Source organism: Dermochelys coriacea, chromosome 5, assembly GCF_009764565.3.
Source record: "Dermochelys coriacea isolate rDerCor1 chromosome 5, rDerCor1.pri.v4, whole genome shotgun sequence".
NCBI lineage: Eukaryota > Metazoa > Chordata > Testudines > Dermochelyidae > Dermochelys > Dermochelys coriacea.
The window spans coordinates 86,422,985-86,567,163 of record NC_050072.1 but is presented as its reverse complement, the minus strand read 5'-3'; the positions used below and the strand labels follow the sequence as shown (position 1 = coordinate 86,567,163).

At 40.9% G+C, this 144,179-nt stretch overlaps 2 protein-coding genes across 4 annotated transcripts; one reads left to right on the top strand and one right to left on the bottom strand.

The window, feature by feature from the left end:
- The first annotated feature begins 18,622 nt into the window (after nt 1–18,622).
- S1PR3 (sphingosine-1-phosphate receptor 3) lies at nt 18,623–30,256 on the top strand. Of its 2 annotated transcripts, none has more exons than XM_038402591.2 (2): nt 18,623–19,287; nt 26,578–30,256. In XM_038402591.2, the coding sequence occupies exon 2, from the start codon at nt 26,748–26,750 to the stop codon at nt 27,888–27,890; it is 1,143 nt and encodes a 380-aa protein (XP_038258519.1). In that variant the 5' UTR covers nt 18,623–19,287; nt 26,578–26,747; the 3' UTR covers nt 27,891–30,256. The 2 variants fall into 2 exon arrangements, with proteins under 2 accessions (XP_038258519.1, XP_043370688.1); XM_043514753.1 differs by lacking the exon at nt 18,623–19,287 and adding an exon at nt 20,556–21,126.
- Nucleotides 30,257–41,173: 10,917 nt separating this feature from the next.
- SHC3 (SHC adaptor protein 3) lies at nt 41,174–139,829 on the bottom strand. 2 transcript variants are annotated; one of them, XM_038403718.2, is made up of 15 exons: nt 139,327–139,829; nt 134,683–134,784; nt 126,421–126,511; nt 124,988–126,093; nt 98,137–98,207; nt 77,056–77,119; nt 74,903–75,022; nt 72,343–72,396; nt 67,862–67,913; nt 63,300–63,426; nt 61,461–61,614; nt 58,429–58,525; nt 50,739–50,933; nt 49,694–49,989; nt 41,174–43,301 (listed from the first exon to the last, which is right to left on the bottom strand). In XM_038403718.2, exons 4-15 carry the CDS (start codon nt 125,525–125,527, stop codon nt 43,173–43,175), a joined length of 1,899 nt encoding a protein of 632 aa, XP_038259646.1. In that variant the 5' UTR covers nt 125,528–126,093; nt 126,421–126,511; nt 134,683–134,784; nt 139,327–139,829; the 3' UTR covers nt 41,174–43,172. The 2 variants fall into 2 exon arrangements, with proteins under 2 accessions (XP_038259646.1, XP_043370687.1); XM_043514752.1 differs by lacking the exons at nt 134,683–134,784; nt 139,327–139,829 and adding an exon at nt 127,070–127,399 and having other exon boundaries at nt 126,421–126,554.
- Between the last annotated feature and the right edge of the window lie 4,350 nt (nt 139,830–144,179).

Sequence of the window (144,179 nt, the reverse complement as noted above, 5' to 3'; positions counted from 1 at the left end):
AGGAGTGCTGGTAGTGTAGGGCCAGAGGAGAGAGTCCACACAGCCAGACAATCCTGCTGTTAGGGTGCCAATGCCTGAGATGATGGGGCATTCAGGATTTCCAGGTTTATGGATGTTGGGTAGCAAATAGAATGCCCCTGGCTGGGATTCTAGGCATGTGTCTGCACAAATCTGTTCCTTTGCTTTTTCAGGGAGTTTCTTGAGCAGAAGGTGTAGTTTCTTTTGGTAATCCTCAGTGGGATCAGAGGATAAGGGCCTGTAGAATGTGGAGTTAGAGAGCTGCCTAGCAGCCTCTTGGTCATATTCAAACTTATTCATGATGATGAGAGCACCTTCTTTGTCAGCCTTTTTGATTATGATGTCAGAGTTGTTCCTGAGGCTGTTGATGGCGTTGTGCTCATCACAGCTGAGGTTATGGGGCAAGTGATGCTGCTTTTCCACAATTTCAGCCCGTGCACGTTGATGGAAGAAATCTATGTAGAAGTCCAGTCTGTTGTTTCGACCTTCAGGAGGAGTCCACCCAGAATCCTTCTTTTTGTAGTGTTGATAGAAAGGATTCTGTGGGTTAGTATGTTGTTCAGAGGTGTGTTGGAAATATTCTTTGAGTTGGAGACATCAAAATTAGGATTCTAGGTCACCACAGAACAGTATCATGTCCGTGGGCCTGGAGGGACCTGTTATTCAGATCATTCTTTTGAGTGATGGTCATTTGACAGATATTCCCTTGTGCATCTTGTAATTATTTCATGATACAGCTACAATTGCGCAGCTTACTGCCGCAGTCCTCCCTCCTCCCTCCTAAAATGGTTCTGTCCTCCCCATGGACTCTCTTGTCCTCATTTTACATGCTGCAACAGCCCCATGAGGAGAATGGAGACATTTCATAGGATGGCTTGGAAAGGGAATGCTTTGGTAAAATGAAATTGAGTAGGGGAGGTACATTTTCCTAAATCTCCTGCAGGGAAAAATACTTATACATGAAGTGTAAAGGGATGATACTCTTGCAGCTTCACAGCATCTACAGTTCAGCATTCACCTGAACAAATGTTCAGGCTCATTTTTTTTTAAACAGCTGCTAAATGGATCTATCTGGAATGATGCCACATTAAACAGAAGCTTTTAAATCAGTGATCACTTCCTTTTCTTCAGCACTAGCAGATCGTTTTTGGTTTTCCATTCAAATACCATGAGAAACTTGATTCAAACAGAACCTATTTTAAGATACACCAAACAAGCATTGCCTACACATTACAAAGCTTTAACTGATATGATGAGGTCAAAAGTTTAACAGAATGTTCAAGAAATGAGCCTTTACAAACCTCTTATCACTGGGGGAATGTAGAAAGCTCTGCTGCTTGAGTGAACAACTAGCTAGTGGGGGAATAAAAATTGTGATCATACAACTCAGCTTTTAAACTAAAATAATGAAGGGTTTGGGGGCAGATAACATTAGGCAATTGTGTTGCCCCATCTCATATATGTCTGTCATTCATTATTATGCATCACTTTCCACTACTTCTCATATGGTATGTACATCAAGTAAGACCTAAAAGAATCCATTGTAACTTTCCTGGGCAAAGGTCACAAGAGCTGAGGGTGACAGATCCTAAGAAAAACAGTGTATTTTTCTTTTTTTTTTAAATAAAATATATGGTACAAATCTTCAGCTGATGTAAATCCATTGACGTGAATGATGCTAGAGTAAGGACTTACCTAAGTACATAGGCTTATATTTTTACCGTGCTAGTTTGCTTTCACAAGAGCACGCACTGCTGCTAAATTCTTGGAGCACTGTTGAGACGGTGTGTTGCTTTTACAGTGTCATAAAAACAATGATCTCACATTTTTAGTGCTGTGCCTGAATCAGGCAACAGTAGAGCAGTTAGAGCAGTAGGGCTTGGAGCCAGGAACTCCTAGTGCTGCACTCCACTCTTTGTTTGGAAAATCTAAATACCTGGTTCAATCAACTTTAGCTTCCAAATAATTATGTAGCATTCAGAATTTCTTTGTTAGGCAAAAAGCCTTCATGTACAATTCTTTACTTTTATAAGATCTTTCAGAAAATTATTATAAAGGAGAAGCATAGAACAAGATTTTGCACCATTTCAAACTGCTTTGAAATAACATTATAGTTGTGACAAGAACCAACAAAGTCAGGAAACTCAAAGTTATGTTAGCAGTGCTTGTTTGCTAACACTGATGTGAAGAAAGCAACTTTGCTCTGATTTTTATGACTTATGCTGAAAAGACCATATAATAATCCAAGTTTCAACTCATAGCAAATTGTAAAACCCTGCAAAACCTTGAAAATTCAGATATGTAATATGAACATTGATGGAGCCTGAACTACAATGTAAAGAGGAGAGAATGTTTTTAATTTGAATCAGACTCATTCCATCCCTGATCATGTGATATCCTTCTCTTCAAAATAGACTAGTTACTAGCCACTTTCATTTTGCGGTCCTGGTCCAATCACTCCAGGGAATAATATGAGAACAAGCTACAATACTATTTTGATGCCAGCCCATCCATTAGCCAGTAGGAATAGCCACTGTATGAGGAAGGGAGATACAGAGAAGAGATGTACCAAAAAAACCCCCAATATAGTGGCAGTATTTCATTTAAAAAAATAACACGGACATTTGTAAAACTATGGCCAGAATTCCTAAATATCAGAAACGCCAAACAGGGAACTAAACAACACAGATCTTATAACATGTTCCCCTATTCATGAACGCACAGTGGAAGCTACTGAGATTATATGTGAGAGGAAATGCTATTTTAGCAATATTATCACCTGCTCAGATTTCTTGGAAATCCACATGATCTTAAAGGAGCATGCAGCAGAGAGTATCTTATCTCCTGCCTCAAGCTTACCTACCCCAGGCCTGTCCCTCCAAGATCCATGAAGCCCTGAATATGCAGAGTACTACTATTAATGCTAATATTTAGCTTCCACATAGAACTTTTCATCTATAGCTTTCAAAGCATTTTACTATAGAAAACTCTTCTCCCCATTTTACAGGTAGAGAATCTGATGCACACAGAAATTAAGGTCACATCACAGGTCAGCAGCAGAGCTAGCTGTAAACCCAGGTCTCCTGATTCCAAATAGAAATGAAGGTGCATTTTTTGGGCTGGGGAAAAAGGGAAGAATGCTGTCTTGGCTATAATTTTGTTCCTTTCCAGGTCACGAAACAGAGTGAACCACAAGGCCTATAATTTGTACACTATAATCAAACCAGTTGGTGAAAAAGAAAACATATTGTGTTCTGTTTCTACAAAGAGAATTTGGAAATTAAACAAAAACCATATACTCATTTCACTGCACAAAACTGGTGTTCCAATACAGCTAAACAAATCTCCAAAGTACCCAAATACAAAGATCTGATGCAAATTGTTTTCCAGTGTAACTTTGTGCTCCTTTGCAGGAGAAGGAGAACTGTGTCTGGAGAGCCACATGATATAATAATGTACGTGCTGAAGCAAAAGAATGGGTATAACCATTTTCTTGCATCTGAAGGGGTAGGGTACTTACCCCCCTCTATGTGCATGTGTAGTTCCCACCAGTAAGGGTAGATAGGTGCATGAACTAAGGATTGAATATACAAAAAAGGGGTGCATTATTGATTTTATTGCTATTTCTGTTTCTTATGAAGGTAGTTCTGTTCTTTTGTTGCTCCTGCCACCCATGGTGTAAGCAAATGCTCAGTATGAGATGGTTGGACAAAGACGTGCCATGTGCAAGATCACCAAATACTACTGTTAGGGTTGCAATCCACACCTAAAACTCATGCCAGAAGCACCAAGATTTACAGACCTTTCAGCAAGCCTGGGATGTGTTATTGAGGTCACCTACGCCAATGTAAGAATTCAGTGAAACATGACTTAACTGAGTTGGAGCTTAGGGTTCCACTGTTTGAGAGATTGCCTCTGTGTGTGTTTGTGTGTAGTAATGGGTAATTGCAACAGCTGAGGTCATCTGAGCTACTTCAGCCAGCAATATTTTACTGATGTAAATGTGAGAGAGCTGTGGCAAGGTATTTTCAGGGAGGGGCCCTTTGCTTTGGCTTTTAATTTCTTCCCTGGTCCACCTGAATCTAAATATGATGGACAGCTGACTGGGAGATAAACATAAAATGTTTGGATTTTAAAACATACTTTTGGTATGTTTTACAGTATTTTGTTTTAGATAAACTGTAATAATAAATAATATCATTCTTTTACTGTCTCTCTCTCTCTCTGTCTCTCCATAGCCCTCTCTGGCCAAGAAAAGAAACTAAGGAAATCAGCTTGTAATTGTACCAGTTCTATGGCTACATGGGCTACGTGACTATCAGTGAAGAGAAAACTGAAGAGTTTTTCTGTTCCAAAACCACAGATCTCTACATTTAAGCTCAGTTAAGCCTCGATTGGGCCTTTTAGACACAGCCTGGAGCAGGGGGTGGATATAAATTACACTACGCCAAAAGACATTGTGCCCAAAGACATACAATTTCCTCCCTTCTTCCCCTTTGCTTGGGGTAAGGGGCAATAATTTTCTACTTGTTTATGCCAGCAACATATAATACCACCCTTCACACTGATCAGTGCATGGAGAGGTTGTCAATCTACTCTTTCCCCACTTAACCCCAACTTACTTTTCCCTTCATGCCTGACTCACAGCAACCCTCCAAGCAGGCCAGTGCTTAATTTATAATGAAAGAGGCCCCAGGGCTCAAGCAATTAGGTGCCGGGCTCAAGCAATTATATTACACTCATAACTGATGCAGCAAGCCCAGAGGTGCAGGAGTTATGAACTACCACGCCTAGAGGTGCCCAGGCTCAGCCCTGGCATATATGAAGCGCTGAGCCAGGCCAACAGGGCCACACGTTGAGGGCAAATTCTGTACCTGCCCGAGGCTTGCAGGGCTGGACCTGCTGTGGGGTCACAACTGGCCTATGGGGCCAGGTACCTGCCCCAGGGTTTGTTCGAGTCTCGCACAGAGACCCAGGGGAATTTAACCAGGGCATGGGGTGGCTAATGTGCAAGAGACCCCAGCCAGGGAGGCCTTCAAAGCTATAGCTAGATATCACCCAGCTTCCAGGGGCTCAGGGCAGGGCTTTTCCACACCCATGTGTGAGTTTCCTGTTGACTAACAGCCGGCCTCGCTTGGACACATGATGTCTCCAGGCCCTCTCCCTGCATGGCAGCTGGCAGAGATGAGCCAATCAAGTGTCCTCGGAGGCTGGGCGAGCTGCACCCCTCAGGGAGAGGCAGGAGCAACAGCTGGGCACTGCAGAGAGGGGCTACTGCTTTCCGCAAGCGGAGACTGAGGGTAAGGGGGGAGGCTGCCCGTGGGTAGGGGGCCAGGACTCAAGCTGTTCAGTGGGCGGCTGAGCCTTTAAACTGTAACACCCTTGCTCTCCTTGATTAGTACCTTACCCCATAAGCAATCTCATTGGTTTCAATGTCACTAGTTACGGAGTACGTTGTTACTAAATGTGACTAAGGACATCAGAACCTAGCTCATATTATAAGCGGTGTATTATTTACATGTATTTTTATCATTACATTTTATCATTAATTTTTCTATAAAATAACAAACATTGCCTAAGTGCTTAGATGTTTTAAAAGATTGATGCACTGAATTGGCAGAACTTGCTTTGCATGAGCATCTTGTTTCTGTGTAATGACAATAAAGAATGTCATGTGTTATGGGAAGAATTTCTCTCTTATATAAAGAAAAACAGATGTGCAAGGACTCTGGACATGAGTTCACTTAGGAAGTTGTGTAGCAGATCAGGGGGCTGTTTTTTGTACAGTGTGTTGGGGTAAAAGTTGAGAAACTGAGTCACAAATCCAGCCAATTTAGGCTTAATCAATTTTGCCTTTATTTGTACAATTTCAGACAGTATTATTTGTCAGCTATAGTGTCTGGACATACATTTATGCCAGACAAATAATAACAGACAAGACAGAATTGGTAAAGGGCCCAAGTTACCATATTCCAAGGCATCTGGAAGTCCTCCTATACTTCTTGATGGTTGTTGTCTCTCCTGATCTCTTTGTCTGATCTTCAATTCCATCCTTCAGTTTCTGGTCTGGTGTTTCTCCAATTTAGGCCCACGTTAACTTAGGTCTTTTATTCATTTCTACATTGCAGATTACTTAATTTTTATCCAATTGGATTTTAACTCATCAACCTTTGGGTTTTAGGTAACCCATACATTAGGCATGGGCAAGATTCAGTTATCCAACTTCTGCATTTTGTCTGCTGATTTTGCAGTTTTGGTGTCATGTTATTTTTTTGTGTCATCCTGCCCTGGGTATTCTCAGTAAAAAAGGATTCTTGTTACAAATTTGTTTATTTTCACCCCTAAACTTCCAGGAAACCATTATCTTTGTTCTATCTGCAATAACATCACTTCAAGCAGATTAGCAATTCTACATAAAAGAAAAATTGGCAAAACCACACTTATGCCAGCAAGGCCTTGGTCTAAGTGTTACCTCATCTGTACTCATTCACTATCCATAATTAAAAATATAGATATCAAATCTCTTCATTTTACCATTAACAATTCTTCATTTTATATTTCAGAGCTATAAATCAGTATATGTTATCCCCTTCTATTTTTTAATGTGTTAGAAAGTGAAGGAAAGTGAAAACCATGATGATTCTTTAATATCAACACTTCGTAGCTTCTGTAAACATGGGTTTTTTGTTCAAAGTCCAGTTTTGTTTGTGAATCACTACAAAAACTTCATTATACATTTTCCTGTGAATGCATTTTGAGGGTGTGTCTCAGTTTTAGGACCTTGATATTTAGTTGTTTTTAATTGTACTCCAACAGGTGCTTGTTTTGTGTTACTCATGTATGATTTTGAATCAGTATTTTAAAAATCAATAAAGATGCCTAATTTTCAAAGTCGCTGAGTACCCACAACTCCCATTAACTTCACTGAGAATTAGAAAGGCTCTATATCTCTGAAAATCAGGCCTATAAACTTAAAAAAATGTCTTCCTTGATTTTGTTTTTCCTTCTCCTTCCCGTTTCCCTTCTTTCACTCACTTTTTCTTCCTTACACTGTGATTTGGCATAGGAACCACTGCACACAATGTGTCTGTTGGTGCTGCTGAGGAATCAGCAGTAACATATGGTCCTTCAGTCCATGCTAGTGCCCATCTCAAAGGCAAATTTCTGGGTGCCTGACAATCTAGTCTAACCCTGATCGTAAATCATTCTGCTCTAAAGAATGAATTAATTCTAAAGAATTACTCTGAAAAATTGAAATAGCATGGTTCCATATTTACTGTCTCATTGGCTCAAAATCCAGAGCTCAATCATTTAACGTTCTGAGCACCCTGAACTCTCACTGACTTCAAGGAGAGCTAAGAATGCTCAGCACCTCTAAGGATTGAGTCCCCCATATTTGCTCAAGTTACAAACAAAGGTATCTCCTACCACCCCCCAACAACTATCACTAAAATCTTGCAAAAAGAAAAGGAGTACTTGTGGAACCTTAAAGACTAACAAATGTATTTGAGCATAAGCTTTTGTGAGCTACAGCTCACTTCATCGGATGCATCAAGTCAAGCTGTGACCTTTCTGGCTCATGATCATCACTAGTAACTTTATTCCAGCTGAAGGTTACCCAGGGTGTAATTGAGTTGTACATCTACCATAACTGTTATCTGGATCACAGTTAATAAGCCCTGAAGAGCACAGCCTAAATTTCAGTTCCCAGGGTAAGCTTGCAATGATGTCAGCTAGGAAAAAAAAACATGCTCCTTATAAACTGAACAAATTTGTTATGGAATCACTGAGACACAATAAACATAGACTCTAGGATGCCATTGTTACAGCAGAATGTTTCAAAGTATAATGGCAGTAATTTAATACTGTGCTTGCTGATTTAAACATCATGAGGAAAGCATCGTTGTTTAATATTTCAATAAAACATTCATTGTTTAAATATTGCAATACCTTTAATCATTTGTTATATCAGTATGAAAACAGGAAGGAAACTCTGGTTTCTTGCACTGTGCTTCCTCACTAGCACTAAAGGTTTTCCGTTTTTAGCACAAGGGCTTCAACTAACACTGGGCTCAAGAAATCACTTGTAACTAAAGAGTGCTTTTCCAATAGGTTCCTGGTTTGTTTATACAGAGAAGTGCTTCTTACCGCTTGAACTTTCAGGCTACTGAGCTGAACAAAATGGGCCACATCACCTGGTGTAAATCAATGGAGCTTCAGATAATGAACACTTCAATGAAGCTATGCCAATTTACACCAGGTGAGGATCTGGTCCTATTTTTATTTTGGGGAAAGAAGTCATGCTTAACTATGATTGTGATGAAATAAAGCAACTGACTTATATAAACATATATTGTGGGATTTCCCCAGAGATCAGGTTTTGTGGAAAATATTAGAAACAAACACATTAGTAACAAGAGTCTATCCCATCCATACAGTATGAGAAGTGAATCAAAAGCAAATCCTGGAATCCAAATCCCTTTGAACTCCACTCACCCACAGACCCCGAAATGAGAGCTCCTAAGGCACTTACCATGCTCCCTTCCCATCTCAGAACCACATGGAACAGGACAGAGTCTTTACCCCCAGAGGCAAAATGTAGGGGTATTTCAAGAATTCAGTGACAATGGGCTGCTGGGGGAGAAATGAAAATGAGAGAAAGGGGAAAAGAAAAGCTAAACATTAAATAGATGACACTTTCTAGAATTTGTATTTATGTTGTTCAATCACAGAACCACACACAAGAAACCTGAATAACCACGTGATGTCTCATTGTACCCTCATCTTTCCCTCTCCATTCCCTTCCCTTTGTTTGTTGCATTACTTATTGCCTCAGGTCTGCTGAGACTGCTGTAAGGTCTTCATGACACCAGCTATCACTTAGTATACGTATTATGGATCCTGACCAGGCTGGCCAGTAAAAGTTAGAAAGGAGACTGTGAGTGAGAAAAACTTAGATCACTAAAGCAACATTCATATTTTTAAAGTTCTCTAAATCAAAGATATTTATTTCTTCAGAAATCACTAAATAAATACATTCATTGAAAATACATAGTCAGAATGTGAGCTGCTACTACTAATGTTAGCGTAAGTGGATTTTTTTAGGAGTAAAGCCCTGCAGCTGAGCCTGTTAAGTCTTCCTGACAGCCTAATGCTGCCTGACGGACCGCCCTTCCCGATTGGCTGAGGAAAGCTAGCAGGATGGTTCTTAAGCCCATCTGCAGCAGTAGTTTGCTCAATCCATGTGTCCAAAGATTCTCTGCCTCTCTGTGCTTGTCTCTCTTACTAAGCACTGCTCCAGCCTAGACCCTGCCTGCACCCAGCGGGTTCCAGGCCTGCCCCAGCCTTGCTCCTGCCTTCCCTGACTCCTGGTAATCTGGTTCTGACCTTTGGCTCTGATTCCTATCTTGATCTTTGGCATTTGGACTCTGACCAGTAGGTCCGACCACCTACAACCTGCCCCCTGACATAGACAAGGCTAACCTACTTAAAATTTTTGAGAACACCTCATGTGCACTGAAAAGTCAGTCAAGAACAAAGACCTATATAATCAATAGATGAAAAGAATCAATGTCAAACCTTTAGAAGCATTTGATTGAATAATGTTTGTCTGAGGAAAATATAACTGAGACACTATTAAGATGCTGATGGTATGAATTTTTAATGTTGGTAGAAGAAAATGAAAAATATGTCAGCGTGCCCTAAACAGACTGTGGAAAGAAGAAGCCGTTAATGGATTTAAGGAGGACAGCCTCATATGTGATACATTAGACATAACTAACGTGTGGGGAGGTTAAGTGATATCATTAGTCAGCAAGAGCTGTTCTAACTATCATAGGATGTTACTATAAATGTCATCTGAGGATAATTTCATATTAACTACAAACCAAGGCCCCAATTCAGGAAAGCATGTAAGCACTTGTTTAAACATGTGCTGAGGTCTCATTTCCTTCAAAGGGATCTAAACACATGCTTAAGCTCTTTGCTGAACAGAGATGCTTTCCTGAATTGTAGCCAAAAGACTTAACCCAATGACAACTGAAATGAATGCAAGGAGTTCCACTGACTCCAGTGGACATTTTATCGGTCTCTGTATACTCATCCCTTTGAAGTCAATGGAAGTTTTGCCGTCATGTATATTGTATATAATACATATTACAAGAAAAACAAAGTAAGGAACGATTTAGAAAGTTTTAAAAAAATGCATTGGGACTATTTTTGTATCCCACTCCATATAAAGTCAGGATCCTACGGTACTATGAGTTCGAGTGTTCAGGGCTCAGGGGAATGCAATAGAAACCTCTAAAAATGACCTGAAATAGCTTTTCTGAATATACAAATGTCCCAAGTATAAAGTCCAAAATCTCAGGAATTTCCTGATCTAAAAGTGAAAGCTGGCTCCTATTGGGAAGCTGGGAATGACCACTAAATGGGAGAAAGCACCTGTTTCTAATCCTCCAAGGTCCTGAGATCAGTTTAAGTTTGTGGTCTGCTTATATAGCAAACCTGTTATTGGTGCCAATGAGAGTTTTACCTATCCTAGGCAACAAGCCAGTGTAATTCTGAGGAGTGAGACTAAGCCCTGGTCTACACTACGGGGGTTAGGTCGAATTTAGCCATGTTAAGTCGATTTTAAAATGAATGCATCCACATAACCAACCCCGTTCTGTTGACCTAAAGGGCTTCTCATAAATATAAAGGGAAGGGTAACCACCTTTCTGTATACAGAACTATAAAATCCCTCCTGGCCAGAGGGTTAACCTGTAAAGGGTTAAGAAGCTAGGATAACCTCACTGGCACCTGACCAAAATGACCAATGAGGAGACAAGTTACTTTCAAAGCTTGAGGAGGTGGGGGGGGACAAAGGGTCTGTCTGTCTGTGTGATGTTTTTGCCGGGAACAGAACAGGAATGGAGTATTAGAACTTGTTAGTAAGTAATCTAGCTAGAAATGCGTTAGATTTCCTTTTGTTTAAATGGCTGATAAATAAGCTGTGCTGAATGGAATGTATATTCCTGGTTTTGTGTCTTTTTGTAACTTAAGGTTTTGCCTAGAGGGATTCTCTATGTTTTGAATCTGATTACCCTGTAAGGTATTTACCATCCTGATTTTACAGAGGTGATTCTTTTACTTTTTCTTTAATTAAAATTCTTCTTTTAAGTTCCTGATTGCTTTTTCATTGTTCTTAAGATCCAATACTTTGGGTCTGTGTTCACCTATGCAAATTGGTGAGGATTTTTATCAAGCTTTCCCCAGGAAAGGGGGTGTAGGGCTTGGGGGGATATTTTGGGGAGAAGACATCTCCAAGTGGGCTCTTTCCCTGTTCTTTGTTTAACACGCTTGGTGGTGGCAGCACAGGGTCCAAGGACAAGGCAAAGTTTGTACTTTGGGGAAGTTTTTAACCTAAGCTGGTAAGAAAAAGCTTAGGGGGTCTTTCATGCAGGTTCCCACATCTGTACTCTAGAGTTCAGAGTGGGGAAGGAACCTTGAGAGGGCTCTAAAATCAACTTCTATAATCCTCCCTGGTGAGGGAAGTAGGGCTAAAATCAACCTTGCTGGGTTGAATTTGGGGTAGTGCAATTCAACTTTATTGGCCTCCTGGAGCTATCCCAGAGTGCTCCAATGTGACCACTCTGGACAGCACTTTGGACTCAGATGAACTAGCCAGGTACACAGGAAAAGCCCCGGGAAATTTTGAATTTCATTTCTTGTTTGGTCAGCATGGTGAGCTCAACAGCACAAGTGACCAGGCAGTCCCCCAGAATCGCAAGCAAGCTCCAGCATGGACTGAAAGGGAGACACTGGATCTGATTGCTGTATGGGGAGAAGAATCTGTGCAGGCCAAACTTCAATCAAAAAGAAGAAATGCTAATACATATGCCAAAATCGCACAGGGCATGGTGGAGAGAGGCTACAACATGGACACACAATAGTGCTGCATGAAAGTCAAGGAGCTCAGGCAAGCCTACTAAAAGACAAAGGAGGCAAACAGTCGCTCCAGGTCCGAGACTCATACACGCCGCTTCTATGATCAACTGCATGGCATTCTGGGGGGGGACCCCTACCACTACCCCACCACTGTCCGTGGACACCTGCAAGGGGGGAGTCTCATGCAACAGGGAGGAGGATTTTGTGGATGAGAAAGAGGAGGAGAATGCGCAGCATGCAAGCAGTGAATCTGTTCTCCCCGGCAGCCAGGACCTTTTCATCACCCTGGAGACAATACACTCCCAAGGTGAGATCCCCAACCCTGAAGCTGGAGAAGGCACCTCTGGTGAGTGTACATTTGTAAGTACAGTACAGGGTTTAAAAGCAAAAATGTTTAATGTTTGATTTGCCCTGAAGATTTGGGATGCATTCGTGGCCAATACAGCTACTGGAAAAGTCTGTTAACATGTCTGGGGATGGAGCAGGAATCCTCCAGGGACATCTCCATGGAAGCCTCCCTGGAGATACTTTGAAAGCCTTTAGCAGATGTTCTGGGGAGGGGCTGCCTTATTTTGTCCCTCCACTGTAGGACACTTTACCATGCCAAGCAGTAGCAAATAGTCTGGAATCATTGAATCACAACAGCTGGCAGCAAATGGTCCTGGTTTGGTCGCATTCAAGCAACATCGTCTTATCTTTCTGTGTTAGCCTCAGGAGAGTGATATCATTCATGGTCACCTGGTTGAAATAGGGAAATTTTTGTAAGGGAACAGTAAAAGGACACCGTTCATGCTGTGCTGTTTGCGCTTGGCTAAAAGGAATCATCCTGGAGAATATGGTGGGGTGGAAGGAGGTGTGTGCTGCACATCCACCTGAAAACCGCAGCCCCTCCTTTTAAATAGGAAACCCAACTGGCATTGCTTGTTATGGGAAAGGAGGGTGCTGCAGTTTGAAACCATTCCCACATGTTATGAAGGCGTAAGAAGCCAACCCCATGTACCATTTGGCTGCCTCGAAAACCAAATTCTGTTGCTCAGCCGCGTGTGATGTGTCACCATACCGGCAGGCACTCAATATAAAAGGCAAAATGTGACCTTGTGCCTAAAGCACATGTGCTGTCTGCTGTGATTGCTTGATTCACTTGATTGAATTGCTTGATTCACTATGAAAGAGTCTCCCTTTTGTTCTCGGAAATGTATCATCTTAAATTTACTCTCCCTTTTTATCTCCCCCCAGGTGCAAATGTTTCTATGCTCCCCCTATCATCTCCATCGCTGAGGTTATCACAGATTAGAAGGTGAAAAAAACGCACTTGCAATGACATGTTTTCTGAGCTCATGCAATTCTCCCACACTGATAGGGCACAGCTTAATGCATGGAGCCATTCAATGGCAGAGGCCAGGGAAGCATTAAGTGACCGCGATGAGCAGAGTCAGGAGGCAATGCTGAGGCTAATGGGGGAGCAAACTGACATGATAAGGCATTGGTGGAGCTGCAGGAAAGCCATCAAGAGCACAGACCCCTGCTGCTTCCATTGTATAACTGCCTGCTCTCCCCCCCATGTTCCATAGCCTCCTCACCCAGATGCCCAAGAATGCATGGGGGGGAGGAAGGAGGATCTGGGCACCCAGCCACTCCACTCCAGAGGATGGCCCAAGCAACAGAAGGCTGTCATTCAAACAGTTTTGATTTGTAGTGTGGCTACAATAAGCAATGTGCCTTGTCCTTCCCTCCTCCCCCACCCCACCCGGGCTACCTTGTCAGTTATCTCACTTTTTTTTTAATTAATAGATAAAAATGCATGCTTTCAAAACAATAGTTACTTTATTTCCTTTTCCAGCTGTGATCGAAGGGAGGAGGGTGGTTGGCTTACAGGGAATTTAAATCAACAAAGGGGGTGGGTTTGCAGCAAGGAGAAACACACACAACTGTCATATTGTAGTGTGGCCAGTCATGAAACTGGTTTTCAAAGCCTCTTTGATGCACAGCATGCCTAGCTGTGCTCTTCTAATTGCCCTGGTGTCTGGCTGCTCAAAATCGGCCGCCAGGTGATTTGCCTCAACATCCCACCCCGCCATAAACATCTCCCCTTACTCTCACAGATATTATGGAGCACACAGCAAGCAGCAATAACAATGGGAATGTTGGTTGCGCTGAGGTCTAACCTAGTCAGCAAACAGTGCCAGCGAGCTTTTAAACATCCAAAGGCACATTCTACCACCACTCTGCACTTGCTCAGCCTATAGTTGAACTGCTCCTTACTACTATCCAGGCTGTCTGTATACAGCTTCATGAGCCATGGGAGCAAGGAGTAGGCTGGGTCCCCACGGATAACTATTGGCATTTCAACATCCCCAATGGTAATTTTCTGGTCTGGGAAGTAAGTCCCTTCTTGCAGCTGCTTGATAGCCCAGAGTTCTTAAAGATGTGAGTGTCATGCACCTTTCCTGACCATCCCACGTTGATGCACCAGTGCTTGCATTGAGAAGTACCCCTTGCGGTTTATGTACTGGTTGGCAAGATGGTCCGGTGCCAAGATAGGGATATGCATTCCATCTATCCCCCCACCACAGTTAGGGAACCCCATTGCAGCAAAGCCATCGATTATGACCTGCACATTTTCCAGAGTCACTACCCTTGATAACAGAATGTCAATGATTGCATTGGCTACTTGGATCACAGCAGTCCCCACAGTAGATTTGCCCACTCCAAATTGATTCCCAACTAACCAGTAGCAGTCAGGCATTGCAATTTTCCATAGGGCTATCGCCACTCATGTCTCAACTGTCAGGGCAGCTCTCATCTTGGTATTCCTGCGCTTCAGGGCAGGGGAAAGCAACTCACAAAGTTCAAGGAAAATGGAATTATGCATGCGAAAGTTTTGCAGCCACAGTGAATCATCCCATACTTGCAACACTGTGCGGTCCCACCAGTCTGTGCTTGTTTGCCGGGCCCAGAATCGGCGTTCCACTGTATCAGCCAACCCCACCGCCACCATGATGTCCCAATTGCCACAGCCCGTGCATTCAGGAACATCTGTGTCCATGTCCTCCTCACAATCGTCCTCGTGCTGGCTTCTCTTAGCCTGGTTCTGCACATGCTGCAGGATAATGCGCAAGGTGTTTACAATGCTCACAACAGCAGCTGTGAGCTAAGTGGGCTCCACGCTTGCCATGCTATGGTGTCTGCCCAGGTAATCCAGGACAGAAGGCATGAAACAATTGTCTGCCTTTTCTTTAACAGAGGGAGGGAGGGGAGACTGACGACATGTACCCAAAACCACCCACGACAATGTTTTTGCCCATCAGGCATTGGGAGCTTAACCCAGAATTCCAATGGGCAGCGGAGACTGTGGGAACTGTGGGATAGCTACCCACAGTGCACCGCTCCGTGAGTCGATGCTAGCCACGGTATTGAGGACTTAATGCACTTAGTGGGAACATGCACAATCAACTGTATAAAATCAATTTCTAAAGATTGACTTCTATAAAATTGACCTAATTTCATTGTGTAGACATACCCTAAATGTATACCAGGAAAAAGAGAAAACATTTCTCTGGCAGATTGTTTTTTTGTTTTTTTTAATGGGGAGTGTATGACATGCTTGAGGAGTTTGGAATGTTAGATTAAGTGCTAGAGAGATGGATTTAGTGGGCAGAATGCAGTCCAAGATGTGTGATAAACTTGACTATCTCCTCCACCTGTGTGGTATATTATAGAGACATCAACTGTAACTTCAGAATTACATTTGCATTGAGATTTCCACTTCAAACAGAACTAAAATCCTTCCAATTATACTTTAATGAATTGACCCCGTCTCCAAATTTGGCACAATAACTCTCCAAGAGACAACTTAATATTCATTCCCATTTTAGCTTTTGCAGAGGAAAGATTTTTAAATACTCACTTTTTAAAATGTTGCCTTTTTCCTTTCATTTATTTGGATTCTTCTAACTTAAAAGATAAATGTTACAGAGGCTTCAATTTTCAGCCAGTAGCTCACCTTTACAATCTCTCAGACATTGGCTAGGGATTGAAAATTGAAATAATGCAATTTAAAAGGTAGTGCTATAATTTGTCATAACCAAATTGAATGTTGCCCCAAAAAGCTGAAAGACAGAAGTAGTTTAACCAATGCCCCACTCTTCTATGAATCAAGAGACTTAGGGGAAAGTGTTCTTATGCAAAGGTGGGAAATTGGCATTGATTTCCTTTCATTTCCAATATACAATGACATAGCCAGTTCCTCTAAATCACAGTCCAATGTACAACCTTAACTGTGGCCACCATGAGTTTAAGATATTTTACTGAGAAATACAAATTGCCTGCGGAAGTGGGCATGTATTATTACTACATTCACAAATCCAAAGTCCTAGTTACCTCAGGGAAATTTAGAGGAATTGGATAAGAGCATTGTGAGTAGTTTTACATTAGAACTGAAAGGATGTTCGTTGTGGTGTCTGTGGAAGATGTAAGTGTGATGCTGATGGTGGAAAGAAATGTGGATTTAGGTTGCTCTGAAGTTTATAATAGCCTTAAATGCCACGTCTCCTGACCTTATCACTCAAGACTGACAGACTGAGGACCTGATCCAAAGTCCACTGAAGTCAATAAGAGTTTTGGACCCAGCCTTGAGTGAATAGATGAAGGGATATTGAGGGCCTATTGAGTGGTCAGTCACTGACTGGCTGTCAGTGTGGGAGTGGCAAAAAGATGAAAATAAGAATGAACTACCATTGACCTCATAAAAATGACCAAAGGATTGGTTGACAGAGAGGAAGGATAGGTAGGATTTTCACTGCAGCAATTAAAGCCCCAGTCTAGCAAGTGACACTATGATGTGGACCCCTCCACCTCCACAGAGCCCTATGAAATCAGTGAGGCTCCACAAAATGTGTAAGGTGTTGCCCACATGAAGTCAGCTGCTGGATCAGAGTCTATGTTTGTAATGTTCTGTTTGGAGGCAGGGTAAGGCCTTAAGAAACAATGACTAAGTAGTAGGCCATCATGTGAGTAACAATATTGTTTCAATTTTTTGTAATGTGAAAAAATGAGCCCAAATATAAGTACAGCTGTATAGTCCCATTACCCCCAAAGGGTTATTATGCCTAGTGTCAGAGGAAAGTTATATTTGTCATATTTTTTTACGAATTTAGAAAATAAAAATCAGACTTTGAAAAAGCCATTTATTCTGTCACTCCACCCCTGTTTGTGCTTCTAGCTTTCTCAATGCTTGAAAATTATTCTGTTGTCTTCAAGGATTTGCTTTTTTACTTTCTCAGTAACAAAACTGCAGACAACACGACAGACCTAAATATTGCATGGCTGAGCATGTGGCACAAATCCCAGCGTGGCTTTGCTGAACTCCAGGGAGGAGACTCCCAAGAAAAATACTGAGTTACTGTAGCTGAGACGAGTTGGCAACCTTACAGGCCTGTCTGCACTTAGCAATGGACCTGTTACAGGGAAATTGATTGATGGAAGTGGTTTGTTGCATCACTCATTCTTACAAGTTCAGCAGGTCCACCTAACAATGCTGTCTTTGGGAGAACAGTTTTGATGTATCCACAGACTCCTTACAATCATGTTTGTACTTTTTGGAACTCCTGATACACTAAAGTACTCAGCACCTCTTGACCAGATATTTGCATATTTTCAAAAGCAGCTGCTTCCACATATTTTAATAGAGCCATCTAGAAGTTATGTGGCTATGAATTGTTCTCCTTAACCACTGAAGATAGGACAAAAAGTAATGGTCCTAAATTACAGCAAGGGAGATTTCAGTTGGACATTAGGAAAAACTTCTTAGCTGTAAGGGTAGTTAAACACTAGAACAAATTACCTAGAGAGGTTGTGGAATCTCCATCACTGGAGATTTTTAAGAGCAGGTTAGACAAACACCTGTCAGGGATGGTCTAGATAATTCTTAATCCTGCCTCATTGCAGGGGACTGGACTAGGTAACCTACTAAGGTCCCTTCCAGTCCTTCATTTCTGTGATCCCAGAACTCCCTTTTCTCAGTCAGTTTCCCTGCCATTGTCAGTGTGGGCTCATGTAAGAACCTATTCTAGAGGAAGTTAGAGGCAAACAGTGTAGTATCCTTGCTGCGAGCCTTCTTAGAGAAGAGCAGTTTCTCACATTATGTTCGTGTTGCTCCTATTGGCTCCAGTAGGTGCTGCTCTAATACAAATAACATAGACAGGCGGAGCAAAGGAGAGTATGGCTCTGACTCAAGAATGCCAAAAGCTCCAATGTGGTAAGGACTATCCAATATTTTTGGAAAATATTAGCATTTTTTTTGCTCCAAACTGTTTGATTCCAATGCAGTTCACTGCTTCAAGGCTCTCCTCTGCCACCCTCCTTTACCCCTGTTGTTCCCATTCCTGTCACTACCTTTCCCTGGCAGGCATCTGTATCAGAGACTGGTAGTGAGAGCAGTAAGACCGTAGGGACAGCAGCCAGCCAGCCTCAGTCCTCACCATAAGAGCACGATATTGAGACAAACCTGAGAAGAGGTCTAGAAATGGGACTTGGAAGGAAACGGGGGAGGGGAAAGGTGAAGGAAAGAGGAGAAGAAGGGCAGGGGAGGAAAACTGAGAGGGAGAAAGGAGTGGAGGGGAAGGGTGGAAGGAAATGGGAAATGAGAATAAAAAGACCTGCCTAGGAAGAAAGAGTCAAGGCAAAAGGCTAGGCTCAGGGAATGAAGGGCTGGCAGAAAGAGAAAGAGGAGGGACAAGGTGGAGTGGGAAAGAGGAGAGGCAGGGATGGAGGGAGGATAGGGGAATAGAATAATGGCAAGAGGTGGAAGGCCCAGGTAGGAGTGGGCCACCGGACTTAGAAGGAGCAGAGAGGAGGGGGATGGACAGCGGCGGAGAGGGACAAAGGGGAGTGGAAGGACCAGAGAGCTGGGAATGGGAGGAGGGCGACACAGAGGGGAGGCGCTGCGAAGCGGGGCAGTGTGCAGCGGCTCCTCCCAGGCAGCCCGGGAAGTTTGCTGAGCATCCCCGAGACACCGCAAAGCTCTGACTCGCTGCAGGGGAGAGTCACACGGGGCGGCTGGGGGGAGGTTCAGCTGGACTTGACGCGTTTGCTGACTGGTCCCTGCTTGGCCCGGAACAGAGTCGGAGAGTGGAGAAAGCAGGGAGCCGGAAAGAAGCGACTTCGGGGGCATTTGCCTGCGACCAGTGTAGTTACTGCCGCGCTAGACCGGTCGTCCCCACCCAGAGGACTAGGAGGACACCCACGGAGACACCCCATCTTCTCCAGGATGCTGGGTACCTGAATGCCCCCGAGCGGCAGAGGCGATCTGGGAGCGTGCAGGCAATAGCTCGGATGTAGAACGTGAGTACAAACAAAGCTAAACCGCGGATCTCCCCACCTTTAAACTACAGGAAACTCTCCTTAGAAACCTGGCTACGCTCAACTGCCCGCTGCAGGGGCTGTTAGTCAAGAGGCGTCTATAATAATAACAACAGGACTCACAAGCAGAGGCTTTCATTGCCCGGTGATAGGTCGGTAGTGAGGTGTCTGTTGGCTGGTTGGATTATTTGGCGCTGGTTCGGGAAGGGCTGTTTTTAAAAAGTGGGGGGAGGGGATGTCATGCTTGATTCCTGCCTGGAATTCAGGCCCGCACATCCCCGCACTCGGCTTTGTGAGTCCATTCAGTCCTCCCCTTGCGGAGAGCCGGCTGCAGAGTTTGGGGAAGTTTTGGACTCTCCGATTGGCTTTACCTGGAAGCTCGCGGCTCGACCCTTCTGACGGGTCTCACGTCTCCTTGCAAACCGTGCAAGCGGTGGGGTGCGAGCCGGCTGGTGTCGAGCCTGGGTCGGCTTCTAACGAATGCACAAGTGTGAGCTCCGGCGAGCGGTCTCGCTCCCGAGCGCGGGACCCGCCTCCCTCGCTGCCGCTCGCGAGTCACCTGGTCCCTCGCGTTCCGGAATCCGAACGTTCGCGTCTGTTGCTCCAGCTGGAGGCGGACGCGACGCCCGGCGGGGGGGGGGGGGGGGGGGGTGTTTCTAGTCAGACAAAGGGCAGGGGACCCAGAGTGGGGGTTTAAAGCGCAGCGTCCTATTTTGACGGGTAGAAGCAGAAAACAGGACTCTGGGGAGGCACTTAGGTATAAAGTGGTGCTTACAGACATAAACACCTACCTAGCCATTATAAAAAGAAAAGGAGGACGTGGGGCACCTTAGAGACTAACACCTTTATTTGAAAAGGAGTGCTTGTGGCACCTTAGAGACTAACAAATTTATTAGAGCATAAGCTTTCGTGAGCTACAGCTCACTTCATCCGATGAAGTGAGCTGTAGCTCACGAAAGCTTATGCTCTAATAAATTTGTTAGCCTCTAAGGTGCCACAAGTACTGCTTTTCTTTTTGCGAATACAGACTGACACGGCTGCTACTCTGAAACCTTTATTTGAGCATCAGCTTCCGTGAGCATCCGCTGAAGTGAGCTGTAGCTCACGAAAGCTTATGCTCTAATAAATTTGTTAGTCTCTAAGGGGCCACACGTCCTCCTTTTCTTCTCGCGAATACAGACTAACACGGCTGCTACTCTGAAACTAGACATTATAGACCATTACAGAGGTGGGGCCAACAACGACACATTGCATGCCACCTCTTGTTCACTGGAGTCTCACTCTTCTGAGCTAGCTGGAGTTAGCGGTGTAGCGGCGTACCAAGTACTTTACCCTGAACCTGAATGCCAGGGGCTGACCTTTACGCCATGGGTGGGTGTATTGTGTCAGAAGGACACTGAGGTAGCGTTGCTATTTATGGGCTCAGGTCACTTGCACTAGTCTGATGGCTGCGATATGCTTCGCGAGGAAAGGATTGTGAGTGTGTGTGTGTGTGAGAGAGAGAGAGAGAGAGAGAGAGAATCGGCTAGTTTGGGCAGATCCAGACGTATTTGTTTAGACCGATTTGCATTTAAATGTTTCAACTAAAGTCAGAGGACTGGAATTGTGGTATAAGGAGTCCATCGCTTTTGCTAGTCCCAGTTATAAGACGTTATATTATTTGTCCTATTTCCATGTCGATTAATTATCACGAATTTCACCTGAAGAAGTAGTCAAGCCCCAGCCAACCTTACCTCCATTGTGCTAAGAACACGATTTAGGAGGGCTGTGTGATAGGGCAGTTCCAGTGAACAGTCCTGAAGGTGCTAGTACAGGATCAAGGTTGGTGAGCAAGTTCTGAAACTAAAAATATCATTACAGCCCAAGAGCTTGTAATATTGGAGTCAATTACAAATGTAGATCTCCACCTACAGCTGGTTGTTACATTGGCTTGGGCAAAGTTACATGCTGCGGGAATGCTGCATTTCTCTGGTCATTTCATTAAAAGTTATTTCATTTTGTTCTTGCAAATTTTAATACTGTCATATTTTATTCCTCAATACTCTCATGTGGTGGTCAGTCTTTGAGGCTTTTTTAAAGTTATATAACGCACATGTCAGCTTTTAAAATCAATTCTTTGTCCTATGTACTACACTTAATGTAATTTCTAAGAGCATAAGCTTTCGTGAGCTACAGCTCACTTCATCGGATGCTCTAATGCTTATGCTCTAATAAATTTGTTAGTCTCTAAGGTGCCACAAGTACTCCTTTTCTTTTTGCGAATACAGACTAACACGGCTGCTACTCTGAAACCTGTAATTTCTAAGGTTTCCTTATACCGTACTAGATAACCTGGAAAAGTATATGTTGGTGCCACTTGCTACTTTTTCAGATTTATCTGTTGCCACTTTATTTGGAAAGATCATGGAAAGGAAATTAGTTTGATATATAAAGTGAAGGCTCACTGTCACAGTGATTGAATTTTCGGGAGATTGGTTAAACTGGTAAAGTCATGAGAGTTGTTCCCGATAAGAAAATTACTTCCTATTTAGAATAGTGACTCCCTGCATACCTTTAGTTCTTTATTTAGAAAAGAAAGATCTTTGACCTAAAGTGAGTGAAAGTCGAGGTCACTGCAACCTTTTAGAATCTGGAAACTGAACAGTGGATGCTTTCCAAGGAGGGAGGGCAGCTAGAGGGAGTGAGGAGGAGAAAAGAGTAAAGATAACTTCTGCCAATATGCTTAAAGCCAAGTTTCAAAACACCCAGAGCTCCTATATGAGAGTTGCACGCTTGCTACTTGGAAGAATTACTAATGCAAAATGCTGTTGTCTAAAAACTAGAAGCCAAGAAAAATAATTCTTTATTAAAGGTTTTGGCCTAAGCCATAAAACTGCCAGCACATTCATTTAAAAAAACTTTTAAATTTCTCTTCGTTTGTTTGTGCTTTCCAAGAAATATTGTTCTACAGCTGCTGTTTGTTGTCTAAATCCCATTTGCAGCTAGAGCCATTCAATTTCAAACTGGGAATGTAGATTAAAATTCACCTATGTTCCCAGAAAGCTTTTTGTATTCTTAAATTTAATGCCCCCAGGGCGTGCCTGACAAACGACACACATTTACTCATCGTCTGAAAAAGCTTTAAAAATAAATAAAATAGAAGAAAGTTTGGCATCGTACACATATTCTTTTCTTTTCCTTCTCCTTTCTGAAAATTGTCATTTGTGGGTAAAGCAAATGGCTACATATGGAGAAGGATGGAGATCTGGAATGTGTGGAGTGTCTCTCCAGTCCCTTTATTCAAGAGGGTTTTTTGTTGCTGCTTGGAATGTAGGAAAAGGCCAGTTCCAGTGGTGTACTGGATAGAGATATAATTCAGTTACCAATATGACTGTGTAATATAATATGTCCTTGTATAGACAAAAGTAAGAGGAAGAACACAGAAACAATGAGCCAAACTCTTTTCTCCTTTATACCCATAAAACCTCTTTGCCTTCAGGGTGGGTGTAACTGAAAGCAAAATCGTTCTATTGTTGTTCCAGATAATATAACTCCTAGATGACTATTTCTTCAGTCTACTGCAAGTTGCCGAGTGTCTATTTTGTGGTGCTGAGAGCCCTCAGTTCCCAGTGGGAGTCTTACAGGTGTTGCTTAGCGCTTTGCAAGATAGACCTATACATTACTTAATGGACCAGCTCCTGCTCCAATGATTTCAGTGGTGCAAGATTGGAACCAACAGTGTTGGAGCAGATCTTTGGCTTCCATACAGTCCTATGAACCACTCCAGCAGCACACTGAGACCACAAAGTGTATTAATTGGGCAGTTAGGTATTTCCCTGGCGTGGGAAAATCCCCAGCTACCACAGCCACATTACTGACTCTATGCTACTTCCTCTGTTCTCAACATAGAGAATATATCGGCAGCACTGCTTTGCTTTGGGATCCCCGGTCAATTTAGTGGGTGCTGGGGAGCCATTTCTGCTGGTGTGAGTTAGAGCAGCAAAGGAGGCTGCTATACTTTGTATATAGGGACAAACTGGCCCCCAGCAGCACTGGCGTTTGGGGGAGAAAGTGAGGTGTAAAGATGGCATACCTCAATCTTTGCCCCCTGCCTTGAGGTTGGTACTGAGAACAGCTGAATCAGACATGTAGATGAAGGTTTGATATTTAAGTGTTATCAATGAGACATTCACATGAACCTCCAGATACAGTTTTTCAAGGTGAGTGGATATCACATTGTTGTGAATATGATGGGAGAGAGAGAAGTTTCACAGCTTTCCTGCTGTTATTGTTTAGCTGGAAACAATTTTCTGCTAGGGCACTTTAAAGGAGACCTGGAAATAAATTAGGGCTTTGTGATTTTTTTGTTTCTTTAATTTATGATGTATGAAGAAGACTTGAATGGCTTTTGTTTTATTTAGAGGAAGTGAGGGTGGGAAATTGTTACATTAGAAGTTGGTCTCATCTACCCTATTTTACTTGGAACACTCTATGGATAACAGGAGAAACAGAAGGATTAATAAGCAGTGACAAGTCATTTGTATGTAACTGACATTAAGACATTTTGTAGAATGTCTATATCTGTAGTGCTGTGTTGACAAAGAAGTATCCTGTAAAATGTTCTGTCTGATAATGTCTTCTTATAGTAATATTCAACTATTTTAACTAACTATTAAAAAAATTTAGCAGGCCATATCATTCCATTGATTTTTAAGCAGAAAAACAGGAAGTTCTGCTTAAAAATCAATAGCATAATATGGTCCAAAACATTACTTTTAAATGTTGCTTTCAGATTAAATTTTAATTTTCAAGCATTTTCTTAAATTATTTATTGCATTATTATTAATATAAACATTGAAAAGTTTCATCAGTGAGATTCATTTTCTGTAGGTCCTAACTGGTAATACTCCTTACTTTAGATCATGTTGATAAAATCCATCGTTCAGCAGGAAACTCTATTGTTGACTGTCCAATACACTGTCCAAAGCAAGCAAAGATTTACGTTGATTGTGATACTGCATATGATCATAATTTTAACAATAGGTAGTTAAGAACAATGGAAGATATCCTGTGTATTTTCTAAAAAGAAAAGGAGTACTTGTGGCACCTTAGAGACTAACAAATTTATTTGAGCATAAGCTTTTTTGTTAGTCTCAAAGGTGCCACAAGTACTCCTTTTCTTTTTGCGAATACAGACTAACACGGCTGCTACTCTGAAACCTGTGTATTTTCTGTTGATTAAATATATAGTCCATATCTTCAGGTGGTGTAAATTGGTGTAGCTAACACTGGCTTTAATAGAGCTGTGCTGATTTACACCAGCTGAGGTTCTGGTTGATAAAGTTTAATATTTCATTGGTCACATAGGGGACAGAAAGCAACATACTTGTTCTTCTATATAACAAAATGATGGCTCTACTCACAAAATAGTTACTACTGAGATATTTATTTTGTTGCATGTGATACTGTAAGTAGGTTTCCATTATATCATATATTTATACATCAACTAATCATTTTGTTGTGTGCCCAGTGATGAACATTTTTGCTTGATCTAACTATCTAACTATGGCTAGCTGATTTCTTCTGTGGTCACACATACAAATGTATTATAGTGGGAAGGCATTTACAGTGAATGTGGACAATGTGAAATTACTTTTATAGTGAAGGAGAAACACCCAAAAATTTTCAGTGCAATACAGTGTGCAGATTATAAATTATTTACGATAGTCAACCTCTGCTAAGAATAAAGTTGTTTTGTTTAAAAAGTTCAGATTTATAGGGCTTCAGAAAAACTGTTGGCAACCTAATGGTCCAATCCTATTCCAGTGACATCAGTGGGAGTTTTGCCTCCCATCTTCAGTGGGAAAAGGATCAGGCCCAAGTTATAACAGTATTTATTTATCAATGTATGTATTTTTATAGTACCTAATAACTAAGTGCTGGTACCAGTCTGACCATGCAGTATCTAAGTTCTAACAATTCCTGCAAAATCGTAAGGCTGAAGCACCACCATACTTACATCATCACATGTTATTTTTGCATAGTCATGTAGTCCTTTTGCAGTATTTGTATGCCATAATAAAAAATATGAGCCTCTATTGTCCTCTATTGTGAATTTATATTATATCAAAGTTCATGGAAAAAACTAGTGATGATTCAAAGCCATGACAGAGAAAGAAAAATCAAAGCTGTTTTTAAAAGTATTAGTAGAATATTAAGTCTGATTAATCTTTCACGTATAATTAAATCGAGAAACTAATGTAGTTCTGAAGTTACATGCTATGAACTACTGATTTCTTTTCATTAGATGGCACAAATAAAGGTTGGACTTAATTTGTATATAAAGTAATGATACTGAAAAGTTACCTAATGCAACCAATTAGTAAAATTGTCTTTGAGATCATGGGTTTTCAGACACCAGCTTAACTATAAATAGTATAATTTTGCCATGTTAAGAGAGAGAAACTATTTTAGACATTTATAACACATCTATTACAATAGCAGCTGAGGCCTGGGTACCTCACAAGTTGAGCACAAGTGGCCAAAATCCACCTTTATACCTTTTCTAATCCTAGGGCTGCCAGGGACCAAAACAGCTCCCACAGCCACTTTTAACAGTCACAGGGATGTTCCACTGGTTTGACATCAGCAGAGCACATAGCATTCGAGCACCGCTGCCTAGATCCTGTCACACTCCTGACCTGACCCAGAATATCTCCACACTATCCCAAACTGCCTCATCATCACCTCTGGACTCTCCTATGCTCATCAACACTTTAGAGATGGTGCAAAGTCACTTTGTACCTCTTCAGTGGCCCAGGGAGCATAACAGGCACTGAGTATCTGATTTGTTATCTTAAAAACTGTGTTGGCTTTGGAGGATTTCAAGTAAAACTACTTACAATTATTCCTGCTTAGAGTCAAAATTAGGTAGTTACTAAACTCCGTGAGATTGGTTGGGTGTTTGTGCTAAACCTTCCTCCCTCAGTTCAACATACAGTATTTTGTTTACTCAACAATAGATATTTTGGATCTGACAACGCAGGGAATCAATACCCGCCATTTCCTTCTTTTTTCATCAGTAGAATTATAATCAAATTACATGACTAAAGTTTTAGTTAGTAGGTGGTTGGCTTTCAGATTCCAAATGATCAAACCCACTGTAACATCAATCCTTCGTATATATTTAATGTTCCCCACAAATTCAGTATATATTATTACAAGGCATATACATAGAATATGCTTTCTATAAAGACAGTGATATTGACTCTACTTACTTTTTTTCTCCCCCAGGTTCTTGGTTTCACTGCCACTGCTGGATGTTGACATGCAACAACTACTGAAGCCTGGGGCATCCTCAAACGACTCAGAGAACTGTTTTTGGGAATGTGACTTGAGTTCCCTCTTGTGGAAAGATATTGGAATTAAACTTTCATGATTTTAAAAAACAAAACAAACAAATTATGGTGACAGTTACTATACCATTTGTTGCTATGTCCACCCTTCCAGGAAATGAAGAATCTGACTCTGTAATTGTGCTACATTATAATTATACAGGAAAACTTATTCTAAGAGAAAAGGCAACTGATCGCATAGGGTTAACAACTGTTTCATTTCTGATCATATGTAGTTTCATAGTCCTGGAAAACTTGATGGTGTTGATTGCCATATGGAAAAATAACAAATTTCACAACCGTATGTACTTTTTTATTGGCAATCTAGCTCTCTGTGATCTGTTGGCTGGAATTGTTTACAAAGTAAACATTCTTATGTCTGGAAAAAAAACTCTGAGCCTGTCCCACACAATCTGGTTTATTAGGGAAGGAAGCATGTTTGTTGCCCTAGGAGCTTCCACTTTAAGCTTATTAGCCATAGCCATTGAGAGACATTTAACTATGATCAAAATGAGGCCTTATGATGCAAATAAAAAGTACAGGGTCTTCCTTCTTATTGGAACATGTTGGCTTATCTCGGTTTCCCTGGGTGCCTTACCAATCCTTGGCTGGAACTGTATCCACAATTTACCAGACTGCTCAACAATTTTGCCTCTTTATTCCAAGAAATATGTTGTATTTTGCATAAGTATCTTCATAGCCATTTTGGTGGCAATTGTTATCCTTTATGCACGTATTTACATACTGGTAAAATCCAGTAGTCGTAACGTCACTAATCATAGTAACTCAGAGAGATCTATGGCACTACTTAGGACAGTTGTTATTGTAGTTGGTGTTTTCATTGCTTGTTGGTCTCCATTATTTATTCTGTTGCTTATAGATGTAGCTTGCAGAGTAAAAGAATGTGCCATTTTATACAAGGCTGACTGGTTCATTGCTTTGGCTGTCCTCAATTCTGCGATGAATCCCATCATCTACACTTTAGCCAGCAAGGAAATGCGTCGGGCTTTCTTTCGCCTAGTTTGTGGCTGTCTAGTGAAGACCAATGTGGCTAGATCTTTGCCTATTCAGCCCACTCCAGATCAAAGCCGAAGTAAGTCTAGCAGCAGCAATGCACAGAAACCAAAGGATGATTTCCCACAGATAAGTGTTCCCTCAAGTATAAATGAAAAAGATAAATCATCATTTCAGAATGGAAACTTGTGCAAATGAAGGACTCTGCAAGTCAAGGACTCATCTATGGCTTTTTAGGATTCAATTACAAGCTTTCCATTTTCATGCACTTAAATCATAACTTAAATCATAGGGGAAGATACTAACCACTTATTTAACTGAGTGTCTATTTATCACGACTTGTTTTGGTTTTGGTTTTAATTCTGTAAAAAATCTGCCTCAGGAAAGCTTTTTCTACTACCCAACAATCTGCACAAAATCCTTGTGTCATGATGACATGTATGACATCAGTGTATTTCGTAAAGTCTGATCTTACAGTACATCTACATCACCTATAAGAAACATCAGCTATTATACATATCCCACTATCCTGTTTATTGTTAATTGAGAGAAAGGTTACTTACATTATACAAAGTGCATTATTTTTCTCTATACATATTTTGCTATGTTAATAGCCTTACATGTATGTGGTATAAATAACTGTATATTTGTACATTTCTTTATTAAATAGTAATTGTATGGCAAAAGTTTGTATTATGCTATGCATAGTCTTACAGTATATAATGCAATAATACAGATTATACAAGTATGTAGAAGTTTCAAATTGTATGTTTGAAAATGTATGAAGTAATAATCCTGAACTGAGCAGATAAAGATGCTATGTCTACTCAGTACTTTTTCTTGCAACCAGTAACCACAGATTGCTCATGTTTACATAGTAACAGTATGATTACTAGGGCCATGGCCAAATTTTTTCAATTTATTTTATGCAAACTGTAGCAAATAACCACTGAAAGTAAATATATATGTTTGTTATTCAAGGTAGTTAAAATATGATCTAACAATTCACACATATATGAAGTGTAGGTACTTTTCCAATGCATGTATTTTTAATTACATTTTTAAATATATTGCAAACAGTATGTCAAACCTGTGAAAGTCTCTACAAAGTGGCATTCTTCCACAGTTAAAGCAGGCTTCCTTTAAAAAGGCAATGGACCATGACAAAATCCTAGCACAACCTCTGGAGTCCCATCCAGGAGCTAGTAGAGCATGGAGCTGTATTAACATCTTCTAGGGACAGATCCAGCTGATGCAGAACTGTTCATTTGGAGTCATGCTGCACAAGAGAAGGGATATTACAGTTTGTTCCTCTGGATGTGGAATGGCTCCCCATGAGTCCACTGGGGACCTGGCTCTCTGCACCCATGTTGGCACCCCAAATCTATTCCCTGTGAGGACTTTGTGGACTTTTCCTGCCCTGCAATCCCCTTCCAAATGTGTTTTCCCAAGAGGAGGCAGTCTGGTCCATTGTGATTAACCGTTCATAAATATATGGAGCCAGAGCCTCAGCTGATGTAAAGCAGCATAGCTCGCTTGAAGTCCGTGCAGCATGCCTGATTTACACACAAATATAAATGAGTTGTGCTGGGATTTTTTCAAATGGACCTATGTGAATCAGGTGCTCAAATTAGCTCTCATTGACTTTCAATAGCAGTTGAGCACCTAACTCCCTTGGACCCATTTGAAAAGCCCAGCCTAAATTAATCAAACCAAGCATTAGAGTCATAGAGTTTAAGACCAAAAGGGACCACCAGATCATCTAATCTCAGTGCCTGTATATCACAGTCCCCCACCCCACCCACCACCCGTACATTAAATCCAACAACCAAAATTAGACCAAAGTATTACAGCCCACAGAAAACTAGACTATTATGTGCTGTAGGGAAAAAAGGGGCACACCACTGCCTGAAGCCCCCGCAATGGCAGGGAAATCACTAAGTAAGGTATTGTAATCCTCAAAAAATCATAATTCTTCTTAATTCACAATTTACAAAAACTGGTGCTTAGTTTTCTTTCTCTTATCTTAATAAAGCAGCTGTGTTTAAAGAATATGTCCAAATATGTACAGTGCATAAACCCTGTAATGTATGTAGCAAAAGCCTTTCAACATATACTGTTTTGCCTTTTCATTGTCAAGTGCAAGGTAAGAGTCTACATGTAAAAATGTCAGCAGTAGTCTTTTGACAGTTGTAAAAAGAAAGAGGCTGATTTTGCAGCAACTGTGAAGATACCAATAAATATGAAATGACTTGTATAAAACAGAGACTTCCCAATGCAGTGAGTTACAATTTATTAGCCACTCGAAAGAAAATCTTGGCAAAGAGTGGCAAGAAAACAAGTGTACTGACAAGAAAACAAGTGTACTGACATAGGAAACTGAACTGTGGCTATGAAGTGAATCAAAGCTGTAGGATTTGTATGTGTATTTGTTATAAACTGAACTGTGGCTATATTGTAGTTAATGGTTTACCTCTTTACATCTTGGAGTGATGGGTGGTTATACTTTCCAGTCTTGGACAGCTCTCTTGACAGGAGTGTCATTAAAAATGTTTGCTAAAGTCCTTCTGTTACCTGTTCTTCTAAATGTTTGATTTGTTTTAATGACCAGTCTTCCCCTAGCCCAAAGGCTTCCTTCTCAGCTATTGTAAACAGGAAGGGCTTGAGCAACTCAACTCCCATTAGTGTGAGGGAAAGCAGTGTGGCTGTTGTCTGGCTTGGACGAAAGAATGACAGGAGACATTAGATATGGGTCTAATCAGGCCGCAATTTTATTATTAGATGTCTGGGACTAACCCAGCAGATAAAATGTGCAGTGCAGGTGAAAACCCCCACAATTCACTGGGCGGTGGGGAGTGCTTTTTTCAGCACCCCCACCCCCCTCCACACACACACTTTTCCATTCATGTCCCTGCAGCAGATCCACTGCCAGGACCCACCAATTCCGGTGTGAGGGGCTTCCACCAGCTCCCCCCCTCCCCTTTTCATCCAGGTCCCTCCAGCAATTCCCTTGCCGGTACCTTTCCGACCACCCCACCCCAGTTAAGGTGGACACTAATGATGGGGGGGTTGGCTCCCTGCTGTACCAATCAGAGGAGTCCCCAACTGCCCCCAGCTTGCTCAGTTACCAAGCACCTCTTCTTAATTCCTTTTCCAAGCCATTTATCCGTTCTTTTGTGCCTTAAATTATGGAGTACCTGCACTGAACATACACTTAAATAAAGAGTTGTGACATTAAAATTCCCACTGCACCTGGCCAATACGTCAGTAAGGGAAAAATTCCTTCCCAGCCCCCCTCAACAGGGCAGCGTGCGTAATGCCCACAGCAGATATAGCTAATTACCTGGCATATTTTTGACCTAAATAGGGAGGGAGGATGGGTGCTACCTAGCCTGTTTGGAGTGATGAGGGGAGTCCAGGCCCAGGCTGACCTTTTTAAACCCCTCATTCCTAGGGAGTTTTATGTCTCCCTTCCTCCCCCCAAGCCAGAAAGCATTGCCCTCTTCTTCCGGCCAGCCAGACATGCTTCCTCTTGCTTAAAGCGCAGGGCAGTGAAACTCACCCCATGCCTCAAGTTAAGAATGGTATGTGTGTGTCTCCATACTTAGATCTGAAATAAGAATGAAAATACATGCAGTAGAACCTCAGTTACAAATGCCTCGGGAATGGAGGTTGTTAGTAACTCTGAAATGTTTGTAACTCTGAACAAAACATTACAGTTGTTCTTTCAAAAGTTTACAACTGAACATTGACTTAATACAGCTTTGAAACTTTACCATGCAGAAGAAAAATGCTGCTTTCCCTTTATTTTTTTTAGTAGTTTACATTTAAACCCAGAACTATCCTGTATTTGCTTCTTCTTTTTTTTTGGCTCTGCTTCTGCCTGATTGTGTACTTCAGGTTCCAAATGAGGTGTGTGGTTAACAGGTCAATTTGTAACTCTAGTATTCATAACTCTGAGGTTCTACTGTCGTAGCCGAAGCCCACATACATGTCCATAAGCCTGAGCTTAAAAGCCCCATTCCATTCTAAGAAACTATTTGAGTTAGCCCAATCTACAAACTATGTAAGCCATTCAACTGTTTGGGGCCTCATGGTTCTGGGTTGACATGGCAACCTTCCACTCAACCCTGATCTCCCCCCCTCATTCTGGCAGTGGATTTCAATGGAGAGGAAACTCATCATTCAAACTCACTTCCTGCAGCTCAGCACTGTGCTCATTTTAAAGCTAGCTACTCAGCTTGTGTATGCCTATGCAATAACCAATATTACAATATATGAGGCAGTTATACACAAATGGATAAATCTAGCTCTGTTCTTCATGGGAATTCAGAGCACTGTCCTCTGCAGAACCAGCATGGCTCTACTGTAAAAAGGGGAGCCTGGATTTAGAAAGCCCACCTGGCAGTGCAAACAGAGTGGGGATTGAGGGGAAGGAAAACTAGGGGATTGACAGTGATGATGGGACTACAGGTGCTGTGGAGGATATCCATCCTTGATTCTTTCACCCCAAACACCAAAGAATATCTTAGAATGCAGCCCAAATAACTGGCTCTGCACTGGGCCAAGAGTTGCACTTATGTGGGATCAGAATCAGACCCTCAGTCTAGCTGATTTGTTGTACATAGAGGAAAAGCCACAAAAGAAATACACGTTTCACACTTATTATTTCAGAGCCTTTATTTTTGTTCCAGACTACAAAAGAAACCACCTAAGGAAAAGAGCTTTCACAAGAGTTTTTATTGCCAACAGTCTTACAGCGTTACAGTATTTTAAAATCATTAAGTACCATAAACTTTTTAGAAAACTTTTTTTTGAAATCTCAAACCTTTGAACCAAACTTATGATGTAGTAGTCACCTTTCAAAGAAATGGAACAAGCATGTGTGTTTGTGCAGAAAACTTAGTTAAATTATAAAAGTCATGACTGAAAGCACAAATAAAATGTTAACCAAATATGACAGGCTCTGACTCTGTTGCAGTCAAAGGGAGTTTGGCCTGTGATTTCAATGGGAACAGGCTCAGATCCTAAGTAATTAAGGGTTTGCTACACAAGCAGAATTATGCTATTTCATAATAAAGGCACATTTTCCAGTAACCAATTGTAATTAGAAGTGCAGCATTGCCTGAAAGTTCATTATTTTCATCTGCCATAATAATAAAAATGAAAACAAATAATGTTCATGCAACTCCATCTGCTATCATAAAATCCACAAAGCTATGAAACCCTGAGAGGCATTGATCAACTCTCACTGGGCCATACTCTTTGAGCTGAATTCTACCAGTGTAAACCTGGCGTAGCACCACTTAATTTAATGGAGTACGTAGGATTTACACTGATGTAATCAGAGCACAGATTCATCCATTGACTTCAGCAGGAGTTGTAGATTCAGCCTCTCTCAGGAGCCTGGACAGTCCTTTCCAATGGTAAACCCCACGGAAGTAAGTTAAATTGGAAGAGAACTCAAGGAGAGTTTTCTCTGAGTTTTGCCAGTATTGTTTGCCCAGTCACAGAATGAGCTGAGCTGTGGGGCCTGCCCACAAACCTAAGGATTCCCCTAGCATCTACAGTAGTGCTGCCTCCACTGTTTCTAAAGCTCCAGTTCCCCATCCACACTCCCTAGTGGCTATGGCAGCAAGGAGCATCCCTGGCCACTGCTACTTCTGACCTCCCCTTAAAGAGGGAAATTCTACAAGAAACCTAATACAAGGTACTGCCTTTCTCAAGAAATCTGTGGGGTAAGAGAGAGGCCGGGTTGATGTGCATCAGCCCAGCCTCCCACTGATCCAACATGGGGCTGTCCACTTCCCACCCCACAAGCAAACCCAACCAGTGCCCTTCCTCCTGCATGAATGCCAACCCTCAGAGTGCTGTCCACAGTGTCCAAGGAAGGAATAGGATGTTACTGTGGAGTTGGTTAACCCACCAGCTCCATCCTTTTGCAGACGAAAGGGGAAAATCTCGGCACACAGACCAGGATATTATCTGGCCCAGAATCAGAACATATAGCAGCAATTATCTGTGTTAAGAAAATGGTATTTGGCAAAATCTTATTAACGGGGTTTGATTCAGTTCTCACATGGATTCTTGTAGATCAACAATAACTCTGTTGGAGCAAATGGAGCTACTCCAGTGTAACTGAGGCCAACTCATAACACATTATTTGGCTCTACTGTCATTTTATTTCCCTAGAATGTTGTAATCTAAAATAGTTGGGGTCAAACTCCACCTACTCTGCTGACATGAGCAGTTCATTGACATCAGTCAGCCTCCTCAGTGAAGTAAGCCCTGTAGAATTTGGCCATGGTTCACACTGGGCCTGATTCTGATCTCACTGTTTCTGCTCTAAATCAGGAATGACTTCAATGAAGTAAAAAATGAGTTAAACTAGTGAGTGGAAAACCTGGATAAGGGGGATAAGAATCAGGCCCCACTGCCTACATTTATAATTTGTCCGTATGCTGTGGCCAAGTTCTCTAGAGGGGTGTGATTTGTAGAGTGGTCTAATCGTCTGTGCTCTTACTACCCCATATAGGCTGTGCTGGCACAAATTTAAAGGTACCTAGTTAATCAGCTACCTTTTAGTTCATGCCAGAAGAGTCTACATGGGGCAGTTAGAGCGCCACATGTTACAGCACTCCACTATTCACTGTTCCTCTCTAGAGTGCTTTGTTGTGCTATGTAGACAAGTCCTTAGATTTGATAAAAGTAGTGGTGAGTTCATTACTTCCCGCACAAGTTGGAAAATCAAAAATGAGCTAAGTGACTAAATTCCATGGCTGAAGGATTTCCTAAGAGTTAATTCAGTTCTAAAATCAAAGTGGACACTAGTAGTGGACTAGCAAAAACTTGGGACATAGTAGAACATCTCATAATAGATTTCATTTTGAACTCACAAAAGTTCCAGGGACAATAAACAACCACAGTATTTCCACACACCACTCATCTTTACAGAGAGACCAGTTTGTACAATTCTCAATCAAAAATGTTTTTAAAAAGTAATAAATATTGAATGTACTTTTGAAAAAAAAAATTACTGAAGTAATTTTTTTTTTTAAATTCATGACTGAAAGAAACATATTCATCTTCCAAAAAAACTCAGCTTGTGCCAGGATTTAAGTTATGTTTGGACTAGAGAACTTCACTTGGAACAGAAGCCATTACTACACAAATCTAGTCACACGGGAAAAAAATCTATTTCCCATACCAACTATATTCATTATTTTTTGTTAGTTTATAATGTACTTTCATTGGTTTATAATGAATATTTTCTGGGTGGTTTTTTTTTTAACCTCACTGAAGATAGAGGAGGAACTAGGGGAGAAAGTTGTAGAATAGATCTTCATATTAGGCATGAACACATTTCAAATTTAGCCACTGTATTTCTTAATTTTGAGGTATCACAAGTGTGAGAGTCAAATATATGATTTAGTGAACAGTTCCCCCTACTTTGATCAGCAGCAAGGTAAGTAATCTTCACAAAACTCTAACTGGAAAAATATGTGAAGTAAAAACTCAATATTGTTGGTAAGTGTTTGAGGTGAGCTCTTTTATTTCGTATTCCTGGTATGGAATTTTCAAAAGCGTTGAGCATTGGCCTAACTCTGCTCCCAGTAAAATCAATGGGAGTCTGACTTTAGTGACAGCAGATTTGGGTGAAGGCTGCACATGTTTGAAAATTCCACCATAGTGTACAGCATTGTTTATATATATTTACACTTATTTTACATATTTGGTTCTATTCGCTGCATCAAGTAGACAGTGGAGTCCAGATCCTTAAAGGTATTTAAGTGTGTAACTAGTTGGACAACTAAATACCTTTGAGGATCTATGCCTTGATGCCCTGGACAAAAGTTTGGAACATGGATTTGTAACTAAATATTATTAAACAGTCACAAGTTGCAAAGTCCTGATATAAAGCTGCAAATTGCCTGGACGCTGCAAAAATGTGCCAGCTTTAAAATGGGGCATTTATTACTTACAAATATATAAATATGTATAAATTCCATTATGAATAAATTGAAGCTAGCATCTGGCATTTTGTCTGCCAGCAATAATTGTACAAGGGTATAAATATGTATTAATTCTCCTCTCCTAACTGCATAGCATGGAACCTGGAGACTATCATGCTAAGAAACATGAGACTACCATTCCATGAGGGGAATAAATAATAAACCCCAGGCACAGAACACATAAAACTGGCAGGTGATACCTGCCAGATTTCTAGTACATACCTACATCTTCTTTGTGCGCTGCTTTATTTTCTATTCATAACTTATAGTCCTTGTTCAGTCCTAAATTGCAATCTCCCATGATTAGAAAACCTATATGAGAGGGCCACGCAACCCCATGATGGGACACTTATGGAGTTTCCTTCTAATACTCTCCTCAGAGGGGAAAGGTTTGGGGGCTGTAGAAGAGGCAAAAGTCATGGGCCTCCAAACCTACAGGCTGATTCCATTGATTTCAATGGGCTTTGGCTCAGCCATCCCAGGAAAAATGGCACCATTGGCTGTTTCCCATGCAGCTCCTTAACACAAACCCTAGGACAGATGCCGTAGAAGTTAGTGCTGCTTGGGACAGCATTAACTCCCATTGATGGTATCTGTGTGGTCTGCAGGACAGCATGCTGTGGAATTTTGATTGTCTCCGCCCTCTCCTGTGCCACACACCATCACCTGACCTACAAAGTCTCAGCTCTGCTGAGGGTCTTCCCCAGGTAAGGAGACAGAATGCTGTGGAAGCTGGTTCTCCTTCTGTGCTCCCCATCCAGATATGGCCAGCCTAGCTCTCCCACGCTTGCATTATTGAAGATGAGCACAGGAGTACTTTTTTTGGGCAGAACTCCCATTGAAGTCAGGAGCTAATGGTATTTTTTTCTTTGTGTCATCTACATGATTGAAATTTCTGAGCAACCAAAATGTCTGATTGAAACTTTGGAAACAAGGCTGAAATTCAGCTGCCAGAACTAATAAGGGCAACTTCACTGAAAATTTTGCATTGATTTCAACCAAATAACGACTCTTGTACACCTACAGTAAAATTAATATGAAACATTTAGTTTACTTAAGAGTTAGTAACGTGGCCCTAAGGCATGTCTATTGCACATGGTTCATACAATTGTAACATAAATGCAAACCAAACTGATGGACAGATTCTAGCTGTCATCACACATAATTTGGAATGCATCTAGACAATAGGCCTGCTACTGCAAGGTACCGGTAGCTTCCTACATAGTTCTGAGCATCCTCAACTATCCCTTAGGAAGAAACTGAGGACACTCCAGTGTTGCAATACTCATAGTTTTATCATGTGTCTCACAAATTTGGCTCTCTTTTGTTTGTTTGTTGTTGTTGTTTTTGTAAAATCCCAGCTCCTTGAATCATGGGATGATGTGTTAATCTCATCTTTCATTCTAAAAAGTAGCCTTTGTTGCTTCGGGGTGGGGGAGGGGGGAGCTTGAAAACATGAAACCTAAAGCCTGAGACACCAGAAAGAAAATAAAAAGAAACCACAATTATGATTTTTTTAAAATCTCATAATTTTAGCCCATATCCTGATTTTTTAGGCCTGACTCATAATTTTTGAATGTTTGGGGTTGGAAACGCTTCACAGGATTGAACTCTCCATCATGAAGGGTTTAATCGTGCCTCCCTCCATAGAAGTCATGAGCAAATTGCTCGCTGATTTTAATGAGAGCAGGACTGAGCCCTGCATTCATATATTTATATCTTTATTCTATTATTTTCACATACAGGACCAAATCCAATGAGCAGCAACAAGAGCAGGCGATGGATCACACCAGGATCCATTCCAGCAGCTGGGAATCACCATAGCACATGCAGCACCGCCCCCCTTTCTCTAGTCACTCTCCCTACCCCAGTACTACTTCACCTAGGGAAATTGTGAGCTGGGCAGATTTGCCAAGTTTCCAGCTTCTTCATGACACCAGAGCTGCTCAAAGTAGCTTAATTACAGTGGAAGATGTAGCCCATGAAACATATTCTTGAGAATTCAGTAAAAGCGCCCCATCATTCTGTGTCTCCTTGCCACCTATCTGAAGGCTGATTTCCAAAGCATGTGTTAAAGCTTCCAGAGGGCCTATTTAAAATTTCAGAACATAAAGTAAAGATTGTGTTCATGTGCAATTACAATTACATGGTTACAATCTTCCTGCAAATCTCCCATGTTTTCACTGTACCCATGTGATCTAAAAAACGTAAGTTAGGAAAAGGGTCTGTTACATACAGCTGATTGATTGCCAGTTTATGAAGGCTACAACTGGGACAACGCAAAAGATTCTTTTACAAGTTTATTTTAATATGTTTAAAATGCTTTCAATCATGCACCATCTCCCATCACTTTATTCTGTGGGCCAAATTTCCAAAGGTATTTAGGCAGCTAAGGATGCAGATAGATACCTAATGGGATTTTCAAAATCACCTAAGCAGGTGCCTAGCTCTGAAATCGTGTGTGCTTGAAGTACCACAGAAGCCACTCTTCTCCCTGAATTGTAGCACGCTAAAAGTCTCCTGTGAGATGGCTGGAAGTAGGTGAGACATGATTCTCCTTAGCCTTACAACTTTTGCAATCATCTTACACTTGTGCAAAGTACCGAGTGCAAAGTGTTGTGGCTTCACACAAAGTCCTTAAGACCTAAAGAACGAAGTGTTGAGACATCGGTGCATTTTAAATAAAGTGAAATAAATGTGTAAAAATCTTTTAGTGTCCCAGCTGTAGTAATAATAAATAAACATTGGGTAAAAATGGATTGCTATTCAGTCGTTTTGAGGGAAAAGACTGTTTTTAAAAAAAGCTAAATAAACTAGAAGTCTGAACTTCAAACATTTACTCAGATGATTAGTCTTTGTTTATGCAAGTAGTCTCCATGCATTATCTCCTGTGTGCTACTGACATAACTAAGGGCAAGTCTACACTACAGTGCTACATCAGTGCAGCTGCACTGATGCTGTAGTGTGTCTGGTGAAGATGCACTATGCTGACAGGAGAACGCTCTCCCATCAGCATAATTACTGCACCTCGGCAAGAAGCTATGTCGGCAGGAGAGCATCTCCCGCTGACATAGCGCTGGTGTGGACAGTGCAAATCTTATATTGCTTAGGGGTGAGGGGGCTTTTTCACACCCCTGAGCGATGTAAGTTAGATCAACTTAAGCCAGGCGTTCTCAATCTTCATTGCACCCTTCTGACAACAGAAATTACTCACAACCCCAGGACCAAAGCCTGAGCCGAAACAAGCCCCACTGCCCCGGTAGGGGGGGCTGCAACCTGAACCCTGCCACCCAGGATTGAAGTCCTGGAGCTTTGGCTTCAGCCCTGGGCAGTGGGGCCTGGGCTTCAGCAAGTCTAAGCCAGCCCTGGCGATCCCATTCAAAGGGGATCGCAACCCACTTTGGGGGTCCCGACCCGCAGTTTGGGAACCGCTGACTTAAGTGGTATTGTAGACCTGCCCTAAAAGTTTGCGGGATTGGGGTCCATGTTTTTCCTTTTGAATTGTGTACAAATAACTTTAGTTTTTATAGTTAGTTACACTCTGTTATAGCAGAATAAGCCAAACAGAATTGCTAGCTAAATTCTAACTAAATCCCTCAGGAAATTTTGACATTTCACAGTAAGTTTCCATTCTGCATCAAACAGAAAGTGAAAATAGCAAAAAATGTCATGGAACAAAATTTTTGAAAAGATTTGAATTGGAAATGTTGAAAGAGAATTTTGACACTTTAATATAAACGAAACAAATCAACATTTGAAATGGCATTTTTAGTTTCAAACCAACATTTGTGTCATTTGTGTCTGACACATCAACTCAAAGTGAAATTTTTTCCCTTTGATTTCTCCAATCGTAAATTCAAAAAAACTTTGTCTAAATCTACATTTTTCTGCAGAAATTTAGACAAAACCACATTTTCTGACAGGAAAAATCTTCATCGAGAAAGTTTCAACCATTGGCACTGTTGAATCTTTCCTATGCATGGTGGTGCGCAGACCAGAAAGAATCCAGTTTGACTTTCAATCTCAGGTAGAGATTTCAGGGCCACAAATTAGAGACAACATTGTTTTACTAATAAACTTCACAACTGTGATATGGAACTATTGAAAGATGATAAAAATAGAACCACAGGCTGTGCCAGATTAAAGCATAGGCACTATTAGAGCCATGTCTCATGTCCCAGCTTCCAGAGTGACACAATGAAGTCAGAATCTCAGCTTTCATTTGATTTTTAAAATAGCCCTCATGAATGCTAAGAAAAGCTTGAAATTGTGACCCAAAGGTAACCAGTGCCTGTCTGAGTCTATACAGAGCCTGAAACAATAACTCTCAGAGGTGTGCTTGTTCCATACATCTTCACTCTGACACTTACTGCTACCCCAAAGAGGGAACCCATTGAAGGGTGTGTGCGTGGGACCTTGGATTGCCTTAATTTAGCCCTAACCACAAGATGCAAATTTTACAGAATCACTTTGCACAGTATAATCATAGAAAAAGCAAAACAAGACTTTTCTTTCCTAAAATCATGGTCATAGCTACCAGACAGGGTGCTACTTAAGTACCTCCATATTTCAGCATTCTGTATTCCTGCATGGAATAGGGCAGACCTAATCTGAAGATATCCATCCATGCCAGTGGGGAGTGTTATGATGCATCTGAGTCCTTTCCTGTGCTCTCTGCTCCTACCCAAACCTACTGTTCTGTGCAGAGGAGATGGGAACTGAAGCAAACAGCTATATCATCACAGCAAGGAGGAGAAGGAAAAGATGCTGCCATAATTCCCTGCCTATTAGGAGGCATAAAGAAGAACTGATTCCTCCCACAGATAGGGAAGGGGTGAGGAAAGAAAATGTGGGTGTGGTCTGATGGGGAGAAGCTGTAACAACAGCTGCATGGGGAAGTGCTTGTGATAATCAGCCTCTGCAGCCTAGATGTAAAGATGTGTCAGGAAGTGGTTAGTGGGGATCCAAGAGAGATGCGAAATGAGTAACTTAGTGTGAGATGCCAGCTAGGGTGAGTCTTGCATGGCTGAAGGAGTTCCAGGAAGGGATCAACATAGGCTGGGAAGTTTCATGTGACTGGATAGACAGCATGGGTGAAAGTAACTTACAGGACTTACTGGTACTCCAGATTCCTGAGCAGGGGTGTGTGGTCTTAACCGGAAGAGACATGGCCTCAACCGGAAGAGGCAGGGCCTTTAAATCAAGATTTAAAGGCCCCAGGGCTCCAGCTGCGGCTGGAAGCCCCCGGGCCTTTAAATCACCCCCGGAGCTCCCAGCTGCAGAAGCAGCTGGGAGCCCCGGGGCTCAGGGGCAATTTAAAGGGCCCCAGGCTCTGGCTGCCACTACCGCAGCAGAGCTCCGGGCCGTTTAAATCACCGCTGGAGCCCTGTTGCCGCTACCCTGGTGCTCCAACAGCAGGGCATGGGCAGCACTCTAAAGGGCCCGGGGCTCCAGCCACTGTGGGGAATCCTGGGCCCTTTAAAGCGCCAGCCTGGGGAAGCCGATCCGGTCCAGCACAGCGTACTGGCTCTTGCCAGTATGTCATACTGGACCATACGGGCTTACTTTCACCTCTGGTAGACAGGGAAATAGGGGCTAGCTGTGGGAATGCATTAGAAAATGAAACATGCTGAGATGGGGAGATTAGAGGTGAAAATGTAATTTTAAATTCTCAAAAATCTTTGAAAGTCAGTTCTTCCTCTGATAGGTCTTTTCAGGTACTGAGCTCTAAACCAGCTGTGGGATTCCTTTTCAAAATTAGAGATTAATCCTCAACAAACTTGCAAAGTAATGACCTTTGCATAGTCCATGGCACAAGGAGGACATTATTTGGGAATTTTAAAACTGCCGTCCTAGGAATGGATTCTAAAGCAAATCCTGAAGTCAACTTGACCCCATTTCAGCAAAATACTTAGGCACATGTCTAACTTTAAGGACATGACAGGTTCTACTGACTTCAACTGAACTAATATACTTGAGGGTAGACATACGTGTAAGTACCTTCCTTAATCAGGGCCTTTATTAATCAAATCCTGAAACTTGGTTTGAATTTCTGACTTAGAAATACTGAAGTTTAAATTTTGCTCTCAGTTACAGTGGTGCAACCTTCACTGAAGTCTATGGGAGTTGCATCCATTAAAGAGAGAGCTGAATTTGGCCCTCAGTTAGATATGTATAACTGAAAGACAAAGTCCATTCCAAAAGAAAGGCAAATTAATGAAGTGTGTATGTGTGTTGGACAGAATGCACTTTTCAATGTATACGTCCCAATACCAAATGTTAATGAAATATCTGCTAAAAAAACAACTTAATGTATATCTGTTTTTTCCACACTGCTCATTAGACACAACCAATACATCTATAAAAACAATCACTTGCTAAAGGTTAACTTGAAGCTGTACTTTAGGGAGAGACACATAAAAACTAAGTGAATCCAAGTTAGATCATTTAAATGGACTAACATTCTAGGTATTCATTTTTGTCATTGCTCTATGAGAAAAAAAATGTTTTGACCGTGTCTTTGACCAAAGCATCTTGCACCAAATATATTTAAAAAACCAACCAGTTTGAACTCTCTTAGTCAATGTATGACATCTCATTGGTGACTGGCAGTCAAAAACAATTAATTCTTTAGCACAAGAAGTGAACTATTTGTAAATAATCTTAGTATTGAATTTAATAAATCAAAGCTGCAGAATATTAGTTCAATAATATTATTGTTAGAAAAATCAAATGCTTACACCTTGTACACAGAGATCACACCAAGTCATTGTCAAAGCAAGTTACAAATATCTTGAGTAGCATCATATAAGAATTCAAACTGGACATCAGAAAGAGAAAATGCTTTTGAACTCAGTGACACTGAATAATGCTTTTAAAAATTGTTTCAAGCTAAATGTCCATGTTAGAATACTAGCTGCTGAATTTAATCCCCTCGACTGGTATTTAACCAATGTAATCCGCCTGTGTTCTCACTATAATTGTGCTTATTAGATAAAACTACAAATAAGACTTCTAATATTGTATTCTCAAGGAAATGAGACTGTTGAATTCTATTTTTATCTGAACAATCACAATGGGCACCTTTTTCAGTTAAAAACACATGGCACAGAACATTAGTTCCATACCTTCAACAGACTGACTTGAAAAATATAAATATATTATTGTATTTATATATAATGTATGTATATACAGTGTCAATATTCACAATAAGAATCAGAATAATTTTATTGAAATTATTTTAAGAAATCTTTCTGTTTTTTTAATCAGACTTCATGTCTGGATAGAGCAGTAAGAAATTTCAAGTGGTATTGTATGGGATGGGGCTTTTTAAAGCTCAAGAAAACATATTGGTGATAGATAGATAGATAGATAGATAGATAGATGTATTTTTAATGTACATGTTTCCAGGTTTGCAGTGTCCACTGCAGTGCTTATAGCTTACAAATGCTGAACATGTCACCATGGGTCACTGTTTCCTTTCCACTGGCTGCTGGAGGCAGAGTTCACTTCCAGCGGAAACTATTGGCAAATTGTTCTCAAGATGATGGTTGATGAGATGGCTTATGCTGTCAAAAACACGATCCTTTGTACGAATCTTAAAAGAAGAGCATGGAAAAGTAAAGGCTAAATACAGACCAATCTTTCCTTTACCATTAAATGAAAGTTAACTGAAAATAAGACAAAATATTTTCCTTTTATATCTGTTTACATGCGCACTCGCGCAAACTCACACACACATTTTTAAGGGTCTGATCCTCCTCCCATTAGAGTCAATAGAGGTTTTGTCATCTCCAAATTAGTTGTTTTGTCTCCTGCTCCCTCACTTCTCTCCAAACTTCTGTTTTGCCTGCTCTCTTATTTGTCACCTTTCCTTACACTGAATAGGCCTTGAAGATTTTCCATCACAACTTACAACATTGACCTTCTGATCAAATTAAACAGTTTGGAGATAGTGTCGGCTCTCTGCAAACGTTTTCAATTTTTTGTTGAAAAATTGAAAACCAAAACATTTCAAATAAAATCCAAACCTCCTGGGGATAGGCAATTTTTGGCCCAAATTTTTTCATTTGTTGCTGCCAAAAATCTTGGGGTTCGGTTTTTCATCAAAAAGTTAAATATTTCTGCTGAAAATATAGGCAATACTACTGAAATATTTTTGTTTGTCAACCAAAAAAAACATTTTTCTGACCAGCTACATTCTGAGTAGACCCCAAGTTGTCTATTACCACATGAGAAGTCTCACTGATTTAAATGAGGTTAATCCCAAAGTAAGGTGTCCCGAGATCTGCTGCTGGAGCCCCTGGCAGCCAGGACCCCCCAGGGGCTCCGTCAGCGATTTAAAGGGCCTGGAGCACTGCTGTGGTAGCAGCGGCCAGAGCCCCGGGTCCTTTAAATCGCCGTCGGAGCCCCGGGGTAGCAACAGCGGCCGGGAGTCCTGGGGCTCCCAGCTGCCTCTGCAGCTGGTAGCTCTGGCAGTGATTTAAAGGGCCCGGGGCTCCCAGCCGCCGCTACCAGAGCTGCAGCCCCGGGCCCTTTAAATCTCGATTTAAAGGGCCCGGGGATTTAAAGGCCTCGCCCCTTCTGGTTGAGGCCTTGCCCGCTACTCAGGACTCTGGCGTTCCAGTAAGTCCTTTAAGTTACTTTCATCCCTGAAGTAGCCACTTCAGCCCCTTCTAGCTAGAGTCTGTCTCTGCTCTTCCCAGACGGAACCTTCCAGTCTTCCTGTCTGTAGTCCTTTCTGCCCCAGGAGAGGGCCCAGCACTCTCTCAGCACGCTCTATTCTCCAGCTTGGGAGGTCAGCCGGCAAACCCCTCTACTACTGCCCTGGTCCTCAGCTTTCTTCAGCCCTCTGCCCCTGGCTTCCAGGCTCAAGCCCTCCCCCATGGTCAAGGTTCTGCTGCAGGAACCTCCTGCTCACTGCCACTTTCTTACCACCTGCAACTCTGCAGCTGCCTCTCACTCTCACTGTCAAGCAGCAATTCCAGGGCCTCCCACTTGGGGAGTCAAGTTTGGAAAGGCCCATCTCTGTCTCAGGGAATCTCCTCCTCAGGCAGCAAGCAACCACTGGCTTTCCTCCTTTTAAACCTCACACTCAGCGTAAGTGTAATGGAGTGGGGCTAACTGAACAGAGCTGGCTGACCCAAGCCCTCCTGGCCCTTAAAGAGGCAGGCCACCCTGATACAGAAATCAGAACCTCCTTCCATCCCTGCATAGGTTACACGGATCTTGAACCCAAATGGATGGCAGATACCAGGTAAGACATCTCAACTACTCCTCACCTGCAGGAGGTATGTTAGGAAGGGATCCTTGGCTCTTCCATCATTTCTTGCTGGCTGGCACTGAGCACAGGGGTGGGACTGGGGGTGAGTGCTGTAATTTGCTAAGTATTCGTATAGACCACCAGTAAATTACTGCTCCCCGAGCCCCAGAGCAAGGAGGAAGCAGCATAGCCATTGTGGACTCAGAGGTATATTACAAATAGACTCAAGTGGAGAGAGATGATGCAAGGAGATCTTCATGCAGGGAGGGGAGCAGGCTCATGCTGCCTTAAGGGGAAGGAGTGGAGGGATGTGAGGCCAATATCTTGGTCATGCACAGAAGGGAATATGTGGTGCACCCCTGTGTAGCAATGGCCCCATGCTCCCTGCCTACCAGAACTCCAACCAGGACACTGCATCTCTGCACCAGCCATATTGCAGGCTTGTGCATTAAAGGTATGATAGGACCCTACTACTTAATCCTCATGGCATCCCATTCAAAAGGTAGCTATTTGTATGTGTATTGCAGATAAACCAAAAGGCCCTTCTGCAGGAGTCACAAAACACTGGTAAACTTCCAGTCAGTGAGTCAAAGAGGTTCATATCTCAGAGATTCAGCACTCATTTCCACTGGCTTGTCGAGGCTGACACAAGCACATGTAACCTCAGGAGTAATCCAGTTATAATGGAAAACATCTTAATAATATTCTTTGACTGCCCTCCTGTGGCAAATACAATGACAGCATGTACAGCAGCCTTCTCTAGTCAAAGCTTTTGTGAATCAAACCCTGCTGCCCTTATGCAAGTTTCTCTGTTGAAGTCAGCAGAAGTAAGGCCCAATAGGATTGGTCCTTCTGTATGTATACCATATACACTATTTTGTCAGGAACTTGTTGCTCTGATTCTTATTATTTAAACTAGCATTTTACACAGGAATAGAAAGTATTATATTAAGTGCCAGACTGGTAGGCCACTCAGAACAGGGAACTGAAATATGTTGCTTTCCACCCTCTCATACCAGATGGAGCCCCTTCACAAACTCACAGATGCATAGATTCCAAAGCCAGAAAGGACCATTGTGATCATCTACCTGACCTCCTGTGGAACACAGGCCAGAGAACTTCCCCAAAATAATTCCTAGAGCAGATTTTATAGAAAAACATCCAATCTTGATTTAAAAATTGTAAGTGATGGAGAATCTACCATGACCTTTGGTAAATTGTTCCATTGGTTAATAACTCTCACCTGTTAAAAAATGTGCACCTTACTTCCCAGTGAATTTGTCTAGCTTCAACTTCCAGATACTAGATCATAGAATCATAGAATCATAGAATCATAGAATATCAGGGTTGGAAGGGACCCCAGAAGGTCATCTAGTCCAACCCCCTGCTCAAAGCAGGACCAAGTCCCAGTTAAATCATCCTAGCCAGGGCTTTGTCAAGCCTGACCTTAAAAACCTCTAAGGAAGGAGATTCTACCACCTCCCTAGGTAACGCATTCCAGTGTTTCACCACCCTCTTAGTGAAAAAGTTTTTCCTAATATCCAATCTAAACCTCCCCCATTGCAACTTGAGACCATTACTCCTCGTTCTGTCATCTGCTACCATTGAGAACAGTCTAGAGCCATCCTCTTTGAAACCCCCTTTCAGGTAGTTGAAAGCAGCTATCAAATCCCCCCTCATTCTTCTCTTCTGCAGACTAAACAATCCCAGCTCCCTCAGCCTCTCCTCATAAGTCATGTGCTCTAGACCCCTAATCATTTTTGTTGCCCTTCGCTGTACTCTTTCCAATTTATCCACATCCTTCTTGTAGTGTGGGGCCCAAAACTGGACACAGTACTCCAGATGAGGCCTCACCAGTGTCGAATAGAGGGGAACGATCACGTCCCTCGATCTGCTCGCTATGCCCCTACTTATACATCCCAAAATGCCATTGGCCTTCTTGGCAACAAGGGCACACTGCTGACTCATATCCAGCTTCTCGTCCACTGTCACCCCTAGGTCCTTTTCCGCAGAACTGCTGCCGAGCCATTCGGTCCCTAGTCTGTAGCGGTGCATTGGATTCTTCCATCCTAAGTGCAGGACCCTGCACTTATCCTTATTGAACCTCATTAGATTTCTTTTGGCCCAATCTTCCAATTTGTCTAGGTCCTTCTGTATCCTATCCCTCCCCTCCAGCGTATCTACCACTCCTCCCAGTTTAGTATCATCCGCAAATTTGCTGAGAGTGCAATCCACACCATCCTCCAGATCATTTATGAAGATATTGAACAAAACGGGCCCCAGGACCGACCCCTGGGGCACTCCACTTGACACCGGCTGCCAACTAGACATGGAGCCATTGATCACTACCCGTTGAGCCCGACAATCTAGCCAGCTTTCTACCCACCTTATAGTGCATTCATCCAGCCCATACTTCCTTAACTTGCTGACAAGAATGCTGTGGGAGACCGTGTCAAAAGCTTTGCTAAAGTCAAGAAACAATACATCCACTGCTTTCCCTTCATCCACAGAACCAGTAATCTCATCATAAAAGGCGATTAGATTAGTCAGGCATGACCTTCCCTTGGTGAATCCATGCTGACTGTTCCTGATCACTTTCCTCTCCTCTAAGTGCTTCAGGATTGATTCTTTGAGGACCTGCTCCATGATTTTTCCAGGGACTGAGGTGAGGCTGACCGGCCTGTAGTTCCCAGGATCCTCCTTCTTCCCTTTTTTAAAGATGGGCACTACATTAGCCTTTTTCCAGTCATCCGGGACTTCCCCCGTTCGCCACGAGTTTTCAAAGATAATGGCCAAGGGCTCTGCAATCACAGCCGCCAATTCCCTCAGCACTCTCGGATGCAATTCGTCCGGCCCCATGGACTTGTGCACGTCCAGCTTTTCTAAATAGTCCCTAACCACCTCTATCTCTACAGAGGGCTGGCCATCTCTTCCCCATTTTGTGATGCCCAGCACAGCAGTCTGGGAGCTGACCTTGTTAGTGAAAACAGAGGCAAAAAAAGCATTGAGTACATTAGCTTTTTCCACATCCTCTGTCACTAGCTTGCCTCCCTCATTCAGTAAGGGGCCCACACTTTCCTTGGCTTTCTTCTTGTTGCCAACATACCTGAAGAAACCCTTCTTGTTACTCTTGACATCTCTTGCTATCATGTTATATCTTTCTCTGCCAGACTGAGGAACTCATTATTAAGTATTTGTTCCCCATGAAGAGAGTTATAGCCTGCACCCATGTCACCCCTTACCATCTTTTTGTTAAACTAAATAGATTTTGCTCCTTAAATCTATCACTGTAAGGCATGTGTTCTAATCCTTTAATCATTCTTGAATCTGTTCGCTGAACCCTCTCTAATTTACCAACATCCTTCTTGAATTGTGGACAGCAGAACTGGACACAGTATTTCAGCAGCAGTTGCACCAGTGTCAAATATAACCTTTCTATTCCTTTTTGAGATTCCGTGGTTTATGCATCCAATGATAGCATTAGATCTTTTGCCCCTAGCATTACATTAGGAGTTCATGTTCAGTTGATTATCCACCACAACCCTGAAATCTTTTTCAGAGTCACTGCTTCCCAGAATATAGCCCCCCATTTTGTAGATATGGCCTTCATTCTTTGTTCCTAGATATATATAGATATAGATATATATTTAAGCTTAGCTGTATTAAAACATATTATTTCCTTGCACCCAATTTACAAAGTGATCTAGATCTCTCTGAATCAATGATCTGTCCTCTTCATTATTTTCCACTCCACCTATTTTTGTGTCATCTGCTTACTTTTTCAGTGATGGGCAGCTACAAAAATACCAAGGACCAGTTTTCATACCCAGCTCTGGCTACTTTATATTGCTCTGCTGCTAGAAAGCCAATTTTACCAGCTAAGGGAATCCTCAGGTAGCAGAGAGACAGAGTATGCCATTTCTCTCCCAGGCCTGAGTCAGAACCTAGTCCCAGAGAAGGAAGTCACTCCCCTATGTTCTGGAGATCACTTTTATCAGAACAACTACAGAGAATTCTTTCCCTGGGTATCTGGCTGGTGAATCTTGCCCACATGCTCAAGATTCAGCTGATTGCCATATTTGGGGTCGGGAAGGAATTTTCCTCCAGGGCAGATTGGCAGAGGCCGTGGGGGTTTTAGCCTTTCTCTGCAACATGGGGCACAGGTCACTTGCTGGAGGATTCGCTGCACCTTGAAGTCTTTAAACCATGATTTGAAGACTTCAATAGCTCAGACATAGGTGAGAGGTTTTTCGTAGGAGTGGGTGGGTGAGATTCAGTGGCCTGCATTGTGCAGGAGGTCAGAGTAGATGATCATAATGGTCCCTTCTGACCTCAATATCTATGAATCTATGAACTCATTGGGGCCTCAGGCAACTGGGTGGAAATAAGAGCAGTGCAAAGGCTATTCTAACTAATGCAAGGGACCAGACTACTCCCCAGACAGCCAAGGAATCTGGGGGCCACAAAAGTAACTTAATACCTTTGACCGTCCCTGTACTGCACTGAGGACTAGACTAGGAAGTGGTGTCAGAGCTACCTATCCATGTAGAAATGCTGCAGCAGTTCTTCAGCTAAGCATCGTGAGTTGAGATTTAAGGTTAGGTGATGGGAACCTTACAAATGCCTGTAATAACAAATAAGTGTTATAAATAGGGTTCATTTTCTGGCTTACAGAATATATAGAGAGTCGGACACTTTTTTATTCTCATCCAGGAGTCAATACTTACAGTTCCTTCCGGATCCACTAAAAGAAGATGTTTGGCTTGTCTATTGTGCATACCAGTCAGCACATAGGAGCCTGGATTTGTGGTGCTTTTCCTGACCAGGAAGTCTCCACATTTCTTTAACAGCTGTTCTGCTTCTTTCCTACTCATCTCTCCTTGATACCAAGGCTCTGTATTCAGTTCATCCATTATAGGACAGTTAGCTGCTCTGGGTAATGGAGGACTGGTACACTCGACCGAGGTAGCCTTATTCAGCACAGGCCCAGTGGCCTGGTTCTTGAGAGCATCTTCAAAAGGTTCTGGTTACAGGTACAGAAAAAAGTGCAAGATCAGTCACAGGTAAACTGCATTACAAAAAAATACAATTCCAGTCTTTTTAACCCTGGTTTATTTTCTTGTAATAGCCACTTCCATTTATCCTTAAGAAGAACAAACACAGTATGGTGTATTACTAGTTTATATAATATATTAAGAACATAGAGAACATTGTTTGTAAACAAAATATATTAAAATAAGAGACAATTTTGACATTTTGGAGTAATTGCTAATGGTCATATATTTGTAGGTAGCTGGTATTTGTATGTTCTGGACAGGACCAGATCTCTCTTATTGAGAGAGTCTGGCCAGCTAGTTAGGAGGAATTCATTTTAAATAAACTGCATAATCTACATAGTCACTTATATTACACAGATATCTGCTCTCTTTTCAAAACAGAGTATTAATTTAACAAAGATCCCTGATGTTTACTTATATACTATGATAAGATCATGAGTCTACATCCTAAATTAGGAAAAGAGGTCTAGGTTAGATCAGTGTGATCTAGGTTAGAGCCCAGCCTTCTTCCTAGTGTAGATGCAGGTTAACACCTTTTACCTTGATTTAGCTTCAAAACTATAAGAACCCATCATTTCAAACTCAGAAAGATATGCATCATGTTCATTAATTCAACCCGTTTTAGGAATGAATAAATGGCAATTCTATGGGTCAAAAATAAAAGACTAATTATGTAAGATCTGTTATTAGAGGTGAGAGTTAAAAGGGAACTCACTCATATCAAACAGATCTTTTCTTGGGCTGCTGTCTTTGGTACACTCTTTTGTTCCAGTGAATGCACTTTCAGCATCTGCCTGAAGTGCAAGTAGAGCTTCCATGTTGATATGTTGGGTGTTCACATAAGCTGGCACCTCTCCTGTTGTGGTTACCTGAGGCTTCCCTTCTGGCACGCTGTAAATGTCCAAGGACCCTGGAAAATTCAAAAGACTTATTTCCCCTCCCTCTCTTTAACATCACATTTGGAAGGATAAAGCAGCATTGTTTAGAACAAACATAGGAGGTGTCACTAACCAAAGTGCAGACTCAACAGTCTCTGGAAAGAGAGATGAAAAGACAAACAACAAACAACATGTCTGTCTATTAGAGGTTGGCACATTGGAAAAATCATTCTCGAATAGTCATTCAAATTAAAAACTGATTTTGATTTGACTGCGTTCATGGTCCTTTTGTCTTCACTTTCTCCTATTGTTTACTAGCACAAATACTAGGAGGAAAGTGAATTTTAAGCCTGACTACCGGCTGTATTTGATTGGAATATTCAAAACTGGGACAGCATTGGTTAGTTACCCATGTCATGCAATCAGAGAACCAACCAACACAGAAACAGTTTTGAAATTTAAATATCAAATATCTGAAACAATACTGCAAACTAGTCAAATGAGCGGAAAATTTCATGAAGATGTGCATAAAAATTCTGAATAATGAATATATTTCAGAATATTATGATTTGCTCATGACGTTCACAAAAAGCAAAACAGGAAAATTTTAGTAATCAATTATTTGTTACAAATAATTTGCTCAACTCAGCTCATACATGCATGCACAGACACTGTGATGGTCTGTACCCCTGTATTCACTCTTTGACCATTATTGTAATAATCTTTGTACAAAGTACGCCTTGTAAGGTATCCTTTAAAAACTCATAATTTACTGGTCAATAATTGTCCTGAACAACATTGTACATAAAGAAAAGGAGTACTTGTGGCACCTTAGAGACTAACAAATTTATTAGAGCATAAACTTTCGTGAGCTACAGCTCACTTCATCGGATGCATTTGGTGGAAAAAACAGAGGAGAGATTTATATACACACACACAGAGAACATGAAACAATGGGTTTATCATACACACTGTAAGGAGAGTGATCACTTAAGATAAGCCATCACCAGCAGCAGGGGGGGGAAAGGAGGAAAACCTTTCATGGTGACAAGCAAGGTAGGCTAATTCCAGCAGTTAACAAGAATATCAGAGGAACAGTGGGGATGGGGTGGGAGGGAGAAATACCATGGGGAAATAGTTTTACTTTGTGTAATGACTCATCCATTCCCAGTCTCTATTCAAGCCTAAGTTAATTGTATCCAGTTTGCAAATTAATTCCAATTCAGCAGTCTCTCGTTGGAGTCTGTTTTTGAAGCTTTTTTGTTGAAGTATAGCCACTCTTAGGTCTCTGATCGAGTGACCAGAGAGATTGAAGTGTTCTCCAACTGGTTTTTGAATGTTATAATTCTTGACGTCTGATTTGTGTCCATTCATTCTTTTACGTAGAGACTGTCCACTTTGGCCAATGTACATGGCAGAGGGGCATTGTTGGCACATGATGGCATATATCACATTGGTAGATACGCAGGTGAACGAGCCTCTGATAGTGTGGCTGATGTAATTAGGCCCTATGATGGTATCCCCTGAATAGATATGTGGACAGAGTTGGCAACGGGCTTTGTTGCAAGGATAGGTTCCTGGGTTAGTGGTTCTGTTGTGTGGTGTATGGTTGCTGGTGAGTATTTGCTTCAGATTGGGGGGCTGTCTGTAAGCAAGGACTGGTCTGTCTCCCAAGATCTGTGAGAGTGATGGGTCGTCCTTCAGGATAGGTTGTAGATCCTTGATGATGCGTTGGAGAGGTTTTAGTTGGGGGCTGAAGGTGATGGCTAGTGGCGTTCTGTTGTTTTCTTTGTTGGGCCTGTCCTGTAGTAGGTGACTTCTGGGTACTCTTCTGGCTCTGTCAATCTGTTTCTTCACTTCAGCAGGTGGGTATTGTAGTTGTAGGAATGCATGATAGAGATCTTGTAGGTGTTTGTCTCTGTCTGAGGGGTTGGAGCAAATGCGGTTATATCGTAGCGCTTGGCTGTAGACAATGGATCGAGGGTATGATCTGGATGAAAGCTAGATGTATGTAGGTAGGAATAGCGGTCAGTAGGTTTCCAATATAGGGTGGTGTTTATGTGACCATCGCTTATTAGCACCGTAGTGTCCAAGAAGTGGATCTCTTGTGTGGACTGGTCCAGGCTGAGGTTGATGGTGGGATGGAAATTGTTGAAATCATGGTGGAATTCCTCAAGAGCTTCTTTTCCATGGGTCCAGACGATGAAGATGTCATCAATGTAGCGCAAGTAGAGTAGGGGCATTAGGGGACGAGAGCTGAGGAAGCGTTGTTCTAAGTCAGCCATAAAAATGTTGGCATATTGTGGGGCCATGCGGGTACCCATCGCAGTGCCGCTGATTTGAAGGTATACATTGTCACCAAATGTGAAATAGTTATGGGTCAGGACAAAGTCACAAAGTTCAGCCACCAGGTTAGCCGTGACAGTATCGGGGATACTGTTCCTGACGGCTTGTAGTCCATCTTTGTGTGGAATGTTGATGTAGAGGACTTCTACATCCATAGTGGCTAGGATGGTGTTTTTAGGAAGATCACCAATGGACTGTAGTTTCCTCAGGAAGTCAGTGGTGTCTCGAAGATAGCTGGGAGTGCTGGTAACGAAGGGCCTGAGGAGGGAGTCTACATAGCCAGACAATCCTGCTGTCAGGGTGCCAATGCCTGAGATGATGGGGCGTCCAGGATTTCCAGGTTTATGGATCTTGGGTAGCAGATAGAATACCTCAGGTCGGGGCTACAGGGGTGTGTCTGTGCGGATTTGTTCTTGTGCTTTTTTAGGGAGTTTCTTGAGCAAATGCTGTAGTTTCTTTTGGTAACTCTCAGTGGGATCAGAGGGTAATGGCTTGTAGAAAGTGGTGTTGGAGAGCTGCCTAGTAGCCTCTTGTTCATACTCCGACCTATTCATGATGACGACAGCACCTCCTTTGTCAGCCTTTTTGATTATGATGTCAGAGTTGTTTCTGAGGCTGTGGATGGCACTGTGTTCTGCATGGCTGAGGTTATGGGGTAAGCTATGCTGCTTTTCCACAATTTCAACTCATGCACGTCGGCGGAAGCAGTCTATGTAGAAATCCAGGCTGCTGTTTCGACCTTCAGGAGGAGTCCACCAGAATCCTTCTTTTTGTAGTGTTGGCAGGAAGGTCTCTGTGGGTTAATATGTTGGTCAGAGGTGTGTTGGAAATATTCCTTGAGTCTGAGACGTCGAAAATAGGATTCTAGGTCACCACAGAACTGTATCATGTTCGTGGGGGTGGAGGGGCAAAAGGAGAGGCCCCGAGATAGGACAGATTCTTCTGCTGGGCTAAGAGTATAGTTGGATAGATTAACAATATTGCTGGGTGGGTTACGGGAACCATTGTTGTGGCCCCTTGTGGCATATAGTAGTTTAGATAGCTTAGTGTCCTTTTTCTTTTGTAGAGAAGCAAAGTGTGTTTTGTAAATGGCTTGTCTAGTTTTTGTCTACATACCACACAGACTATGCTGAAAGCTTGTGCCACACACTCTCAAAGAAACTGTGGAACCACCTGATCAACATCCTCTACAGCAAACAGGGAAAGATTAAGAATGAGCTCTCAAAACTGGATACTCTCATAAAGAACCAACCTTCCACACAAACTTCCTCGTGGCTGGACTTTACAAAAACTAGACAAGCCATCTACAAATCCTGGACGCCCCATCATCTCAGGCATTGGCACCCTGACAGCAGGATTGTCTGGCTATGTAGACTCCCTCCTCAGGCCCTTCGTTACCAGCACTCCCAGCTATCTTCGAGACACCACTGACTTCCTGAGGAAACTACAGTCCATTGGTGATCTTCCTAAAAACACTATCCTAGCCACTATAGATGTAGATGCCCTCTACACCAACATTCCACACAAAGATGGACTACAAGCCGTCAGGAACAGTATCCCCGATACTGTCATGGCTAACCTGGTGGCTGAACTTTGTGACTTTGTTCTCACCCATAACTCTTTCACATTTGGGGACAATGTATACCTTCAAATCAGCGGCACTGCGATGGGTACCCGCATGGCCCCACAGTATGCCAACATTTTTATGGCTGACTTAGAACAACGCTTCCTCAGCTCTCGTCCCCTAATGCCCCTACTCTACTTGCGCTACATTGATGACATCTTCATCATCTGGACCCATGGAAAAGAAGCTCTTGAGGAATTCCACCATGATTTCAACAATTTCCATCCCACCATCAACCTCAGCCTGGACCAGTCCACACAAGAGATCCACTTCCTGGACACTACGGTGCTAATAAGCGATGGTCACATAAACACCACCCTATATCGGAAACCTACTGACCGCTATTCCTACCTACATACCTCTAGCTTTCATCCAGATCATACCACTCGATCCATTGTCTACAGCCAAGCGCTACGATATAACCGCATTTGCTCCAACCCCTCAGACAGAGACAAACACCTACAAGATCTCTATCATGCATTCCTACAACTCCAATACCCACCTGCTGAAGTGAAGAAACAGATTGACAGAGCCAGAAGAGTACCCAGAAGTCACCTACTACAGGACAGGCCCAACAAAGAAAACAACAGAACGCCACTAGCCATCACCTTCAGCCCCCAACTAAAACCTCTCCAACGCATCATCAAGGATCTACAACCTATCCTGAAGGACGAGCCATCGCTCTCTCAGATCTTGGGAGATAGACCAGTCCTTGCTTACAGACAGCCCCCCAATCTGAAGCAAATACTCACCAGCAACCACACACCACACAACAGAACCACTAACCCAGGAACCTATCCTTGCAACAAAGCCCGTTGCCAACTCTGTCCACATATCTATTCAGGGGATACCATCATAGGGCCTAATCACATCAGCCACACTATCAGAGGCTCGTTCACCTGCGCATCTACCAATGTGATATATGCCATCATGTGCCAGCAATGCCCCTCTGCCATGTACATTGGCCAAACTGGACAGTCTCTACGTAAAAGAATGAATGGACACAAATCAGACGTCAAGAATTATAACATTCAAAAACCAGTTGGAGAACACTTCAATCTCTCTGGTCACTCGATCACAGACCTAAGAGTGGCTATACTTCAACAAAAAAGCTTCATAAACAGACTCCAACGAGAGACTGCTGAATTGGAATTAATTTGCAAACTGGATACAATTAACTTAGGCTTGAATAGAGACTGGGAATGGATGAGTCATTGCACAAAGTAAAACTATTTCCCCATGGTATTTCTCCCTCCCACCCCACCTCCCACTGTTCCTCTGATATTCTTGTTAACTGCTGGAATTAGCCTACCTTGCTTGTCACCATGAAAGGTTTTCCTCCTTTCCCCCCCCCTGCTGCTGGTGATGGCTTATCTTAAGTGATCACTCTCCTTACAGTGTGTATGATAAACCCATTGTTTCATGTTCTCTGTGTGTGTGTGTATATAAATCTCTCCTCTGTTTTTTCCACCAAATGCATCCGATGAAGTGAGCTGTAGCTCACGAAAGCTTATGCTCTAATAAATTTGTTAGTCTCTAAGGTGCCACAAGTACTCCTTTTCTTTTTGCAAATACAGACTAACACGGCTGCTACTCTGAAACCTGTGATTGTACATAAAGTTATAAAATTCCACTGTACAGTGTTAACACCACATGTTCCAAACCACAGCCCTGCCCAAACAGAAAATGGCAAACAGGTCTGTCTAAAACAAAAGAATGTGTGCTCTGCTTAATCTGCATTTAAGCGGAAAACAAAGGGAGTTCAAACGGGTGGGAAAACCAGCAGGAGATATAATACCCTTAGACTTTTTATCTCCTGAAACTCAGCTGGAAACAGGGACTGACTATAAAAATGACACCCCACCTCCTCCTCTCTTACTCTTTGTCCACTGATTGACTGTGAAGGAACAAAGGAAGCAGCCATTACACAGAAGATGGGAGCTCTGATCTAGAAATTTGGCCAGCAAGACTATTGAGAGCATGTGGTGACAGAAACTTTGCTTTGAATATAACATAGTTTATTAAGTTAGGCATTTTATCTTTATTTCTCTTGTAACCATTTTATGCCTCATTACTTGAATTCACTTAAAATCCTATATCTTTGTAGTTAATAAACTTGTTTTATTGTTTTATATAGACCAGTGTGTTTGAATTGAAGTGTTTGGAAAACTCCATTTGAGATAACAGGATATGTGTATATCATTTCTATTAATAAAATGGCAGACTTTATATTAGCTTGTATTGTCCAGGAGAGGAGTGAGCAGTAGAAGATGTACAGTTCTGGAGAAAAGTCTGGGACTGGAGGTGTGCTGCGGTCACCTTCCAGTGTAAATCAGATTAGTGAAAGCCTGAGTGTGACCAGCAGGTTGCAAGTGCACACAGACATAGCTGGGAGTGACTTAAATGCTAGAGCAGTGGTTCTCAAGCTTTTCTACGGGTGACCCCTTTCCCATAGCTAGCCTCTGTGTGCGACCCCTCTTATCAATTAAAAACACTTTTTTATATATTTAACACCATTATAAATGCTGGGTGCAAAGCGGGGCTTAGGGTGGAGGCTAGCTGTTTGTGAGCAGTCCAGGAGTGGAGGCAACAGCAAAGCAGTGTAAAGGTTAGAAAGCACGGGTGTCACAGCTATTCATCAGTTGAGAGTGTACCCTGGGTATAATACACACACACACACACACACACACACACACACACACACACACACACACACACACACACACACACCTGCATTGTCAGAAGCAACTACTGATTTTGGTTGCCTGATTTGATTTGTAGGACACGACTGAAGACACCTTTAAAAGGTCAGATTTTCAGAAAGTGCTGTGCACCCACCTCTTGAAAATGAGGCCTCTTAAAGGTGGGTCAAGTTGGGCAGTCAAAGATTAAGGCATCCAAAATCACGGATTAAATAAACAGCTCTGGAAACTGAAATCCAATGTATATTCTGAAACACACACACACACAAGTGTGTGTGTGTGTGTGTGTGTTTCAGGATATACGTTGGATTTCAGTTCCCAGAGCTGTTTATCCAATACCTTTCACAAACACTGATGCTAAAATTCACTTTAAGGGAGGAGAGAAACTATAAATTAACTATAATGTCTTGCTGCAAGATTTCCATGTATCAGACTTTCACCTTATGGCTCCAATCCACCCAATCAAATCCAACTCTATGATTGGGGCCTATATAATGACTACACTAAAAAATAAAACAAAACACGTCAATGAGTTCAGAGCCTATGTCAACTGACTTGGGCTCACGGGCTTGCACTGTGGGATTAAAGACAGCAGTATCAACAGTTCCTGCTCGGGATGGAGTCCAGGCTCTGAAATCCTCCCCACTTGTCAGATTTCAGAGCCCAGGCTCCAGCCCTGGCAGGAATATCCACAATGCCATTTTTAGCCCTGTAGTGCAAGCCCCATAATCCTAAATCAGTTGACCCAGGCTGTGAGACTCTCAAAAACAAACAAACAAACAAACAAAAAAAACAACGCAACAGCAGTGCAGACATACCCTTTGAGAAGTATAATTACTTTAAAGTTTAACTCACCTTGTTTAACAGGAGTAGGCTGCCAATCTTCACTGAATTTGTCTCCAAAGTGTCGACTCTGGTAGTATGTTTGTTCTCTTCCTGCTGCTGTTGCAGACTACAGTGGACATACAAACAACAATTCTTCAACTACTCCTTCCTTTAAAACACTGTGATGCAGTGTGCATCTTTGAGGCTTTGTTTGGTTCTGTTCTACATAAACCTAGTCTTCTTTTCATTCCTTATGCATGACACTATGATTGAGTATTCTGTCTTGACTGTAAAAAAACAGGAGTACTTGTGGCACCTTTAGAGACTAACAAATTTATTTGAGCATAAGCTTTCGTGAGCTACAGCTCATGATAGTGTGAGTGACCTTCATGAAAATCTCACTCCTTCCTGTTTTTATTCACCCTTGTAATCCTCAATGATAACATCAGGTGTGTCTATAAAATATTCTCATCCAGTGCAGCCTTCTTTATTGTCAAACCCTGACAACCTATTGAGGATGCTCTGCAGGAAACAGATGCTGGAATACAAGAATGAGTAAGCGTCTTCAAAAGGCTTAACAGAAAGATTCACTCACTGGAAACTACTGACTGTATGGTGGGAGAGGGTTCTCGTCAGACAAGGCATCTCTGGGAATTAAATACAGATGTGCCACCAACATTATGATCTTTGGCTCAGATGTTGAGTGCTGTTCCACTCAGACCGGCAGAGCCACACTGATTTCAGTAGGGTCTATATGGGCAGCCTCTTATAGTTGCTCAGCCCCACTGAAGTCAATGGGACTCCATAAAGGTGCAGGGACCTGCCTTCAGGGATAAGCTTGAAGGAGCACAGACTTTGAGCCCAATTCTTGTATTTTTGCCTGAATGAGAACAGTAGGATTGGCCTGTAAGAATCATAGAATATCAGGGTTGGAAGGGACCTCAGGAAGTCATCTAGTCCAACCCCCTGCTCAAAGCAGGACCAATCTCCAACTAAATCATCCCTCCAGGACTTTGCCAAGCCTGACCTTAAAAACCTCAAAGGAAGGAGATTCCACCACCTCCATAGGTAACCCATTCCAGTGCTTCACCATCCTCCTAGTGAAAAAGTTTTTCCTAATATCCAACCTAAACCTCCCCCTCTGCAACTTGAGACCATTACTCCCTGTTCTGTCATCTGGTACCACTGAGAAGAAGTCTAGATCCATTCTCTTTGGAACCCCCCCCCCCCTTCAGGTATTTGAAAGCAGCCCTGTTGAAGTGCCCTGTTCTTAACCCAGCACACAAACAACTGGATGGCATCCAAATTACCCTTTCCTGGGGTTTCCTTTACTGTTAACCTAAGAGGGCACCACCAAGTTGAAATATTAGTCAATTAAAAAACTAGCTAAAAGTAGTTTCAGGTGCTACCCCTGCCCATGAGTCCCTTTGCCAATTGATTTGCTTAGAATCAAAGTATCCTGTTTCAAAAAATGTTTCTCTCCCCTATTGTGGCAGGAAAGAATCATACATACAGCAGGGGATAGTGACTGTACAGGAGAAATAGCGAAGTCTGTCTATATGAAAAATAAGTTGCACAAAGCAAGCAAATGGAAAAATGTGTAAAAAAGTGAACTCCCTAAGCATGTTCAATTATAGCATTCTTAGGTGTTCGATGTAATAATAACGGGGGTGGGGGAGGGGAGAAATGTGATTTATAAGGCAATGGTACCTCTTTAAATAAACTTTCTATCAGGACATGTAGTTGAGCTCGGCTATTTCTGGATTTGCTGTTGCTGCCTGTGCCTCATGCAGAGGTTCAACCTTTTTTATGTCATGGGTTAGAGCTAACAGGACCCACCTGATCCAGTTGCCTAGGTCAGTCAAGAGAATAGCTCTGCAGGCTGCCAGGCCCAGATCCACAAAGGGATTTAGGAACTGTGACATTGAGCATCACAACACCTAACTGTTAGGTGCCTAGAAAAATCACAGGAACAACACTACAACCCACAAAGTTGAGTTAGGCACCTCGGCTCCTATTCAATGAATGGGCAGAGATAGGCAGCTTAGAATGCAACACACAAAGCCACCTAATCTAGCTAATAGGAGATGCTGATAAAATGGATGGGTATTAAGCCCAGCCCCCTCACAGAGATAGGTGCCTAAACCCAGGCTGCAGGGAGGTACCTAGCTCTGCTAGTGATACACGAACCAGGGGAAGATAGACATTACTCCACCTAACTAACATGAAGGGCCCAATCCACTAGGTGTGCTCAGAGGCCAGCTAACTCCACACAAAACAACAGGAGAGGGGATGTGGAGGAGAAGGACTTCCCTTATAACCATTAGCCCAGTGGTTAGGGTACTTACATGGGATGTGGGAGACCCCTGGTTCAAGTCACCTCTGCCTGATGAAGAGAAGGGATTTGAACAGGGATTTGCCACTTCTTAGGTGAGTTCCTCTAACCATTGAGCAGGGGATATCCTGATGAGAAGCTCTTAGTGAAGTTGTTCCACTGAAATTATATAATTGAATAATTAAATGTTAATGGGGCCAGAGAAAGAGGGAAAATGACTCGACAGTACAATAGTTAGGGTTTTCAGAAAGCTCCATAGGGCTGGTCCAAAAGGAAACAGTGTACACTATCTTTCCTTCTGTGTGTTAACAGGGAGTGGGGACCTTATAATTTCTCCCTAGTTACTTAGCCATGTTCTATTGAGGACAATGAATGTTGGCCAGTAACCTCTCTCACCTAGCATTCTGTGATCTGGAAGCCTATGATTTTACCTGACTACTGAGCAGGTGTGATGGATAAGAGGTCAACTTTAGCCTCTTCTCCCCCAGCATAACCATTGCAGGATAAGCCAGAATTTAATAATAAACAATACAGAGTCATGTTTCATTTCTTATTTAAGTACATGAATGAATATGAAGCAATAATAAATAAGTTGCCACAGAACAATTCAGTTATATATGAAAGGCTACAAGGTATTTAATATTGTCACTGCATTGATATGGAAATAAAATGCTGCTTTCAAATTTTTGATTGAATAAGAAAGCTAAGCAGGTAACATTTCACTGACCTGAGCAGTATCTGCAGCATTTGGGATCCTAGTTTTGAATCTAGCATCAATAAAGCCTCCAGTAGGAGGCATTCTATTAGGAATGCTGTTGTAATAGGGATGTTCTGCTGGCTCTCCATTTTCCTCCATCCAAGGTTCATCAAAACTCTGCATCCTGTAGAGTAGATGTAGATTACATTACTCATCTTGCAGCACTTGAAGCGCTGTATTACTAGTTACATGGGCCATATATTACCCAGCCCTTTGACAATTAAGCAATGTTTACAAAGTAAAATAGGATGAACCAAGCAGCACTCCATCCCTGTAATAAGGCTGGTCCAAAGCCCACTGAAGTTGATGGAAGCCTTCTCATTGACTTCAGTGAGCTTTGGATCAGGCCCTATATATATATATCCCTATTAATGACATCCATTAAAACCTTCTTTACAATACCTTTCCTAGTTACATTTACCATGTTATTTGTAGTATTATTTGTGTGATTGATTGATTAACTGATGATAAAAAAAGGATCCTTCATAATGTCTTGGGGCCTGATTCTGATCTAAATAACCCTGGTGTGAATCAGGAATGACTTTGGTGAATTCAATAGGTCTGATTCTCTGTTTCACTGCACATCAAGCTATCATTTACATCAGTGCAAAGGGAAGGTAAAATTCTTCCAAATCAGAATGGTAGCATCCCACACTCACTATGTGTAGGGTTGCCAAAACTCCAAGATTGTCCTGGAGTATCCAGGAATTAAAGATTAATCTTTCATTAAAGATTATGTCATGTGATGAAACCTTCAGGAATACATCCAACCAAAATGTTGCTTACACCATGTTAGGGAGCTGATGTGGTGCTAGCATTGGTGGGAAAGTTTCTAAAAATGTTACTGTAGACAGAGACTGAGGTGGGGGAAAGAGATGTGAAAATCAGTGTGAAGGCAAAACCATAGGCTAATTTGGTAGGGGGTAAACCCAGTTCCCCTTTTAGGACAATCTCACATAGGGTTTTCTCCCACTCTGCCCTTCAATGTGCACTTTTTTCATGGGAGGGGCATCCTAACCTCTATTTATGTGTTTTTAGAAAGCCTGTTTCTTTGACTTTAAATAAGGGTTATGATGATCTTTATGACTTGCAGCAAAAAGAAAAATCTCTAAAACGAGCAGACCAAAATCTGTCATGAACATTCATAACTTTACAAAGAAACCCTGCATAATAGATTCCAACCTCCCTGGGAAGTTCCTCCACTTGCTTTACTTCAAGGCTCCATCAACACTGGGTATAAAGCTGGATTTAAAAACAAATTTTAAACCGATTTAGGCTAACAGGGCTTAAAGACCTTCAGTGTGGATATGGGCCAGGACATAACCATTTAAAACCCGTGCTTAAAATAGTGCTTTAACGTGGGGCCAAATAGAGAGATGACTCTTAGCTGGTGTAATTTACAACTTGTTCTGGTCACTCACTATGTAAATTATACCAGTTTAGGGTCTCTTAGTCTCACTCAGAGATGTGCTACATATCTCCTATAGCATACATCACTTCTGAATCTGGCCACCTGTCTCTATCTCTAACAAGCGTTCGACTAGCCAGTATGGGCAGGACATTATCATTTTAAAACAGTTTATCCTAGAGGCCATGTTTAAATGTGATTTTAAAATGATTATGGCCCATCCACATTGATCAGGCAAACCGTGTTTCACTCATTTATCAGAACCTGTTTTAAAGTGTGTTTAAAATCCAGTTCTTCAAAGACAGTTTCATCCACAGCACAGCCATAGATTCACCCCTCACTTTACCAGCTGGTGAAGGAAACTGCAGAACTAGAAAAGATTCTACTGCAATGTTACTTACCTATCATGGAGAGCAGGTATCTTAGAGGGACACCGTAAATATTGCTTAAATCGAAGTTCAAAAGCTTGCCCTATGGTGCTGATAATATCCTGGGCCAGGTCATCACAGCATTCCAGTATATGGCACGCTAGAGGAAAGAAGGAACGATGCTGACATTTACACACCATTATTTATACAGTCTTCATTGTGATGCAGTAATGAATGGCACAAGGACCTCCAGGCCAAGGACAGTTGTTCTTTTCATGATGTATAGATTTTATTAAAATCTGAATGAACAAAAATAGCAATTAGCTACAGCTAACTTAAGACATTGGCTTGATATTCCTCACACTCACACCGTCTGAAATCAGAAGTGATTCCACTCCAATCCAATGGAATTATCGTACAACGGTTTAAAACTGGTGTAAGTGATACCAGAATCAGGGCCCATAATTTAAAAATCTCCTTCAAGAAGAGAAACCTTAATGAATGTCATTCATTATCACCTGACTATAACTGTGTGCAGCAAGTTACAGGAGAATTCTGAGCTTTCTATTAAAATAAGGAGATAGACACTAGAGAACATTTTCAGATCATTCCAAATTAAATTTACCTTTATTTATCTTTAATCTGTTTTCCATAATTTTATTGCCATTTTAGTTGATTTTCTAATCTACTTATCTTGACATGTGCCTGTGTGATAAAGTTTCCAACTGGTTCTGAACTTCCCCAAAATGAGGCGTGAGGGAGGTATTCAGATGCAGGATACCAGCCAGATCTTTGGCCCTGCTATGGCTCCAGTGATGCAAAGGTGTGGTGTGTTGGCATAACTGGCTATCTGGGAAAGCCGTGGGTGGCATACAGCCAATACAGAAGCTCGACACCGATCCTCTCTATGCACTCTTCCAGGCTGATACTCTGGAACTGTGTGGAGGGAGGCTGGTTATACCATCTCTACACCTGCTGGAGCCAAGAAACCCACTCCCTTTCCACTAACTGAGCAATAAGAATCTGTGCCTGAAATATAGCTGGATCAAAGGTGTCTTGAGTATGTCTACACATGCTGCAATCACACTTCCTCATTGCAATGTAGACAATTGTGTGTCCAGTGCCTACCACAAGGGGATTGGAGCCTCTAGGGGCTAATGTAATACAAATTAGAAATGATGCTGACATTTGTGTGTTGTTGTACAATTATGTTAGTAACAGTCACACAGCGCTTGAAGAGCATCTACACAGTGGCCCCACACAAGCTGGCATACAGGAAGGATAGACCAGGGTAGGACGTCATGAGATCTGCAATGACACAGATATAGTGGCTGCTATTCCTGCCCATAGAGTTGTGTGATGTCATGCAGGGCAAATGTTCCTGGCACTGGGTTGCAGATGGATTTTTCTCCCAGCCCAGCACACTTCACCTGCATAAACACTGAGACTGAGACCACTGGCTTATGAAGTGAATTTGCCATACATGAATAAACTGTATGACCAGCTGTGTTAGGCATTCAGCATCATTGTGCAGACATCTCCAAACGTGTGGACTGAAAGAAGCGAAGCTGAACAAAGGACTATAGTATGTATGCATGCAATAGTGGAAGTGGGTATTTAAAGAGAATATGTTGCCTGCTGCTAAACAATTTGGGAGCTGAAAAGAAACTTAAGTCATATTAAAAATAATGTAATGGATAAACTGTCTCCTTGGATACATGGATAGTTGCTGGGCAGGTGAGAAGTAGAGGCAAGATCTGCAAAGGGACTTAGGTGTTGCAACCCTCAGCATCGCAGTGCTTAATTTTTAGGTACCTAGAAAATCACAGGAATAACACTGTGATCCACAAAGCCAAGTTAGGCCCTTGGGCTCCCTATACAATGAATAGGGAGAGATAGGAGCCTAAGAATGGGAACCACAAAAGCCAGTATGCTAGGTAGGAAGCCACCTATGCTAGTCAATGGGTGATGCTGACAACAAGGATGTGTGCTAAGCCCCACCCCTCTCTCAAAGGTAGGTGCCTATCTCCACTAGTGATCCACAAACAGGTACCAGCCACCTGGAGTCAGTGATAAAGAGGTGTTGTGGTAATGAGTTAGGTGCCTGCCTTGCTCCATACAAAATGGCTGGAAAAGGGGGCAGTGGTGCTCACCTTACTTACAACGTGTAGCCCACTGGTTGAGCACTCACCTGGAGGTGGGCAATCTAGGTCAGGCTTTGCATGTGCCTGTCTTCCCCTGATTCATGAATCACTCTGGGGCTTACGCAGTATAGGCACCTGGGCACCTAAAGGGAGGCAGCAGTGCATATGCCCCAGGGTCTAATACTTGATGCCTAGGGAACTTTTACAGCAGAAAGTTAGGTGACGAATGAGTTTAGGCACCCACAGGGTTAGGTGGCAGCCAAGCAGGAGTTTCATGAATCACGGGCACAGAGACATAGGCACCTAACTCTGGAGTTTAAGCATCTAAGTTGCTTCATGGATCACACCCTTAGGTTTCTTATAAAAGGAAGGAGAAGTTTGGCTCACACAGAGATATTTCTTTAGGGTTTGTTATAGACTGGGTGACTGGAAGACAGACAATCGCTATGCTGCAAGAGCGAGAGCATTAGGCTGTGAGAGGAAAAGTACCATTTAATCTTTGTAGGGAAAGAATAAGTCTTTTTATATGTGTGTATAATGTGGAGCATGCTGTGGGTGCTAATTTAAATAACGACAACAACATTTTCATCAGTGATGTAGAAGTACATATAAAATCACTGCTGATAAATTTTGTGGGTGACAAAGACTGGGGGAGTGGTAAATAAGGAGAACAGGACAGTCATACAGAGTGATCTGGATTACTTGTTAAACTGGGTCCAATTCAAACATGTCTTTCCGTACAGCCAAATGCAAAGCTATACATCTAGAATCAAGAAATGCAAGTCATACCTACAGAATGGGAGATTGTAACCTGGGAAGACGTAATTCAAAAAAGGATTTAAGGGTCACAGTGGGCAAACACCTGAACATGGGCTCCTAAAGCAAAGGTGTGTCAATTGGATATTGTGAGGGGGGTGAACCCCATCACAGGCAAGAAAGGATTAAAGGCCAGTTAGGCACATTCACTCCACCTGACAGAGGCTGTTGGAAGCTAGAGGCCTCAGGAAGACTTAGGACAGGACTTGACACCAGAGCTGGGGAAAGGCAGTGAAACCGCTGGAACACAGGGCCCAGAAGATAGGTGGATACTTTGGACTCCACTTGGATATTTTGTTACCCTAGAAGGAGTTTGGACTAGTTGCTTCTCAACCAGAGAGCTGGGTGTTGTGCAAAAACAGATTGCCTGAAGGGGATGCTGGATATGAAAACTCCTGCTATGTTGTCCCCTAGCATAAGGGGGCACTCTTGAGGTGAGATTGCACCATTACAGATGTATAATAAAAGGAGTAGCGAGGAGGTGGTTACACCTGTACATGGTATTGGTGAAGCCAATACTGGAATTCTGTGTCAAGTTCTAATGTCCACATTTTAAAAAGATTATTGAAAAATTGCAGAGAGTATAGAAAAGAGCCACAAAAGGATTTGAGAGCTGGAGAAAATGCCTGAAAGTGAGAGACTTACAGAGTTCAGTCTGTTTAGTTTATCAAAAAGAAGACTGAGAGGTGACTTGATTACAGTGCATAAGGGAGAAAATGCCCAGCTGTAAAGGGCTCTTTAATCTAGTGGAGAAAGGCAGAACAAGGACCAATGACTGGAAACTGAAGCGAGAGAAATTCAAATTAGAAATTAGGCATATATTTTAAATAATGAGGGTGATTAACAACTGGAACAAACTACCCCGGGAACTCGGAAAGTAGAGGATTCTCCATCTTCTGATGTCTTCAAATCTAGGCTGGATGCTTTTCTGAAAGATATTCTACAGCCAAGCACAAGTTACTGGACTTACACAGGGGTAACTGAGTGAAGTTTAATCCCCTGTGATATGCAGGAAGTCAGATTAGATGATCTAATGGTCCTTCTGGCCTTAAATTACCTGAGAATCTATGTATTATTAATATATTATATAATATTTTGTAACTTAAACTTAAGGCCTCACAAAGCTTTCTGTAATACAAGCAGATGGGAGCCTTTTGTACCTGTCCTTCTAGATTATGATTTCTTCACTCTCTTTCTGTAATTTGCTTTTATGTATGAGAATCATAACTGGATCATAAATCCTGTTGGTTGGAGGCAATCACTAACAGATGCCTTAGAGAGAAACCAATGTCTGATCTCAGGGAAAGCAGAAGGAGAACTGGGTAACAGCTTGAATACAAGATCAGAGACAAAGAGGGTTATGATCTCCTTCCTCACAACATTCAGCAAAGAGGCTAGGAAGGTCCAGTCCAGGCATGAGGAGCATCCAAATGATCTGAAATATATTAATCATGGCGAAAAATTTGCTGGAGTAATGTGTGGCTGCTGATTATTGCTATGCTGATCGTTCCAGTGATCATCCCTAATGTCAACTTTTTATTGTGTTGCATTTACTTTTTCTGGAAAAATCCAATAAAATGAAAACATGAATTTATATTTTTAAATGGAAGGCACCAAATATAAAAAATACCTTACCTCTGCGATTAACAGGGTCCTTAGCTACATATGCAACATAGTCTGTTGTATCCTGTAAAAGATGGAGACAGATAGGTAGATATATAGATATATATAGATATAGATATGATATGTTCTACTCTTTTGTTACAGCGCAAAATCAAATTCATGTATTCATTCTGAATGAATATATGAATTTGCTTTTACGCTGTAACAAACAAGCAGAGCATATCACATAAGTATTTCCCATGAAGTGATAGCCTGGTGGTGAGGGTGGGACAGATAGCTAACCCACCATTTTACACACAGCAATATGACTGAGTACATCGTCTGTACGGAATCACGCCGAAGACTATGTTCACAATATAGTTAACACGATGCCATCAATATCCACGTTTAAGCATGCTAGTCTGTAGCAGGCTTCCAGCATGGTTTTCCTGACCAGTGTGGAGTTTTTGCAGTCCTTTCTTATATGAGAGTTTACCCATGATATAAAACCATGCTACAGACTAACACTAACACAAGTATGCAAATAAAATGGGAATAAGGAAAAATAAATTTTTATTTCACATGTCTTCCAGGCTACATTTTTATGTTTTGTGACTACCTTTAACTGATAAATAAGGCTAGGGAATGCTGGCCAGGTAAGCAAATTCCTTTTTAAAAAGCTCTTCTATCTTGCCCTTAAGCATAGCTAATGCTGGCATCTGTTCAATTTTAACATGGACAGGGCCTAACTATGCCCTGTTGAGCACCGTATTAATATCCTGTTTGAACACCCGCCACTCAGACACCTGACAAGCATGTGCAAAAGCAACTGTTGTTTTATTGCAAAAATATTTACAGGATTGGTTCTGATCTCACTCTGGTTTCACACTAGTGTGACTCCACTGACTTCCAAACCATTACCCTTAATTTACACCAGTGCAAGGACCTCTTCCAAAGCCCATTGAAATCAATTAAAAGACTTACATTGACATCAGTGGGCTTTGGATGAGGCCCTAATTGACAGAAGAATCAGGGTCTTGTCCAAGATACTCAGTGGCTTGGGCCCAGCATATCTAAAAGATTGCCTGAAGCCATGGGAAGCAGGTAACATAGGCAGGGGAAGGTTGTGCCTCCCCAAACAGCCTTGTGTGGCCCCACCCACGCTCAACCCCGAAGCTCCCTCCTGCCTGCTTCCAGTTCCCTTCCCACTCTTCTGTGGCTGAGAGGCTGGGGCCGGTGTGCACAAGGCCCGGAGCTGGGGACACTGGGGTTAGGGGCTCTCCAGCTCTGCAGCTCGCATGCCGGGTGTGCTGGGGCTGCTCCGGCCTTGCCACCCGCCTGCCCAGTGCTGGAGCTGGGGCCGGGGACACTCCGGGGCTGAGGGCACTCTGACCACACCATCTGGTGCACTGGATCTGTGGACTCTCTGGCTGCACCACCTGTCCACCCAGCACGCTGGGGCTGGGAGAGCACTGGGGGGGGGTTGTCAACCACAGAGGGGGTGCTCCTGGCTCCGGTGGGGGAGAGGGAGCAAAAAGGGAGGGGGAGGCTGGAGGCTAGCCTCCCCCAACAGCATGTTCACCCGCCACCCAGGCCTGAAGCTCTGGCATGAAGACCATAGTTGACAACTCCAGTCCTCAGAAACAATGGAACTTCCCACCACAAGAGTGAAGGTTGTCTGTATGGGAGACAGAGCCTTCTTGAGGGCCAGTCTGATACTGTGGAACAAAATCCCACAGAAGTAAAGATATCACAGACTTCAACACCTTCTGTTCCAAATGCAAGTCACACTTCTTCAACCTCGCCTACCAAAACAAAACATTATATTGCATACACCGTTCTTCTCCTGGGGAGAGGATGAGAGCAAGAACAAACCACATGTGGAAGATGTTAGTCACTGTGACAGATACGGCAATTTCCTACAATATCCTTGAAAAAAAACCTTAATGGATCAAGTTTAAGTGTCTTTTGAGTCCAGTGTATTAAATGCAAAGGTTATGTATTACCGTGGGCCGGGATTGTATGTAACCTCTCTAGGGGGGAGATATGATATGAACCTTGGGAAGTGTTGTGAACTTCAAAGAACTGTACTGATCAATGTGTAAGAATGGGCTTTTGGGGATAAACATTGTCAAGTGATTTACCTGAGGAATCTCTAAGGGAAGATGTATACAAATCCCCCACCTCCAGTTATACAAAAACCCAGCCTTTTGAAGTTCCACCCTGAGGAGAGGGGCCATTATCTGCAGATTATCTGTTCTTGGAGTCTCAAGATCAAAGGCCCAAGATGCACACAGGAAAGACTAACCTGCTTGTGGGGGTGATAGTTCTGAGCTAAGGCTGTTATGAATTTGTGACCACAGAAAAGCTCCATTGCGGGGTTTAAAGCACTGACTCTTAACAGAGCCATGAGGAGTTGGGAGGGGTGATCTCTGGCAAATTTATTAGAATGTGTGTAGGTTCTTCTGTTATTTTAAAGTTTTCTCTGTAATGCTTCCACCTTAAGAATAAATGTGCTTGCTTAGAAATATCACAGTGTACGCAGGGAACTGTGCAGCCACCAATAATCACTGTCAGGAGGGAGAGAGATGTGGGTCTCTTCCCAAGAGAGGTGATGGCTGAGGAGCTAAGAGTTTAGAATGGGTGCCCTCAAGGGGCCACCATGGGGGAATACCGGTGCAATTGCCCTGAACTGTGACACTCACATCACTTAATGCACTACTGCAATGCACTCACATATCACAGTGTATACTAAAAGGTATTAAAAGAAGGTGTATAGAACAGAACAGAATAGCCCTGTCTCTCTGTTCATGCATATCTAATACTCCCAGTGACCTGATGTATGGGGAATGACTTTGGTGCGAGTGGTGATGGATTTCATCCCTGAAGAGGAAAGAAAACAATGAGTACATTTATGTTCGGCTATATGGTAGGCTGGTTTGGTATATCAAGCAGTAATTAAGTTTAGCTCTGAGAGACAGGAACCACATGAGCAAGCTCTTTCTTTTATTTAAAGTTCTCCCAACAAGGTGCCTACTGTGACAAACCTGCTGAATGTCAAAGGATGCTCACACCTACCCTCCTCTCCACCCCCAGGATGAGGTCATCGTGCAGTGGTCTTGTGTGAATGCTACTTTACAGTTTCACCAGCTCTTGTTGGCTCCTGTACTTGGTAAGATTTGATTTCTCAGTGACTCACTGGCATGACTTTCATCTCACTAAAACATTTGATAGACCTTATTTATTTCAATTCAAATCTCTTACTGCTGCTGGTGGTAATGCTGTCACCTGGTAAATCACTCTGCCAATGGGTGATGGTGTTTCTAGGATTTAGCATGTGGGATGACAGATGGAGTGGCAAAGAACTTTCTTCTGGAGGCTGGCAACTGTACTCACTTCTCTGCCCGCTGCAGGAATTGTTCATTTCCAGCATCTGTTGCAATCTGTGGTATTTCAGAGGTGCTGTTGATCAATTTTTTACTCCCCGAATTATTATTTTACAATGGCCCAAATTCATCCCTGTTGTATCCCCATTGAGTTTAGCAGAGTTACATCATGGATGGATTTGACCCATTTACCATATGGATAACAGTAAGATTGCAAACATATCAAGGATATTTTGCCCTGAAGAGCTGGTGCAGTTAACTTATCTTGCAGTTGAGGTGGGAGAGCTAGTTCGTAGAGAGAGCTATATGTGCCATGTAAGTGGACCTATCCCTGACAACAGGGACTGGGTTGATCAATCTGTAGTAAAGGCTTTCAAGACTCAGGAGGGACTTTTACTATTTTGAGATTCTTTCAATTCTTCATGTATAGGACATATTCTGAAGCGTATTTAGTATGAAATTGGGAGGACAGCTGAAACAAATATGTAGATAATTAAAAAGCCCAGATCTGCCCTCTGAGATGCATGAATTGAATGTGAGTTGCACAGAGGCATCTGAGAGCAAAACTAAACATGGCAAGTGTAAAAATGCAGAACTGGGCTTCTCCTAAAAGCCACATCCTTTCCTCAAACGTACGAGTGGAATGGACATATATGAGGGTAGTATTTGGCTCTCCATTTTCATAAAATAGAGTTGAGGAAAAAGAAAGGAAAGAAAAATTACCTGGGGCTACCATGCTAGAAATACAGCCGCATCCTCAGTCCTTTTCTGCAGGAAGGGCAAAATGGATAACAATCAAGATGAAAAGTGAAAGGATATCCATATGAAAATACTGCACTTCCTTTGAAAACCACGGGGCCCTACTTACAGGATTTATAAGATTTATATGAAATGCTCCAGGCCCTTTGACACTTTTCCTGACACTCAGTCACAGAGGAGGATTTGTGACTACCTGTCAGTGGTTTCCATCAAAAAGAGCTTGATGGCAACAGTCAAGAAGAGCTTATGAAATAAGAAACAGAAGCTATCATGCTTATATTTTCCTTTGAGTAAGACATGAGATAAATCCTGGTATAAGGTCCTCCTATAGCAATACGAATGGAAGAAAATGACTAAAGAAATGCTTACCGGATCACCTCCAGAGGCAAAGGAAATAGACTGCATATGATGGTTTGCTATGATCTGTTTGGATCAGAAAAAAAACAAAAGTATGAGTCAGAAGATTCTCTTTTGCAGATTACCCCCTTCGGTTTTCTTTTCTTTTTTTTTCTTTTTTGAGAGAGAGAGAGAGAGTGAAGTAAAAACCGAAAACAAGATCAGAATTAATTCTTGCCTTTCGTCTATGAGGAGTTATTTACAGAGAATATGCTGCTGATGTAAACAAGCTCAAGAATATTGGATATCCTTAATTCAGGTTTTCCTTAAGCTGAAGGACAATGACATTTTAGAATAGCAATGAATGAACATAAAAATGTGCCCAGCATTCAAGTAAATTAGATAGCCCTGCCATACAGTATCTTATCTGAAAATATAGTTTCCTGAAGATATTTTGGAGAAACTTTAATCTGTTGAAGTTAGTTTTTGTCACCTGTGGTGATGAATATAGCAAGAAGGTACACTTCACCCAAAATACATAGCTGCCACATCCTGCATGGCTATAGAAGGCAAATGTTAGGGACTTCCATAATCTCCTGTGGATTTGAACATTGTGGACACCAGATAACTCCATTGAGCTAGAAAGTCTAACTGTCAGAGCAGTGGAAAGAGAGTTGGAATCATAGAGAGAAGCATTCCCTGAGCCGACTCATTTTCCTTTCCCCTTTTTCCCCTGCACCTGAAAGACCTGTACCTGCCCTCTTGAGAAAAAGGCTGAACATGAGTGTCTCTTGGAGTTCCTTCACTGAGTTAGAAAGGGTCACTAGAGAATAAAATGAAGTGTTTCCTCCATGGCACGCATGCTGCCTTCATAATACTTTCAGCCCCTGCTGCTCACCCAACTGTAACCTTTAAATAGATCTTTAATTTTTTTTATTCTCAGAGGAGGACTGCATTCCTCTTTATCCCCAAATGAGGGTTTCTTTCCCACTACCACTCAAAGACCTGCATCATGGTAGCTTTTGTACCAGGAGGACTGAACAGTAATTCACTCCATGTCTCAATGTCACTCTTAACTAACATGGTCAACTCAATGGAGCAACTCAATTGGTCCTTACCTTCCTACTCCAAATTAAGAATGCTGTTTTTCCATTGTTTCCAGTCCAAAGCTGATCCAGGAACAAGAGACTAGGAACAAGAATCAAGCCTGTCTTTCTTGGATAGCACCATAAAGAACTAATCACAAAACCATTTGGCCAGCCTTGCTTTCAGTATTCTGAAAGGTATGCCACAGAAAGCAGACCACATTTTTATCCATTCCAGAAATGCTCTCTGGGGTAATCCAACACTCCTAATATAAACCAGAAATGAAGGAGACCTCCACCAGAGTGCTGGTTTGTCAAAGACCCCTTCATTTCGCAGTCCTCCATCATCATAGCCAATGTAGTGAATATAGATACATATGATATCAGCCATCTCTTCTAGTTCTAGTTAACGAGACTATATTGTGGAGAGAAACCAGAACGTTTGGGGCTGATGTGAATAAGCATAGCTCCATTGACATCCCCAAATCTCTGCTGCTTTACACAGAGCTGAGGCTGGCCCTTTATTTAAAAATGACTTCTTATTTTTAAAATGCCTTCAGTTTTTTATATGTTTTGCAGATGGGTCATACTAAGGGAAGGCTCCCTGTGCCAGTAGTGAAAGCTGGGGACAAATGCCCTTATAAAAAGTACCATCAGATTCTTTAATAATGGTCCAAAACACTACAACATCCCATAGTGCTTCTATTACCGTGCTTGAGCTAGTACTGTAGAAGACTACAGCATCTTATATAGAAGATGGTGGGGAAAAGACAAATAAGTAAGAAACCTTTCAGGTGTGTGTGTTTCTAGTTTATTTTTTATCTTGTGGCACAGCAAGTTTTTTCCCCTCGCTGTATCTAGACACATAGCTCACAGCAAACAACACAGCAGTGATTATGCAACACTATCAGTTTTCTCTATATAAATAGCGAGCAAGATTTTTTCTCATCTGATACATCATTCACAACCCATTGCAGAGATTCCCCAAAGTCAGTATATACCTTCAGCGCAAAGAAGAAGAATAAAGTGGTTGGTTGACACAGGCTTCCTTCTTCTGAAAGGCAGACATTTCACTGAAGTGCAAAACCCCCAGAGCAGGATTTTTAACATCACCTTATGAATAGAATGCCCTCTAAACAATATATAGAAAAAGAAAGAAAAACCACTGGGAATAGGCATTCATCTCTGTAGATGGGTCAGAACCAAAATACCTCCACCCAAACACAGCCAAAGTTTGAAACTGGACCTTTTTCTGCCAGAAAAGGCCATTTCACATTGTAAAGTGAACCTTTTAAGAGGTAATGACAGAATTACTGTGAGAACATTATTTTCACCAATCTGTGTTAAATGTGTAAACATACTAATTAATCTTGTGCACTTTATATTTTCATTCCTTTTTTATTTGATAAAGAAATAATACTTTAAGCCCAGGAGCATTTTATCAAGTAGCAAACATTACATGGTATGCTCTTCATCCATGGATTTATTAGGGATTTTTATACACAAACCTGTTTTGAATCAGGAGTCATTAGATTTAAGCTGGTGGTGGATATATTCAGAGTTATGTTCATTCCTGCAAACTGAAGATTGCTCTTTCCCAAGATGCTAGAGAGAACTTTGCCTGATGGCTGTGAAGTAAAATAATACATTTTAGTTGATTTGCAATGACAACTCACTCTTACACATGCATGCATCTGACGAAGTGGGTATTCACCCACGAAAGCTTATGCTCCAATACATCTGTTAGTCTATAAGGTGCCACAGGACTCTTTGCCGCTGTATTATACTGTTCAGCCACATGGGGACACTGTGTGTAACAAATCCCATTTAAGCTAACCTCAGCCACTCCTGGCAGTTCATTAAAGGATCTTTATGGAAGGTTCATATCTGGTGTACCTCTGAGAAGGGAGCTCTGTAGCCAGTCTATATCCAGTACAGGAGCCTGACTTGCTAATAGCAGCCCTCCAATCTCCCCTGTACAAGGGGTACATGACACACTTCATGCAGGCTCAGCTGACATCTTAAGGGCTGCTATTCAAGAATGACAACTTTTGCTCTACACTAGTGATCACTTCATTTGGGCAGCCACTTTTCTTGGTAGGTCATTCCTCATAACACAATTAACAAAATGGTTAAAGCTAAAGTGTGGAATATAGCAACAAACCATAGGTTACAAAGCATTATTACTGTACAATAGTCAGTGGGGGAAAATATTAGAGTCACCATGAAGCCAGGGTGGAGCACAGACCTGCAAAAATTCATGTGTTTTTTGTTGCTATTGTTAAGATTTACCAGCACCATTTCCCTTTCCAAAGGGTTGGTTTATTTTAAAAGTAGTACGAGCGAGTGCTGAGAAAATGCAGAATCAGTCAACGCTACGCTCGGCTGAGGTGGCAACTAATGGTGTTGGACGCCATCGGGTGGTGGAGGGACATCTAAATAGGACACATCACCGGACTTTGGTAATACCAGGAAGGATGAGCTGGAGTGCCGATGAGAAGCACAGTCAGTAAAGTAACAAATACTTTCCTCATGGATTGTGTTTTCTAAATGGACAACCTACCCTAAATTCTCAATTACTGTGGGACAATTTACACTCATTGATATATTTTGCTTTCTACAACCAAATCTCTATACAATTTTTCATGACTGATGTACCTGAGCATTCGGATTCTAATATTTAAACAAGAGACACTGCTCTTAGACACACTGAGTCAGCAAGATGGCTCTTTGGGTACTAGAAATTTCCTTTCATCCATTTTCCTAGTGTTATTTTGTGGCATTTTGTTTTTCAAGAAAAAAGACATTTGCCTTTCTTTTACTTTCTGATTAGAAGCCCCCATTAAAAAGGCTGAATATGGATGAAATTCTTTGAAAAAACAAATCTGTTCTGAAGCAGATTCCACAGTCACTGTGGTATTTGTTGTGTGAGTGTCTGCATATGTCTCACTGGGAGTTAAATACAGTACCCCCTTGTGACCATGAGAGCTAAATATATATTACATGGCTCTCAGCTATAAGAAAAAGCTACATTCAGCAAAGACGGTGTGTGGGTTCTTGTTCTGAACCTCCCTCATACATTCTATTTCTGTTGATAGTACAACAGCTATCCATTTTAGATACAAACTCATGTCACTGCAAACTAGACTTCCTAAGAGCTAAACTGTGGCTTTACCACAAGCCCTGAGTCGGGGCAGTTCATAGTTGTGCTGCTCCACAGGTAGAGCCGGGATCGTACTGGCACTCAGAGTCACAATATGGTGGCTGGCTGGTTCTCTCCTTGCTCCAGGAAGGCAACAGTTTGTGTAGCTGGAAACCTAGCACAGTGTACTTCCCGCTTTACTGTGTGGCCAGTAGTGTGGGGGCAGAGCCAGACTTCACCCACTCCCCAGCCACTTCCCTACCCAGCTATGCTACTCGCCATGATATGGATATCACAGGCAGGGGAGGAAGGAGTATCTTTACACTCCGTTACTTTTAACTCCTATGAGCAATGCTGACTGGAAGGTGCAATCAACAGTGGCTGCACACAGACAAGACTTTGGAAGATTCTGCACCTGCAGTTCTCAGGCTGGCTTAAACATACCTGCCCACTGTGTCTGGTTTCCACTATGCTGAACTAAGGAAATATGGGTCTCTGACAAGAAAGAAAGAAAAATACCTTTCTTTTTTTGAAGGCTGCTTTGGCTCCAGGTACTGCTTCACAAACACGGCTGATTGCTTCCCTGTGGAGACAGAAAATAAGTTTTAGAGCAAATGGATGTTTTGGTTTCTTCATTATATGTTCAAATTGCACTGAACGGGAATATTTGACAACTTAGTTCTTTATGGCATTCAGTCACAAGTGAAGACCCGATAACTAGTGAGTCAATTAGTTCTTTTCTCACCAGTAAAGATATCATCTCTGATCAGCTTTAAAACAGACTCCATTTTTTTAAAAAATACAACCAGCCAAAAACATTCCCCTTCTACCTTCCTGCCCAAATGTGGAATTTTCTCCAAATTTAGACTACTCTGCTCTGAGGTACAACGCTCAGTTTTGGTTCAAGGTGCAATAACTTGAGAACCATTAAGGATAAAGATTGGTTCTTTACACCATTGGAGAGCTGGTATGTGCTGCACAATTCTCTTTTTTTTTATCCTAGTGAGATATCAGGTCTAAAACAATGCTGCTCTTAATTATTAAACACCATTTGAGACCATTTTTAACATTTGTATTTATTTTGGTTTTTTTTTTCTAAATTTAGAACATAGAGATGATTATTTTCCTCCCCTCTGAGGCTTGTGCAGAGCCAAGCCAGCCTGGTTTCACATAGTATCAAAACTCTCTACAATATTTCTGCAATCTGAAATGTATGTTGTAAAGAAAATATATGACAGTGTGTTGTGGTGTACGGATTTTACTGGTATTTGTTCATTATGACCCACATAACTTGTGGCCTTACCTCACCACTACAAATATCTTTATATCACAAACATTATGTTTTTGTTTTCTAATCACACTTGTGTCATTGGTAAATTAATGCTGACAGGCTAAGTGAAAGAAACATACACTCAGGAGGAATTTGAATGAAGAATATGATTGTATTTCAAAATGAAATTTTGCTGAACATGCAGCTATAGGTGAATGTCTTTAAGCCCTTTTGGTTTTAAACAATAGGTCGAATGCAACAATCAAATCGTTAATTCTTGAAAATCTGTAAATGTGCATGCACAGTCCTTCTTAGTCATGTTAATATCAATTCTGTAATGGATCTAGCCTTGAACAGAATAGTATGTGTATACTTCCAAGTGGACAAATGACTTTTATACAACCAAATATTTTTAAAAATAACAAAATTGGAGGGAACCCACCACAAACTCAAAAGCCCACACAGCCAGAAATGACCAAAATCTCAAAGCCAACCAAAGCATCATTAAAAACCAAAATATTACTTTAATTCTAATCTGACACAGTATCCGTGTTACTGTTTCAACCCATAGTATATGTGAATGTACGTGATCAGTGTGCATATGGGAGGGGTGCACACGTATGTGCAAGTGCACACACGGACAATGGCCTAACAAATGAAGTTATTGATTTATTATGGAGGAATCAGTAGTGACTCCATAGTTAAGATTGTGGCGTGCACAGAAATAAAAATTTGGCTACTTTTGGAGGGGCACTTTCTGTGCCCCCCGTGGCCTGAGGTTCTGGCTCCCCTCCACTCCCCGGAGCCCTGGGGCCTGTGGCGCTCGCTCTCCCCTGATGGCTGGAGGAGCTGGCTCTCCCCCTCCACCCCCGTGGCCCCAGGGAGCCAGATCTCCCACGCGGCCTGGGGCAGGAGGAGCTCACTCTCCCTGCCATGGAGGAGTTCTGTGCCTTGGTTTTGTTGACTTGGGAGTCGTGCCTCTGCTTGCCCCTCTTGCACATGCCCCTGGTTAAGATTGTGTGGCACTTCTGACCTAAGGCCCAAACCAAGGCACCTGAAGTCAATGGAAAGACTCCCATTAACTTCAACAGATTTTGGTTCAGGCCCTTAAAGCAAGACTAAATCCCTCCATTTCTCTGTCCAGTGATTGAATTTAATCTCCAAATCTACCCCAGTTCAGAAGCCCAATGAATTTTCTGAAATGTGTTTTCCATAAAATTGTTACTAACTCTCCCAGATACAGCAGTTAACAATCAGGCCAGCTGGCAAATCAGACCTGACATGTCTCACAAGCACAGTACAACAAAACATCCCACTCCTAGATGTCATCTCTGCACCTCAAACAGAGGCTAGCTTTGAATATTTAATGTCAGACAGAAAAAAAAATATTCCCCTTGCTCATAAGAACTGTTTTCATTAACCCTAGGAAAAACCAACACATATGTCTATGATCCAGTGCTGCCTCCTTAGCCATGCTGCCCAGCCATGAGCACCCCTGGCTCCTCAGACAGGCTCCCAGCAAGCCCTGGGTCCTGCAAAAACAGTGAGAAGAACTGGGCAGCAGCTGTGAGTCCTTCTCCCCAGCCCATGGCTGGCTCCCCAGACTTACTCCCTATCCCTTCCCAGTGTGCTTCAGAGCTGTCTGGGCAGTTCTTCAGCTACTCATCCACTATGACTGCAGAGATACAACCTGCACTTATCAGGTAAATTTTCCTGCACCTCTCCCTGCCTGCTCCTACAATCTCCCAGCAACTATCAGCAACAGAAGGCAAGGAGCGGCAGGGGGAGTTTGCAGGTAAATTTTCCTGACAAGAGCAGCTTGCATCTTTGCATTGAAGACATCTCCATCTCGGATGCTGAGCTGGGGTAGGTACTTCTTTGGTTGCCTGGCCTCTCTGCCGACAGGCGACTGAATGTCAAGAGAGAGGCTCTACACTGAGGGAACTCAGTCAATCCATCAGATTGGGACTCCTGCTGGCTACCCTTATCAGGTCTGAGGTTGGGGAAGCGAATATACTGGAATGAGAGGAAGAAACCTAGCTTGAAGGATTGGCTGGTTGTATCACCAGCCTCCTGTTGGAACAGCCAGCCAATCGAAGCACTGTACACTTTAGCTGGGAAGTGGATCTGGAAAGGGGGATGGAGGACAGCTGGGGAATCAGAATGCATATCAGCTTAGGCAGTAATAACACATTGCAGACTTCCAACTGCAGGTACATTTTGTCATAAAACACCTTAACCTTGCTGAGCTTGGAGTTCAGGTTGTGTGTCTGAGTGTGTGAAATGAAAGAGTGTGTGCTGTGGATCTCAGGAGGACGAGAGTGCATTTGGGTGTTATGATATTGAGCTGATAAGACATGTTGAAACTAGTCTGGACAGTAGTATTGCTTTAACTAGCAAGTTCCTTGTTTTTCAGTAAATACACGAGAGCAACCTCAGCTCTAAAGTTAACAGTGGTGATATTAGGAGCTTTGAACGTCATACTAGCTTATCTTTGAAGCATGCTGGTGAATATAGTGGAGCTGGAGAAGAAGTTCTCCAAGCAATTTTGCCTGTACAAGACAGGATAGCCCAGAGAAGTCTGAGGTCAGCTGCTCACCAGCGATCCTTAGAGCTGCTGCAAAAAAGGTGTAGCATTTATTCAGTCAGTAGGCATGAAGGCGCTCACGTACTAAGGTGCTCATATAGATCCTTGATTAGATAAACAGATGGAAAGAAAACAGCTGGCTGGTCATAGAATCATAGAATCATAGAATATCAGGGTTGGAAGGGACCCCAGAAGGTCATCTAGTCCAACCCCCTGCTCAAAGCAGGACCAAGTCCCAGTTAAATCATCCCAGCTAGGGCTTTGTCAAGCCTGACCTTAAAAACCTCTAAGGAAGGAGATTCTACCACCTCCCTAGGTAACGCATTCCAGTGTTTCACCACCCTCTTAGTGAAAAAGTTTTTCCTAATATCCAATCTAAACCTCCCCCATTGCAACTTGAGACCATTACTCCTCGTTCTGTCATCTGCTACCATTGAGAACAGTCTAGAGCCATCCTCTTTGAAACCCCCTTTCAGGTAGTTGAAAGCAGCTATCAAATCCCCCCTCATTCTTCTCTTCTGCAGACTAAACAATCCCAGCTCCCTCAGCCTCTCCTCATAAGTCATGTGCTCTAGACCCCTAATCATTTTCGTTGCCCTTCGTTGTACTCTTTCCAATTTATCCACATCCTTCCTGTAGTGTGGGGCCCAAAACTGGACACAGTACTCCAGATGAGGCCTCACCAGTGTCGAATAGAGGGGAACGATCACGTCCCTCGATCTGCTCGCTATGCCCCTACTTATACATCCCAAAATGCCATTGGCCTTCTTGGCAACAAGGGCACACTGCTGACTCATATCCAGCTTCTCGTCCACTGTCACCCCTAGGTCCTTTTCCGCAGAACTGCTGCCGAGCCATTCGGTCCCTAGTCTGTAGCGGTGCATTGGATTCTTCCATCCTAAGTGCAGGACCCTGCATTTATCCTTATTGAACCTCATTAGATTTCTTTTGGCCCAATCCTCCAATTTGTCTAGGTCCTTCTGTATCCTATCCCTCCCCTCCAGCGTATCTACCACTCCTCCCAGTTTAGTATCATCCGCAAATTTGCTGAGAGTGCAATCCACACCATCCTCCAGATCATTTATGAAGATATTGAACAAAACGGGCCCCAGGACCGACCCCTGGGGCACTCCACTTGACACCGGCTGCCAACTAGACATGGAGCCATTGATCACTACCCGTTGAGCCCGACAATCTAGCCAGCTTTCTACCCACCTTATAGTGCATTCACCAGCCCATACTTCCTTAACTTGCTGACAAGAATGCTGTGGGAGACCGTGTCAAAAGCTTTGCTAAAGTCAAGAAACAATACATCCACTGCTTTCCCTTCATCCACAGAACCAGTAATCTCATCATAAAAGGCGATTAGATTAGTCAGGCATGACCTTCCCTTGGTGAATCCATGCTGACTGTTCCTGATCACTTTCCTCTCCTCTAAGTGCTTCAGGATTGATTCTTTGAGGACCTGCTCCATGATTTTTCCAGGGACTGAGGTGAGGCTGACCGGCCTGTAGTTCCCAGGATCCTCCTTCTTCCCTTTTTTAAAGATGGGCACTACATTAGCCTTTTTCCAGTCATCCGGGACTTCCCCCGTTCGCCACGAGTTTTCAAAGATAATGGCTAAGGGCTCTGCAATCACAGCCGCCAATTCCTTCAGCACTCTCGGATGCAATTCGTCCGGCCCCATGGACTTGTGCACGTCCAGCTTTTCTAAATAGTCCCTAACCACCTCTATCTCTACAGAGGGCTGGCCATCTCTTCCCCATTTTGTGTTGCCCAGCACAGCAGTCTGGGAGCTGACCTTGTTAGTGAAAACAGAGGCAAAAAAAGCATTGAGTACATTAGCTTTTTCCACATCCTCTGTCACTAGCTTGCCTCCCTCATTCAGTAAGGGGCCCACACTTTCCTTGGCTTTCTTCTTGTTGCCAACATACCTGAAGAAACCCTTCTTGTTACTCTTGACATCTCTTGCTAGCTGCAGCTCCAGGTGCGATTTGGCCCTCCTGATATCTTTCCTACATGCCCGAGCAATATTTTTATACTCTTCCCTGGTCATATGTCCAAGCTTCCACTTCTTGTAAGCTTCTTTTTTATGTTTAAGATCCGCTAGGATTTCACCATTAAGCCAAGCTGGTCGCCTGCCATATTTACTATTCTTTCGACTCATCGGGATGGTTTGTCCCTGTAACCTCAACAGGGATTCCTTGAAATACAGCCAGCTCTCCTGGACTCCCTTCCCTTTCATGTTAGTCCCCCAGGGGATCCTGGCCATCTGTTCCCTGAGGGAGTCAAAGTCTGCTTTCCTGAAGTCCAGGGTCCGTATCCTGCTGCTTACCTTTCTTCCCTGCGTCAGGATCCTGAACTCAACCAACTCATGGTCACTGCCTCCCAGATTCCCATCCACTTTTGCTTCCCCCACTAATTCATCCCCACTTTGGGTCTAGGAGGCGAGGAAGAGGTGGGGCAGTGCGGTAAGAAGCAGGGCAAGGGTGGGGCATTGGAGAAAGCGGTGGAGTGAGGGCAGGGCCTGGCTGGAGCTGGGGGGAGCACCCCCCAGCAGATTAGAAATTAAGCGACTGTGCCCCAAGGTATCTGCCAGTCTGACCTGGAGAAAAATTCCTTCCTGACCCCAAATATGGCAAATCAGTTAGACTCAGAGTGTGTGAGTGAGAACCACCAGCCAGACACCTGGGAAATAATTGTCTGTAGTAACTCAGAGCCCTTCTCATCTAGTGTCTCATTTCTAGCCTTTGGAGATATTTGCTAACAGCAGTCACAGATGGGCCATATGCCATTGCAACCTCATTATAGCATCCACTCCATAAACTTATCAAGCTCAGTCTTGAAACAAATTAGGTTTTTTGCCCCCTCTTCTTCCCTTGGGAAGATATTCCAGAATTTCACTCCTCTGATGGTTAGAAACTTTCATCTAATTTGAAGCCTAAACTCACTGATGGCCAGTTTATAGCCATTTATTTTTGTGCCAGTATTGGCCATTAACTTAAATAACTCCTCTCCCTCCCTGGTGTTTGTCCCTCTGATATATTTATAGAGCAATTATATCTCCGCTCAGCCTTCATTTTGTTACGCTAAACAAACTCCTTAGGTCTCCTCTCATAAGAAAGGTTATTCATTCCTCTGATCATCCTAGTAGCCCTTCTCTGCATCTGTTCTAGTTTGAATTAGTCTTTCTTAAACATGGGAGACCAGAATTGCACACAGTATTCCTCATCTGGATGAGGTCTCACTGGTGCCTTGTGCAATGGTAATAATACTTCCTAGCTATTGGAAACATCTCACCTGATGCATGATTGTATTAGACTTTTTTCACAGCTACATCACATTTCACACTTATGGATCTAAAGGTAGAGGAGGCCTGGGATTACTTTAAATCAAAGCTGCAGAAGCTATCGGAAGCCTGTATCCTAAGAAAGGGGAAAAAATTCATAGGCAGGAGTTGTAGACGAAGCTGGATGAGCAAGCATCTTAGAGAGGTGATTAAGAAGAAGCAGAAAACATACAGGGAGTGGAAGATGGGAGGGATCAGCAAGGAAAGCTACCTTATTGAGGTCAGAACATGTAGGGATAAAGTGAGACAGGCTAAAAGTCACGTAGAGTTGGACCTTGCAAAGGGAATTAAAACCAATAGTAAAAGTTTCTATAGCCATATAAATAAGAAGAAAACTAAGAAAGAAGAAGTGGGGCTGCTAAACACTGAGGATGGAGTGGAGATCAAGGATAATCTAGGCATGGCCCAATATCTAAACAAATACTTTGCTTCAGTCTTTAATAAGGCTAAAGAGGATCTTAGGGATAATGGTAGCATGACAAATGGGAATGAGGATATGGAGGTAGATATTATTATATCTGAGGTAGAAGTGAAACTCAACCAGTTTAATGGGACTAAATCGGGGGGGGTCCAGATAATCTTCATCCAAGAATATTAAAGGAATTGGCACCTGAAATTGCAAGCCCCTTAGCAAGAATTTTTAATGAATCTGTAAACTCAGGAGTTATACCGAATGGTTGGAGAATTGCTAATATAGTTTCTATTTTTAAGAAAGGAAAAAATAGTGATCCTGGTAACTACAGGCCTGTTAGTTTGACAGCTGTAGTATGCAAGGTCTTGGAAAAAAATTTTAAGGAGAAAATAGTTAAGGACATTGAAGTCAATGGTAAATGGGACAAAATACAACATGGTTTTACAAAAGGTAGATCGTGCCAAACCAACCTGATCTCCTTCTTTGAGAAAGTAACAGAATTTTTAGACAAAGGAAACACAGTGGATCTAAATTACCTAGATTTCAGTAAGGCGTTTGATACTGTGCCACATGGGGATTAGTTAAATTGGAAAAGATGGGGATCAATATGAATATCGAAAGGTGGATAAGGAATTGGTTAAAGGGGAGACTACAACAGGTCCTACTGAAAGGTGAACTGTCAGGCTGGAGGGAGGTTACTAGTGGAGTTCCTCAGGGATCAGTTCTGGGACCAATCTTATTTAATCTTTTTATTACTGACCTCGGCACAAAAAGTGGGAGTGTGCTAATAAAGTTTGCAGACGATACAAAGCTGGGAGGTATTGCCAATTCAGAGAAGGATCAGGATATCATGCAGGAGGATCTGGATGACCTTGTAAAACTGGAGTAATAGTAATAGGATGAAATTTAATAGTGGGAAGTGTAAGGTTATGTATTTAGGGATTAATAACAAGAATTTTAGTTATAAGCTGGGGATGCATCAATTAGAAGTAACAGAAGAGGAGAAGGACCTTGGAGTATTGGTTGATCATACGATGACTATGAGCTGCTAATGTGATATGGCTGTGAAAAAAGCTAATGCAGTTTTGGAATTTCCAGAAGGGATAAGGAGGTTTTAGTACAGTTATACAAGGCACTAGTGAGACCTCACCTGGAATACTGTGTGCAGTTCTGGTCTCCCATGTTTAAAAAGGATGAATTCAAACTGGAGCAGGTACAGAGAAGGGCTACTAGGATGATCCGAGGAATGGAAAACTTGTCTTATGAAAGGAGACTCAAGGAGCTTGGCTTGTTTAGCCTAACTAAAAGAAGGTTGAGGGGAGATATGATTGCTCTCTATAAATATATCAGAGGGATAAATACTGGAGAGGGAGAGGAATTATTTAAGCTCAGTACCAATGTGGACACAAGAACAAATGTGTATAAACTGGCCACCAGGAAGTTTAGACTTGAAATTAGATGAAGGTTTCTAACCATCAGAGGAGTGAAGTTTTGGAATAGCCTTCCAAGGGAAGCAGTGGGAGCAAAAGATCTATCTGGCTTTAAGATTCTACTCGATAAGTTTATGGAGGAGATGGTATGATGGGATAATGTGATTTTGGTAATTAATTGATCTTTAAATATTCATGGTAAATAGGCCTAATACCCTGATATGGGATATTAGATGGGTGGGATCTGAGTTACCCAGGAAAGAATTTTCTGTAGTATCTGGCTGGTGAATCTTGCCCATATGCTCAGGGTTTAGCTGATCACCATATTTGGGGTCGGGAAGGAATTTTCCTCCAGGGCAGATTGGAAGAGGCCCTGGTGGTTTTTCGCCTTCCTCTGTAGCATGGGTCACTTGAGGGAGGATTCTCTGCTCCTTGAAGTCTTTAAATCACGATTTGAGGACTTCAATAGCTCAGACATAGGTGAGGTTTTTCGTAGGAGTGGGTGGGTGAGATTCTGTGGCCTGCATTGTGCAGGAGGTCAGACTAGATGATCAGAATGGTCCCTTCGGACCTTAGTATCTATGAATCTGAATGAGATCTCACTGGTGCCTTGGGCAATGGTAATAAAACTTCCTAGCTACTGGAAACATCTCACCTGATGCATGATTGTATTAGACATTTTTCACTGCTACATCACATTGGGGGCTCATGATCATACTATGATCAACCAATACACCCAGGTCTTCTCTTCTGTCACTTCCAACTGATAAGTCCCTAGTTTACAGCAAAAATTCTTGTTAGTCCCTAAATTTATGATCTTGCACTATTAAATTCCATCTCATTTTTATTACGCCAAAATTCCTTGTATGATATTCCGGTCCTCCTCCATATTGGCAATACCTCCCAACTTTGTGTCATCCACAAATTTTATTAGCACACTTCCACTTTTTGCACCAAGGGCAATATTAATTAAAATATTAAATAAGATTGGTCCCAAGACCAGTCCCTGAGGAATTCCACCAATAACCTCCTTCCACCCTGACAGTGCTCTTTTCAGCATGGCTCATCGTAGTTTCCCCTTTAACCAGTTCATTACTCACCTTTTGATTCTCATATTAATCATCCTCTCCAATTTTTCACCCACCATTCCCTGTATAGGCACACATCAAACCAGATTAACTGTGCATACAGCTGCTAGTTTGAGCATGCACTTATCTGACTTGTGCATACAAACACTCATTTGAACAGGAAAATAGAGGTTTATGGCACATTTGCAGGACTAATCAATTGCACAGACTTTGAAAAATTTGACATAAATGTAATTTCTTGCTTGATGTGGAAAAGTGGTTTTCAATAATATGTTTAAATCCTTCTGCACCCCATGCCCTTATGGTAACCAGGCACTGATCTCAGGTATGTACCACATAGTGCCGCACTATCTTGATATCTTGTAAAATTTGTTTCTGTGCAGACTTACAGTAAGGACCACATACTGAGTTCCAAATCTGGCCCTAAATATTTTCTGCTTTGCAGATGGTCACATCTGAAATCATTTTCTCAGCACAACACACACTGCATGCTTTCAGTATAGATTTTAGATGGCAAGTGTATCGAGTGAAATGTTGTCTATATGCAATACTGAATTTCTCCAGTCTTACCTACAGTGCTCCATGATGATCTGACATTATTGTGAAAAAGAAAAGCATGCCTTTCACATTGGCTTCATGTTCCATATAAAAGGCCATAGTCCCGTTTGTTTTTCATAACTTTAACCATCATACTTTGTGAGCACTTCTAGCCCTAAGGAAGCTGAAATCTGTTTCTTTAATAAACATTGTTTTCACAATCACATGAATGTACCCTTGCTTGTTTTGGATTTTTAAAAATTTAATTCATGTAATTTATTACTTTTTATGAAAAGAGAGTACTGAAGCTATTGTTTTGTGGAAAAAGACAGACATGGAAAAGTTGCACTGACTTTTCAATTGAATCTAAAAAAACCTGGCTGGTCGATTTTGAGACTAGGAACCCGGACCAATTTGCACACAAAAGACTTGCATGCTACAGCCATAAAACTTGCTGTTTTTCCTCTTGTCTATCCATGTTACCCCACACTTCCATCTGTATCTTTGCCAGCCTGAATCCCACACCTGGGGCTCCACAGACTAAAAAAGGAAACAAAGAGAAACTACTGTATGCAACAAACATTTAATGAATTTACTTAGAAAAAGAACTGCACGTTTCTGGACAAATTGTGCAGTCTGCTCCTATTTATTTCTGAATACTATCTTTGCCAATCTTTTTAACTAACAAGTTATATAGCTACCACCTGCCGAGGAGAAAAATGGCCTATATTAAAATATTAACACCTTAATTCTGAATAAATCACACAGAGGCCAAAAGTAACCTTTCAGAAATATATTTAATAATCAGAATATTTGTTCATTTACAAAACAAGCACAGTACATTTGTAGTGTTTGAAGTGGTTAAGGGAGGATTAAGAAGCCTTAAGGGCTGGTGCTCACATATGATAGTTAGTGGTGCTTTAAAGGCAGAGAGGCAAATGGGTAGGGTCTGATAGAGGTGAGGATGAAAAAGTAGCTAATGAACATAGAACTGAGAGTATGGAAGAGAATGATGAAAGAATAGTGGACAGGTTTTGTGATATAATGGTGCAATGAGTAATCCTGGAGCAGAGCTGCTTGTACAAGGGGTGAAAAAACCTAATGATGTGAAATGGTTACAGTGAACTCACAGAAGAGGAATGTGAACTAGCCTACTTGTTCCAGATCACAAAAAGCATGGAGCAGAGGGGAGGATTTATAGAATAAGTTGGCGGTGATGTATATGGCAGACAAATGGTGGTAAACTTATACAGGAAGATATAAAACCATTCCTCTTTCTTCCCTTCAGCTTCTCAGTTTGTTTCTTGCAATGTGGGATTCTCTCTATGTGTGATAGATCTGTAAGGGGGAAAAACAAAAACAAGCTAGCCATTCTATCCTTAACACATTTTATAAACTATACACAATCAGGACTGTGTAATCAACTCTAATGAGAAACACATCTTTGGCAATGATTAGCTACAGAACATAACATATGGTTAGATGTATGTTGAACTACACAATAGTAATTCAAGTGCATTGGCACAATACTCTTGCATTCAGTTTTCTATATTCATTTGAAAAGTGTTTTCTAAATCAATGACAAAAGTCAGTGCACTCAAGCCTTAGGCTATTTCAGAGCACCCTGCGTCAACAATTCATGGATGCTTTTTTAATCCCTTCACTGCCAAAGATTTTTTACCACCCATTGATTTGGTTTAGTGGTGTTCACTTATTTTCGAACTTCCATAGACGCATATTTATCAAACAATACACCAGGCACAACCAGTACCTTTCACTCATATCAAGCCTTTGTGAGAATCTAGTCACATATTTACTAAATTCCACACAAAATGTGAATAAAATGCAGATTTATGAAACCGAAGTCTTTAGGCTAATATGAGCTCTAGAACATCCTACTGTTATACACCAGCAGCATAGAGAATTACATATTGTTAAAACCTACTTCTAAAAAACTAGTTAAAAAGTCTGACTGTTCTGATTTTCAGAATTGTGCATGCAATTATACACCTAATTTGTATTTATAACCACAAAATTGCATACACACAGGGTCAGTTTTGCACCTAACTGGCATCTTAGGAGCATATATATATCAGATTCTGTGCACAGCTATTGCAACTGTACATGCCAATTAGACAACTGTGTGCGCACATTTCTGAAAACCCCTTTATGTTTAAGCATCACACAGACTCTAAAAGCTCTGCCATTAGAAGGGGTATATTTTCAAAACAAGCTTCTAAAAACCACCTTTTAGTGTACATAAATAGTGTGTGCGCAAAACCCTGTATTTGCATGCACATGTCAATAGGGATTCTCTTTTTGGAAGATAAGTTCAGTGATGCCAACAAACTAAATCGGGGTAGCCAACCTGAGCCTGAGAAGGAACCAGAATTTACCAATGTATCTTGCTAAAGTGCCACAGTAATATGTCAGCAGCCCCCACCCCCACTCCCAGCACCTCCCAATCAGCTGTTTCGTGGCATGCAGGAGGCTGGGGGGGAAGGGGAGGAGCAAGGGTACGGCAGGCTCAGGGAGGGGGTGGGAAGGGGTGGAGTGTGGGCAGGGCCTGTGGCAGAGCCAGGGGTTGAGCAGTGAGCACCCCCCCGGCACACTGGAAAGTTGGCGCCTGTAGCTCCAGCCCTGGAGTTGGTACCTATACGAGGAGCCCATATTAACTTCTGAAGAGCTACATGTGGCTCTTCAGTCACAGGTTGGCCACTCCTGAACTAAAGGAAGAACCTAAGATCTAGACCTAGATCAGTTTAGTTAAGAAGCCATAATTCTCTAACCTCCTTTGCAGGCCATCATTCTCTATTCCAGCATGGCCTCTGGAAGCGTAGACCAGTGGGCAGGACAATGGACTGAGACACAGAAGACAAACTATTCCTAGCTCAGCCATCGGCTCACAGTAGCCAAAGGAACATAGGAATGGTCATATTAGATCAGACCTAAAGTTCTTCTAGTCTAGTCCCCTGTCTCTAAAAGCAGACAACACCTGTCACTTCAGAGCCCTTGCTAGGCAGATTCAGGATAATCTTTGCCCCAAGTGACTCTCCCACTAATTGCTAGAGATTATCTTAAATCCTGAAGCATGAGCTTTTACAACTCTTCCAAAATCTCTTGGTTTTGGATTAATGATTATAAAACTGGTTAGCCTTATTATTCATATAAGTGTCCAATCCCTTCTTTACTGCCTGATAAGTTCTTGGCCTCAACAACATCCTGTGGCAATGAGTTCCACAGACTAATTATGCATGGTCTAAAAAAGTCACTCAGCTTCCCTGCACTTCGGTGAGTTTGCACTCCCCGTGAGTTTGCAGTCCCATGGCCCACCTGCTGTTAAAAATTTGACAGTCTCCTAATTGTCAAGTAATGACTCCACAGTTAACTTTGCACTGAGATTTGCCTTTAAAAGCAGGAATAAAACCCCTCTGCTTCACACTAACTACTGAAATGAGCTCCCAGATTTTCTCTTTTTGCTCCAGTAAAATGTTTCACTTTCAAACTATAGCCCTGAGAAGTCTCACTTATTTTGCTTCTCTCTGGCTAAATCCAGAGTTGCCACAAACGCCAAACTTTACACACACACACACACACACACACACACACACACCCCTTCATAATATCTCAGACAGGACACATTTTGCATTTTATACTTCAGTACAAAGACAGTAATTGAATTTATTTATCTCGGCTAAGAAAAGCCAACAGAACTGCTCAGGTTCATCAACCTCTTGTCTGATAATGCAGGGTGCAGCTACATCCACAGGAGAGTTGCCAAAGACGTGAAGCTGGCAATTTTGTCTTCAACTCTCCCCCAACCCAGTCCTCTCTGTAGCTCTTTCTTACTCACAGAGGCTAGCAAAAGGAGACAGGGAAGGTTGCCCAGGCTTAATAAGTTATTATTGTCCACTTTTGTTCATTATTGTTGAACTACCATAGATCAAATTAATCCAACACTACTGAAAATGTTTCCATTAATAATAATAAATTAAAATTAAAGATGCTTACAATGTAAAGCACATTAAAAAGCCTGTTTGTTCCAACACATTTGCATGCTACTCTATGACAGGTTTCAGAGTAGCAGCCGTGTTAGTCTGTATTCGCAAAAAGAAAAGGAGTACTTGTGGCACCTTAGAGACTAACAAATTTATTTGAGCATAAGCTTTCATGAGCTGTAGCTTATGCTCAAATAAATTTGTTAGTCTCTAAGATGCTACTCTATGTGAGCTAAATGGGCAGATGTAAATTATTCCCCATCAGTATTTCTTATTCTGTTAAGCATGAGTGTCAGGTATTATAAATTAGTTATCCAGGTATTATTCATAATTCTGGTGCATATGAGTAGCAGTTATTCACCTACTGGGTACATTTCCTGGTATGAAACTCATTAACAATAAATTACTACTTATCTGCCATCCATTGAAGGTTCTCAGAGAATGTAAAGCATGGGCTAGACAGTGACTTTTGAGTCACAGACCTGAGGAGAGGGCAGTCTGTCTGGAGCTCCACTGCCCCAAGAGGAGAACCAAAGCTCCTCCTTGCATAAAAATGGGGCAGATGCTCTCCTTCCACAGCTTGCTGTTACAGTTATGAGCACAGCCCTGTCTCCTCCCTGCCCTGAAGAGGGGAGTAATAGTAAGCAGTCCCTGTGCTCCAGAGCTCAGCCTGTGTAGCTTTTCTCTCTTTGCACAGCTTCTTGGTCATCCCTCTGTCCATGCACAGGTGTGCTGGGGTTACTTACAATCTAGTCTATGTATTACACACCCCTGCAGTACCATCCAGATGGCAAAATCCATGGTCCATTAACCATAGGTAAACTATAGAACACTGATGCTTTCCAAGTAAAAGTAATATTTTCCAAGTAGCTGAGAGGTGGGGGGAATTCAGTGACTACATAAGACTTATTGTTTGAAATAAATACATGTTACCTAAAATTTCTTCATAAGCTATAGTGGAGCCATTTTTCCCTCCCAATGTCTTCCTTCCTTCTGGGTGATCTTTGCTGGCAATAAGTTTCTGTAAAGAATACAAAATATGTAAAGAAATACCATATGAATTGAAACGTCATCAATATAATTTAGTGGTGGGCCTGAACCTAGTTCTGTACCTTGGATTTGGATTTTGAATACCTCCTCTCCAAAAGTCGGGGCACGGGGAATGGATGGAAAAGTGTGTATTTATGGTTTTGGTTCAGCCCCTTATGAAGGTAGGATCCAACCACAAGATCTGGACTGTGAGCAGGGTTTGAATACCTTATCCCCACAAAGCTCATGGGGGACTAGGATCTGGATTGTATTCAGGCCTATCACTAATATAAATTATTCCACTGCGGTGATCTACTTATTAACGGAACATGCAACATAATGTTTCAGTCAGTATGGTGAGATGGCTTTCAGATGCTGCATGCACTAAAGTAATTACACTCAATTAGCTAACAACAATACAGAACATGCAGGCTTGTAATTCAGATACCTGTAGTATGACAAACTGTACATGCAACATAATTATAATTCGGTCCATGCATGCAACATGGTAGCTAAAGCTCATTATAATGTAACAGTAAGCACACAGATGTAGACACTTGTGTATTAGATGAACTGTAAACATTGCGAGTGTTGCAATAATATTTTACCTGAATATTTTTTTAATAAAAAGTTTGAGGATACAAATGGGCTGGCCAAAAAAAAAACCAAAAACAAAAAACTTTAAAGGTGGTCCCTTTCAGTGGTGATGCTGGAAGGAGTCATGGTGAATTTAAGACCAGTTGCCCGCTGCAGTTAGGTCAGTTGTCTGGCTCCTCCTCTACGTTGAGGATGAAACGCTTCTGTTCTTCCCTTTGCCCAAGCAAGTTAGCATTACTTCAGGTGTGTGCCAAGAATTGCCAATGCATAGTTAATTATACAATTTGTGGATTCAGTTGGCTTTTATTTTACCATTATCTATACCTACTGACACTTTTGCTTGCACTTCCATTTAAAAATTCAAAGATTCACATGGAGATTACAAAAGAGAAGGTACACAAGTGACAATACAACAGCACTCTAATTCTCACATTTGTTCTGTAGTAAAAGCCTCTGGCAACTTCAAATTTCACAACGATCAAGGAAAAGTCTCATAAAATTTATACTTACCTTTTCATTTCTCCATAAGCCATAGCCACAGAATAATATACCACCACGTTTTTCTGGGCAACACTGAAACTGTTGATACCCTTCTACTAACAGCATGGTAAATGGAAGCATCTGTTCATTGATTTCACTTAAGTAGAAAGTATATTAACTATTAAAATATTTAACATTTTAATTTTTAAGAATGATAAACAATTCAAGTTAAGTGTTAGACACACAAAGCGCCAAGTGAAACAGTGAAAATAGCTTATATTTTTCATGAGTGACCTTAAGAGAAGGAAGACCCCTAAGCAAAGCATATTTATTCTGGGCCTTCAAAAGTTGCCAGTTTTTCATGTGTGTGTTTTGCCCAAGCATACACTTGGATTTGGGTATCTAAATACCTGATTAAATAATAGGTGGGATGATTTTCAATACTTTCTAGGGGGTTTGGACACCTAAGTCCCCTTAATTTCCAATGGGACTTGGGCATCTAAATCCATCAGGCAGCTTTGAAAAATCTCAGCCAGTATTAATTGTTTGCACTTCTACAGTCCTTTCCATCCAAAGATTTCAATGCACTTTACAAACATTTATTTAGTCTCACAACCCTGTGAGGTCAAAACAGATTAAGTGGTGTGTCCCAGGAGACACAAGAAGCCAGAACCTATAGAACCCAGGAGTCTGACTCTCAGTTCTGCGATTTGGCTAAAAAAGCTCTTTCTTCCTCTCTGCAAGCATGCATCAATGTAGCAGGGTATGCACAAATCTATATAATTTTGCATATGCAAAAACTTAGATGTGCTACATTGTGGGCACAATTTTAAAAGCTGCTTTAGAAATTTTTGCTCTTGAGATCAACAGAACCTCCCAGTAAATTACAACTTTGTTTTCCTTCGATTACAAGCAAGACTGTGGAGTCTTTACAACCATCACAATGAGCACTTATTCAAACAAGCCATAGACTTCAATAGGACTATTCAGGTGAGCAAAAGTTTGCCAATAGAACGAGTCACAAACAATCTGGCCCAAAGATAAATTCTATACACCTGAACAATATACATCAAATATGACATTTACACAATCTTTTAACCTGATGGCTTGTCCAGGAACTTTATCTCCCTCCCATTCCACCCCATTGTGTTATTTTAAATGTGCAATAACTGAGTTACATATTTAATTTAAATGTTTTGAGCTCTTGGTTATCGTGACTCAGATAAAGCTACTCCTTGGCCCCTTAATCTTGTGATCAGGTCCTCGGGAATCTCTTCTCTCCTTACTCATTATTGATCTTGGCAAAAGTCAGGGGGAAGGAATTACGGGGTCAGATTTTTCAAACAAGCTCATCTCTTTTGAATGTGTGGCCATTTACAGTGATGCCTAAATGGGAGCTGAGCTCTTCAGAAATCTGGCCCCAATTGTAAGAGCTGAAATCTTTTGAAAATCTGCCCCACAGAGAAGAGGAGTGTGCAATGACAGATATGATACTGTTGTGGGAACAACTGTTGATGTAATGTTAGAAAGGGAGTGACTATGCTACTGTCCATGCACACCAAGCCTTCAGCATGGCCACCTGGAAATAGAGGTTTCCAGAATCCTGGTAGACTCTGGGCTCATATTCGCAAACTGGCCTCCAGAGTGCTTACTAAACATTACTGATGTCAGAAGTTATATCAGGCCAAAGGTGGAGCCATTTCTTCTTTCAAGTCTATAGGAGTTGCAAGGACACCTCACAGCAAAATGGCATCAACTAAAGCAAGAGCAATCCATGTTTACTGCGAGCCAGGAAGGTTGCATTATAACTAGAGGTCCACACATGGATTTGAACTGCTTAGACATTTGAAGCTCAGGGTAGTTTCTCCAGCCAAGAGGAGTGGTGCAGCCACGCTTACACAGTCTGACTCTGTCCTCTTTCAGTGGCTAGTCATAGAGCAATTTATGGAACCTGGGCTCTTTAGCTCAGGCAGTAAAGACACCACAGGTCCCAGCTTCAATCCCTGCTGCCGATGATCCACTACACAAGGATTTTCAAATTTTAAAATGATTCTCATTGGTTAAAGAGCTGCAGAGAAATCAGCTAACAAGCAAGCAATGATAATGCCTCACTTGTATACCTGCTGCGCTACTGGGTCTGCCAACATTTATACAAGAATCAAGGACAATGATACAGAGCATTTGGCACGGATTATGAATAAACTATAGAATTACTACAATCCTAGAATAAATATGATTTAGAGACTTCTGTTTGTTATTTGTAAGTGAGGTCAGCAGGAATCAGTTGGTGCATGTGTGACATTTTACCATGAAGGTTAAAGCTCAAAAGTGAGTTTGGGGAAACATGTAACTTCTTAATCAAACATAAGCTTGCATGTGAAATTACAAAGTAAGGCAGAGACTGCTTGTGGTGGTTGCTTTAACCGTAACCCAAGCCATAGGCATTTCTAATGTCCGTGATTATTTCTAATGTTAGTGAAATGCAGATTCAGGTTCTAGCCTCTGATTCAAAGCTCATCCAAAGCTCCCACTGACATCAGTGGACTTGGATTCATTCATAAGGTCTAATCCAGAGGAGTGAGTCTATATGGCATAGATTCATAGATACTAAGGTCAGAAGGGACCATTCTGATCATCTAGTCTGACCTCCTGCACAGCGCAGGCCACAGAATCTCACCCACCCACTCCTACGAAAAACCTCACCTATCATTTAAAAAAAAAAAGAAAAGAAAAAAAGAAAAGAAATCCCAAGCAACATAAGGTTTTCCTCCTGCAACTTCTCTTACATTTTAGATGTGGTCAAAAGAATATGAGTCAAGGAAGTGCCCAGTATGTGATCAGCTATGCTACAACTTCATCAGAAAAACATCACTTTCCAAATGTATGTTTCACAGTTAAAGCCAAAAATAACCATGCACTCAGAGAACACTGGAGCAGTGACATTTTGCATGTAAAAATGACTGCAGATTATACTGCTTTCTGATTGACAAATGTGGTTGAGTTTTACTGACAGAGTGGGTCTTTAAATTAGTTACTGGAGGAAAAAAAGCAATGCTAAGCCAAGGAAAGTGTATACCAAACAACAAGTGGCTCATATTCAGATATAAAACGACAAAGCAAGTAATTATTACAAATTGTTTTATAAGCCAGTATCACTTAGCTTTCCAAGTGGTAAGTACAAATGTGCCACCTGTGTCAGCACTAAAATTCTGTCCGGCATGAAGTCACTTAAAAAGGCCATTATTGTGAATACTGTAGAAATACAGACAGAGACCATGGAGACAGCTTATAAGAAATATTCTCAAATGTCTTCTAAGGCCTAGAATGTTTGACAGGAAAATATAATGTTCTGTCATCTATCTATCTCTATTCCATCCATCCTCATAGTATCTGAGCACCCAGTTAAAGGACTCAGAAGGTATGCCTACACTGCAGCTGGACTGGGAGCAAGCCTCCCAGTCCAGGTAGATGGAATCATGCTAGTTCAGCTCAAGCCAGCATGCTAAAAATAGCAGTGCCAAAGTTGTGGCTCTGGCGAAGACTCTGGCTAGCCACCTGAGCTCAGACCCAGGGGGTTGGGTAGGCTTGAGAGCTCGAGTCGCAACAGCCATAATGCTACTTTTAGTGAGCTTCCAACTGCAGTGTAGTCTTACTCCTGGGGTCAAACTCGAAGTTGGTGCGTGCAAGTGCAACTCTCGTAAGTCAGTGAAATTACACCCATGTGCAAGAGCTCTGAATCTGGTCCATGGAGTCTACAAGAACATCCAAGGACAAGAGGTATTAGTTTCATAACAGATGTATCATGACTTCTTTGATTGAGATAGGCCACTAGAAACTGGGAGGTGTTTTCCAGAATCACCACTCACAACCCATCTCCCTGAATTCAAAAGGCAACAGTCTTCTCCACTAATCCCATTTTATATTTTTCCTTTTCAAACAAACAGAATGGTTTACTGCCATGGATCTGAGACATCTGATTTGGCTATGGTTTTTGGAAGCTGTACTATCCAAATGCTAGAAGACACCCGCATCTTGCTACACTGGGGGGGCCTGATTCAAAATGAATGGGATCAGGCCCAAAAACTAGAATGTATAAAAACAAACATTTGCTGTATTTCTCCCTAAAGAACCTCTTTATAAATAGAATTATTCATGGATAATGTTTTAAAAGCAGTATCATCTTTTAGTGATGAATTTAAAAAAAATGCTATGCTTAGAAATTCTAATGTCAACCCAGTGTGTATATATATATATATTTATATATGTGTGTGTGTGTGTGCACGCGCGCGCGCACGCGTACTATTTATTATGGATTTTCTGGAAAGAATAATAGGCTTTTATTTGTTTCTATTACCATTCTACTGATTTCTTTCTATTTATATTTTCTGTACTATAGATTTTTAATTTTTAAAAATATTAACCCTTCTTTTCTGTACTTTCACAAGGAACAATTAAAAAAATTATACACACACACAGAGAAAATTCTTTAAGGCTTTTTAGAATTTCAAGCCTTGAGGCCCCAATTCAGCAGTCTGTCCTTATTCAGTGAATAAGTGAATTGTTTAACGGTAATGTACATAAGCACATGCTTAAATGCTTTGCTGAATTGGGGCCTGAAAGGGCAGAAGAACAGGCAGAAAAAGACTCTAAGTCCCTTTGGAGCTACACTAATGTAAGATGGCCACCTTTAAATGCAAAATATAAGAATGGGACCAAAGAGTCTAAACATTCGTTTACATATTTGCTCTTCTCCAGTTATATGCTTGACTGTTTGGAGATAATACAAGAGTTAACTATGTGAATTTATTTGCAAAAAGTCTTACCTTGTAATCTGTGTTCTTGTATTGAAGTCAAGAGATCTCATTGAGCGTAAGACCTCTATACATCCCAAGTACTGCAGGAAGAAAGAAAAGTTATAAAGTATGTATTATACATTGCTGAGCTCTAGGAGAAGAAACAATCAATAAAAGTTACTGTGCAATCTTTGTTTTACATCTGATTTATCATTTGTAAGCTAGCTTTTCATAACTAGGTTCTTTGGATCACAGGGCTGTTCTATAAATACTGCATTTCATTTACAATTTAGTCAACATATCTTTTTATGCCTAATCTCATCATAATACACAGTACATAATGTACTGTTTAGTAGTTCATTCACATTCATATTCTTTACTAGGCTTGAAGATATTCAAAGAAATACAAATAAAAAATCAATATAAAAAGGGGTTAAATTGAAAATTATGCCAAGATATTGTCATGTTTATCATCAATTTGTTATAAACAAATCCATATATTATGGGCCAGATTATCAAAAAGTCAGGCATACAACTTCACGTAACTATACCCCAAATCAGATATCTGAAAGAGTAAATGGTCAGTGAGAAAGACAATTGAGTATTTGCATGTGCAAAAATATGATCTGCACATGCAATTGCAATAAGTGGATGTACACATTATCTGGCTTTTCCCAAACTCCTAACTATTTTATGGTCACAGATATGGGGTTTTTTATAAACCAGATGATGTGAAAAGCAACATGTAATCCTTTAATCAGCTGATTGTAAATTCAGCTCAGAAAACCCCTGAAAAGATATATGGACAGCCGTCTATCTATTGTTCTAAAGATAATCCTACAAAATTAGAAATATCTTACTCAAGCAGATTCTAGCACATGGCTGTTTGAATACAATCTGCCTTGCTGTCATGTTTAAAAAAAAAATCTAACTGAAAAAATAAAACGGGTGGAATTCAAAACTGTTATAGGAAAATGGTCATGCCAAGCTAATCACTTTCAGACAAATGCAAAAAAGTATTATGGTTCCGATTGAAAGCAAAGCATATAATTGTACATGAAAAACTCTCCAAATTATTATAAACCCACATCAGGTATTTCCATGTGGAAGTGACCAGTTAGACATAGATGATCTGATTCTCCATTAGATCCAACCTGTATCCCACCAGAGGAAGACTGAGCATGACAGAACTCAGTTCTACCACAACTCCACCTTGCCCCACCCCAATACGCCGCCTCCTCTCTCTTACGCTAGAAATGCAAAGGGAGCAGAGGTGGGAGGTGGCTATAAATTTCCCCTACCCAGGGGGAATTATACACTGCAAATCTCTGGCCAGTTTAAAGCTACTTTGCACAAGCAGTAGAGTGGCCTTAGCAGACTGGAGAATCCACTTCTATAATTAGTTATTTGCATGAACAAACACCTGCTCAGCACATGGACATTAAGTGCATAATTATCCACCGGATTTTTTGAAAAAAAATCAGGCCACACAAAATACATAGTTAAAGAGGGACATCTATAGAAAACAGGCCTGCTCCTTTGCTCTAGTACACTGTTTTTACACCAGTGTAACTCCAGTAAAGTCAATTGAAGTATGCTGGTGTTAAACCGGTGTAACAAAGTAGAGAATTAGGCCCGCGTTCTTTGGAATAATGGATAGATGGGTGCCCCAAAGTCTAATCAAGAATTTTGTACTGAAATTATGAATGTCTGATTAAAGGATTATGTTGTAGGGCTGTCAATTAATTGCAGTGAATTCACACCATTAACTCAAAAACATTAATTGCAATAAAAAAACCCAATCATGATTAATCGCACTGTTAAACAATAGAATATTTAATAAATTTCAATTGGTATTTTTGGATGTTTTTCTACATTTTCAAATAGATTGATTTCTATTACAACACAGAATACAAAGTGTATAGTGCTCACTATTATTTTTTATTACAAATATTAGCATTGTAAAAATGATAAAAACAAAAGAAATAGTATTTTTCAATTCACCTCATACTAGTACTGTAGTGCAATCTCTATCATGGAAGTGTAACTTACAACTGTAGATTTTTTTTTGTTACATAACTGCACTCAAAACCAAAACAATGTAAAACTTTAGAACCTACAAGTCCACTCAGTCCTACTTCTTGTTCAGCCAATCGCTAAGACAAACAAGTTTGTTTACATTTACGGAAGATACTTCTGCCTGTTTCTTATTTACAATGTCACCTGAAAGTGAAAACAGGTGTTCGCATGGCAGTTTTGTAGTAGGTGTTGCAAGGTATTTACGTGGCAGATATGCTAAACATTCATATGCCCCTTTATGCTTCGACCACCATTCCAGAGGACATTCTTCCATGCTGATGCTTGTTAAAAAAATGGTGTTAATTAAATTTGTGATTGAACTCCTTGGGGGAGAACTGAAGGCCTCCTGCTATGTTTTACCCGCATTCCGCCATATATTTCATGTTATAGCCGTCTCAGATGATGACGTAGCACATGTTCGTTTTAAGAACACTTTCACAGCAGATTTGACAAAACACAAAGAAGGTACCAATGTGAGATTTCTAAAAATAGCTACAGCACTCGACCCAGTGTTTAAAAATATGAAGTGCCTTTCAAAATCTGAGAGGGATGAGATGTGGAGCATGCTTTCAGAAGTCTTAAAAGAGCAACACCCCAATGCAGAAGCTACAGAACCTGACCCACCAAAAAAGCAAATCAACTTTCTGCTGGTGGCATCTGACTTAGATGATGAAAATGAACATACGTTTGTCCACTCTGCTTTGGATCATTATTCAGCAGAACTCATCATCAGTATGGATGCATGACCTCTGGAACGGTGGGTTAAGCATGAAAGGACATATGAATCTTTAGCGCATCTGGCACGTAAATATCTTGCGATGCCAGCTACAATAGTGCCATGCGAACACCCATTCTCACTTACAGGTGACATTGTAAAACAGAAGTGGGCAGCATTATCCCCTGCAAATTGTAACCAAACATTTTTGTCTGAGTGATTGGCTCAAGAAGTAGGACTGAATGGACTTGTAGGCTCTAAAGGTTTAGATTGTTTTGTTTTTGAGTGCAGTTATGTAACAAAAAAAAAATCTACATTTGTAAGTTCAACATTCACGATAAAGAGATTGCACTACAGTACTTGTATTCAGTGAATTGAAAAATACTATTTCTTTTGTTTTTTACAGTGCAAATATTTATAATCAAAAATATAAAGTGAGCACTGTACACTTTGTATTCTGTGTTGTAATTGAAATCAATATATTTCAGAATGCAGAAAACTTCCAAAAATATTTAAATAAATGGTATTCTATTATTGTTTAACAGCACAATTAATTGCGTGATTAATTGCGATTATTTTTTTTAATCGCTTGGCAGCCCTATTATGTTGCTATTTACATTATCTGGAATCTTGACAAAGCGTCTTATAAAGGAGCATACAAATAGAGAGAGTTTGTTTGTTTTCATATGCCACCATAGATTGTCTTTTAATTTCTCTATAAAATGTTATTGGCATCATTGTAGCTTGGAGTAAAATGAAAGATTGAGTGACTACTGTGAGCTGGTTGATTCTGTTGTTGTAGTATAAGAAACTACAGTTTGGGGGATAGATTTGTTTCAGTATCTATTTTTTGTACCTTTTTCACTTCACTTGTATCTCACCTTCTGGTTTTTGAAGTTTCTAAAATCTTAATGCAAAAGGTGTCAGCAAATATGAAGCCAAACTTTAAAGGTCAGATCCTCAGCTGTTTTAAATGAGCAAGCTCTACAGAACTTAGTGGAGTTGCACTGATTTACACGAACTGAGGATCTGGCCTAACCACCTAAAATTGAAAATGCAAAATATATTCGAGACCCCAACTGCATGTTTCTGCCATTACCTGTTTGTATCCACATATTTTGCATGTGCAACCCAGGCACCTACAACAACATTTTCATGCTTTAGAGCATAAAGTTAAGATGCTAAATTTATATTTAGATACCTCTGTAGGTGGCTTGATTTTCCTGGGGGCCAAACACCTAAAACCCATTCAAGTAATCAGATGATCTCAATGAAGCTATGCTAATATACATCAGCTGAAGATCTTTGGTGCAGCATATTGAGGAGTGTCTGGAATTATTTAGAACCAAACTCTAAGGTGTAAATTAACAAGCCCACACGCACACGGCACTGTAGGAACAAACAACGATAAAGTAGTGTACCTTACTTCAATGGAATTGTTTTTTTTATTTTCTACAAATTATGCCTGATGATTCTACAATACACTGATGCTTATCTATTTATAAACTACCTAAAAGGGAAAAATCTAGAAAGACGATTGGACGTTTCCTGAATCACAGAAAACCAGCATGGTAACACAAAATCATGGGGGCTACTAAAAGAAAAATGGTAAGACTTGCAGTATTCCCTATATATCTAAGCTAAGATGGCAACTCAACTTTTTAAGATCAGAAGATGCCAACCCTTAAACATCCCGTTTGCAAATAACAAGACGGCTGTAAATACTAACTGCCACCAGAAAGTACAGAAAAAGTCCCCAAAGCTAACAGCAGGATGTACGTCTCTCTCATATGTGGTCATCCTCAAATCACTCCCCAATACTAATACTGACCTCTGAGAAACATCCACTTGAAATATACATACAAAGATCCACCAAAAGATAAATATAGTCAACTTAACAAAAGAAAAAAAAAGACCCCAAAAACAAACAAACAAAAAAAAAAACCCCATTCATTTATTTTCATTTGTACTCTTTTACTGAAAAGAGTGGCCTATCTTTTGCTCCCAGCACTCCATAAAACACTTAAAAATGCACTTATAAAAAACAGACTACTCCTGTAACCTCCACCCTTCACCCAGTACTTAGCAGCTAAAACATACTGATAACCTTAATGAGCTTCCACCAGAGTTTTCCCAATACTTTACAACTCAGGAAAGCTTGTGGGTCTTGCAGCACAGCCTGGAGTAAGATTATTCTGAACTAGCAAAGAGCATGTTCCAAAGGTATGGGACTCTTGTGAACAATGAGATGCTGGCTGGCCCCTCTGTCAAGCAACTGTGGCAGTTTGGCCTGGAGAAAGAAACAACCTTTCAAATAGATAGGTCCCAACCCCCTTAGGGCTTTGTAAATCAAAATCAACACCTTAAAATCTACCCAGTACCTAGACGGTAGCCTGTACAGATCCCAAAACATGGCATCTCGTGTTGCTGGAAAGATGTATCCATTCGCAAGCAAGCTGTTGAATTCTAAACAAGCTGTAATTTCTGGATAGATTTTAAAGAGTGGCCATATGTCTGAGAACTTCTTTCAGGCCACCTGAAACATCTCTTTTTTTACATCAATGTTTTTTAACTAACTAGAAAACATTTAGTCAAGACTTATTGCTAGACAGGGTAGAGTTTTCTCTGTGTTTACGGGGAACAAACGGTTCCATGGAATGAGTGTTCAGTGTAATCAAGTGTTTGGAGTGAAGAGAAAAGAAGAGTGTAAGCACTATCAGCCAGTTTTTGCTCAAAGTGAATGTTAAAGATTATTGTTCCGTGTTTCATAGGCTTAATCACACTACATTTCTGGAAGAAATCCTCCACTCCAAGAAATATGCACGTTACTGTTGAGTCAGAATCTGGCATTAGAAATACCAATATTGTTAATAAAAACATACAAAGATGTAGCCCCATGTAGAGTGGATTGCAACAGTCTAGTCTGGCAGTGACAAAGGCATGAACGACAGATGCAACATCTGCACCTGAAAAATACCCAGAACCTCCTGGCCATACATAGATGGAAAAAGCTTACCTGCCCATAGCTGCTACCAGATTTTCGAATAGCAGGTGGGAGTCCAGCCAGACTATATATTGCACACCTGTCTCACAAATGTTGAGCAAACCCCTTCAATCTGTCCGAAACAGGGTTAGAACTCCCAACCTCTGCAGCTGAACTACTGGGACATCAATACCTAGCTCACCAATACTATAAAGGTCTTCCTAATGAGCTTAAATGGACTAGCAACATGGGCTTATGAAGATGATTGTCATCAATTAAGTCCCATAGCTCATGACATTATAGATTGCACCAACAGTACACAACACCATGTACAAACTATGTCAGAAATAGCATGGTTGTGTTAGCAAATAATATGTGACCTGCCATATATAGCCTTTAAGCACCCCAGTGCCTTCAGATCCTAACACATGTAGAGGCTGCTATAGTTTATGTGTAAACTACTGACGATAGCTCCGTGGTGATGTGAAGTAGCCTCAATGTTCTTGGGTTCTGGGTTGAACTCCATTTAATATTTGTAAGAAGAAAGGTCTAAAATATATTGGAACAGATTCTGCAATAAGCCCACTAGAAGCACAAGTTCTTGATGCTCAGGCTTAAAGCATATTTCTATTTTGGAAAATACTGTAAAAATGGCACATACGTACTCACCACATCAGTCCCTTGTGTGTAGTCAAAGTGATATCACTTGACTTTCATTATTAAATTGAGCTTGTGCTGCATTTTATTCTTATTAGCACTACACAATATGACTAAGTGAATGAAAAGGATTTAGTTCCTTTTTGTGCATCAACAAGATTGTTCACTAAATTCTAGCTGCAGGGACCATCATTAATAGTTAAAAGGCAACAGGGTTGTGAAAATGTCACTAAGGGGGCGGTGCATAATCTGAAAACAATAGGCTTATACGTGTGTAACTCAGGGCATAATTTAAAGGCTACAGGGTTGACCAGGTGTAACTGAGAGCCTAATTTGGGCAATATACATTTTACAACTGGTGTTGATACATGAGAATAGAATCCAGACTAATTCTCAGGTCCCAGGCTGAGTTTCCAGGGTTGGCAGTTACAAACATCTTACATAATGAGCATATTTCTCCTTGACGTCATTGAGAAACAATAAACTTACTGCCATGCAATGCCATTTTTACAGTCCCTTTTCATAGTACAACTGTACTTAAAGTGCATGCTGCCTAGACCACCACCCTGGAAGCATAGTCAACAGGCTGCCACCCTTTTTGTACTCAAGCCACAAAACTATTTTGGTAATTAATGTTTTTAAATTGTTGTTTTAACTTAACATTTATTATGTTGAACATCTCACTAATTTGTACTGATGGCAATTGGGAAATACATTGCAAGTGACTGATTTTAGCCAATTAGTAAGAATACATCATAAAAAAAAGTAGAGCTAATGCATCACAAAATACATTTGGTCATTTACTTCACAAGCAGATTATTGCTTAGGTTTCAAATATTTATGATACTTCATAGCATATCTTTCTAGTAAAACTCTGCAATGTATTTGTAAAACTAGTGATGTCTTAGTAACATAACCCTTCTATAGCAATTGCAATTAAACTTGTGGAGAATTATGGGGAAGACCACTGATTTCTGTATTTTGAAACACTACTCGGATTATACAATCCATGCCAATGCATATGGTAGTCCTAGGCCTGGTGACTGACAGCTTGTTGGGAACCTCAGAAGACTGATCCTTCAAAGATATGGTAACAAGCCACTAAGCAGTGTTTGTCTAAAGAAACAGTGCCAATATAAACAAGGAGTCCAGTGGCACCTTAGACACTAACAGATTTACTTGGGCATAAGCTTTCATGGGTAAAAAATCCTCACTTCTTCAGATGCATGGAGTGAAAATTACAGATGCAGGCATTATTATACTGACACATGAAGAGAAGGGAGTTACCTCTCAAGCAGAGAACTAGTGTTGACTGGGCCAATTCAATCAGGGTAGATGTAGTCCACTCAATAATTGATGAGGAGGTGTCTATTCCAGGAGAGGTAAAGTTGCTTTTGTAGTGAGTCAGCCACTCCCATTCCCTATTCAAGCCCAAATTAATGGTGTTAAATTTGCAAATGAATTTTAGTTCTTCAGGTTCTCTTTGAAGTCTGTTTCTGAAGGTTTTTTTTGTTCAAGTACGACTACTTTTAAATCTGTTATAGAATGTCCAGGAAGATTGAAGCGTTTTCCTATTGGCTTTTGTATGTTACCATTCCTGATGTCCGATTTGTTTCCATTTATTCTTTTACAGAGAGACTGTCTGGTTTGGCCAATGTACATGGCAGAGTGGCATTGCTGGCACATGATGGCATATATCACATTAGTAGATGTGCAGGTGAATGAGTCCCTGATGGAGTGGCTGATGTGGTTGGGTCCTCTGATGATGTCGCTAGAGTAGATATGGGGACAGAGTAAGCCACAAAGTTTGTTACAGGGGTTGGTTCCTGGTTTAGTGTTTCTGTGGTGTGGTGTGTAGTTGCTGGTGAGTATTTGCTTCAGGTTGGGGGGCTGTCTGTAAGCGAGGACTGGCCTGCCTCCCAAGGCCTGTGAGCATAGCAGGTTCATTTTCCAGGATAGGTTGTAGATCGCTGATGTGCTGGAGAGGTTTTAGCTGGGGCTATATGTGATGGTCAGTGTTGTTCTGTTATTTTCCTTGTTGGGCCTGTCCTGTAGTAGGTGACTACTGGGTACCTGTCTCGCTCGGTCAATCCGTTTCCTCACTTCCCCAGTTGGGTATTGTAGTTTTAAGAATGCTTGATAAAGATCTTGTAGGTATTTGTCTCTGTCTGAGGGATTGTGACAGTGCCAATATATCCTTTGACAGTTTTCATGGCAATAACATTGGAAATGGATTTCTACAATTTCGAATAATTAGCAAAGAGGTGACCTGTTTTATTCCCTTCAGGATATGTTGCTCTACTTATGAAAATAGATACCTCTTTCACTCCAGATTGAAAGAGCTTTGGGAGTACACCATTGTCTCAAGGATGAATGTGTAATTGCTTTAAGTTCTTACTTGAGTAATAATTTATTCTGGCATTAGTCCCATTTAAATCAATGGGATGACACATGAATTAAAGCATTACTCTTTGTGACAGGGGCGGGGAGGGGAAGGGCACACAAATCAGGCCCAAATGATTATCCAAAACTATTTAATTTATATGAGACATTTTTCTTGGCAGATGATTCCTCATAAATATGCCTTAAAGCACTGGTTCCCCAAATTTTCCATCCTGTGACCCTATGTTATAAGAAAAGAACATTTTAGGATTCTCTCCTCCACAGTTGTGGGACCCTACTTCCATCCAGCCAGTGTAAAAAGAGAGATTGGTCATGACCCCTAGAATGAGAACTCGTGCTTTACGGGCACTCCAGATAAAGCAGAATAGGAGAATCTCTTATCTGTTTTGTGGGAAATAATCTTTAACAGGTAAATAGTGAAGTTCTTACTTAGGCAACCTCCCATGGAAGTCAGGGTTTGTCCTCTCACTTCTCAGAGCTACACTGAGCCTTAAAAGGCATGTCTGAGTTGGATGAGATGTGGAGGAGCTATGCTGTAGCTGGAACCTCAGGAAGAATTCTGGCTAACTCATTCAGACTCCCTCCTGAGGTTCTTAGGGAACGTATGATGCAATAACATTTTGTCCCACTTTAAATGGATAGTGTTCACTACCCTGCATCTGGCTAGCACCTCCTCTGGTGAAGAAGTAGGTGGCATGGCCTCACCTTCACCCTGTCCCTTGCCACTCGACTCCACGGTGGCTAGTACCACTGGCAGCATGAAACAGTGACTCTACATCACACTGTAGCCCACACACAAGGTGCAAGGGGAAGAAAACTCCCTGCACTCTTCTTTACCTCCCACGTTTGTGAACCCACACACAACCTGGTGTTACATTTGGAACAGAAACAAATGTCCTATAACAATTAGGAGGAATTTGTATCTGGGATGTTTTAAAGAGGGCGGAATATGGGCCTAGTCCCAGATTGTGACTGGACCTATTGAGACTGATTACCTGCTGTATGCTAAACGATGCAACAACACTAGAAAAAGTACTGCAGGTAGAAGTAAGAGTGGAGGTTTGAGAGTAGGAAGTAAATGCAGGTGAGTAACAGCCAGACTGTTTTAGCTCAGCACTTAGAATTTAGTTTTTCTGGTGCTTTAAGATGTAAATATTTGGCTTTAAAATGTCCTATTTAGGTTCTAAGTGAGATGGCTATTGAAGCCTCCCCTATTTTGAGTCCAATTATATACATTTATTATATTATATATCACCTTGTACATTATATAGTAACAAAGTATTCATGCAGTCAGATTCCTTGACTTCTAACGGCTCCTCTTCACAAAGGTGCACTCTGCCTTATGTAAAGGAATGTATAAATTTGAAGAGAGCTGATTAGTTTCGACTTTTTTTAACTTGACATTTTTTTTGTCTTCACATCAAGACTTCAGCATATTTTCTAAGGGTTCAGCCATGCATTATATTCATATTGTGCTCTGGGAGGCGATGCAGAGGGGCACCTACTCCAGGGGAGCTCCAGGCAGAATTCCTCCTGCAACTACAGAAGGTACAGGGAGAGGGAGCTGGCTGCTACATTCCTTCAGGCAATGCAGCATACTCCAGCTGCTTTGCTGTATCCCACTTCCTCCCTGTTTGGTGAATAGGGTGCTAGAGAGTACACTGAGGGAAGCATAGACTCTTGCACAGGATAGGGGAAGATTTCTTGTGCATTCCCATTACCTCCCTGTGCACCTCATTGAATCATGCACTCACTAATATTGTATTAATAGATGTTCACAGCCTCACTCTGGGTGAGATAAAATCATTTACCTTGGTCTTGTTTAATAGTAAAACAAGTGTCAACATCATATATATTTACAATATAAAAATAATAGAATGGAACACACTGTAGTTGAAAAGGCAAAAAAGTACTATTTAGTGTTGCCATATGTTTGCAGTTTTTGGTAAATTTTAGAATAATATGTAATCATTCACAAAAATTTACAATGAGTCAATTTCTCATTTCTTTTTCTTATTAAGAACCGTAGAGAATGCATGTTCTAGCCCAGACAAAAAACTCTACGTAAATATTGATTAAATAGAAATGGAACAGAAAATCTGAAAACAAGTCTTCTTTAGTGTTCAACAACAAGACTTAGCCCCTTCAGCCATGAATTTATTGTCACAAATTGCTCTAAACAAATAATGCAATATTGCAGTACTTCTACACTAGTTTAAACCACCATTAAATATTATTGTCAATAGTTTTTCATGCCTCTTAAATGGAGAAAACTATCACAAAAATGCAGTCAGCTAACAGATGATGCAGGTCTGGAAAAGGGGAACTAGTTTTTGACTACTTACTAAAGTTGTACATAGTACAATTACTAGCTTGTGCTTACTACAGCTAGAAAGAATGTAATCTATATCACACATGCTTTATTAATCCTTAATTGGTGAATAAAAGTCTATTGTTTGACTGCCACATTCTATTTGAATGTCAGGGTAGTTCTGCACAACTGTAATAGCAAATGGATTTAGGGGACTGTAAAGGTTTGGACTCACCCCTGTGGCGCCTCCTGCTGGTAGTCATTGAGAATTAGCTCATCCAGCCACCAGAGCTCCCTCTGCAGGCTGGTGATCCGCCTTACCGCCAGCCCTCCATCTCCCTCCCAGGACCCAGTGCCCCTTTCTCTGTGGTGCTGCCCCCCAGCAGTACTCCCACACTCTCAGGTTCTGGGTCTCCCCACCACGGGGAACTCCCACCTCTAACCCCACCTCACCTCAGTCTGGGCTACTGCCATTCCCCACTTAGCCCCTTGTATCGGGGGCAGATTGCAGTGTGTACGCCACTCATCACAGGCAAGGGGGTTTTGGACCTGCTGCCTCCGCCTACCCGTGGGCTGCCCCTCTGCAACCCTGCACCTATTCGGCCTGTAGTCAAGCCTGCACCTGAGGCTTTCCAGGCCAGAGCTCCCAGCTCCAATCTAGGTGTCCTGCTCGGTACCTTGCAGCCAGGCCCTTCTCCTTCTACAGGCAGAGGGAGACTGAGGGGGCTTTTGGCTCACAGCCTCTTATAGGGGCAGTTGGGCCGGATTGACCTGGCCACAGCTGCGGCTGCTTCCTTAATCAGCCTGGGCTTTTCTGTCAGGGCCAGAGCAGGTAACCACCCTGCTACGGGACATAGATGCATGTCCTGTGGATGAGTTCAATGCCTCCCAGAAATCACTTTAAAAAAAAAATCAATTGCTGCAAACATTCCATAGTGTATGTATTTTTTTTTAATGGTACCTCATTAATTTCATTTGGCTTTTCTGTGAAGTCTACAATTCGACACTTTCTCCATTTTGTTCTCTGAACTGTTTGCTTTGTTTTCTGATAATGAGGTCATTGCTAAAATTATAATGTTAAAATTGTTGTTATGGAAAAGAGGTGTGCTTCATAAGCTCTAGATCTAATTAGCACAGTAGAAATAGACAGCATTTTCATAATGGACTGCAGAGAAAAAAAGAGATTCCAAATTTTCTTTGAATCAGTCCAAAATATTTTTTAAATTCACTTTATAAAACAGTGGATCTAGACAACAGCACTAGGAACTTTAGTATTTGTTTAATACTCAATGTGCAAATTCTTTAAAAAAATCAGGGCCAGTTTTAAAATTTTCACTGCATGACTCTGAGTCATTGCATATTATTTGAGGCTGTGCTTTAAATAGCTTAAAAGCTTCTACAATTAATTTCCTGTGAACTCTTTTGGATGAGAACCTTGTCTTCATATGCGTTTGTTCAGGTACCATAGAGTTCTGATCCTTACTTGGATCTCCGGACTCTACTGGAATATAAATGTTCAATAAGAATAATATTAATAATAATAGATGCTGAATGACTATACAATGGTTTTGTCTAGATAAATCTACCTTATGGATAATCTATTGAAACAGCCTCTGACCAAAGAATGACAACCATTTTGTCCTATCTTACATACAAACCCTGTCGGTTTAGTTGTTTAAATGATAAAAAGATTCAGCCTCCTATGACAATGCAAAAAGTTATCATAAATAAAGTACAAGTTCCTTCAATTAATATATGGACTTCACACACACACACACACACACACACAAATGATGTCATGTATCTTAAAAAATTATGTCATGGATTCTAAAAAAGCTTACTAAGAATAATTTTGTGAGTAACAGAACTATTTTTTGTCCTTCTAAAATAGACATAAATTTGTATAAGTATCTTACTATTTGAGAGAAAGCTATGTCTTGGTACTAATAAGTGAGATATCCACTTATTAAGAAGAAATCAAGATTTACTAAAATCCTAAAGAGGATCAAAATAAGCAAATAAACTGTCATGGGAAAAGAGGGAAGGTCTTCTTGTCGATCATAACTGGTTAAAAGATAGGAAACAAAGGGTAGGTATAAATGGTCAGTTTTCAGAATGGAGAGAGGTCAATAGCGGTGTCCCCCAGGGGTGTGTACTGGGACCAGTCCTATTCAACATATTCATAAATGATCTGGAAAAAGGGGTAAACAGTGAGGTGGCAAAATTTGCAGATGATACAAAACTACTCAAGATAGTTAATTCCAAAGCAGACTGCGAAGAGTTACAAACGGATCTCTCAAAACTGGGTGACTGGGCAACAAAATGGCAGATGAAATTCAATGCTGATAAATGCAAAGTAATGCACATCGGAAAACATAATCCCAACTATACATATAAAATGATGGGGGTCCAAATGAGCTTTTATCACTCAAGAAAGAGATCTTCTCTGAAAATATTCATTCAATGTGCAGCGGCAGTCAAAAAAGCTAACAGAATGTTGGGAATCATTAGGAAAGGGATAGCTAAAACAGAAAATACCATATTGCCTCTATATAAATCCATGGTATGCCGACATCTTGAATACTGTGTGCAGATCTGGTGGCCCAATTTCAAGAAAGATATATTGGACTTGGAAAAGGTACAGAAAAGGGCAACAAAATGATTAGGGGTATGGAACAACTTCCATATGAGGACAGATTAATAAGACTGGGACTTTTCAGTCTGGAAAAGAGACGACTAAGGGGGGATATGATAGAGGTTTATAAAATCATGACTGGTGTGGAGAAAGTAAATAAGGAAGTGTTATTTACTCCTTCTCATAACACAAGAACTAGGGATCACCAAATGAAATTAATAGGCAGCAGGTTTAAAACAAACTAAAGGAAGTATTTCTTCACACAACGCACTGTCAACCTGTGGAACTCATTGCCAGGGGATGTTGTGAACGCCAAGACTATAAAAGGGTTCAAAAAAGAACTAAATAAGTTCATGGAGGATAGGTCCATCAGTGGCTATTAGCCAGGATGGGCCGGGATGCAAAACCATGCTCAAAATTGCTCTTTTTTTCCCATGGAATTTAGCTAATCTGTACAGTCCCTCCGCTATACATGGTAATTCATATAAAATTGTGTGCACTGGAGAAAGTGAGCACCTCTTGCAAGGTACTGAGTGACTAACTCTCACTGACTTCAATGGGAGAAGAGAGTGCAAAGCCCCTAAAAGGAATACAGCACACCTCACAGAACTGGGCACTGGATAATAAAGAGGTAGGTACAGCACATAGTTCAATGTCAACAGGACATGCCAGTAGCAGTTTTGTATGCTTAATAAATAATACTTTTCATGTCTGGTAATATGGTTCATGAATAATCAGGCATAAAGGATTTTATGCAGTAGAACCTTTTCATTTACTGGGGGAAAAGTTCGCATAAGAATTGTTGTGCAGTGATGTAGAATATTTTCACCATACATTTGAATACATTTTCCCCCATGTTGTCAGGCTGTTTACTCATTTATTCCACATCTGGCTGTGCTCTTAACTGCTGAAATTTAAATCCTGTCCTTCATTTCTTGTGTCAGAAGATGCAGACAGGGGAGAACAGACTGGTTAGGGAAGTCACTACATAGCACATGAGCAGAGGCATCAGGGACCAAAAAGGCTATCCAGTAAACCTCAAGAACTGCGGAGACCCTTTACCAACTGGTATATCTCGCAATTCTAATTACAACCTCAGGTCTTTATAATGAGTTAGTGATTTTAGATTTGTCCCCAATGAAAAGTTCTAACACCATCTCAAAACCAACACATATAATGATAATTCAGTACCACTTAAAAGAGCAAGGCCATGGAGTCAATTAATGGATGGAGAGTACATTTTGTCTCATGCCAAAAGGGCAATTCCTCTAAGTCAACACTAAGGTTTCATTTCTGGCATGTTAGAGATGAAGTACTGCTGAGAAAAAAATTTCAGCTCCCAGTTCTGAAAAATTTCTAATCTTCATTAGTGTGGATAAATACATGTCCAAAATAAATTTGGCATGAACACTTCAGAACCCGATTTTAATCTTTTTGTAAAAAGAAAAGGAGTATTTGTGGCACTTTAGAGACTAACAAATTTATTTGAGCATAAGCTTTCGTGAGCTACAGCTCATTTCATTGGATGCATCCGATAAAGTGAGCTGTAGCTCACGAAAGCTTATGCTCAAATAAATTTGTTAGTCTCTAAGGTGCCACAAGTACTCATTTTCTTTTTGCGAATACAGACTAACACGGCTGCTACTCTGAAACTAATCTTTTTGTATTTCCTATGCTTGTGTCCGTGAATTAAAATCACTATCACTATAGCTCAAAAATACACATGCAGTACAAAAAGTAATGGGTCACAATTTCACTAGCTGCCTCTATAACTGCACTCACAATTTTGCATGTGCAAACTTTTGTTTGTGCATTTTTTCACCCATTTTTGCATGGAAAAACTTAGTGTAGAGTTTGACATCCATATATTGGACAGCTATAGATCTACCTATTTTATTTTATGTAAGCAAATGCATTTTACATCATGCATCCAAGTTTTTCTGCACAAATATCACCTGTGGAAAACTGCACATGCAAAAAACTTGAATGTATCAAATTACTGATGCAATTTTCACGTCACTGAGTATCAATGAGTGTGAATGTAAATATATGCACTATGTAATACTGTATCAGCAGTGCGTTGTTTATTCTTCATGAATGCATACTTAAATAAGATGAACTACTTGCAACAATTGTCAGAGTATTTTGTTGCCCACCAACCATCTCTGACAAGATACATTTTCTTACAAGCACTGTGCAGATTAGTTCTAGCAGCTTGTCACGCATCAGAAATCCTTTAATACGAACATGCAAAAGCTTCTGCAACCAAAACATTTTGCTACAATCGAAGATCCTAATGACATATGTTAAACCACAAATAGTGTACAGTTTATCTAGATTTATTTAGTATTAGTATTGCCGTAGTACTGGGAAGCCCTATTCATGGACCTGGACCCTATTGTGCTAGGCAATATACAAAGACAAAAAGTTGATATTTGCTCTAATGTAAACTTGTTATTCTGAACATCATCAGACAATACAGTGGCAAAAATACCTGAGTCCTATCTGTGCTACAATCTCTCACACTTTTACTTTCAATGTAGCTTCAAAGGTCACCATTAATTTTGGATCCTGAAAGTGCCAGCATAGATGCAGCTCAAATATAGATATGTAAATCCAGCCTGTACTCATACTTCAGATGGTTTGCAAAATTCTTGTCAGTTTTCTTCATTTGGCAAAAACAAAAATTGTTAGAGAGCACACCTTTTTAATGTGTTACGCATGTAGGGCAGTCAAAAATTTTAGTGCCACATCACAACAACTTGGCTGTATACCTTCGGCCAAATTCACTGCTCTAGTGTAAGGTGTTGAAACCCTATTCAATTCAATGGCATTAAACCAGCTTACGCTGGGGTCATGGTTGGATAAAAATCAATGTTTTTAAAAAAAAAAATTTTAAATGGATTTTTTTTATAAAATGCTTTTTGAGGAAAAAAAATCTATCTAAAGATAGTTTTAATTAAGATACATTATAGCTCAAAGATATCTCATTATGGAATAGGGATTATAAATTCTAATTCTATAGTATGAGACAATATATTCACCTAATGTTTAAGAAAAGTTTTGTAAACGAGTTCCAATAGTTCATGGATTAGGGACCCAATCTTATGGGGCTCCAAAGGCTTCTGTATAGATTATTTAGGTTAATCTTCTATCTATCGAATGGGACTCAGTGCTCAGTCTAGAAGATACCATCACAGATGCTTAGTTTTACAGTTCTCCAGAGATAATATGCTTGTTAACAGCAAACATGTTTTAAATAAATAAATAATATATAGATGTGAGAAATAATGGACCTCAACTCTACTGTCCCTCTGCAAATTTGTGTACACAGAGTCAATTCCTTACCTCTCTCTAAAAGTGCAAAGTTTCAAAAAGCAGATTGTTGGGGGCGGAATAGATCTGGTCTGGAGATAAATGTGAGAAGGGAGGGACAGGCAATAGAAACAAAAGTGAAACTGTTTGAGCAGCATATTCAGAAATTTTGAGGTCTTTCTGAGTGTAGCCTTCATTGATTTGTGATCTACATACCATTCTCTCACTAGAAGGGAAAACCTATAATGGCAGCAGGCTGTAAAAGAGACCCAGTTTGGGAATAGTTTAATGAAGTTCCTCTACCTGTGGGTAAGACAGGCATGCATGCAAAATGCAAACAGTGCAACAAAGAAATGCAAGGCCTGATTGTCCGAATGAAATAACATTATGAAAAGTGTTCCTTCTCAGGAGGAAGCTGTGTTGAAGATAGTGAAAGGAACATGTCTGAACATGCAGGATCTTCAGGTTGGAAACTTTTTTATTTCATACCTTTTTCTTAAGGACTGCCCGTCTTCCCTCTGACCTATTCTTGAATTCTCATGTTTGAGCAAAAAATATAGTTGTTATGCTATGTTACTATCATTTTAGATGCAGTTCTGGTAAAAAAATAAATAGTTGAAATAGGCAGATCTTCCTTTTACAATTTCACCTTTAAAGTAGTACTGAGTGTCAGTGAATGCAGTGAGTAATACTAAATGAGCAGTATGGTAATAATAATTAAATAACTGCATTGACTTATTTTGTTTAGAAGAATCCATCCTCAACATACAGAATTCTAAAGACTATCCACCTTCAAGATCACCATCATTTTCTATAGTTTCAGAGTTATCTGCCACATCATGTATGTCACATAGCCACAGTATATCACCTGTAGCAAAAAGAAAAAAAATCTCTATCATCCCGAAACAACCATAGATAAGTTTGTGATAAGAACCAGCGGATTACAAAAAGAGGTAATTGATGAAAAAATTGCCTGCTTTGTTTATGCAACAAACTCTCCTTTCCATATGATTGAGAACCCACACTTCATTAACATGGTTCAGTCATTAAGACCAGGATACAGTCCACCCAACAGAGCAGATGTCGCAGGCAAATTGCTGGATAAAGTGTATGAAAGAGAAATTGAGCAGTGTGCAAAAGATCTAGAGGGTGAAATTGTAACCTGACTTTTGATGGGTGGAGCAATGTCCATCATGATCCTGTTTTATGTGCTTGTGTGACAACAGAAGAAGGAAATGTCTTCCTTACAGAAACAATTGGTACATCAGGAAATGCACACCCAGCAGAATACTTACAAGAAGTAGTAGTAAAAGCTATAACAAACTGTGAAAAAAATTTTAAATGTCTCAAATGTTCCAGATTATGAACAAACAGGAAAATGAAGGTGAAGATGACTAAGTTAGCGGCAGAAGCCAATATTTTAAGTTTCTCATGTTGACCTGGCTGACATAGTCAATTTAATTTTTGTTTTTTTAAATATTTTATTTAACTATTTTAGTTAAAAACAATTCTAATGAAAACAAACCTGATTTTAAAAAACTTGAATGTTTAACTACATTCAAAAATTCATATGCTTTTTTTGTTAAAATATTATATTTGCTGTTGAAGAAAAAAATCCAGAATACATAACATTGTTGTTTTAGTTAAATAAAACAATTTAAATGTCTGTCTGACATTTAATGTTCTCCTCCTAATACAGCATGGCAAGAAAATCCTCCAAATATTAATGATTAACCTGTTGAATTGGAGATAGTTCACCTCCCAATGACTTCATAAATATCTGCTTCAATTACCTTTCATAAATGAAATAACCAAACAATCATTCATTTTCTGAGATAGCTGTAAAACTAATCTGAAAAGTTTTCAAAATACATCACTTTAAAAATGTTTAGTGTGTACCTTCTAAAAATGAAACCTACATCCATCTCTGAGTTGTGAAGAATATGTCTTAAGGTTATAACAACCACCAAGAATGCACTTTTATGTAGAAATCCATAACTAAATTGAGTCTTCCTGACTAGTGATTTAAATCATGATTTAAATCAAATCCACCCTGGCTGGGGTGAACTTGCCTTTTTGTCTTTTTTGATGTGTTAGAACCAGTCACCAGTTCTTACACCAACATCAGTCTGATATGCTAACAATCAAGGGCTCTCAATACACATAAGCGCACGCGTGCGCGCGCACACACACACAGATGTGCAAATAAAACTGATCTTAACATGAATTAAATAAATTAAAATAAATAACATTTAGGAGAAGTTATCTATCCTGGGCCTAAATCTAATTCAGATTTCAGTCAAACACTATAAGTATTTAGCTTTTCCTTCTCTGCCATGAGAATATCTTTGGGCCTGATTCTCATTTACAATAAAACCACTTTTCTCTGTTCTGGCAGTATAAAAAAAACTTAGAGAGCACTGTGAATTAAGTGTCAGAAGACTGGGTTCTGCTACTCAACACAACATCAAGCTGTCACTGTTTTAACTACATTGTACAGTGCTTGCAACACAACTCTTCATTTAATAACTTTTTTTTAGAAGGAGACTCACAGAAATGCAGTTTAATTGTTTGATCTTTTCTCCTGACTGCTGCTTCGATTTTAGATAGTATTAAGTTAAAATGGCTGATGTCTTATTTTACTATAAAACATGGCATCTGCCCTCAGTATGAATCATTCAGGTTTCTGAGAAGGTGAAGAGAAAAGGATCTATTCAAAATGCTTGGACTAGAATACCTGTGCTGCTTAAAAGGTTCCTGTGCAAGTCAACAAAAAGAGTTCTGCTTTTTACAATTACCTTATTGTGGTGATATGGTGTCAGAGATAGTGAAGATGTTAAACTTTACAAACAATAAAGGCATTTCTTGGAATATAATTCGGTACTAACAAATAAAAGGGTAATAAAAGCAGATCAGCATCGAGATACATGCAGCATGCATACTATACAGTGTCTGGCATTTAGAAGTCCTTCAGAGAACAGATAGGATTTATTTTCTTTTTTGTTCTTGTTTTTCTTACTTCCTGGATTTGTATAATTTAATGTATTTACTAGATTTGATTTAAAATAAAAAAAAAAACAAAAAATCCTAACTTCTGTGCAAATATAAATATGATGATGTCAAGGGGAAGAGATTTTTAACGATTTTCTTATCTCTTACATTATCATCTTTAGATCTGCTCCTTGTCTTTGTCTGTCCTTTATCTTAATGTATCTTGTTTGCTGCCAGGTAGCGATCTTTAAATCTTTACACTGATTTCATTATATACATTTCAGTACTGGCTGGGATTCTTAAAGCAGGCTGATGAAGTTAGGCACCTAACTCCCATTGACTTTCAGTGGGATTGGGGGGCCTAATTCCTTTAGGCCCCTTTTAAAGCAAACTTTCCAAATAGTTAGTCAAATATTAAGCCATAGCAAAATGATATGTGCCATGTGGTTATGCTGGGACAGATCAGATCTTCAATTGCACAGAATGAATGGAATCTACACTAGATCTGGCTGGAATAGGTGGAGGTCAGAGCAGTGCCAACTTACTCTCCTTCAGACCTCTGAAATTCATTCCCGGTAGCATCATGCAGTTGATTCTCCATGGACAGGGTCGGCTGTGTCAGTTTTGAAAAAAGGTAAGAGTTGGTAAAATATCTGCACTGTGTGATAACATCTTCTGGCAAACCTGCAGCATTTCCACTGGAAATGTCAGAAGGATTTAAAACTGACATTTTCAGCATTAGCTTCCACTCTATGCCTTAAAATGGAATGAGAATAAGGTATAGGTAGTCTGCCAATCTAAGTGGGCTCCTCAATGTTGCCAGGGGACAAGGGCATGGGTCCTTCAGTAGTACTGAGGAAAGGAAGGGACTCTGCATGAAAGCCCCAAGGTCCATATCCCTAAAGATCTTGGTTCATCCATATAAGTGGAGGGCTGTGCCTCTTAATTTTTAGCAACAGATATTTAAATAACATGCACAGAATTACTCTTGTGATTATGATGTTATCTGAATGTAGTAAAAGTAATCAAAAGTCTAATTTCCAAAGGGGGGGGAAGGGCAGCTGAGTGCAGATTTGCCACCTAAACTAGTTAGTTAATTTGGGTAGTTTATATTGTAAATAATCAGCAGGATTTTGTACTGACCTTTCTTTAAACATATATAATTGAGACCTCACTAAACAAATAAATATTAACACCATCTGTAAAAAGAATCATAAATATGAAGAAACACACAAACTTCTACAGCATTTTGTGAATCTAGAGAAAATCAAAAGTTCTCACTGGATGCCTGATCCTGCACTAATGAAGTCTATGCATGCTTTGCTTTTGACCTAAATGGCTGCTAGTAAAGGTCCCTAGTGTGTAATAATATCTGATTGATGGAATAAAAACAACATTACCATTATGAGCTATCATCTATGATTTCTGCCCATAGGGTCTGATCCTAACTCAGTGGTCATCTTTCCATTGACTTAAATAATCTTCATATCAGGTCCATAGACACTAGATCAGAACCAATAAACTCAATGGGAATTTGGACTGAGCAAGAAACACAGGGTTTACTTAACTGTAAACAGTCTTGCCATTCAAGCAAAAGTGAAGGCTATAGACTGACCACAAAAGGGTTGTAGAAGATTAGAAAAATTAATCTCTGAGATCAAAGTAGTTCTTTTTTAATTCTGCCTTATCCCCTACCCAAGTTTTTTAATTCAGAAAACAAACCGAGTTGCCACCCTTCTGATGTTTTTCATAAATCTCCAGCAACTGGAGTCGTGTGATAAAGTTTTTCTTTAAATGAAAGCTGAGATTCTCATGTAAGTTTCTAGTTCTCATGGTTGCCGAGAAAAAACTTGAAAACATGAACCCTAAAGACTCAAAAACTAGAAGACAAAAAGCACCCAAAATATATTTTAATGTCATGATTTTAAAGTCAAACTCACGATTTTTTTTGAGTCCTGACTCACGATTTTTCAAAGCTTAGGGGGTGGCAATAGTGGAATTTAAATATAAGGAATTCACCTTCATCCCTTTTATTATCATAAGGGCACATTTAAAACTTGGCCTGTAAACATGCACAAAACCCCCACATTTGGATTTGCAAATTGGATATTTGGGAATTGTGTACCTAATTACTTGAATTACATGTACAAATACCTATTGAATACACAAAAACAAATTTGGCTTGTAATAATTTAGAGGCTGCCACTGAAAACTGGATCTATAGTTAACATGCTTAGTACTAGTTATTCTGTAGTTAGTACAGGTGCATCGTGATGGACGTAAGGAGCAATAAAAAGCTGACCAAAAACCCACCCCACCGTACTTTATAAGTACTGTTATAAAGGAGGGAAACAAATTTATCATCAGCCAAGTACAGCAGGCTGCAACAAACAAAAGCAAACCAAAAAGTCATGTTTTAATTTTACTACTCTACAAATAAAACTAAGGGCTAGATTGTAACTTTGATTATATGCCCCAACAAGGCAGTAAGGGAGAGTAAGAATACCTCTTCCTTTGCTGCGTGAGCTTCCTAATAGGCAAAGACTCACCAGAAGCTGTTATAACCTGCTGCTGGTGTAGGCCAGTAGCAAATTATTGCCCACTATAGCAAAGGGAAGAAGGGAGGGAAGTGTAGCCCTTAAGTACAATGCCTCCCATGGAAATGCAATGGGTGGTGCAGTTTACACGTCAATCCCTTTTCAGAGCTGTGCTTAAAGCTATGATTTAATCCCAAAAGATGGAAATAATTCCCTAAATTCAACAACTGCCTGCAGAATGCTGTTAAAATGTCATATAACCTGCCTGTGGTCTGACATGGATGCTCCACTAACATCTAAATGGAGAATGATATATAAGCATTACCCCTCCTCTAAACATATACACATAGCTTTAATTTTACGTATGAGAGTAGTCACGTTGATTTCACTGGGACCCACTCCTATAAGTAAAGTTAAGCATGTGTGTAATAGTGTGTGTAGGATTGGGACCTAAATTTGGTTACACTCTCAAATTGCTACACAAAAAAGTATCCACCAGTTTCCTTATCAGATTTAAAAATCTTCTCCCACTCAAGACTGCAGTGTGAGTGTGATGACCAAATTTATTAGATATCCTTACCAATTAGGTATTGCACGTATGTATTTTTGCAATATGATTGTAATGTACTTTACAATGTTTTATCATTCAAATTTTTGTTTGTGGTGTTATGCTCCTTATATCTGGAATTCTTGTTCCTTGATCTGAAAGACTGATCATATATTTGTTTTTTTTAAAGACCTGGTTTATGTAGTGCTTTTTCTATGGTTTATCCACATTAACTGGCTTGTTGTTATGCCTAGTAAAGCACTTTTGGGTGCACTGCATGAAATGTTTTGAATATAAGAATGGATTATATTGCAATATAATAGCATTTTTTGTTTTGTTTTACTTTAAAACTGCTGAAGGCCACTATTTTAATCTCATCGGTACTTATTACAAGACTGAACCACAGGTTATCTAAAGGCTAATGTCTATTTACTTCCTATCATGATTGTTGACTGTGTTGTCAGTTAAATCTACAAATAAACAAAACACCGATGCCATTATCACAGTTAAGATAATCAGTAGACTTCTATCATTTGAAACAAATGAGTTTCATTGAAACACTTAACTGCTGTTAGTTGTTAGATTATGCAGTTTTAAACTGTTTTATTACATGGATTTATTTTTCTAACAACACAAACATTTATAATCACTCTATATTAAATGTAGGCTCTATAACAGAAACAACTGAGATCTTCAAGGACATCTATTACTACAAGCCATTTTCTCTTTCATTGTTTCCATTGTAATCCACAAGTTGTCAAATTGTTCACCAATGGTGTAAGTAGAATACCAGCACCCTTCAGTATTCTGTCTCCATACATGTCTGATGTCAAGCAAATGAACTAAAAAGTCAAATATATTTTGAACAACTATAATTTGTTACACAACCTTTTCACTGTGTTTGTGACAAAATTTTACCATAAAAAATCCATAATCCACATGAAATTCACAGGAAAAACAGATTATAGATAGCACCTGTAGTTTTAGGTCCAAAAAAATTCCACCGCAACAGAAGATTGTATCACAGCTCCTGTGCAATATATATCCTACCCACTTTTAAATATTGCATTTACGTTGTCCATCTCAAAATGGACAATGTGCTCAAGCTTAAAAAACAGAGAGCAATAAAGTCTGGCAAAAAAAAATGACCACTGTCATCACTGAGGAAAATATCTGCCCATTTTTCTTTTGCAAATTATATGCTGTTTATAATTGTGGACTTGAAAAAAAGGAAATTGAGGAAAGGGCATATATTTTATATTGTATATAATACACATGTACAGTTCAAGTCAACATAGAAATATTGCTCAGTCTACTTGGAGATGTTCCAACATGGTTTACATCAAACTGTCCACTGGTGACATTTTGCCCTCCTCCGTGAATAATTTCCACATTTCTGATGTGAGTTAATGAAAAATACTAAACCTATGCCAATACACACACACAATGATAAAAGCTTTACTGGTTAACAGCAAATCAAATTTTTGTTTCATTTAACAAATGACATATGGAATGCTCAGCAAGGCATATGGTACTAATTAAACACTGTACAAGTCCCCCAGACATTCAATATAGCCATGAGGTATCCAAAGACTGTTTCCCTTCAATGTACATTATCTATGTATTGATTTGATGTTTTGAATGCACAAAAGCCCGGGGAACTAACAGTGTTTAATGATGTGGGAACTGCACTTCTGTTCTTATCTATGTGAATACCGCAGTTGCAGAGGAAAAAATTCAGAGAGACTTAATGAACAGGCAAATTATTAACTAACTATGATGGGTTTTAATTTCATTCATACATTATCCTTTGTTTTTTATACCATTGTTAAACTTTGTTTTGACATTTACAATACATTTGTATCTATAAGTGAGTATTCCAGACAGCAAAAAGTTAAAGATCTCATCATCCTATTTTTAATATAAATGCTAAACATCATAATGTAATACATTCTGATTACCTGTAAAATCCAATTGAAATATAGGATGTTTAATGCTAAAGCTATTTTTTTAAAATATCTCAACAGAGTGGTTAAAGCATGTGATACTAGCTGCATAGAGAGAAATCTTGGCATAGTTCCAATATTAAATATTGGTTAGTTTTTTAGAGGTCACTTTTATTTTAAAAAAATCATTTCTTTCATCTCTTTTCAATCAAACTCAAACTTTTCAGGTTCTTTTAGCATGTTTGTGGTCAATCAATCAACATATTAGCTCAAGAAAATAAGTGCTGTATTTGTTCTGCTTCATAATTGTTACTTTTGATTGCACTTGTAACAGTGAATTCCAAAAGCCAGCAACTGCATGCTTCTGATGATGTCTTAAGCAGAAAAAAATGGAATAAGTTTCATGAGTGAAAGTGAGGACACTATATGACCTTTTGTTAACCAGAATATTGTAATACAAGAGAACAACAGAAGCCCGCTACTTTAAAATCCAACATCCAGGTGTCAATTTTACCAAGAGACTTCTAGCATAGTAACAGAAAAGCAGTGTGCATTCAAAAAGCTGATAGTAATTAATTTTCCTTTATGTCTCATGGTAAGTTTGAGACTGACAAAGAATGACAGTACTTTTAAAAAAGGGTTTTGAACTGTATCTCTTGTTAAATCTATCATCAATCAAAAGCCTACTTCTCAAAACTCCAATTGTTAAAAATGTGCTCTGTTTTTAACACTGTGTAGCTAACGTTACTCTAAATTCAATGTAGCTTTAACTCATTTAAAACATTGTGGATTAAACTTTATGCTGTAATTTTTTACACGCTGAAAAAATTGAGATAAAAATAGATCTACCTTCTGCTTAACACTGTTACATAGTAATTTAACTCTCAAGCATCAGAGCTGTTACATATGTAAGAATTTGTGATTTAAGAGGGAATTTTGAACAGTATAATTATTTTTATACCTACTATATGCTATATTTGAAAACATCAATTGGAATCTTCCACAACAGAGAAACTGCATGCACCCCCTTCTTACCAAAGGTACCATCCTTTTTACTGTACATTTTAAATGCTTTCAAAAATACAACAGTATTAGCCTGGACATCTATGGTTCACTGCTTTCGACATAAAGCATCAATGAACTGAAAAGAGAAATAATGTTTAAGGTAGCCAAATCCCTGTTATGTAAAACGAGTCTGCATTTTATCTGCACTACTGAGATAAACATTCTTATTTATGGAATGAGACAAAACGGTAATCTGTGGTTTTCTCACCATGAGACTGCAAATACAACTTCACTCTAAAATGCACTTTTCTTTGAAGTAATTTCTAGTTTGAAATATGGTGCATGATAAACAGGTCTCACGTAAAGGTGTTTCTCATTCCTCCTGTATTACAGATTGCACCAGACATATTGAAAATCTATGCATCGGAGACATACACAATATGGCAGATAAAATCAAAAATCTGAATTAAGAAAAATACCGAATGTAAGAAAAACAGCTTTTTATCTTGAGAAAAAAAATCTTCTACATAGCTGTAAAACATGCTAACTGATAGAGCCAACATACCTGTTTCCTCTTCTCTAATATAACAAATTAACACTGCTTTCTAATCCTGCCTTTCTACATTTACATTCCATGCATTCCACAGAAAAAAGAACATACAAATAGAGATCCTTTCAGCTTCACTAGTCTGTCATCAAAACCTGCAGAGAAATTTTCATTGAATAAAAAAAGAGAATGGAAGGAAAGCAGACCAACCTTCACAATGTACGTCACACCAGGTCCCAGGATCTTCTCATTCGAGTGCAGCCACCCTCGGGAGGGTTTATTGACAAAGCTGCTACTTTGATTCCAGTCTTCACCTCCCAGGTGCATTTCCTCTGACCGTGTTTTTTTTCCTGTACTCATCTTGCTCATGTCCTGCTGAGAACACGGAGTGGCAGAGACAAGGTTACATGTGTTGTCTGAAGTCCCTGCTGCTGAGCTAGAAACACTCGAGCTTCCCTGCAATTTGGAGACAGCAAGCTCCTTCACTGCAGAGGAGAGATTTTTGATACCCAAAAGGCTGCCTGTGTTGGAGAGTTTCAAGTGGGACACCTTATGGATGAGGGTACAAAAGGTGGTGGGTCCATCTTCTTGGTCTTTGCGGAGAACTTCAGGTGAGACCAGGTATGAAGGTGCTGTTGAGGTCGTAGCAACTGCTGAGACTTTGCTGTTCATGGACAAATTGTGAATAAGATCATCAACTGATGTCACGGAATCATTCCTGAAGCGGTTATACTTGGTACGCTGAAGCATGCCCTTCTATCTGGTTTCCTGCATATGTTCTGGCAAATCTGATGCCAATGCAGGAGATGCCTGTGCTAACATAGCAGGCAATTCATAATAATGAGGACAGAGAGTAAATTTTGGCTTAAAAAGAATAAAGAGTATAAGGAAGTGCAAAAAAATTTTAAAATAAATGTATGGTTCCACGTTAAGGTTGGGTGAAGTAATAGTTTTCTATGACAGAGATCCCAGTCCTGCTTAGAGCTGCCAAGTCGCTCACAGCAAAAGCATGACTCACACAAATGAGAAGGACCCTTTTCAACAAAAGGCTCAGTGAACACTGCAAATCACTTCCTTTAGCAAAAAAAAAAAAAAAAAAAAAAAAAAAAATCCACCCACTTACAGCACACTAGCACCAATCAATTCTCAAATTTCCTTTTCCTGTCTTCTCAAACAGATATTTTCTTCCAATCTTTAATTTTTCCCCTTTTTGTTACCAAAAACAAATAGCTCTAAATATCTGGACAAACTTTAAAAACGCCCACTCCACTCTATTCTTCTGTTAAAACATTCTTCCATATCACATATGTGTCAATCTATTAAAAAAAAAAGGGCACAGTTAGGTATCAGATATTATAACAATGCTTCAACATACATGAATCCTGTTTTGTTTGTGTATCTTGAAGGCTTTCAGAAAATCTTGACATACAACAGCATTCAAAAAATTGGGTGGACATACTATACTAAAGAATATACTCATTTTCTTTCACAAAAGCAGCCTAACAGCCTTAACAAATGCCTTTGTGCCAATGCCGTTTCTCACAAAATCTATTACATCACAGTTTTTGCAGAAACAAATCCTTCTGCCCTATATTATTCAAGAGCAAGCTTTTTCTGTTTTTTAATGCAGTTGCATGAAATACCTGTGTCTGAAGAAAAAAAAATTCTGATGTACGGCAGCAGGCTTACGAAATATGCCTTCGTTCACCACTGATCTTCACTCTAAAGCAAAAACTGTAAAATGGATCTTCAGTACAGTTGAATATTTGGCTTAGCTCTGAAAAATTAAGAAATACCAGAGAAATATTCAAAAGTCTTTATATCACCATACTGATGCCCTGCAGTAAAGAATATAAAATGCACTAGCTCCTGTGAAGCATAAATGCCAGTCAAAAACACCTAGGAGGAATAAGAAAACAGGTATAAATACTGAAATTTGAATCTCTTTTCCCTTTTATTGTAAAAATCCAAAATGTACAGTATTATGAAAATACAATGCAGATTATAAACCATATGGCTCTTTTTTGTCAGTTGGTCTGCTTTGCAAATTATGGATTTTGGACATTATATTGCACTGTAAAAAAGCGAATTCAGAAAAAAGAAGTTTAATGGTGCAAGTTTTCTTAAAAGAATCAGTATAGCTGCAGCATATCTTTGAAGGAATTATCTTGAGGGATTCCCTCCCTTCCACCATGACTAAGGCTGCAGTACATGAAGTACAAATACACTAAAACAGCTTTAAATCGGGTATTTAATTAGTATAATTTATGACACATTAAGTTAAGTCAGCACCTCTTATCCCAGCAGTGATGAATAATGGAAATGTCCTATTCAGTGTAAAAACAGATTTCTAGTGATCTGCGGAATAGCCTTTCATCACCTACTGCAAACCTGCTACAGTATCCACACAGCATTCATTTTTCTCTCCATCCTGTTAGCATAGCAACAGCAAATATACACATCATAGATTATTTCTACTGTTCTCTAATGCACAGAAAACCCTGTTATTTCCAAATGGCTCTCTTCATTAGAAACAGATAAAAAAAAACCCCTGCAAAATGTGAATGAAATTCTGTGTATGTGAATGAAAGGACTGGCTAGCATACCAACATTTCTGTGAATGAAGCAAGGCCTTGCAGCCTCTGCCAGGCAATCCCTTGGGTGCTAACTATCCTAGCCAATAAGAAACAGCTTGGATGACTCATTCAACAAAGACTTGCTAAATAGTGGAAGATTCCATTTCAAACACAGGCGGGATCTTTCATACAGCAACCTGAGAAAAAAAGCCTGCTTACAATGATCTAAAGATGCCTAGCGTAATTGTTTTGCAGTAAAGATATTTCACAATTAAATGTAAGGGATTTTTATTAGGAAGGGGGTGTGAGCAAAACTATTTTCCTGAATGCGTATTTCACCCCAAGACATTTATTCAGCTGTTTTTTTTACATCTAGGACAGCAACATGAATGCACACATTTTGTTTGATTTTTTGATTGCTACAAATGTACATTGGCAGATTGCAATTTTTATAGGTTTGCCTTCAGAGATCCTCTGGTTCTTATTAGCCCTTTGAAAAAAGGGAGCTAAATATTTAACCCTTTTGCAAACTGGGTATTTTAAAATAGTGTCATCTGTAGTCCAGTGAAAGAGAGAGGCAGGGGAAGGGGTAGAGAGGGAGAGTTTATGGACTTTTAATGCAATGACGACAGATCCTTTTCTGAAACTGACCTAGAAGGTATAGAAATGCTACCAAAGCAACTACTGGAGGCCTAGCTCTTTTGAAAATCTGGTCCTGGGTGCTGCATTGAGAGCTGCTGATTGCTGAATACTTGGAAATCTGGCCCTTATTTCAGTGTTGAATGAGAACTGAGCCCTTTTGAAAATCTGGCCTCAATTGTAAGTAGTGAGCACTTTGAAAATCTGTCTCCACTTAGCTCCTGGGACTGATAATTGTATAAATCTTTCAACCACACAATTGATTCTAATCCAGTTCAGGTAAATAGTGATCTAAAGTCACTCCTGAAGGATGGTCTGATTCTCCTTTACACTAAGAATCCTGTATACTGCCCTGGCAGTGCTATAAAGAGGCCTTCAAGTGGGCATAAATTACAATTACAATTAAAGTAAGACCACTTTACAGAGCAGTGTAATGGAGTCTTATTGTAAATGAGACTCAAGTCTTAATAACTTTAATAGTTTAACTGTTTTAAACCATTCTCTCTCCAGGAAGCAGTAATTTGTTACCCTCATCTTCATAACCTGCCACATTTTATGGCATTCCATGTGTGATAAGTTACCTGTGCCCACAAACATCAGTTTGGGAAACACTGTGTGGCTTTAGTGCCAGTGAAAGGCATCGGATTGAGAGTACATTTCCATTTACAGAGCTCCCCGACAGTGGGTGGTAGGACCTTATTCCATGCACCCCTCAAAAGGAGGAGGCAAGGACTTAGCAGGAAGCAGAAGCAGCCTGGGGGAAGATCGGGGTAACCTATGGAGAGTGAGGGGGTGCAAATGTTGGACAGGAGGGAACCTGAGAGGTGGCTGCTAAGGGATGGCATTAGTCCCTTTAGCTCTGGTCCTCTCTATTAGCTACTATCCCTCTCCTGTCTCCCCTGCTATTCCTCATTTACCTCTGCTCCACATAATGGCTCCTGCTCCTCACTTACCTCCCACCAGTGGCAGTAGCTCCTGCCCCACCTTCCTTCCTCTCAATAACCCTTGTCCCTCCTTTCTCCCCCGTAACTCCTCACCTCCCCTGCTGGGGCACGGGCGAGGCTCCACCTGGTTGAGAACCAGCCGAAAAAGTGGGGAACAGACAAGAGAGATACATCCCGCTGCCGGCTCTTCAGGCACCACAGTGACCCTTGCTTCAACCAGGATGAATTACAGCCCTGGCCCTTCTGCATACTCACAGCACAACTGAATGGTGACTTTAAATGTATAAGTGAGTGTCACATAAGATGCATGACACTTGGTATGTCTGCACACTCTGACATTTTACTTGGTTTCTTATTCGTCTTTGAATTCATTTCGAAATTGCCCTCCTAGTTTCCAGAATTCTCCATGGATTTGCTCTAACTCACTTGTGACAGTGAGCTACCCTCTAATGTGAATCATACCTGAAGTGTAAGGTTATGCATTTAGAGATTAATAACAAGAATTTTAGTTGTAAGCTGGGGACGCATCAATTAGAAGTAACGGAAGAGGAGAAGGACCTTGGAGTATTGGTTGATCATGGGATGACTATGAGCTGCCAATGTGATATGGCTGTGAAAAAAGCTAATGCGGTTTTGGGATGCATCAGGAGAGGTATTTCCAGTAGGGATAAGGAGGTTTTAGTACCGTTATACAAGGCACTAGTGAGACCTCACCTGGAATACTGTGTGCAGTTCTGGTCTCCCATGTTTAAAAAGGATGAATTCAAACTGGAGCAGGTACAGAGAAGGGCTACTAGGATGATCCGAGGAATGGAAAACTTGTCTTATGAAAGGAGACTTAAGGAGCTTGGCTTGTTTAGCCTAACTAAAGAAGGTTGAGGGGAGATATGATTGCTCTCTATAAATATATCAGAGGGATAAATACAGGAGAGGGAGAGGAATTATTTCAGCTCAGCACCAATGTGGACACAAGAACAAATGGGTATAAACTGGCCACCAGGAAGTTTAGACTTGAAATTAGACGAAGGTTTCTAACCATCAGAGGAGTGAAGTTTTGGAATAGCCTTCCAAGGGAAGCAGTGGGGGCAAAAGATCTATCTGGGTTTAAGATTCTACTCGATAAGTTTATGGAGGAGATGGTATGATGGGATAATGGGATTTTGGTAATTAATTGATCTTTAAATATTCAGGGTAAATAGGCCTAATCCCCTGAGATGGGCTACTAGATGGATGGGATCTGAGTTACCCAGGAAAGAATTTTCTGTAGTATCTGGCTGGTGAATCTTGCCCATATGCCCAGGGTTTAGCTGATCGCCATATTTGGGGTCAGGAAGGAATTTTCTTCCAGGGCAGATTGGAAGAGGCCCTGGAGGTTTTTCACCTTCCTCTGTAGCATGGGGCACGGGTCACTTGAGGGAGGATTCTCTGCTCCTTAAAGTCTTTAAACCATGATTTGAGGACTTCAATAGCTCAGACATAGGTGAGGTTTTTCGTAGGAGTGGGTGGGTGAGATTCTGTGGCCTGCGTTGTGCAGGAGGTCAGACTAGATGATCAGAATGGTCCCTTCGGACCTTAGTATCTATGAATCTATACCTGATATCAGAGGCGACACATGGGGGGGAACCTGGAGAGGGTCATATCCCACCCTGCAATTTGCTACTTGGCTTGTACTGAGCATGCTCAGTAACACTGCTGAAGCCAGCTGCCCTCCCTCTGCCCGCCCCCCCTCGGTCACCCCATCAGCAGGCACAGGTCATCTCTGTCTGATAAACAAACAGCAATGAATAATTTAATTCATGTGTGTATAAAAATCAGGATGCCTGAGATTTCTGACTAAATAAACATAGGGACCACTTGGGGTGAGAACATAATTAATATTCAAAAAACACTCTTCACAAAGAGCAAATGTTTGTGCAAAAGCCACCCAGAAGGAGAGGGTCTTATGGAAAGATAACAATATATAGAATCAAAAGAACTCTGCAAGTAAATATTGATATGCTCATTTCACCTCAAAAATCAAACTGGAAGACTAACTTTCTCCACTAAATTACACTTATTCCCCCTTTAATTCTCCCATCTTCTTAGGCAAAGTATTCTACTTCTCCTTTTTAGAATCACACACCTACAACCCCAACCAACTCTTCATATGTTTGACTCTCCCTTCATGCCCTACCCACATCTTATTCCCTCCTCCCTTTCTGCAAAGGATCCTGCTGATTTCTTAAAGAAAGAATTAATATGATCCAGCATGACCTCCCCCTCCACTTTTCCCCTTCTATCCTTTCCCCCAGTACATGCCCTTCCTTCTCTCCTTTCACTGACTAAGAATTCCTATCCACTATTTTCCTCCATCCCCTCTTTCTGCCCAGGTGGCCCCATCCCCTCTCATCTGCTAACCTCCCTTACCCCTGCTATCATCGAATCTCTTACTTTTCTCCTCAACCTCTCATGGTGTTGGAAACTGTACCTTAAAGTGCTTTAGCTTCCCAGACAGGAAGTCCGTGGGAGTGCGCTACAGAAGCCCGCATTCTACAATGCAGAGGCAGTTGGGAAACTGCATCACAGAATAAAGAGATTCTCTTTCAAGCACCTTAGTCCCAATGTGATTACTAAACACTACATGCTATTGGGAGTAAACAGAAATTAAAGAAAAAAACTTGAGTGGAAGAAAGGAGCAGCTAAAAGCTCCAGGGCTGAAACTCTCTGGCAATATGAAAAATAGCTGGAAGAGATTTAAAACAATGCTTCACTGCAAATAATGCAAATAAAAGGTTCCAGCACAAAGACAGAAGGTAGCCTTATTGCTGACAATAGCAGGTTTAACAATTTTCATTTAACTCAGGCAGAGGAGGCTAACCATGAAACTGTATTACAAAAATTTGAGGAGTACTCCTCCACGTGTAAAAAAAAAAAAAAAATTGGAGTTTTTTTTAATCTGAGGGTACAAAAAGAAATGTGAAACTATAGAAGACTTTCTTACTGATTTAAGAATTAAGAACCAATCTTCTTTTAGTAGGGGGAAGGGGCTACCTGAGTGCATGATAAGTAGTCTGGCAGAATTCCAATTTCCAATATATTTGGAATTGGGGTCAGATAATAATTATTTAATGACACTAGACATTAGGATTCAAAAAATTAAAGCTTTGTAACAGTTGAAAACAAATGATCAACATCATATGTCAAAATATTCAAAGAAAAACAGCCTTAAATCACCCTCTAATAACTCCTCAAGCAGATTTTTCTTCTTACTTTGCCTATCTGTAAAATTCAATTATTATCTACAAAAATAATTTTTTCTTCTGTTTGTGTGTGGATGGTGAAATCAACATTTATCAACATTTAGCAATAAAAATCTAACCCTTTTAACAAGAGCCTAATGATAAGAGACTGGATTCTGACTGGAATCCTCAAAACCTCAGAGAGGCTACTGGGAGACCCAGAATTAAACCTTGACAAGGCAATTAGAATTTGCCAACCAATGGAAGTCACTCAGTCCAGAATGAAATTTATGGAGGGTGGACAGTGCTCTGACCATAAACCCAGTGGCATGCCAGGACAATTTTATTAAGGCATGCAACAATTCACCTGCATGTCTTAGGTGCTCCAAAATGGAGTCCTTCAGGCATCATGATCATGCTGCATAGAGGACACCATTTTTTTCTACATAATGGCACCTTGCATGGGAGTTAGCCAGAATCATCCCGTGGCCCAGATCCAGCCCATGGGCCACTGCATAAATCACTTATTATCATTACCAAAAGGGGCCTAACAAACATCTCTCTGAGAATATAGATATTATTTCGGTTACAAATTTACGATTTGCAAATTGAATGCAAACCTGGTAGAGATTTGGTGACTGCAGATACACACTGTAAAGAATTTGACAAAAGAGCAGTGGGGCAATGTTCAGAGTTAGAAAGTGAATGTATGAATTTGAATTAAAAAACCTGTCCACTCAGAAAAAATGTTGACTATGATTGCAACAGCTCAGGATGAAACCATTCAGAAAGGGAGTTAAGGCCATTAGCACAGAGTAGGTGGAACAGCATGTTCTCAGCCCCTATCACCAACTCAAGGGGGAGCTCTCAGTCTTTGATGGGATTTTGTTTAGAGACATCAGATGGTGAGCCCTAAAGGTTAAGACAAAATATGTTAAAGAGGATAAATAGATGGCACTTAAGATAGAAAAATCTACAAGAAGGACTAGTGATGTTTTATACTGGCCTCAAATGAACAGCACCATTGTGGAAATTACCAAAAATATACCAAAAATATGGGCCAAGTCAAGCAAAAGAGCCCATGTTGGTGACATAAGAAAAATTGGCCCTGTGGAGCAAAGTAGGTGTAGATTTGTTTATGTTGTTTGGAAAAAAATATGTACTCATTCTAGACTAATATTCTTACTTTCCTGGGATAGTTTTACTAGAAGAAGTTTTACTATGGCTAAATAGGTGATCAAGCATATCATATCTGTTTTTGCAAGACATATTCCTGACATAGTAATGTGTGACAATGGGACGCAGTTTAATGGGCATGATTTTAAGCAGTTTACAGTTAAGATTTTGTTTAGACATGTAACCATAAGACCCCATTATCCCCAGTTTAATGGATTGGTGGAAAGTGATATTAAAATAACAAAGTGCTACTAAAAATGGCTTCAGAGTCAAACTCTGATCTATACTTAGCATTGTGAAATTACAGGATAGCGCCAATGAAACGTGGTTGGTCACCTGCAGACATTTTGTTTAACAGAAAACTGAGAATGAGAATAACTGTAAAGATAGAAACTGACATCAGAAGAACTGGGGATGTGCAGAAATATTAGAAACAGGTACAGCTAAACAAAAAAACAACAACATAATTTAGAATCCCGGAGCTGGCATTTCATGATCAGAATGCAGTGTGCATCTTGCATGGAAATCAGTGGTCACAAACAGCAGTGGTTTCACATTAGGTTGCCCCAGTGTCATACAAGATTGTCATTCCAGATAGATATGTACTAAGGAAGAATAGGCAATGCCTTCTCCAGCTTCCTGAAGGGAGAAAAATAAGGGGCACTGAATTTGCTCCTTTGCCTGAGAAGGTCTCAGTTAGGCAACAACCACAACAGTTCAAAACAACCAAGCCTTAGGACATGACAGCACCAGAACAAATGGACTTACAGGCTCCTGACAACAGTAATATCAATATTACAAGGGAAACCTGGAAGTCCAAGCGACAGCGCAAGGCACTTCAAAGGTTAATCAATCTTTGGTAATAAGTTCAGTTAGGGCTTGTCTACATTACCCGCTGGATTGGCAGGCAGTGATCGATCCAGCAGGGGTCGATTTATCACATCTAGTCTAGTATAGACACGATAAATCGACTGCTGAGCACTCTCCCATTGACTCCAGTACTCCACCAGAACGAGAAGCACAAGCGGACTCAATGGGAGAGGGTCAGCTGTCAACTTACCGCAGTGATGTGATATGATGAAATCATCTGTTACAGACACACACACCAGAAATATTTATTGAACACTTCCGCCTGATTATTGATAATTCTACTATTATGCATATATTATTGATAATTCTACTATTATGTATATAGACACTATTACAAACAAAAATCTACATTAAAACGAATAAAAATATTGCATAGTGAAATGTCAAAAAATGGTACTTTTGTCAAAAAATTTCAAAATTAAAACTGGCCTTAGTTGCACCTCACATAGGAAGTTTGTGGTATATCCAGGAATAGAACTTACCTTTCCTGGGGCCCAGCCATGTGCCCTAAGGAATATCTGTTCTCTTCTTAGTGCCCTCTACTTCATTTGCTGTCCATCCTGTGCACTGAAAGACAGGGGTCCCTGTAGAACCAATAGGATGTGATCATGTAATTAGAGACTATCATAATACATCTCCACAAGAGAAACCAAATTAATGTTGCATGGACAACTTTAATTCTAGCATTTCATAACTTTTGAGTGCCTGACTTTGCAACATTAACATTCTTTTATGAATAATGTTTTTCTAGTAATTTCCTATGTATTTTTAAAAGAAAACTGATCAAACAAATTCTATAATATGAAACTATGGAACTAGAGATGGATGTGAAACACATTTCACCAGTAACTTTTCACCAGTATTTGCTACACAGTAGTATGCTGAGAATCAAAAAGGATTCTTGATTTCTATTCTGGGTTCTCTAAGGAAATCTGGTCTAGTGATTACAAAGAGAAGCCAAGTACATAGAGACTTGGCACATTCATTCTGGAAGGCACCGTGGCTGTAGATGAAACTTCCATCTGCTATATTAGAAAGAGGGTTCTATTCCCATCTCAATCAAATGTGACTTTGTACACCTTGGGGAATAATATTTAACTTTCTCATAAATGAAGGATATGAGGTCTTGCTCAATAAGGGCTGTCAAGTGCACAGAATTATTAATATCAGTCAGTGGAAGAGCTGGTCTCCTTCTGCCACCCAGCACAGCACTCGATCCCCCTAGGCCAAAAGAGTGGTAGCTGCTGTTGTTTCCCTGTTCATTCTGGAGCTAAATGTAAGGGGATTGTTGCCCCCTTACTAACATTCAGTGGGGGTGTTTTGGTTGGCTAGCTCCCAATACTAAAAGGGAAGGGTCTAAGGTAAATCAGAGCTCTGCGACTAAATCCCCAGGACCAATGGGGAGAGGCCAATGCTCCAGGTCAGCCTGAATGACAGGGTGGGCAGATTAATCAGAGAGTCAGGAGGCCAAGGAGGTCCCGTCCTCTGTGTGAGCTGGATTTGCCTGGGTCAGACAGAGTGGGGCCAAGCTAAGGAGAAAGCAGGGGCCCAAGCTGAGCTGGGGAGCTGAGCTGTGCCAGATCCAGAGGGACCAGAAAAGCAGCCCAGAGAGAGCAGACCTTGTCCTGGGAGCAGAGCTGCATCCCCAAAGCCAGAGGCACAGCCCAGAGAAAGCAGACTTGCCCTGGGAGCAGAGCTGCAGCAACCAGAGCCAGAGGGGCCAGAAAAGCAGCCCACGAAGCAGGTCAGTGCTGGGAGCAGAGTCACAGAAGCAGCCTGCAGAGCAGACCTGTCCTGGGAGCAGAGCTGCATCAACCAGAGCCAGAGGGACCAGAGAAGGAGCCCAGGGAGCTGGAGGCAGAGCAGCAGCAGCAGTGCAGAGACAGAGTGGTGCAGCTGGGGCTGGAGCAGTCTGGAGCTGGGTGCGGTGAGCAGCTGGAGAGTCCGAGGGGGACCCTGGGCAGCGGGCCCAGCACAAGGAGACACCTCAGCCAAGAGGCTCTGCAGGCCAGGCTTGGATCGTAACCCCGACAGGGTGGGGGCAACACTGGGAAGAAGGGTCCTGCCACTTAGAGCCTGAGAGCGTGTGTCCTCCACCAGAGCAAGTGTCCAACCCACAGCATCCCTGCAGCACAGCTAGGGCCTGAGAAGAAGGCCTGGGACTTACAAGGAACAGACTGTGAACTGCCCTGACGTTCCAGAGACACTGTTTGTGACGTTCTCTGCCACAGAGCAGGTTGACGTGTTTCCTTTAACCTTTCCCATTATTCCTTATTCTTTTGAAAATTAATTGTTGATTAAATAACTTTAACTTGTATGTAATAGTCAGTGGGTCAGAGAAGTGTCCAGTGCAGAGAGAGTACCCTGGAGTCGGGATACTCTAGCTCCTGTCCTAGGTGACCACAGCAGGGTTGGGGGTCGAGCCCCCAGGAATCCTGGGCCCTGCCTTGTTGGGGTTACGAGGACTCTGCCAGACAGGAGAGTGGAAGGGGAGTCCTCAAGGGCAGGGAGGCCACTGGGTAAAGGAAGTGGGAGCGAGGTCTTGGATCCTTTCGCTAGCCCACTTTACCGGGGTAGTGCAGAAGCCAGGAAAGTTCCCCACAAGAGCGGGTCTATTCCCCCGCTTACATAAAGTTCCACAAGGCATGTTGAGTGCAAATGATGGATCAGTGAGGCCTGGGAGTATGTTCAATGCAGGTAGAAAGTAAGAGAGCCCACGGGCATGCTCAGTGCAGGTGGAATATTCAGAGAGTTTATCAGCAAACCTTTGAGGGTGAACCTCAAACCTTAAGTGGGGGCTTAACTAGTGCTCTAAAAATAGATGTACAAACAGTGTTTTGAAGTTGCAACATCCAGATAACTAGGCTTCAGAGCCGGAGCTCCAGCCTGAACCACAACTTCAAAGCACTGTCTTGTACAGCTATTTTTTGAGAGCGCTAGCACAAGCCCAACTAGCCCAAGTGTTTTGACCCAGGTTGGGAGGCTCACTCTAAAATGCTGTATAGAAATACCCTCAGAGGCTCTACTGAGCATGTGAAAGAGGTGATTTTCAGGGACTTAGCCAAATCTAAGTTATTATTCTGGGTCAGTAAAAGATACTTCTCTGACCCCAGTACCATTCCTGCTAAATTTCAAGTCCCTGCTCCAAACAATGGAGTGCTAGAGCTCTTATAAGAAACTGTTGCAAAATATTTTTACCATTAGTTAAACTACCTATCTTTCCATAGCTTCATTCTTGTAGGTAGCAGTTTTTGCTGATACTTTCCTGAAAAATGGCAGAAATCAAGCATGGAAGCTTTCAGCCAAAACAAGTTACAGTTAAGCAAAGATACAGGTAACTGTAAACAGCGATTTACAAGGAAAGCGTTAGGCAACCTGAAATACAGGCATTGGCACTACTAGTTTCACCTATAATATATGAAAGGTGGCATTTGTTTATTGCATCATAGCAACACTACATAGTTTAGGAAAATGTGTAAAGAAGAATGCCAGGTATGACTGCAGAGAATTTAAGAAGACAGAATGTTATTTTCAAATTGTAATCCGACAAGGACATTAAGGTTAACACACTACTCTTGCAAAATGTCTCATGGGACTTTTGATGACCACAAATGATTGGTCAATGCCTTGGTTTCACTTCTCAAATAAAAGACAGCACTTCCAATGCTACTGAACGCTCTGGCACCCTATGGGGACATTGGTTCACAACAAGAAGGAAAAATGCCACCTACTGAATCCATTTTCTACCCTATCTCTTATCCAAGTACAATCCAGGTACAGTCCTACTTAATTTATGAGATCACAACTTCAGGTAGCATGGCTATAGCCAAGAAAAAGAATGTTATGATCTCGTCTTCTTGGGAAGAGAAGTAGCTTTTTTAATAAAGTAAAAACCCCACAACAACTTCAATGTATCTGTTCTAAGGATATATCTCTGATATAGCATATTCTTTCTCTCTCACGCAGAAACACATGACCCTATGAAATTTCAAAGGAGAATCAGATAGCTGATGTAAATATTCAGAAGAATCACAGTCCCCATCAGTGTTGTAAGCAATAACTTGCGACTGTACTCTATTTCCGTTCTTTTTGCAGGAAACAAACATGGTGTGGGCTCACATCATTTAGATTTTCCATGCTGAGCATTTGGTGGTTGCAGAGCTAATACAGTATCATGTTTATATTACCCTATGCCAAAAGAGAATGAGAGCAAAAAATATCCTTTTGCATTTTCTATTTCACAAATTCAAACTCAATTGCTTCTATGAAAAATTCCTGCAAACTCCCCGCACCCCTCCCAGAGTTTCATTGTGTTTCCATGGCAACCTGGTTGCTAAGGTTGGACCCTGTGAATACATCAGAGTGCTGTGTAGAGCTTTGTAAGTTGATCCTGTGGAAGGCCAGATTGGTGGAAATATTGTTATTTAAGGGCCAACTTCTGATCTCAATCACACCAGTGTAATTTGAAATACCTCCACTGACTTCAGTGGAGTTACTCAAATTTTAAACCAGTCTAACTGAGATCAGAAATTGGCCCTAAATTAGTATCGTTTTCCTTCCTATACAGAGTATTTCCTCAAAAACGTTTGTATTTTACATGATAATGCTCTTATTGCAAGATATTGAAATACTTTTACTCTTAAGACAAGTAATTCTGTGAGACGACTTATGAAAATTGGTAAGCAAATTAAAGCTGTAACTTATTGTTCTCCACTAGTGGATCCTCTCTTATTGTCCTATTGTTAAAAGCCATTATTATGTAAAAAGGTAATAGTAAAGATGGGCCAGAACTAGCTCTAAATCCTCATTTTGTGGCCCAGGACCATCTCTGATAAAGAATTAATTTCTTTTCTTAACTCTTACATGCTCCATCACAAACCATTGAGGGGAGAAAAAAGAAACAACAATATAGGGAAACCGTATTTTCAAAAATCAAACCACAAAATGCAACACTTTTTCTTCAGTCTTATTCCATCCCTCAAAACTCCTTAATGGAGTCTCTCCCTTCTTCCCCCAGTCCCAATTCCATTAGGAGATATTTTCCTCCCTACCTTCCCCATAGGTCCTACGCCTGCTCTATTACTGGTCTTAAATCCCTATTAGTTTTTTTATTCTTGAGTTCTGACCTTTATACTGTGTCTTCCTGTTTTTATGAGTTTTCAAATTCTCTTCCTTTCTTTTCCCAGTGCAGGCCCAGTCAAGACTTCATAGACTTCAGGAAGACTCCTGCTCCAGGCTCCAAGTTGATATTTAAGACTAGATGGGAGTTCTGTTGGTTGCAACACAGATTTTCGAGTCTCTCCTTCCATCTTGCCTCCCATTATACTCATAAACTTAAGGTCATGAAGATCACAGTCTGTGCTGCACCCTACAACCTCATAATGACCCCATATTCTGTGTCCTGCTCTTACATAGCCTCTCACCCTGCTGGAAAGTGTAGTTCCATGTGGGCAGATATGTATTCATGTGCTAAATATCAGCTACTGTCACAATCATCAAAGAGACAGGACATGTACTGCCAGACTTGCATTGAAATTTAGAAGCCAAAAAGATGCAAGATGGCAACTGAAACAAAACATTAGATTTTTTGTAAAATTCTGCCTTAGAGCTAAAACATGTCTGTAGCAGGGTGACTACCCCACTCCTGCCCTGAAGGGATTAAAGCAGCCCGGGAGAGGGCTGTGAATAGGAAAAGCAGGCTGATTGGGAAAGCAGCCACAGCTGTGGCCAGCTTAATCAGGGTCCAGCTGGCCCTTATAAGAGGGCTGTGGGCCAGAAGCAAGGACAGACTCTCTCTTTAGTTTCTGACAGAGACAGACACACCAGGACCTGGCTGCGGCTGCCTAGGAAGCTAAGAAGGGTACATAGGGTGGAGCAGTGCTAGGGAGCTCCAGCTGAGCAAATCCCCAGGCTGGGAGTTTTGCCATTTACTTCAGTGGAGCCAGGATTTCACCCTAGTTCTATTTACACCAACCAATATTAGTGCTGAAATGTAACTACAGAAATTTTAAATGTTTCTGAATTTGCATTCAGAGACAAGTTTTGGAGCTTTCACAGGTACTCTGAGTACCTTTCCCAGACCTGAAGAAGAGCTGTGTGTAAGCTCAAAAGCTCATCTTTCACCCACAGAAGTTGGTCTAATAAAAGATATTACCTTGCTCACCTTGTCTTTCTAATATCCTGGGACCATCACAGCTACAACCACACTTTTATAGAATTCTGAAAATATTCCACAATATGAAAATATTAACAGTGCACATTTACAATGTAGTAGAGATACACCAGGAAGAGTATGCCTAGCCAATGTGAAACTATGGGAGGTTGGCTAAGGGATCATAAGAGAGACTGGGGCTGACAGTCCTTTAAGTTGGAAGGACAGATAGTGAGCAGGAGGAATCTGCTGTGCTACAAGGAATGCTTGTGCCAAGGAAGGAAGAGGTGCTCAAAGCTCCTAAGCGGATCCGTGAGCAAAGAACGGGTAGGGACCATAGAAGAAGCAAGAGCATTAGTGAACTGGGATGGAGAAGGGGAGACTTAGCATATAGAAAAAAAACACTATGCAGAGCTATGACTCCCAGGAGGGAAGTACTATTCCAGTGCAGTGTGAGCAGTGTAGGAGCTTCACATGATCACAGCAATTTCTACTCCTTCCCAGAACCTAAACTGCATGAGAACAGAGATCCGCGCCCCTAACATAGTAGCTGTGTAGAAGGGGAAAGCAATAGTCATGTGGACCTCTTAAACTGTGCAGGAGCGAAAACAGCATTAATTCTTAGTGTTCCTTCTGGTGCTGCTACTGAGTGGTCAATGACAGCACAGCTCTTGGACAGGAGGAGGTAATCCACCAGAGTAACAAGTGCTTTCTCTGTCTGATGTCCTCTCCAAAAGTCTGACAGAGAGATGCAGGATACTGGCAGCTGATGGGTGGTTATTTTTCTCCCAAATCCTTTTTTTTTCAATAAAAATAAAAGGTATAAAGGGTTTATAGCATTTATGTACTACAGTTGATTATTCCTATGTGCTTGCCTAAGGTATAAAATTATGCTCCAAGGCTCAGTTCATTGAGAAATAATCTATGACTGGTGATAGATGCATTTTGATGGTATCAGAGCAAAAATGACATTTAACACATTAATTAACAAAATGTCAGTTTGGAGATACAAGAGCCTGTCTCCTGCCTGACATAATCAACATGATTGCTCACATTTTAATACCTGTAAATAGGCCGAATCCCTATCTATCCTCAGCAGACCACCTGGACCTTGATTTAGCATCTAAAACTCACCTCCTAACCTCCTTTTTTTTCCAAAAAGTTTAGCTTTATTGGTAACTCTATGCTTAATCTGATTTTTGATGTTCTAATGTGTGTGATTTTGGACACAACCATTATTCTCCTTTCATCAGAAAGTTCTGATAATGCATCCTCCCCTTTGGATTTATGAAATTGTCTTTTCATTCCTACTCTAAGTTCCTCTTAGACTCAAAAGTGCCTCAGTTACTCGTTTCAGCCTGAATCCTTTATGGAAGGCAGCTTTATTTTTACTTGAAACAGCAGGGAAAACGACAATGCTAAAATTAGTATTTATCATGGTTGCTGTCAGATATAAAATGGCTGGGTGCACAAGACTGTGTAATGCATGCCCAGAGACAAGACACTCAAATAACCTTGTGAATGTACATTGTGCATCATCACAATCATCTAATGGAAAGGAAACATATTAAAAGGGGCTAGTGCTGTCATGTGTGGGTGGACTGGCAACACTTGCAATCACTGTTCCTTCTACCCTTGCCAATAAAATTTTAGTTTGTTTTAACGTTTTCTGATCAAAAATGTGTTTCAAAAGAAACACGAAGAGTTTAGTACCCCAAGAATTATTTTACTATGATGGCAATGGTGATTGCAAAAAAAAAAAAAAAGTACAGATTGTATTTAACTGGTTTCAACCTACAGAAGTCACAAAAATAGAAAAGTGCTTTAATCTTCCCTTTCATGGATAAAAGATGACATTCCATAATCCAATAAATTTATAAAAATATAGAAGACTTACTTGCTCCCTTTGCTGTGTAAAAGGAGGAAGAAAGCATAGGGATTCGGTGTGTCTACACTGCAACTGGGAGGTGCGATTCCCAGCACAGATAGACAGACTTGTGCTAATTAAGCTCAAACTAGAGTGCTAAAAGGCTTAAGGCTTATCTACATTACCCTCTGGATTGACGGGCAGCAATAGATTCAGCAGGGGTCGATGCATCACGTCTAGTCTAGATGCGATAAATCGAGCGCTCTCCTGTCGAATCTGGTACTCCACCAGAGTGAGAGGTGCAGGCATAGTCGATGGGGGAGCATCAGCTGTTGACTTACCATAGTGAAGACACTAAGTATGTCGACTTGAGCTACGTTATTCATGTAACTGAAGTTGGATAACTTAGATCAACTTTTTTTCCCCCCCTGCCCCCTCAGTGCAGACCAGGCTTTAGTATGGATGTTACAGCACTGGTGGTGGATGGGGCTAGCTGCCCAAGCTTGGATCCAGGCAGCTAGCTACACCTACTCTGTAGCTTAAACTCCTTCTAGCCTGCTAGGAGCAAAGGCCAGTTCAAATGCCACCCTGAACATACCTTAAGAGAGAAATGGTCTGTTGGTTAAAGGTGTATTAGTATTAATTATTTGTATTACTGCAGTGCCTAGGAGCCCTAGTCATGGACCAAGATCCCATTGTGCTATACTCTGGGCAAACAAAACAAAAAGACAGTCACTGCCCTAAGGAGCTTACAATCCAAGCATAAAGAGACAGCTGGATACAGACAGGTTGTCTCCTTATATTCCCCCATCAATGAGACAATACTAGTCAACATGATAGGCAGTGGTCTTAGCACAGTAATAGCCTAACTGTGGTCAAGTATTCTGTAGGTATCATGGCAAAAGAGCATTTTCAGGAAGGGTTTGAAGATAGAAAATGAGTTAATTTTGCAAAAATTTTCTGGGAGCTCCTTCCAAATGTGAGGGGTAACATTGGAGGAAGCACAAAGCTGCTTGTTTGAAAATTTAACAAGTGGGTGATGGAGGCTGGTATTGTGGGCCAGTCAGAGGCAGGGGAGCAAATAGGTAGAGTGAGGTTAGTTTTGGAGGGCCTCAAAACTGAAGATAAGTTGCTTATGTTCGGTGTGATAGAGGAGAGGGAGCCCATGGAGGGACTTGGACTGAGTGGATGACAGGTTGAGCTGTGTGAATGGATAGGAAAGGCCATGTCTTAGAGATATTATACAGAAAGAATCTAAAATATTTAGATGCAGCCTGGATGCAAGCACCTAGGGAGGTCTGAGTCAAAGATGACACCAAGGTTACAGGCCTGAATCACAGGCAGAATGGTGGTGTTCACAGTGACCGAGAAAGGAGGGAAGAGCTTGGGGAGAAAGAGTTCTCTTTTATCTGTTACCTGAATAAGTGCTTTAGTTTATGAGAGCCCTCAACTCCTACTGTCTTAAATTCAAAACTAGCCAATGTACTAAGGAAAGGCATGCCCTCCTGGCATACCTCCATAGACTCCTCCAAACTGCTTGTTTCACTTAGATTCATAGATTCATAGATACTAAGGTCAGAAGGGACCATTCTGATCATCTAGTCCGACCTCCTGCACAGCGCAGGCCAGAGAATCTCACCCACCCACTCCTACAAAAAACCTCACCTATGTCTGAGCTATTGAAGTCCTTAAATCATGGTTTAAAGACTTCAAGGAGCAGAGAAGCCTCCCTCAAGTCACCCATGCCCCATGCTACAGAGGAAGGCGAAAAACCTCCAGGGTCTCTTCCAATCTGCCCTGGAGGAAAATTCCTTCCCGACCCCAAATATGGCGATTAGCTAAACCCTGAGCATATGGGCAAGATTCACCAGCCAGATACCCAGGAAAGAATTTTCTGTAGTAACTCAGATCCCATCCATCTAATATCGAATCTCAGGGGATTAGTCCTATTTACCCTGAAT

What these genes read in the sequence shown, in the direction of transcription:
- S1PR3 (XM_038402591.2), top strand. Translation starts at nt 26,748, where the DNA reads ATGGTGACAGTTACTATACCATTTGTTGCTATGTCCACCCTTCCAGGA.
- SHC3 (XM_038403718.2), bottom strand. Translation starts at nt 125,527, where the DNA reads ATGCTTCAGCGTACCAAGTATAACCGCTTCAGGAATGATTCCGTGACA. An exon ending in ACAAGAACACAGATTACAAG is followed by an intron (nt 77,120 to 98,136) that starts GTAAGACTTTTT and finishes CTGTCTCCACAG; the next exon opens with GGAAGCAATCAGCCGTGTTT. An exon ending in TGACTCCTGATTCAAAACAG is followed by an intron (nt 72,397 to 74,902) that starts GTTTGTGTATAA and finishes TGATCCAAACAG; the next exon opens with ATCATAGCAAACCATCATAT.